Below are 143,015 nucleotides of genomic sequence, written 5' to 3'. Positions count from 1 at the left end.
TCAATAAATTTTTTGCAATTTGCATGTTTTCTTTATGAAGATTGAATAAAATTTGAAGAATATATAGAAATCTCAACTCTTCTACCTTAAATAAATCCAAGAATAAAGGCAACTGTCTGATTATAGGAGACCTTGTAATGGCTGCATTAATGCATGCCCTTAAAACAATATATTCTGAAGCTCCTGCAGACACAAGGGATATTAACAGCTAATAAGCTATGGATTTACGAGTCGATTCATCGTGTATCTTCACATGGAGTCATTATTGTGATAATCAACCTTCATTATCCATTATCTCAGCAATGGATTATAATTAATATTATCATTATTTTGTTTTTTATTAATATTTTTTTTAAAAAGAAACACTTTTTACCCTATTATTTTGTTTAAGAAACAGAGAATTACTTGCCTTATCCAATAATTAACTTCATTAAGTCATGAATTCTTACAGTTAGATTTTTTTTTTTTTTTTTAACCCTTTGATTTTTCAGGTTCAAGAGTCCAGTAACTTTGAAACGATAGATTGAATTGAAAAATTGAAATTAAAGCATAAACTTAAAGAACACAGATATAATTAGAGATAATTGTATGTATAGTATATTCATTTGTATGTATATTCACGTATCAAAAATTTTTGTACAAGGACAAATTTCTATTCTAGTTGCTAAGGACATTGAGAAGAGTTGATCTGGTCTTCACCAAATGCCTAAACAATGATTCCAAAACTTCGTCAATTTCTTGAATTTCAGACTCTAAATTAACTAGTTGTGACATATCAACATTCACTTTCTTCACAAGAAGAGCATCAACAACATCAAAAGATGTTGCTGCTTTCTTCTCAGATCTTTGGCTAAAGAAAGACCAGCTACTCTTCTGTGATCCGCCAATATAAGACAACAAAGAGTTAAAGACTTCAGCAGTCAAAGTTTGCACATCCTTGAGCATGCTCTCAATGGCAACGGGCTCAACTGCATTGATATCTTTCAAACACTTCTTGATTGTCTTCTTGGAAGCTCTTCTTGTTTTAAGATATTCAGCGACTTCATTGGTAATGTCAAGTTCACCGCTGCATCTTCTTCGAAGAACTGATTGAATGTTTTGGATCTGTTCCTTTGACACTGCCAAGACATCTCGAGATGTTGAGCAAATGTCAATGAGTCTTAGAGATCCATCCAGTACTTGTTGAGATTGAGATACGAATTTTTGATTTTGTGGCAGTTGAAGAAACTCTTCAACACACTTGTATAAATCGTTTAGACCACTAAGTTTGGTGGTCAAGGATGAAGTAGAAGCAGCTTGAGAAGACCTCAACCTGTTTAATTGTTGATCCAATTGCTCAGAAACGGGGTGAGAGTTTGAGGGGAAACTGAATGATCGAGTGTGGATGGAAGCCATTTTGATTTTCTTTTTAGTTTGTTAAGAGGTTTAGAGTTGTAAGATAGATCAGATGTTTTGAATTTGTTGAATATTTCATTTGTTTTGGCTCTATTTATACCCAAGTAAGAGAAGACAGAAGGAATCAAAAATTAAATAAGAGTCTAAGTCTCTAATTAGAGAGAACATGGACTTCCTTGGGCTTGTTTCACATTGTCCCTTCACAGCCAACTGGCTAGCTAACGAATCGATTGATTATTAACTTCTGTGTTACTATTATATACTTCTTATCAAATAATAAAATGAATTGAAGGATATTATGTTACACAACAACCAGTACAAAATCTGCAAGATGGTGTCTTATTTTAATCCAACTCCTTAAAGCTGTTTGTTGTTTGTCTTCTAACTCCCAATTAAACAGCTAATTTGATTCCAGCATCCTAATGTTTAAGAGATAATCATGTGGTTATGAGCTATAATATTCAGCGACACAATGTAATATCATGATCCTATAAATGCGCTATACAAGACTATATGAATTGCAAATACTTATCTCTCATTCAATGGAATGCAAGCTCCATCACCAGCCCATGTTCCACGCTCATTCGCTGCAATGTAAACTTCATCACCCGTCTGTGTTGTGTGTTCCATGCTCATTTGCTACTATGCAAGCTCCATCATTTGTCCGTGTTTCACGCTCTATTGCTGCAACGCTAACTCCATAACCCATTTATGTTCGATGCTCATTCGCTGCACTGCAAACTTCACACCCATCTGTGACTCTATGTTGTGTGTTCCATGGTCATTTGCTATGATGCAAGCTCCACCATTTGTCCGTGTTCCACGCTCAATTGCTGCAATGCAAACTCCATAACCCGTCTATGTTCCATGCTCATTCGCTGCAATTATTCGTAATACTATATGTCCTTCAACCCTTGATCTACTTATCAATGTAGGAGTAAAACATTAATCCTCTCCACAAAGATACCACTTGAGATGAGGCAGAAAGGGGATAGTCAAAGAATTCCAAGAAGCAATACAAGTCTCTCTTAGGCATTTCGTCAAACACCTTAAAGGCTCTCCCAAGCTAGGCGATTATTTAACGGTTTTCAGAAATGGCCATCAAAAATTTCCAACCAATGTATCAAAAGGATGTATACATCAGATTTAGGGTATGAGTAGATAGAAGCAATTTGAGGATTTAGGGTTCTAATCATGGATTGGATTGGAATGATGGCATTGAACTATTGAAGTCATATGTTAATGAGTGGTTGATAAAATTGAAAATGAGAGTGGTGTTAAAGGAATAGATGGCAGTATCGTTCTAGATGGTTGTGGAATCGTTCATTGTTGATAACTCGGTGGTGCTGGTGGAGTTTGAGGCGGCTTTGGTGGTTTAATTTACTAGGGCCCAAGGGATGTGGAGCTTGCCGGAGGTTCATTTATTACACCCCCCGTCCCACAATATAGATCACGTTTTCTTATTTTGAATAACTAAATATCGTTCCGAATTCTATTTTTGGATAGTATATAAAAACCATTATACCCTTAGGGCCGTTTGGTTCGCACAAGGGAATTGGAATGGAATGAACAAAAGGAAAGGAGAAGAATGGAATGAAAATTCCCTTTTTTTTTGCTTTGTTGTTTGTTTTTAAAACAAGGGAATCAATCCCACCACCACACAATTCATATGGTTTTCATCATTCCCAGCCACGAAACCCCTCGCCGGCTCTCCCCCTCCCCTCGCCGGCTCTCCCCCTCCCCTCGCGCGCCCTTTGCAAACTCTCCCCCACCACTCGCTGGGTCCAAAACGACAAATCTCACCCTCGAAAAACCTCCCTTAGGGTTTTCGGAGGTTTTTCGAGGTAGGGGAGGGGTTTTTGGGCGGCGAGGGGAGGGGGTTTTGAGCGGCGCCCGTTTATCGGTGGGCGGCGAGGGGATGGGAAGGGGCGGCTAGGGTTTCGCGGGTGGTGGGAGAGAGATCGGGGCTAGGGGTTTTGCGGGGCTAGGGGTGGTTTTTGCGTGGGAGGGGAGGGCGACGAGGCTTGGGGGAGGGGTGGCGGTGGTCGGGGTAGGGGCGGCGGTGGTCGGGCTGGTTTTCCGATGGTGTTGGTAGGTGTGAAGGTGGTGATGGGGTGGTGTGAAAGTGGGTAGGGAAAGGGAATGGGAAAGTCTAGGGGGGTGGGGAATGGAGTTGGAAGGATTTGGGATAATGAGGAGGGTAATGGGAATGATTAAAAGTGCTAAACAAACATCAACAAAGGGAATGGGGCCAGTTGATTCCCATTCCTTTTCCTGATTACCCCCAACCAAACGGCCCCTTAGTTTTTTTTAGGGGAACCATTATACCCTTAGTTTTTATTAACTTTATTCACTTTTATTAATACACTTTATTCACTTTTTCCACCTATTTCTTAAATACCGTGAAAAAACACAAACAATACTATATTATGAGATGATGAATGTACATTATCAACAAATACATGGGTGTGCAAAAAATCAAGATTTGATATCTTCACCTTAATTTTTATTAAGCTGAACTAGTTATTGGCCCGAGCATGCTTCAGATCAATATAAATTTGTAAGCTTGATTAGAATTAAAATTATAAGATTAGTGTTCAACAAATTAAAATTATAAGGTTAGTGTTCAACAATATTTAATAAGTGAATAATGATATATATAGTAATAAATTTAAAATTAATGAGTGCTAGTTTTTTATTCATTTTCCTTTATTTAATAACATTATAACTTATATATGTAAATATTATTATACATTAGTGTATGATTAACATCTTACAAATTAAATTGTAGAATATTGTGCAATTACTTAAGAGTTACATTCTATAGGAAAATTAAATACGCAATTGAAGGTTACACATATGAAGAGTTTAAGGATAATAAATAGTCCTAAAAAATAATAACACTTAGAGCTCAAGTGGCGCCAAATCATATGAAAGAACGATGACACATGACGGTAGCATGTTATCCCTTTGAGTTTTTAATAATATTATAGATAGATTATTGATTATAGATTAGTTTTCCACAAATTCTTATATGTAGCTGGCCACACGGTGTGACCATCATAATAGGGGTTACTTCGTTAATGTTATAAGGGTTACTCTGTTAGTGTTATAGGGTTGTTATGTCAGTGTTACAGGGATTTTAGGGGTAACTTTGTTCTTTTAAAAGTGGCCAGAATGTGTTACCAGATGCATATTGATTAGGGGATTTTTATCCACCAATCACCGTCTGACAAGTGGACCAACCAGGTTCCGCCACGTGTCCTTCACGTAGGCCAATAGGAGCTTGCCACGTGTCAATCACAGATACGTCCTCTACGGACCAATTGAGACACGCCACGTGTCCACCCATGCCAAATGGGAAAACCGGCCACCAAGGCCCAATCCTGTTATGAGGCCCAGTCAGCCCTAGGTTTACCCTAAACCTAGATACTGGCACGCTTCCCGAGGATATAAATACTCCTCTTAATCCTCATTAAGAAAGAGAACTCGAATAACACACGGATTATACATTAAACACTCTCACCTAGAGAGACTAAATCACTTTAATTTCCGCACTTATTACTCCTTAAACAAGTACTAACTTGACCGTTGGAGGCGGAGCTCCCAGGAGTCTCCGTTATTTTGCAGGTACAGGCGGCCGGTTCCAGTCTCGGTGTTGTAACTCTCCCGCAGAACATCAGAAAACCCCGAAACATTTGGCGCCGTCTGTGGGGAGAGTACTTCAGAGATGGCATCCAAGTCTGTACCGACTCCTGAAGAGAGGCGTCCCATAAACGACCCTCAAGTTCAGTCGGACCATGACACCGAAAGTGAATTTGAAGTTGAAACTCATACAGCTTCAGACGGGACCCTAAGGGCCCGACGTACCCGTCATACCGAAAGGAGGGAACGGGAGCATCTTCAAACAGGAAGCGAGCCGGCAGGCGCACCGCCTGTTCGGCAACAGCCGACTGATGGGTCTGCTCCCATCACAAGGAACGAACACATAACCTTCATGAGGGACTTCAAGGGAGAGATTCAAGAGTTGCTTAATAAGAAGCCTGTTCCGGCCAAGGAACAGTCGGCTAAGAAACCATCCACTTCACTGAAAAAGAAGCCAGTTCAAGGGCGGGAGGCGACTCCTCATCCTAAATCAAGGAAGCAGGAGCCGCCTGCTCTTGATTTCACAAAATTCCGTTTTCCTACAGGAAGTAGGAAACCTGTTCGTCACATTCAGGCGGACGGGTCGAAGAAAACATACACAGACGCTCGTCTGCTGTTAGAACAGAAGAAGAGTGACCAACTGTCAGAGTCGGCCTCTACTTCAAATTTTCAACAAAGTTTACAAAATACCTCGATGAGGCATACCCAGTCGTATCATGAGAGTCAGTCAGGCGGCACCTCCCGTCAGTCAGGCTTTCAGAGCGACCAGGCGGTACCAAACCTACCGTTTGTACCACAGCAACAGTATTTTATGCAGCCACCTCCGTTTGGTGGACACGCAGCTAAAAATGTCCAACCTTTGGACTGGCAGCTACGGTTGCTTAGACTTGGTGAACAGCCGTCGGCCTTCTCCAAAGAAATCACTGAAGCCGCTCAGCCGGCCAAAGTGAAAAATGTGTTAGTAGGCGCCTATGATGGCACTACTAACCCAGAAGATCATCTGATGGCATTCTCCAACCTAATGTACCTTCAGGGGTTGGATGATCCCACTTGGTGCAAGTGTTTTCCAGCGACTCTCAAAGGAATTGCACAACAATGGTTCGGCAACCTGCCGACTGGTTGTGTAAACAACTTCAGGACGCTTGCTTACTTGTTCACCTCCAACTTTGCCATGAACATCCCTGCGAAGAAAACGACCCTTGATTTGGGAACAATTCAGCAGGGCGAGAAGGAGGGGCTTCGTTCTTACATCAGGCGGTTTAACCTGATGAGAATACAGATTCAAGGGTTACCAGATGAGGTAGCTTATACTGACTTTTTCAGGGGTCTCAAAGACGGGTCGACCTTCAAATTTGATCTGGTTCGAAAGAGGGTGGCGACTCTTCAGGAGGCTTTGATTGAAGCAGAAGCCTATATACAGGCAACTGATCTTTGTAGTACAGTGAAACAGTCGGACGGGAAAAAGTTCGACAGAAAAGAAGGACGACAGGTACAGTCGTCAAACAAAGAAAAGAAGAGAAAAGAGGTCTGGGCGGCTGATTCCTCTAAACAGCCGGCCCAGGAGAAGAAAAAAGAATTCAAACCATACTCCCCAAAGTATGCGTTTATCAAGGATAACCAGTTTATCCTAAAAGAAATCAAGGGACGGATCTCTATTGAGAAGCCGGTCCCCATGAAGGGTTCTGCAAGCAACCGGAACCAAGATAAATTCTGTGATTATCATGAAGACGTTGGTCATCACACCAACGAATGCATCAGTCTCATGCGGTACCTAGACCGCCTGGCTGAGCAAGGTGATCTTGACTCTTTTGTCAAGAAATCCAAGGGGAGCACTTCCTCGAAAAAACAGTCGGCCAAAAAGAATCAACAGGCCGACAGCTCTGATACAGATGATGCAGTCGTCTACACTATTGCAGGCGGCTTCTCAGGAGGCGGTCCCACTATTAGGGGCAACAAAGATAATATAAGGCGGTTAGATGTAAATTCCGTTCACCAAGAACGGCCGTCCAATTATACATTTCCTGAGATTGTCATCACTGAAGAAGATCTAGGAGGGGTAAGGGGGCCGCATGACGACCCTCTCGTTATTGAATGTAAAGTGGCCAACCAGAGAGTTGGCCGAATCCTCATAGATACCGGGAGCTCCTCAGATCTCATCAGCAGCAAATGTCTGTCGAAATTGAAATATCAGACAGACTGCATACATCCGGCCTCCCACCCTTTAATAGGGTTTGGAGGAGGAGTCGTCCACCCACTGGGACGAGTGGATCTACCCATTCGCCTGGGCGAAAAAGGGGAAGGACGACACATGGTAGTCCGGTTCCTAGTAATAGAGGAACTCTCGGCCTACAACATGATTCTGGGTCGACCAACCCTGAATAATTCCAAGGCTGTTATAATCCCATCTCTTATGTTGCTCAAGTTTGAGAGGGACAATGGAACAGTCGGCTCCCTAAGGGGAGATCAGAGGATGGCCCGAGAGTGCTATCTCTCGGATATCAAGCCCACCGTTATGGCCACTGGGTCAAGCGGTGAAAAAACAGACCCTGACAATGTCAAGGACAGTGCGCCTGTTCAAAAAGCAGGCGGCAAGAAAAGAAAGGCATCCCAGATGGGGGTCGCAAGAAAAGATAAAAAATAGCAATCATTGGCAGAGGAGCGGTCGGATGAATTCCGCCCTCAGCCGGATGGTGAGCATACGGACCTGATCCTAGATGTCTCCCGTCCTGACAGAACAGTCAAAGTTGGGACGATTGCTCTGGGGGTCCTAGGTGCTGACTTTCACAATCTGTTGAAAGAATACAAGGACATCTTTGCATTTGAAGTCCATGAAATGCCAGGCATTAGTCCTGATCTGGCGGTACATAAACTCGCCGTGGATCCGAAAAAGAAGCCGGTACGGCAAAAGAAGCGGAACCATGGTGAAGAAAGAAGTCAGGCGGCAACCGCCGAAGTTAAAAAATTACTTGATGCAGGATTCATTCGGCAATGTTACTTCCCAGACTGGGTTGCAAATGTTGTGCTTGTTAAAAAGCCGAATGGTACCTGGCGAATGTGTGTAGACTACACAGACTTGAATAAGGCGTGCCCCAAAGACAGTTACCCTCTGCCTAAAATTGATAGCCTGGTCGACTCAACAGCCGGCCATGCTTTGATGAGCTTTATGGACGCCTACTCTGGTTTCCATCAAATTCCTTTATGGAAGAAAGATCAGGAAAAGACGGCCTTCGTCACTGATCAGGGGTTATACTGTTACACGGTCATGCCGTTTGGTCTTAAGAATGCCCCGGCTACCTTCCAGCGAATGATAAACACTGTGTTCTTTGATCAGATTGGGAGAAACGTCGAGGCATACATTGATGATATGATTGTCAAGACTAAACTTCAGAAAGATCATCTATCGGACCTCCGAGAAACTTTCGCCACACTCAGGCGGCACCATGTCATGCTCAATCCCAAGAAATGTGTATTTGGAGTTGAGTCTGGGAAATTTCTCGGATTCCTTATCAATCAGAGAGGAATAGAGGCGAACCCTGAGAAGGTGCAGGCGGTCATTGACATGCAGTCGCCTCGTACCATCCGAGAGGTTCAGAAGTTAACAGGTTGTCTGGCGGCCTTAGGAAGATTTCTAAGCCGATCAGGCGACAAATGCCTATACTTTTTCCGGGCAATCAAGAAAAAGGCGAGGTTTGAATGGGGGCCGGATGCTGAGGCGGCCTTCCAGAAATTGAAAGTTCACTTGCATTCCTTGCCAAGGCTGGTCAGCCCTTTGCCCAAAGAAGTACTGTACATGTACCTGGCCGTCTCTGATCATGCGTTAAGCGCTGTTCTCCTTGCTGAGAGAGACGGCTGTCAGCTCCCGGTCTACTTTGTCAGTCACGTACTGAAAAATGCCGAGTTGAGGTATCCCCTAGTGGAGAAATTTGGTCTTGCACTCTTCATGGCTGTTAAAAAATTGAAGCCCTACTTTTTTGCACATGCAGTCATCGTGTATACAGACCAACCTATCAAGCGACCACTGACCATCATGGAGTCGTCAGGCCGAATGATCAAATGGGCTATAGAAATACAGAGCCTCGAAGTTACCTTCGAGCCTAGAAAAGCAGTGAAGGGGCAAGCCTTTGCTGACTTTATTGTTGAGATGACTCGTCCTCCTGACTCTCAAGTTCCAGACCAAGTCTGGAAGGTATATGTGGACGGAAGCTCTACTTCTAATGGTTGTGGAGCAGGCGTCATATGTCAGTCGCCAGAAGGCGACAGGTACGAGTATGCTCTACGCTTCAGTTTTCAGGCTTCAAACAATGAGGCAGAACATGAAGCTTTACTAGCTGGAATCCGCATGTGCAAGGCGGCAGGGGCAAGAAAAATAGACGCCTGTTCCGATTCACAATTAATAGTGAGTCAGTACAATGGCGAATACGAAGCGACCCATCCGGCCATGATCAAGTATTTACAGGCGGTCCGTCAAGCAGTCGGCTCCCTTGAGGATTTCCATCTGGTCCAAGTGCCGAGATCAGAGAATAACCAAGCGGATGCACTTTCAAAATTAGCATCATCCGCCTCCTGTGATACTCCTCGAACCGTTTTTTGGGAAGTAGTGGAGAAGAGAAGCATTGAGGGAGACCCTATTGGAATCTTAGACAGAAGCTCAACCTGGATGGATCCAATCAGGACATATCTGACAAACGGTACCCTGCCGGATGATCATCAACAGGCGGCCGTTCTGAAAAGACGAGCCACCAATTTTGAAATGATTAAGGGAGAACTTCACAAAAGGGGGTACCTACAACCCTTCTTAAAGTGCGTTACTCCAGAAAAGGGACGAGAGATACTAGACGATCTCCACTCTGGTTACTGTGCTTCACATATAGGTGGAAGGACGCTTGCTCAACGGGCAAGGCGCCAGGGCTACTTCTGGCCTACCTTAGAAGCTGATGCTATGGAGATGGTGAAAAAGTGTGACAAGTGCCAAAGGTTTGGCAAACTAATTCACCGTCCGGCTACTGACCTCACTACTATTCACAGCCCACTACCGTTTGCTAAGTGGGGCATGGACATTCTGGGTCCATATACGCCTGCTACAGGCGGCAGGAGGTACATACTTGTTGCCGTCGACTACTTCACTAAATGGGTAGAGGCGGAGGCTGTAAAGGGAATCAAGACGAAAGATGTAATTTCATTCATTTGGAAAAATGTCATCACTCGGTTCGGGGTTCCCATGTCTATGGTTTTTGATAATGGTCCCCAATTTGAGACGCCTGTTCTCAAAAGCTGGTTGGGTGACCAAGGAATTGCAAGCTACTTTGCATCTGTCGGCCGTCCACAAGCAAACGGCCAGGTAGAAGCCTTTAATAAAATCATCTCAGACGGTCTCAAGAAAAAGATTGAACGAGCAGGCGGCCTATGGGCGGATGAACTACCACATGTTCTCTGGTCCATTAGGACGACTGAAAAAGGAGCGACTGGAGAAACTCCATTCCTCCTTACTTATGGTGCGGAAGCTGTTCTTCCAATAGAGCACTACGAGCCGACTCTTCGAGTAATGCTATATGACGAAGAGGCAAACTGGGAAGCCATGCGCCTGGCGTTAGACTCCCTCCCTGAAAAGAGAGGCAATGCTGTCTTACGCCATGAGATTTACCGCCTGAGAATGACTAGATCATACAACAAAAAAGTACACAGGCGTCCACTCAAAGTAGGGGACTTTGTGCTTAGAAAAATGGAAGCAGTTGGTAGGGCTAATGAGTCTGGCAAACTAACTCCAAACTGGGAAGGACCCTACCGAATCTATGAGGAAGTCAGGGACGGTACCTATCGTCTGGAAACACCAGACGGCCAGCCGTTACCTCGAACTTGGAACATAGATAATCTTAAGAAATATTTCTTTTGAAAAAATGTAAAGTCAAGGACTAATATTCAATCTTGTATCAAGAGGGGCATGCCAACTGACCAACAGTCGGCTACTCTCCATTTTTATATTCATTTTTATTTTAAGAGGGGCATGCCAACTGACCAACAGTCGGCTACTCTCCATTTTTACATTTTTATTTAAAGAGGGGCATGCCGTCTGTACCTTTACGGTCGGCTACTCTCCATTGAGTTTTACACTCTATCTTCAGAGGGGCATGCCGTCTGTACCTTTACAGTCGGCTACTCTCCATTGAGTATTTCGCTCACAATAGGGGCATGTCGCCTGGACATATAGTCGGCTACTCTCCATAAGAAGATGGCCGACTGGTTCCAAGCACATAGCTAAAAAGATTAGGGCCTGGCCGACCCTGTGCCTAACAGGCGGCTACCCTTCTTTTACTTAGCACCTACGTTCACCAAGAACTTACCAAGGCCACAGGCCGAATGATCAGACCAGGCGCCAAGCCAACTGATCAAATCTACAAAACTAATACGACCTGTCCCAACATTATAGCAGGCGTCCGACGACATCCCTCCGGATGAAATTCGTCGCAGAGAGCAGCTCCCTTTTGGGTGGAACATTGTTCTATAAACTAATTACACGGCACCTATACGACTGTCCCCAAGGGCAACCACGTAGCCGTTTTTGAGACAAGGATAACTTTATCACTAACCAAACTTGTGGTAACAGTTGACATCTGAGTCGGATTACCGCCTGTGTTACTTGGGATAAATGCAGGGGGTACCTTTTGAGTTAATAGCCAACAAACATTGGCGAATCAAAAGGTTCAGCCGGCCTCCGCCGCCTGGTACCTTTACTACTCAAGCAGGAGTGACGGCGACTGAGTAACACCAAAGTTAAATCATAGTCACTCTCTCAAACTTAGTATGGAGCCTAAAAGGTATGAGTCGTCCGCCTGTTTCTAGCAAACAGGGGCTCTCAACCACTACTCCTGCTAGGTTAACAACTTTTGAGTTAATAGCCAACAAACATTGGCGAATAAAGGGGAACAAACGGTGCCCACCGCTTGATACCTCTACTACTCAATCACTCGGCGATTAGGACCGCCTGCCTAAGGGTAATCCAGTCATAGACTGCCTACAAGTCTAAGTAAGAAAACCCTTTGGTTAATTTTACTAATAACAGGACCGCCTGCCTAAAGGTAATCCAATCTTTTAAACGGGAACAAAACCGTTTGAACAAATGGCCGACTGATCGCCCAGCTTGGAAACAGACAACCAGTCGTCCAGGGGCATAGGCGGACCATCCGTACCTGTCTACAATCGGCCATGCAAAACAGTCGATATAGTGTACAATGCAATATCAAATATTCAACACTTAGACAAATTTCAAGCAAAAAATGATTTCATTAATGAAGTTAAAAATATTCAGAACCCCGGCCCCCTGGCCGGGTAAATACAAAGCAAACGGCACGCAGGACGTGGAAAGAATACATTAAGCTTAAGAAGGGGGCAGTTCGGTATTAGCAGCTGCCGCCTGGTCAGCACTCTTCTTGCTAGACTCGGCTTCAGCTGCATCCTTTTTTGATGCCTTACCCCCAAGTGGCACAAGCGCCACAACTGGTTCCGCCTCCTCCTCCGACGCTTCTCCCAACGCCTCTTCTTCAGCAGCCGCCAGGATCTCTTGATTATATGTTTCCGAACACTGGCGGTACGTTCTTTCCCAAGAGGCAAAGTCGGCACTGGGGAAGAGGCGGCTCCAGGTCATGCGCTGGATCTGGGAAGAGTCTTCAATCATCTCTCGGACGAGCTCTCTCTTCTCTTGCTCAGCCTTCTCCGAGAGCTCTTTAGTTAGACTCTTCTCCTGGGTCACCAGGCGTTCCTTCACATTAGCCAAGGATTTCTCCATGGCATCGTATGAGAGTATCTTTTGGCGGAGAGGTTTAAGCTCGGCCTTGAGATTGGAGACGGTCGCCTCCAGCTCGCTGTTCCTCTTCTGGGCCGCCTCTAACTGAGCCCGAACAGCGGCGGTAGCCTGCGCCTGATAATAAAGAATATCAATGGTCAGTACTTCATTTTGGGCAATTTGAAACATTGCCTTATCACAGTCAGAGGCGGCCATAGCTTTTGCAGCCTTTACCTCCTTGTTCTTCCGATCAATCGGCTTGCGAAGGCCGTTAACTCGAAGCATGGCCTAAGTAAAAAAAATAGGCGTCAGTTTCCAAACAAAAAAGATGACAGGCGTCCTGTAATTCAAATACTCAAAAATATGCCAAGTATACCTCAGCAAGGACCCCTGCAATCCCATCAAGGTCAAGGGTGCCGACACCCCTGACCGCCTCCTTTTCAGAAGGAGGAACTGCTTTGATCATGGACTTGGCTACCTCTACCAAGTCAGGCTCCTGAGGGCCGGCTGCATCAAGCGTAAAAAAGCAAGTTAGACCTACTCCAGAAGGAAGCAAGTGAGTTTCTACAAGTAATTGTCCATACTTCTAGGCGGCCCCTCCGGAGTTTTAGAAGAAGTGGTCGGCTGCTTCTCAGCCGCCACTGTTTTCCTGGAAGACCCAGGAGAGCTTGCAACAGTCGTCCTCCGGGCCTTGGGGTCCGGCTGTTGCGAGGAAGAAGCTCTTGGAGTGCCCGACTGAAAAAAAAAAAAAAAAAAAAAAAAGAGTTAGTATATGCATAAGACAACAACTCCTAAAAGAGGAAGAGTTTCGAGGCCTACCAAGGGTGCCCCTTGTTGGGGGAGTCGGTACAGGACTGTTGCATGAGAGAGGCCCGCAACATGGCCGCCGCAGTCTTGGACGCTGTTATTTTACTCATGGCGTCAGCTGCAAGAAATAAACAGCAAAGTTAGTAAAAATCCCAAGTAAACAAGGCGTGAAAAAACAGTATTTGTCAGGCCGGCTACCTCTAGAGCACCGACTGCTGAGGCCACAGGCGGCCAAAAAGTACTCGTCATAGAGCCACTTGAAGCTCGGGACGCAGTTCAGGGGTACTTGCTCTCGTACCCCTGAAGTAGAGTTCACCCTAGTCTCTACTTTGAAGAGTCCTTTGTCTAGGATCTGTTTTTTAGCCTTTGGGGGAACAGGCGGCATGCTGCGGCCGCCTGCGAGAAGAGGAGGATCCCTATTCCACTTGTTAAAACGTTTGTTCAGCTCCGTGTCTGAACCCTCGATGATAAGGAAGGTGTTCCGCCAATCCTTCCATTTGTTCGCCTTACCTCTCGTCATGAGGTAGCCCCTATGGCTTGTTAATTGATACCAGCCGGTACCTCCCGACTTAGGGGTCCGGCTGAGATAGTTCATGTGGGCGAAAGCCTCAAAGTTTGGCTCCACCCCGTACATTTCGCACCCGGCCACATAGCCGAGTACGTTTACCCAAGAGTTGGGGGCTAACTGCCATAACCCCAAATCATACCCATCTAAAATCCACTGAACAGCCGGATGTAATGGGAAGCGCAGTCCAGCTTTGATGGCCGCCTCATAGCAGCCAAAGCAGCCGCCATCATAGCTGGTACCAGCCGGCCAGACGACAGTGTCTTCTGGATCTGGCACGAACAGTAAAAATCCGGGGCCCATTCTGTGGTTAGCTATAAAGCTCTCCACTTTGTCTTTCATGGCCGCGATCCGGCCCCGGGGTACCGTGCAGTAGTAGGGGATGTTTTCCTCTCTGTAAGAGGCGGACGGCTCCGCCCAATTGCTCCCCTTCTCAACTGCATGAGAAAGCCTCGCCTCTTGTAGGCGGCTGTTTCTTTCTTCTGAGCCTGGAGAATCGTGGCCAGAAGAGCTGGACTCGGACTCATCCTCTGACGAGTCCGAAGAGGACGACTCCTCCCCTCTCCCAGAGGGGCCCGCCTCCTCTCCCTTAGAAGGAGCAGGAGAAAAGTTAGACATATCAACGGTAAAACGGGAAGGGACCGCCTTGCCCCTCCCACAGAACTGTCGGCTTGGCAGCCGCCTTGTTTCCTTTCTACATCTGGCGCTTGGTCAGATGTTTCACTAATGGGCACCCTTTGGGAGGAGCCGTCCGAGTTTGAGATCCTAGCAGTCTTCTTTGTTCTGGCCATCACGTTCTGCATAGACACAGATATAGTCGGACTTTGTATAAAGGGCAAAGATGGGTCCAGAAAAGGGCAGGCGGCACTCCTAGTCCTAGATTCAGCCGTCCCCGGTGACCGGCTGATCACTAACTTAGGTCGTGTCGTGTGCTTCCATGGTGCCATTTCAAAAAATAATAATAAGAAAAAAAATTAAGAATAAGAGAACCGACGGTTACCTGAACGAGTGACGACTGATGAAGTTCTGAAATCCCTTGCAAACGGCTTGTCAGAGCAGGCGGTAGGCAACAAAAGTGTCAGAGCAAGTTCAGGGGTCCGAATGTTCTCGCAAAGTTCTCAAATGTGAAAATGACCGAAGTCAGCACCTCCTTATATAGGCAAAGTGAGAAGGCGAAGGGTCGCTTCCAAATTCAAAATTTGGGCGGGAAAATCTCTCGGCCATTTGCAAGGTGACACCTGTAGCAGGCCGTCGCCTGTCATCGTGCGGCACCTGTCACAGGTGACACGTGACCAGTCACGTGCCACCTGTGAGGGGCAAATGATTAGGGGATTTTTATCCACCAATCACCGTCTGACAAGTGGACCAACCAGGTTCCGCCACGTGTCCTTCACGTAGGCCAATAGGAGCTTGCCACGTGTCAATCACAGATACGTCCTCTACGGATCAATTGAGACACGCCACGTGTCCACCCATGCCAAATGGGAAAACCGGCCACCAAGGCCCAATCCTGTTATGAGGCCCACTCAGCCCTAGGTTTACCCTAAACCTAGATACTGGCACGCTTCCCGAGGATATAAATACTCCTCTTAATCCTCATTAAGAAAGAGAACTCGAATAACACACGGATTATACATTAAACACTCTCACCTAGAGAGACTAAATCACTTTAATTTCCGCACTTATTACTCCTTAAACAAGTACTAACTTGACCGTTGGAGGCGGAGCTCCCAGGAGTCTCCGTTATTTTGCAGGTACAGGCGGCCGGTTCCAGTCTCGGTGTTGTAACTCTCCCGCAGGACATCAGAAAACCCCGAAACACATATATACAAGACATCTGGTAATTTTCCTAAAAAATTGATATTATTTTATTATCAATATTGTAAATAAATTTGGCGAATTTAAATTATGAGTGGGTCACATTGAAGAATGAGGAGACATGACTCCACTTTATTTATTTATTTATTTATTTTTAAAAGACTCCACTTTATAAAGTAGAGGACAATTAGCCGAATTGGTATAAAACTTAGCACCCTTATGACAGATTGATATTGGTATAAAAGTTATCGCCGGCGGCAAATTGGTATAAAAGTTAGCATGTTGTGACATATTGGCATAAAAGTTAGTCACTAGTGTCGTATTGGTATAAAAGTTACCATGTGATGACATATTGGTAAAAAAGTTTATTAGTGATAACATTTAACCCTCTTTCTTCTGAGAATAATAAGCGTAAATTGTACAAAAGATAATTCTTATTTTTTGTAGCTTAAATCTATTGTTTTCCTTTACCTTTTTTTTTTGTTTTAAATATTTATTTTTCGAAACTATTAAAAGCCCCCAAAAAAGTTAAAGAATAAAAAAGAGAAAAAAAGGAAAATATAGAGAAATATTCTAGATTATGCAGAAGAAAAATTACAAGAGCAAACTCTTTGATTAAATACTTTCAAGATCATATTGAGCTTTTTTGTTCCAAATATTCAATTTTATATAAATATATTTTCTCCCAACTTCATAAATATCACAACTTATTACATGGCAATTTTCATTTTTGAGACACTAAATTATAAAAATTTCTCTTTTCATTCATTTTTTGAGATTTTTTTTGAACTCACGATTTGTTTTTGTTATTATTTATCGATTATCTTAGGTGAATGAGCATGAAAAAAAAAAACTCATTCGGCAAGAAAAGAAGGGTGAAATGTCACAGCTTGTTAATTTTTATACTAGGTTGTCGCAATTTGTTAACTTTTATACTAATATGTCGCCGATGACTAACCAATTTGTCACAAATTGCTAACTTTTATACTATAATATGTTACTGGCGATAACTTTTATACTAATATGTTACAAGGGTGCTAACTTTTATACCAATTTGGCTAATTTAGTATCTCGAACTAATTTGTATTAGTTCCCTCAAAAAAAAAAAAAAAAAAAAAAAAAAAAAAAAACTAATTTGTATTAGTTTCTTCCATCGAATAAAATCAGTTTCAATCCGGGCAACATCAACAACAGAATTATTACTTCCTACACAATCATTAGGCTAATTGACATGAGCACCTTTCAAATTTCATGTAATAACACTAATGCTCTGGAAAATAGTTGGCTACTTTATACTACGTGTGATTACTTCCTAGATATTTGAAACAATGGTGATGTTAATCTAAAGATTTGCACGATCGACATATTATTCCAGTTAATTTAAAACATACAAGTTGAGATAATATTATTAGCTATTAGCTAACACCTCAACTAACAAATCACAGCGTATCTTTACATAACATTGACTTTTCCTGGTCAATTTCCACCCAAAAACATTAACAGTACACACCCTTATTATAAGTTCTGGTGCAGAAATTCATCCCATAATTTCAGAAATTATAATAATTAACTTAATATTATTAGCAACAAGATTATATTTATAGAAATGAAAGTGCAATTTAGTATTAGCACTAACCAAATTTTTCATATGATCAAAATTCAAGTGCCAGCTAATTATAACACGAATGATGCTCGGATTATTGGTTTTAAATTGTATACATAATGATCTAACATACAATGTCATATCCTGCTCCCTGTATGTTCATCACAATCTCAAGCAACAGCTACGCACGAGTGTAAATGACACCATATATCAGTTAGGTTAGCTAATAAATCATTTAATGGTTAGCAATTGGCATGTTTTTTAAAAAAGATATTGAGCATAATTTGAAAATGTAAGCACTCGTGTGTATGATCCTAGAATAAAGGCGAGTGCCTGACTGTAGAAGACCATGCAATTTTATGCATTAATGAATGCCCTTACTACAAAATATTCTGAAGCTCTTCAGCAGACATTTGGAATACTAACAGCTGGTAAGCTATGAAATCACGTTCGTCCACGCGTATTATCTTCACATAATTGACCTTGATTTAATCATAAGTTACTTTAATGGAAGATAATTGCATTTATTATTCTATTTTTCTAAAAAAAATCTTATAATCAACAAACTTTTTTTTTTTCCCTTGTAATTCTGTACAAGCATTAGAAACAGAGATTGCTTTAAGTATATAATAATCAACAAACTTCAGTAAATTAGGATTTTCAGGTCTAAGAACTCTAGTAACTTTTGAGAATAATGATTGAAATCATAAACTAGAATGAAGAACACAAATATAATTGGAGAAAGTTATATGTATAATATATTCATTTGTATCATTGTATTGTATATTCACAGTATCAAAAATTTTTGTACAGCTATCTATTTTAATTCTAGTTACTAAGGACATTGAGAAGAGTTGATCTGGTCTTCATCAAATGCCTAAACAATGATTCCAAAACTTCATCAATTTCTTGAATTTCTGATTCTAAATTAACTAGTTGTGACATGTCAACATTCACTTTCTTCACAAGAAGAGCATCAACAGCATCAAAGGATGTTGCTGCTTTCTTCTCAGATTTTTGGCTAAAGAAAGACCAGCTACTCTTCTGTGATCCACCAATGTAAGACAACAAAGAGTTAAAGACTTCAGCAGTCAACGCTTGCACATCCTTGAGCATGCTCTCAATGGCAACGGGCTCAACTGCATTCATATCTTTCAAGCACTTCTTGATTGTCTTCTTGGATGCTTTTCTTGTTTTTAGGTATTCAGCGACTTCATTGGTAATGTCAAGTTCACCGCTGCATCTTCTTCGAAGAACTGATTGAATGTTTTGGATCTGTTCCTTTGACACTGCCAAGACATCTCGAGATGTTGAGCAAATGTCAATGAGTCTTAGAGATCCATCTAATACTTGTTGAGATTGTGATACGGTTTTCTGATTTTGGGGTAGTTGAAGAAACTCTTCAACGCACTTGTATAAATCATTTAGACCACTAAGTTTGGTGGTCAAGGATGAAGTAGAAGCAGCTTGAGAAGATCTCAATCTGTTTAATTGTTGATCCAATTGCTCAGAAACGGGGTGAGAGTTTGAGGGGAAACTGAAAGATCGAGTGTGGATAGAAGCCATTTTGATATTCGTTTTAAGTTTGTTAAGAGGCTTAGAGTTGTAAGATAGAAGTCTTGAGTTGTTGATTATCTCATTGTTTTGGCTCTATTTATACCAAAGTAAGAGAAGACAGAAAGAATCAAAAATTAAATAAGACTCAGAGAGATAACATGGCCTTCATTGGGCTTGTTTCAGATTGTCTCTTCACAGCAAACTAGCCAACTCATGAATCAATCGATGATGAAATTTGCTGTTAATATTATATACTTTGATATCAATTAAATAAATGAGTTGCAGGATGTTTTGTTATGCAACAACCAGTACAAAAACTGCAAAATGATGTATTATATTAATCAAGCTCCTTTGAGCTGTTTCCTTTATGTGTTTAAACTCTCAATTAAGCAGCACAGCCAATGTGTTTTCTGTAATTCAAGTGTAACTCATGTGGGTGATAAACTATTATATTCGGCGACAAAATGTAGGTATCATGATCCTATAAAGGCGCTATACAAGACTAGAAATGAGGGTACTTATCTCTCATTCGATGCAATGCAAACTCCATCGCCTGTTCTAGCTTGTTCAATGATTACTCGCTGCAATGCAAAACTCCATCAGACCCATCAACCGTCAGTGTTCCTCTGTTCCACGCTAAATCACTGCAATGCAAACTCCATCACTCGTCCGTGTTTCACGCTTAATCACTGCAATGCAAACTCCATCACCCCATTTGAGAGGCAGAAAAGGTCCAAATTTTAATTGAAAGTAAAAGCATTTCAAGCAGCATAAGAAATTCATCAAACACCTTATAGGCTTTCCCGAACAACCTTGGCCTACTAATGGAATCTACAGAGCATATGCATAAGAAATTCATGATTTTGATTTGTTAGGTTTTGGGAAAGGATTCAAACAATGGCATTTAAAAGGGTGATTGATATAATTGAAGATAAGGCCATCGTAAGAAAGGCGTCATTAGAGGAGGTGCCATTTCGATACCAGGGTAGTTTGGGGTTATGATTACTTATGAAGAGTTTGGTCATACGAGAAATCCAATTTGCAAATAAAAAGTCTTGGCGAAGACCTTTGGTGTTGAGAGAGATATACACCCGGGTACACAGTGCATCCAAGGTATTTGTTTGTTCATTTGATGGTAAATTCAGTCGTTATCATCGAAATGAGCAAACAATATCCTTAGGTGCACTGTGCACCCGCATGCATATAACAATTTCTATTAGGTGTTAGGGAACATTTAAGGGGTGTTTGTTTGGTTTTCGGTTCAAATTGTGTTTCTATATTGCACTATTGGTTTATTTGATGATGAAATATGAATTAAAAGGGCTCAATGTGTACACCACCGAGAGTGAGAGATAGATCAACTGATTAGAGGCTTAGAACTACCCTCCCGATTCCAAGAGAACTTGAGATCAATTCTCATCTTCCTTGACCTAGTGACTCTTAAAAAAAAAAGTAAATTACAACACCAAGGAGAAAATTTCATACTCCCAAATTCAAATTTTTTTGTGTGAAAAATTCACACTTATTTGTTGATAATTAATTTCAATTTTCAAAGAAAAATCTGAATATGCAAAATGTATCATATCCCATATTGGCGGTGTACTTAAAAATTAACAACATTATAATTAGAATTATCAACGTAATGAGCACCCAACTACAATAGTTGGGTAGCCATTATAAATCTTGAATCATGAGCAATTGGATTGATTAATGGATAGCCATTCGGGAAGGATGGGCTAGTTTTTTATTATTGAATTTTTTTAAAGATAATTTTTTATGTTAAAAAGTTTTGGCTCTATTTTCTTCCCATTATTATTTTCTAAATTGAAATCATTTTTACTTTGGAAAAGTTTAATAAAGGTAATATAATTTTATTTGTATTGGTTTTTTTTATGCATGTCGGGGTAACTTTTTCTTATTTTAGGGTAACTTTATAACGGCTATATAATATTTTACTAGTTTTGTGCCCCGTGCGATGTCCGGGTTGTTTATGAAGTCGATTTAAATCTATACAACGTGGCGCGACACTCAAATTTTATTTTACTGAAAATAAAACTCTAAATTAACAATTTTATCCTAAAAAATTTTATTTTATTGAAAATAAAACTCTAAATTAACATATAAAAAATTCACTTCTGAAGCCAAAGGAGGTTTCATTCCAAAATCATTTGACAATCACAAAAGCAACACCTTGGTGTTATAACATGTTTAGCTTTATCTTCTTTTCTCAATATGGGATAACTATATGTATTGTTTAAAAAGGTTACTCCACCTCACATGTAAGCATTGACGAATTCGAGGGCGAGCCTATCCAACCCCTGGCCCGTCCCATGCCCAGATTTTTCAGTATTAAATACTAAATTGTGGTATTTGTAAAGCAATTGATGAAAGATAGCTAAGTTGGTTTAGTTATTGTTAGACTAGTGCAGCAAGTCAGGGTTTCAAGTCCCACAGGTAGAGCTTGACAATCACTGACACGAAACGATAACACGATCGAAACCGACACGACACGACACGAACACGAAGTTACTGAGAGAAAACACGACACGACACGAAATCAACCCGAACATGACCCGTTTAAATAAAGTGGTCAAATTATGCAATTATCTAACATTTTACATAGTTTTTGATAAATTTTATGAATAATACGAAATTGACACGAGACCAAACACGACACGACTTTTTCCCAGCTCTGATTTGTGAATCCGTCTCATGATGTAAAGTCTCTTTTCACTCTGGTCCCATGTAATATTTTATGGGGTCAAAGTGCGTTTTCACACTTCCCCTCATGGCCTCATAGCCTCATAGGGACCAATTCAATTTGACCCATGGCACTCATTACTCAAGCCATTTAAGGTCCAAACTGTGGTCTGTGGGTCTGGCTCTCTCAACAATTGCATCACATGATTCACAATTTCACATCCATATATCCAACTTTCTTACAAATTTCATCACCATCTTTATGGACATCTCAATTTGTACAGATATCAAAGATAATCTTATACAAAATATATCCTAAACCTAGGATGAGAATATTCTATGGATATTCTCTATCAGTTTTTATCCACTTTTTCGCATAATCCTGAATTTCTTACTTATGTGCGCCTTTTGATACCTTTAGGAGGCTAAAGTTCATGGTTGTTTCATTCTTTGATATATTTTGTTGCACCCACAAGGTGTTTGATGAAATGCCTAAGTGAGATATTGCTCTTGATATGTTTTGATTTTTGGGTTGGTGTATTCTCTTTCAGCCTCATCTCAATTGGGGCTTTGTACATAGACTTCTACAGTAATTATGTAAGTTTGTATTGTTGCCTTGCAGGATTGGTTATAAAGTTTGCAATGAATGAGCCTGGAACACAGTCCAGTTATGGAGTTTGCATTGCAACCGTGTAACACGGACAGGTGATGGACTTTGCACTGCTGCGATTGAGCGTGGAACACGGATGACTGATGGAGTTTGCATTGCAGCAAATGAGCATGGAACACAGTACAAAGGGTACGGGTCTGGAGTTTGCATTGCGTCGAAGGAGAGATTAGTTCTCCACCGTACCCACTCGTGTATAGCGTATTTATAGGATCATGATACCTACATTTTGTCGCAAGGTACTGTACTTTATCACCACATGATTTGTACTGGAACTTACGAAGTATTGTTTAATTAAGAATTACAAGACAAAGAGGAAACAACTGATATGAGGTTGATTAAAATAAGACGTAATCTTGTAGTTTTTGTACTGGTTGTTGCATAACAAAACATCCTGCAATTCATTTGTTTATGATATTAACAGAAAGTTTCATCATTGATCGATTTGTGAGTTGGCTAGTTTGCTATGAAGAGACAATCTGAATAAGCCCAAGAAAGACCACGTTATCTCTGCAAGTCTCATTTATTTTTTGATTCTTTTTGTCTTCTATTACTTTGGTATAAATAGAGGCTGAAGAATGAGATATTCAACAACTCAAAACTTTTATCTTATAACTCTAAGCCTCTTAACAAACTTAAAAACAATATCAAAATGGCTTCTATCCACACTCGATCTTTCAGTTTCCCCTCAAACTCTCACCCCGTTTCTGAGCAATTGGATCAACAATTAAACAGGTTGAGGTCTTCTCAAGCTGCTTCTACTTCATCCTTGACCACCAAACTTAGTGGTCTAAACGATTTATACAAATCAGTTGAAGAGTTTCTTCAATTGCCCCAAAATCAGAAAACCGTATCTCAATCTCAACAAGTATTAGATGGATCTCTAAGACTCATTGACATTTGCTCAACATCTCGAGATGTCTTGGCAGTGTCAAAGGAACAGATCCAAAACATTCAATCAGTTCTTCGAAGAAGATGCAGTGGTGAACTTGACATTACCAATGAAGTCGCTAAATATCTTAAAACCAGAAGAGCTTCCAAGAAGACAATCAAGAAGTGCTTGAAAGACATCAATGCAGTTGAGCCCGTTGCCATTGAGAGCATGCTCAAGGATGTGCAAGCGTTGACTGCTGAAGTCTTTAACTCCTTGTTGTCTTACATCGGCGGATCACAGAAGAGTAGCTGGTGTTTCTTTAGCCAAAGATCTGAGAAGAAAGCAGCAACATCCTTTGATGCTGTTGATGCTCTTCTTGTGAAGAAAGTGAATGTTGATATGTCACAACTAGTTAATTTAGAGTCAGAAATTCAAGAAATCGACGAAGTTTTAGAATCATTGTTTAGGCATTTGGTGAAGACAAGATCAACTCTTCTCAATGTCCTTAGCAACTAGAATAGAAATTCATCCTTGTACAAAAATTTTTGATACTGTGAATATACGTATAAATGAATATACTACACATACAATTATCTCTATTTATATCTGTGTTCTTCATATTTATGCTTTCCATAATTCTTTCAATCATCCCAAAAGTCTCTTGAAACTTGACAAAAACAGGGTAAAATAAAAAAATAATCGACAGTTTGACGATGAGATACATGATTTATCAAAGTTTATGAATCTCTGAACTATAAATGCTTACATTTTTTAACGGAAGAGAGGGGTTGAGATTCCTATTCTTCTACTCGAATTTAACTCAATCTATTCAATATATATGCTAATCGATCGATACGTGGTGTAAATTCCACCCGTGCATAGCTGTTGCTTTGGATCATGATGGACTTACAGGGAGCAGGATATGGCGTTGTAAGTAAGTTAGATCAATAAATACTATCTACTTTTAATGATCCGAGCATGGTTTGTGTAATAAAAGGTTACTAGCTAAGCACTATAATTTTGATCATATGATTTATTTAATTAGTACTAAAAACTAATTCGAACTATATAACCTAGTTAGTAGTTTATGAAACCGTATCAATTATTATTACTGAGTAATTAAATTGCAATGTCCAGCTTTGCTGAGTATGTACATAATTATGGTGGAAGGTTATAATAATTCGTTAATAATCTCAACAAAATGAATTTTAATTTTTCAAACAATGGGTTAAATTATAAACGATTTACATCACTCTCTTTGAGCTTATATACAGACAGTATTAATATATACGACAAGTGGTTTTGGTAATGGTTAATGGCAGTTGAAGTTAGCCATGATGTTGGATCAATTTTTATAGTTTGAGGCCATACTACACTAAAACCACCCAAAAAGAGTGAATATATGTAATGTCCCATATTGTATTTATTCTTTCTAATTCATAGCCTTAAATATAGATATTTAACAACAATGATCACCCACTTACAATAGGTGGGTAGCAATTTCAAAAAGAATTGATTTGTCCTCATCATGCTGGAATTGCAAAAATTAATGTATAGCCATTCGTAAAGGGTGGACTAGTTTTGTTTTTTTTTTTTTTTTTATATTATTTTTTTTTAATATATAGTAAATCTATTAACTATTACTAAAACAGAAAATTGTTGACATCATCCTATTCTCAAACTATATACATGTCACTTTCTCATAAAAAAACTTTCTGGCCTCATGCATTTATGATGTCATATATACCTTGCTTTATTTTTATTTTATTTTTATTTTTTTACGAATTGTTATTGTTATGTTTAACAATTTCATTCAATCTTATGACTAAATAAATAATTTTTTTTAAATTGAAATAATTTTGTATTTTGAACCTTAGATATATAATTTCGTATGCAAATGGTTTGACTAGTTTTTTTTGTTTTTTTTTTATTTAATATATATGAAATCTACTAACTATTACTAAAATAGAAAGTTGATGACATCATCCTATTCTCAAACTGTATACATGTCACTTTCTCATAAAAAACTTTCCAATCTCATGCACTTATGATGTCATATATACCTTGCTATATATATATATATATATATATATATATATATATATATATATATATATATATATATAATAAATAATTTTTTTTAATTGAAATAAATAGATTGACATTGAGCTAAAACTTTTTAGGTACTATTTTTTTAAAAAAAAATCTTTTAAAAGGCTTTAATATTATTTTGTGTGTGTGTGTGTTTTTTTCTAGGAATTGTGTAAGCTACCTAGCTATGAATTGAAGAAGTCATATACTAATAATATGGATGTTTGTTACACAATTTTATTTTTTTTTAATTTTTTGACATAAGTTTATGCAACACACTACATAAAATAATTAAAAGAAGTAAGACTAGAGTTTTGAGTGTTGGAAATGGTAATGCAAACGGATTCTCGCGCCCGACCGAGCGGAGTTGGCTAAGAAAAATAGGAGGGCTCTCGCGCCCGACCGGGCGTCGGATTCGAGTTTTAACGAGCCCGACCGGGCGTGTGTGGCCCGACCGGGCGCAATACCAGGTCTGGGAACATTTTATCTCGCGCCCGATCGGGCGGCTGGTTGCCCGATCGGGCCTGCCTTTTTCCTAGTTCGGTTTGTTTATTTGTCTCCTAATTTCGGGACACATATAAATATGAGCATTGCCTTTCCTGTTTTTAATAATTAAAAATTATTGAACCCTAAACACATAAATAAAAACCTACCCTTTGAGATCTGAACAGTTCTTGAGCAATTTCACTCTTCGGATTCGGGTGCACGAATTACAGGGAGAGTTGCGTTAAACTTGGGGGGCATGCATCATCAGGAAACCTGTATCGGTGGTGGCGTATTTCGCTTTTAAGGCAGTGGATTATTGTTCTACGGCGCGACTGTGAGTTTGAGATTTTCAATCAAGTATTTTCCCTTTCATCTTCTCTATTTTTTGTTATTGGAATCGACAGGTATTTTACCAACAATTTAGAAGCAAAATAGTATTAATTTATTATATAGTTGATTCCTTAATTGTGTGCCGTTCTGTTCAATAAGAGACGAAGGATATTAAGGCTAAATTTATTTGCCGATCTCTGTTAATTACGGCTGAATCAATTTGGTGGATTATATTAAAAGAAAAAAAAAGGGAAATCAGAAATTGGTTGTCTCCATTAATATCATACGATGGAAGTTAATTGTTTTTCAATTATGTTTGATCGCATATGTCGGCCAATCTATGATTAAAGAAGTTATCTTAATCTTGGAGTATATTGTTTGGTGGGAATCATATGTTCGTAGCAAATTGAAGTTGGAGCGCAACTTTTGATCTCTGGCATTGTTGGGCTCCAAGATTTGATGCCATGATGACCAATTAAATCATGATGGCATTGTTGGCATTGTTGCATTTAAGTTGGACAATTAAATCATATTTTTTGTGATGTTAAGGCACTGTAATTAGAATTTCTTTGATGAACTTGATTTTATTCGGGAGCTATTAATCGAAGATTCGAGGGGTGCCGCATGATATGACATGGTTGCATTTCATGTTCCAGTGAGATGGATGAACGATTGCTAGCCCAATGGTAGCAGTCTCCCCGACGGGTAAATTGTGCTTGATATCAGATAAGTTCCTTCTCAAATTTATTTAATTAATGTCTAACTTTACATAATACAGTGTCTATTATTATGTGACCCTGCTTTATATGCATAATTTTATTATTATGAAGAATTGCAATGCAATGTGGGGGTGTTTTGAGTTAGATCTTGAGATTGACTAAGTGACTAGTATGTTAGTGTTACTCTTGTTCAAGAGTGGTTTTGAGGAGAAAGGTTTCCGTAAGAGATGTTTAACTGTGGCTATCTGTTTCTTGACTTGTTGTTTTACAAGTAATTTACCTCTGCTAATGTATGTTTTGTCCAATGATAATTTACTTATGCTCATGGACTTTAATGTGATTTGTCCTAGTAGATTAGGGATGATATATAAATATGTTCTATCTTATGATAGTGTTTTTATTGTTATTTTTCCTAATCATGGTCAATGTTTTGTTGAGCACATAGTATGTGATAAGCTTGTAAGTGTCTCTTTTTTAGATTAAAAAGGGATTTAGAATTATTGGTTCTTTTAATTCTTGTGATCTTAATTAGCTGTGTTCACGAACTTGAAATGTATTTAATTTGCTAGAGGTGTAGCAATTATTTTTCTTGTTGATGGTCTAGATGAGACTGGGTTGATTTCCGTGCTTATTAGCAGAATAAAAAGGCTTGACTAAGTAAAGCTAGAATGGTCGTGCAAGTTTGAAGTGTAAGTGCCCCACATGAGGTAAGGATGGGAATTAACATTCTATATGTCTTTACAATCTATTAATATTCTGTGAATGTTAGTATTGTGGGGGTTGCAGATATGTTTCAATTGATTATTTGTGTAGTAAGTAGTTCACCCAAGAATTTGGTGGATACTCCCTATTTGTTACCCGAGTCATGATTATTTTCATGTGGTATATGTGATGTGGAGTTTTCCAATAATGAAGAATTGACTTCTATATATGTTTCACATAAAGCATGAAGGCTTGTGGGACTGTGGGTGATATGTATGCTGAATATCTGCTACGTTTATCATGTACGAGCTTGATATGTTAAATCCTTGAAATGTCTCAAGTATATGTTTTCCTATGACATGACATGTTAGTCTTGCTCGTTCATAGGATTTGTTCTTGCTTCCTAAGCTTTATTCTGCCAGTAAAGTTGATGAGTTCATCATCTAAGGTGTATTGGATAGATTAAAGCTTAAACTAGTGTTATATCATCTTGGTTTTACTTTCTTGATCGAAAGTTGTATGTAGATGTTTGTTGTGTGGTATATATTCATGTAGTGGTGAATGGAAAAATCCTGAACCATATGGATAAACCTGATTGACTAGTTGTGGAAAGAAGCATGTTGACGCGAGTTGTGCACTCTCTTTGAGTCTGATATGTTTATTGAGAAGAGTATATCTTGCCTTGCTATTAGAAATCCATCTGTTGTAAGTATCTTTCAAGGAGAGTTGTAAGGTGGTTGATTGGAAATGGGCTAAAGGTAAGATACTATGTTGTTAGGATTTATTCTGTAAGTTTGGTGCTGACCATCTCTTATGACTCACCTGGTTTGTTCTAAGCTTGTCTGATTTGCAGTAAGGTTGCTTAAGCTTCCTAGCATGATTGATTGTAAATCAAGGGTGTGTATTTTAAAACGCATGCACAGGTGATAACTTAGAAGATGAGGTATTTTTTGTTCATGATATTATATCCTTTGTGATATGTATGGTGAGTGGAGGTTAGATTTGAGTAATCTAACTTGTTATGTTAAGTTTTTCTTGGCATGTGATTTGAACTTCTTGATGCATGTGTGATGTTACTATGGTTCGCATTGATAGAATTCATTTGCTAGAATGATCATAAGTTGTTAACTTCACATGCATGTTGTTAATTGAGATAAAGATGTATATGTGTCTCTAAGCCAAGAAACAAGTACAAGATAATGTGATAAGAAGAATGGTTCTAGGCAGTATGCCGATGAACTAATAAAGGTACGCATCAATCTCATTATTGTGATGTAGAGAAAGTGGTTTGGTAAATTATATTTATCATGTCTAAGCCAGAGTTATTTTTCATGATTTGACCTTGATATTTGATTCAAATGTGCTAATGTTTTGCAATCTAAATGATGAACAAACTATTCTTGACGTGTAGTGGTTTTGTTGTGAACTATATTGTTCATTATGTTTGTCAAGAGAGAATTACTCAATTATTGTTTGAGTTTCAGATAGTACAGGGATGGAGGTTAAAGTGAGAAAGTTTCTCAAGTACCTATCTAGTAAATTCTAAGAGACAATGGTTGAATGAACAACGATGATTAGTTGAACCTTTTCGGTGTATGGTTTTTACATGATGAAGGGTGATGCTCTGTTTTGAGTGCGCTGCAAAACAAATTGTTGTACACTATCCATTATGAAGAAAAGGTTCATTAGATTGGATGACGTGGTCAAGAAGATGATTGTTGAAAAAAAATTAATCTCTGGAAGTTTGTCCATTGTGGGGGTAAGTTGATCCTCATGTTCTCTACATTATTTTTCACAAGTGTCTATGTATGTTGTCAGGAACTACAGATCGATGTAGTGACAAAGTTAGACAGATCTTGTGGAGGTGATACTCATGTTAAAGTACGTGAAAGCAAAGAAGTATCAAGCAGGTCCTTATACTAGGATGAAGCACAGGTAAGTGCTTGATTGTCTACGAGAATATATTTAAGATCCTGTGGGGTATTTTAAAAAATTCTAGAGACGAAGTTTAAAAAAAAATAAAAAAATAAAAAAATTGAGTCTACATCCTGAAGTGATCTGGCTTAATAACCCTCTAATTTATATGGTTATGAGATGCTTTGGTAGACTTGTTGTTTGATGTTTGCAGGTTGAGCTTTAAGTTCTCTTAATATGTCCATAACCCAGATTGGGTGGTCAATTGAGACAGCTTACATGGACACACCAAAGTGTTTTAATTTGTTGAACTTTTGTTCTGCATGGGTCTAAAGCCTTGTTTTGGTTGACTCATTGTTGGATTTACACCATTTATGTTTATTGAATCTATAACTTTTTTCAGTGGTTTGTTGATCAGGTGGATTCAGTAAGGTTGAGCGTGGCTCTTAATGTCACTTGTCCAGTTATTCTTTGAGCAGGGACTGATAATGGTTCTTAAGTGGATTTAAGACCATTAACCCAGTGGCTCTTAGAGTAGGATTGATAATGACACCGAAGGTAGAAGGTTGAGCATTGCTTGCTCTTAATACTACTAGCCCAGTTACTACTCGAGTAGGGAATGATAGTGGTACCGAATGACTGAGGTTAGGAGTATCCCTTAATGCATCTAGCCTAAGAGCTCATTGAGCAGTGGATTGATAGATGCACCGTCGAGTTGATAGGGTTGAACTTTTCGTTCTTAATGTTCTTATTCCATTGCATAGAAAATCTTGGGTTTGCAAGGTGCTTGAATGTGTTTTAAGCCTGCAAGGAAAGACCCTAGATGTGCTGGGAATGTGTATTTTATACACAGACGGAACACCTACTTGAGTACGAGGGGTGGCCTCCTTCAAGGGAAAATTGTGGTGTAGTTTTCCTGAACTACTCATGAGAGCCCAAGGTGTAGGCCAAGATTGGCGGAGTTTCTTAAGCTCTAAAGTCAAGGTATGTGTATACAAGGTCCCTTCCTCGCTCCTAGGAGTTCAAATCTTAGGATACTCACTAGGGAAGTCTTGAAAACCTTGTGCACTAATGTGTTAGTTCAAACCTTTGGATACTAACATTTAAGTACTAAGACTTTCATTTACTGTTCAGATTTCATGTCGATAATCCGCTCGCATTAGTGGGGGATTGTTGGAAATAATAATGCAAACGGATTCTCGCGCCCGATCGGGCGGCTCTCGCCCGACCGGGTGTCAGAGTCGAGTTTTAACGAGCCCGACCGGGCGTGTGTGGCCCGACCGGGCGCGATACCAGGTATGGGAACAGTTTATCTTGCGCCCGATCGGGCGGCTGGTTGCCCGATCGGGCCCGCCTTTTTCCTAGGTCGGTTTGTTTATTTGTCTCCTAATTTCGGGACACATATAAATATGAGCATTGCCTTTCCTGTTTTTAATAATTAAAAATTATTGAACCCTAAACACATAAACAAAAACCTACCCTTTGAGACCTGAACAGTTCTTGAGCAATTCCACTCTTCGGATTCGGGTGCACGAATTACGGGGAGAGTTGCGTTAAACTTGGGGGGCGTGCGTCATCAGAAAACCTGTACCGGTGGTGGTGTATTTCGCTTCTAAGGCAGTGGATTATTGTTCCACGGCGCGACTGTGAGTTTGAGATCTTCAATCAAGTATTTTCCGTTTCATCTTCTCTATTTTTTGTTATTGGAATCGACAGGTATTTTACCAACATTGAGAGCCTTCTGGACCACGTCCCGCTGCACCAATAATAATGTTGTCGTTAAATGTTATCATTGTTTTGTTTTTCCAATGTGCTTCAATTTATTTAAATTACAAGTATGTTTAATTTTGTATTTTGAACCTTAGATATATAATTTCGTATGCATATGGTTTGATTAGATTAGATTAGAGGTGATCAAAGTTAGCTCGGCCTGATTTTGGACGGGTTTTGGGCAGAATTTTCTAGCCCGATTTTTTTTAGGCGGGTTTAGGAATGCGTTTTTAAGCATATTTACACTACAAGAAAAAAGATCAAAGTGGGCGACTTTAATCGGTCAAGGAAGGCAAGTTATAGTTTGCCTTGGTAGTTGCTATCAAGGAGGGCAAAATTATAATTGCCCTTTTATTGCAGAGCAAAGAGGGCGAAATTTACTTTCATCTTTCTATTTCAAAGCAAGGAGGGCAAATTTCGTTTTCGTCCTGTATATCAGAGCAAAGAGGGCGAATTCCATTTTCGTCCTCTATTTCAGAACAAAGAGGGCGAAATTGTAGTTTTGCCCTCTAATTTTAGAGCAAAGAGGGCGAAATTTTAGTTTGCCCTCGTTGAAAGTACTAATAGTAATAAAATAATACTCCTAAATACAAAAGTTACATAAAATAATATTACTAAACCCCCAAAACAGAATAAGGTTCATTCTCTCTCCTCTCAAAAATGATGAACCCTAAACCCCCAATACTGATTGCTTCAGTCTTATTCTGCTCAATCATTTGCTCAAATCTTAACCTTAATCTCTTGCTCGAATCTTATTCTGCTCGATCATTTGCTCGAATCTTTTGTTCGAATCGCTCGAATCTTCGGTTCGAATCGCTCGAATCATTTGGTCGACTCTTCTGCTAGAATCACTTGCTCGAATTTGGATCGAATCTGCTCGAATTGAAAGTTTCAGGTATTGCATGTTACATTTGAGATTATTCAAACTGTTTATCGAATTAATTGCTTAATTTCTTAATTGTATGAGCTATTGATTACCATGAATTGTGATAAAAGGATATTTAATTTGGATTATCTTATGATATTTAATTTGGATTATTCTATGCTCTTCCGATTTTTAAAAAATTTTGGTCGGAATATACTTTGAAATTGTGTAAAAATCAAAAAAATTTGTTATATCTTGATCACAATTGCTGTAATTTTTGGGATTTCTACTCCTAATTTAGTCCTTTGTATAATTGAAATACAATCGTTCTTAGTAATTTCTGTTTTCCTAATTAATCTAATACTTCATATTAAATTGGACTTTAACTTACAATACAGTAAGATGAATTTGTATATGAACAAATGGCAGGGCTTATAATACAGTATATGGTAAGTCAATGAATTTGTGACAGACACTTAAAATTTGTCAATCTTATACTTCATTTTTTAAAAAGATATTAAAGCAACCACTTATTTAATTGGTGGATTTAAGTGGTACTTCTCGTTGAACTTACCAACCAATTAGAGTAGTGATTATTTTATGCAAATGAGTAAATGACGTATATAAAGTTGGAGTGGTAAATGTAATGTGTGTACTAGTCTACTGTCGTTTGACTGTGTGAGTATATCAAAGTTGGAGTGGTAAATGTAAATGACAGCAGAAGAGGTGGGAGAGGGAAGAGAAAGAGGGGAATTTTAAGGTTTTAGTCCAGGCTGTGACACCATGTTAGAATGTATACAGTACTACGCTGGTTATGAGTTGTGTATTACCTCGTATTACAAGAGTCCTAGAGCAAACCTAATACTCACAGGGTAGTTACAAATATATTCTCTTAAACAGAATAATACCTGTGGAAGTAGTATTTAAGTTGATGACAAGTGTATGTTACTTCTTGTGGTGAGCAGGTTTTTTGCCTAGCATAAAAACCATGTGTATCAACTTATTATGTTAAGGTTAAGATTAAGGTTATGGTTTGTATATGTTAATACTAATTTGAACTCTCCATAATGACTTGTTTTCATAAATTTGTTTTATCAACTTATTATATATTCATAATATTATAAAATATAATGGGTCTTCTTTTAAAACTCCAAAGCAATGCAATTAGTATTATTATTAGTATTGGATTCTCATTAAAAAAAATGAAAAATGAAAATGTAGTACTCACTAATGAATTTAAGTTTGATAGAAAGTGTGATGTTTTTTAAACATGGATGATTAAAAAGATACATGTATTCACCTTTTTTTATAACAGTGTGGTATACTTATATATTGTTTTATGTAATATAGAATGGATAATGATAGAAGTTGGATGCATGTTGAAGGGTTGAATGGTAGGCTTCAACCAAGTTACCGAAATGGTGTTAAATACTTTCTTGATTTTGCTTTCAAGGACACTAACCCTAATTCTGGGGATAAGAAGAGGTGTCCTTGTTTGAATTGTCTAAATTACTTTGACCATGACCGAGCGACAATGCGTGTTCATCTCCTTCAAGTGGAAATAGACCCTGATTACAATCCATGGGTATTCCATGGAGAGGAACAATCCCTTGACATCGGTGAGATGGAGATGTCCGAGGAGGAAGGTGATGAGTTATATGATGAAGATCCTCTTGTATAAGAAGAGATGGCTTCTTTGGTACATGATGCGACAAATGTAGTGCCGGAGGAGCACGATGGGGATGAAGGGGGTGGAGATTGTTCTGAGATTCCCGATAAATTTTATAAATTGATGAAAGATGCAGAAGAAGAGCACATGCGATGGCATAAAGAGAGGCAACAACTTGATGACAACATATTAAGGCACCCATCCGATTCAATGGCATGGAAGAAGCTTGATGAATCATTTCCGGAGTTTGCAATCGATCCACGTAATGTTAGATTAGGTCTTTCGACTGATGGTTTCAATCCCGGTGGAAATTTTGGCGCTAATTACAGCATTTGGCCAGTGTTTTTGGTGCCATACAATCTTCCACCATGGATGTGCATGACAAGTCCATACATCATGTTGTCACTCCTAATTCCCGGTCCTAAGTCTCCTGGAATGGATATTGATGTGTTCTTAGAACCATTGATTGATGAACTTCAAGAATTATGGGAAGTTGGGGTGAAAACTTATGATTCACATAGTCGACAAAACTTTACAATGAAGGCAGCCCTATTGTGGACAATGAGTGATTTTCCCGCTTATGGAAATTTGTGTGGTTGGAGTACTTGTGGTAAACTTGCTTGTCCATCATGTCACAAAGATACCTCACATGAGAGATTGAAGCTTGGAGGGAAAGAATTCTTTGATGGCACTCGACGATTCTTGGATCCTGATCATAGATGGAGAATGGATAGAAAATCTTTTAATGGAGAAACAGAAAGGCGACCACCTCATATCCCTTTGTCGGGGGATGAAATAGTAGAAGCATTTGATGGTGTTCCGAATGTGATATTTGGGAATAAGAGAAAGAGAACTCAAAGATACTTGTTTGACCAATGGAAGAAGTTTAGTACCTTCTTTAGACTCCCTTATAGGTATTGGAGAGAAAGGTTGAAGGCTGACTATTTTTCAAATCGCAAATCTTTATTAGAGGCAGAGCGTGCTTTCCCACCTTCAATAAAACTTGAACAATGGAAGTGGCTTGTTTATAACTATTGGAGCTCTCCTAAGCAGAAGGTAAGTAATAGGAATGCTCTTGTAATCAAAATTCTACAATTTTCATTTCTTCCCCTTTACTAATCCTATATGCTATTTTGTAACCTTTAGGAAAGGAGTGAGAAGAATCGGGCTAATGCTCTTGCAAAGAAGATCAAGTCGGCATGTGGTGCGAAATCAACAGCTCGCATAATTTATGAATTGGTGAGTATAAATGTTAAAATTAATCTGCATCATTTAGATGATCTTCTGGTTCTGTTTCTGTTTCTGACCATCCTAATCTGAATCTTAATTTCTGGTTCTGTTTCCCTTTAATTTCGATATCAAATAATCAGTTACCAATTAGTAACACAGTCTGTTGGTGGAATTTTCATTGTGGTTACATCAGATGATCTTCTGGCTCACATTTCTGGTTCTGTTGCTCTGATTATTATTGTTTCCTAAATGGATTGATCTTGCTGAAATTAATAAGTGTATGGATATGATTTGATAGGAACTTGAGGCACAAGCTTGTGAAAATGAGAATGAGGTCACCGAAATCAATGGTTCTAGTTCAAATGTAACCACTGCATCCCAAGCTAATGATGATCCCATGTATTTAAAGTTATGGGAGAAGTCAAAGAGGTATATTGAATATTTGTCTAATGCACGAACACTTTGTTTTTCTTTATTTTAAAATTCTGACTTTGTTTTATCTTGTAAGGCATAAAAATGGGAAGTTTGACGATGAGGCCGAGGAGAAGTTCAAGGAATTAAGGGAGTTGCATGAGAAAGAAATTGGTGAAAAGGGGGTTGATAATCTTACTCTTGAAGAAGCTTATGTGAAGGTTCTTGGACATCGTTCAGGTTATGCCCGTGGTTTTGGCAAAGGGCACCCGGTGTCGTCTAAAGATGGAAAGATAGGAAGAGCTGAGCTGGAACATAATGTTGAAAAACTACAAAATGAAAATAATATTATGCGAGCTGAATTGGAAGCGTCTAAGAAGAAACAAGAAGACCTAGAACAAAAGCTTCGGTTAATCATGGAGAAAATTGACCTTGATGCTTAATAGAGGTAATATTTTATACGAATTATCTACACTTATGAATTATCTACTTGCTTAATAGAGGTAATATTTTAGACTCTAGCATGTCTGTATCAGTTGCAGATAACACTTCCCCTGCAACAGTGCTGACTGGTTCTGCTCTTTCAGGGGTTCATTTGGCTGTTTATGAGTCTGATTCTCAGAAGATCATTTGGTATATGGTTCACTTTTTCTGGACTATATGCTGCATTTTTATTTGCAAATTCTGTTTATGATGTAGTTGTTTTTAGGAGAGTGAGACATGTTAAGGTTGTTCAGAATAATGAAGGTAGTTCAGAGTAATGATCCTAACCTTCAAATTACCCTTTCATAGTCATTATTAATAGTGCAATAATATACTAATTTGTTGCTTTATTCTTTGAGATATGTTCTATATACTAATATATTTCTTTATTAATTATTAGATATTGTTGATCATTTAATTGCTTATTGCTGCTATTTGTTTTTTATTACAGGTCCTGCCCTTCTGGTTGATGTACCAAGGGATAACAACATAACTGGTACCCCTCCTAAAATTCTGTTTGCTTATATATTTTGTTAAAATTTCTAGGATGACTAGGGTATTGTCTTATTTTATTGAGGTTACTAGGTGTACACACTGCTTGATTTAAAAAGCAGAGTATGTGGATCCTGGTTTAATGATGCTATTGATACTATTATGAGATATGAGCACTTAAATTGGTAAATTTGAAAGAAGTTTAAGAGTGACTTGTGGTTGGAGTTAGGATAATACTTTTGTTATGAATAGCAATGTATATTGTGTTTTTTGTAGATAATACTCTTATTATGAATATTGTAGAATAATACTGTTGTTATGAATGTTTGTCTTCAACTACCATCTGTTGTAATACTCTAGTGTTTATTAACTACCATCTGTTGTAATACTTTTGGTCCTGTTTTTGTCAAGTTTGCAGTTAGGAGATCAAGTCAATGTTTTGGGGATGGAGGACACCAAAAGGCTGGTTGCAAGGATGAGGAGATTGTTTGATAGACAACTTGGTTAATACTTTTGTATATATTTGCTATTATAGAAAACTTGGTTAATACTTTTGTATATACAAAATTAAAAATTTATGCCTATAGCATTAATTAGCACCTATCATAGAAAATTTATGCCTATTAGCACCTAGAATTATTTTTTTTAAAAAAAAAAAATGAAAAATTGAACAAAGAGGGCGACTTTGATTTTTCCCTTTTAAAATATGATCAAACAGGGCGAATTTTGAGCAAGGAGGGCAATATAAATTGACTTGTTTGAGTTGATTACACAGGGCAAAAAAAAATTCGTCTTGCTTGATTCAATCAAAGAGGGCGAAAATTTTGCCCTATTTGATTTTGATCAAAGAGGGCTAAAATTTTTGCCTTCTTTGATATTTAACAAATAGGGCGAAAAACTTGTATGCCCTTTGAAGCTAATAGGACGAAGCTAACAGGGCAATTTGAGGGCGATTTTAAAATCGCCCTCTTTGCCTAATAGGGCGAAATTTGAACCTAAGAGGGCGATTTAAATTGCCCTCTTTGATATAATATCTTGTAGTGTTAGTTGAGTTTTTAGGCCCGGTCTGAAAATGGCCCGAAAAGCCAGCATTGCTGGACCATTTTGGGCGCAAAATTTCAGCCCGAAGCTTGGCCTGGCCCGAGAAGTCGACTTATTTTTTTGGCTTTAACTCGATCTAGCCCGCCCAATAATTACCTCTAAATTAGATAAGGTTGGCTTTTATTTTTATATTTTGTTAATTTGTAATTTTGATGAATGATATGTTTTTATGATATAATTTACAAGTATATACGGATAAATTTTCATTGCAATAATTTTTGATAAATTTTCATTGCAATAATTTTTTTAAGTCTAATCTATTTTCTACTAGATGTTTAAGATTTTTTTAATTTTCCAAAATCTTCTTAAGAGTTCTTCAAATTCAACTCCCCTTTTTTTTAATCACATGTCTCCGAAGAGACGCCGAAATTTAACTCTACAAACCTCTAACTCAGATAAAAAATTTCAAAACATATACAATTACAAAAAGGCCAACATCTTCAATTCCCATTCTAATGTCACTTATATTCCAAAGTCTAGAAAAATGAAGACTATAATACAAACTTTGTTAAAACAAAGACTACAACAAGGCGCAAAAAAATTGTGAAGTGTTATTTTAAGACAAGTGAGAACTACTTCAATATGATGTCATGACAATTCATAAAATTTAGGGCTAATCTTCATATCCTAATATGTTTTTACATATGGCATTGTATCCAATAATCCAATTGATGTGTTTTGGGTCTCATATGATACGGTATTTGGGTGGTTTCCTGCCTTGCGATTTTCTTCTTGTTCTTGAAAAGGATTAAAAGAAGTAATACTTAACAGAGTATATATATATACATTCGGGTGTAACTAGAATTTAAAAAGTAAAAAAATTATCTTAGGTGGAAATGTAAAAGTTTTTCTATACCACAATGTAGGTTAATTTGATGATGAAACGAACTATAGTGTTCTTTTACGGATTCATATAGGAAGCACAAGTGCACAACTGTACAAGTTTTATGGTCAACAACACTAGCTTATTATTATTTGATTAAGGTAATTTCATTCTTATGCAAAAATTGAATATGCAAAAAAAGTCCCATATCGACAATATAGTTAAAAAGTAACAACTTAATAATCAGAGTTATCAATGATAATGATCACCCAACTACAATAGTTGGGTAGCCATTATATTTAATTTCAAAGCCATGATAACAATTGAGGAGTGAGGGGATCTCCCCCCGTGTGATGGGGTTCGACTCCTCACAGCCCCACTCCTGAGATAGGATGGGGGCCCTTCCTCACAGCCCCACTCCTGAGATAGGATGGGGCCCTTCCCTGTAGTTAATTAATAGCCATCCGTTAAAAAGTTGGTGATGAAAAAAACACATTGATTGAGAGTTTAAAAGACGTACATGAAGGAAACAACTCTAAGAAGCTTGATTAATAGCAAACCATTTTTAAGTTTTTGTCATGCTTGTAGTACAACAAAACGTACATCCTGTAATTCATTTCTTTATTTTACATCAACTACTCGTGTATAATCTTAACGATCGATTTGTGAGTTGGCTAGTTTGCTAGTTTGGCTAGTTTCTCTCTAATTAGAGACTTAAGAATCTTATTTAATTTTTGATTCCTTCTGTCTTCTCTTACTTGGGTACAATCAGGCACTCTCCTTTATTCCTGGTTCATACACACGAGTCTTTCATTTTTTTTAAAGGGCAGAGGAGTTGAATTTGTTATATATATTCTTCAAATTTTACTCAATCTATTTAAAAATGCCAATTGCAAGCTATTATTTGATTTATTTAAATTAATTTTCAAGCCTACTTATATATATGGTATCATTTACACTTGTGTGTAGCTGTTGCTTAGGATCGCGATGAAGATACAGGGAGCTGGAATGACAATTAATGTTAGATCAATATGTATACCGTCCTTAATCGATGATTTGAGCATTGTTCGTGTGATTATTAGCTGGGGATACAATATTATTTACAAAATCTAGTTGCTATTTGGGTATATTATTATGTAGGAAGAAAATATTTCATTATTATCAACATATTGGAATTAATTAATACATGTAACAGCTAAATAATACTATAACTCAACAAATGAAATGAATGTGCAGCATCATATATAACTCATAAGGATGTATTTCAGTGGAATTTGTCCAGGATAAGTCAATGTAAAGATAGGGTTTGATTTGTTAGTTGAGATTTTAGCTTGTGAAAGATTAATTAATTTTATAACAAAATGATAACCTCCAATACAATGCAATTTAATTTGTATGTTTTAATTTGATTTCAATTATTATTGTGAAAGAGGACCTTTTAAGTGGTCGACTTTTTGAAAAAGTACCTTTTAAGTGAAAACTTGTGAAAAAAGACATTTTAAGTTGCATTTTATTTGTATGGGGTACTTGGGTGGTCAACGTCGGAGCTCCGACATTGACTATCACGTGACTTATTTTTAAAAAAAATCTATAAATTTTCCTCCTTTTCCGACCTAACCCTTTGGTGGAGGGAAATTTGGCTAGGTTGGATAAGGAGAGAAATTTGGGGATTTTTTTTAAAAAAATAAGTCATGTGACTAACACCGTGTTGAGCAAAACACAAGCTCACCCAAGTATCCCCGTACAAACAAAATGCAACTTATTCACAAGTTTTCACTTAAAAGGTCCTTTTTCAAAAATTCAACCACTCAAAAGGTAATTTTTCACAATTTTCTCGAAATATAATCAATGTCTTCATTCAAATGATTTGAGTAACATTAGTTAGCTAAAGTAATTGTCAAAAATTTATTAAAATTAATTATTCCCTCTATTCCATCTTAAAATTCTTCTAATTAAATTTATTAGGTATAAAGTTTTATTAATTAAAAAGAAAAAAATAGCTAACACTCAAGCAAGCCCATATAAATTAATATGCCATTTATAGAATTTTTGCGACTATGTTGCATTGGGATGGACAAATGAGAAAACTAGTGCAATTGTCCAGTAATGTCAAACTGACGAAATATTCAAATATTATAAAATTTTTAAAATAAAAAAAAATATATTAAAAAAAACAAAACAAAAAAAAAAAAAAAAAACCTTAATTGGGTTTTAAAAAACTAATCCATCCTTTCCGGACGGAAACGAAATATTCAAATGTTTGATATTGCTACCCACCACCTATTGTAGATGGGTGATCTTTAGTTGTTACAAATATGTATATAAAGTTGCAAATCATGAAGAATAGCTACGATATGGGACACATGATGTAATTTAAGTACTCTCATTCCTTTTCGAAAACTTTCTTATCCTTGAATATATGGCTAGTAAGTGGTAACTAAGTACGTGCATTAGGCCATTTGCATAATGATAAAGCTTCATTTGGGAGATTTTAATATGGCCTCAAAATGTAGTCCAAACATAGATAAGAAGTCATGGCTACTAATAACTAATTAAATTGATATATGACTTCATAAACCATGTCATTTAGTCTAAATTAGCATTAGAACATTCCTTTAGGTTTCTCCTTGAGAGGTTGTTTTCCTAGGGTTTTTCCAGTCTTTTGGGTTTTCTTTCGATCTTCTACCTTCACCCTTTTTTTCTCCTTCATCCTTCTCTTCTCCTTGATCTCCCTCGTGAATATTGGTAAGGTGCTACCACTGGTTCTTTGATAAGTAGAAACTAGAAAGCCCCAAAATCCCTTTTTAATCGCTTATAATAATATATCTCATTTTTACGATGGTATTGATCGGTGTAGATAATTTCTATTTTGCCATTGGAAGTTCTAATTTGTTGGTGGTGGTTCGTGCAGCGTTGAATCAGTTGTCAGGCAACAACTACAATTAATTGAATCAGTTTATGTTCAATTCAAAAACTACCAAAGATCGCAAGGCACCCTTGTAGAAGAAGGTTGTAGAGGACAACAATTCAAGAATAGACTGGAACCTACAATTAATTGAAGGTTGTAGAGGACAACAATCGGGAGGGGACTGGAACCTAACCACCCACAACTAATCCTCGAATCCGGATTAGCTCAAAGGGTGAACCGGATGGAACACCAAAAAAAATAATTTGGTAGTTGAGTTTGAACAAATCTTAAGACGATTTTGGAATTTTTAAGAAATCTTAAATATCTAGTAGAAAATTTAATATCTTAACAAAAAAACTAGTCCGTCCTTTACGAATGGCTATACATTAATTTTTCCAATTCCAACATGATAGGGCAAATTCTCAATTTTTGAAATTGCTACCCACCTATTGTAGATGGGTAATCATTAGTTATTACATATTTATATATAAAGCTGTAAATCACAAAGAATGAATACGATATGGGACACTACATATACTCTCTTTTTGGGAGGTTTTAGTGTGGTTGTACGTCCTCAAACTATAAAAATTGATCTGATGTCTTGACTACCTTCAGCGACGCAAAGCATCTCCAATGGTAAGCTACAAGGCTTATAACTTATCTTGATACATCAAAATTTTGGGCTAGTATATTATTAAAGCTACAAGGTGCTCCAATGGTGAGAAATAACATGTTGTACCTTGAAAAAATAAATAAATTAATTAAATAGCTTTAATTATCCACATGCCATTCTCTCTTCAAAAAAATAAATAAATAAAAAAAAATATCCACATAATATAAATAGGTGAAGTGTTCTTTGATAAATCAAGCAACGTGTTTTTCTTCCTTTTTTGGGGCTTGCCCCTCGGCTTTACCAAAAAAAAAAAAAAAAAAAAAAATCAAGCAACGTAGCTTGTTTGAGGAACTTTGCTTGATGCAGTTACATCAATATCGTCACTCCTATGGTAAGCCACTTGTAATAGTAAGAAGTTACTCTAGCAAAATTGGACATTGCATTTTAATTACTCCGTAATAATTGATACGATTTCATAAACTACTAAGTAGGTCATACAGTTGGAATTAGCATTAGTACCAAATAAATTTATCATATCATCAAAATTATAGTGCTTAAGATATTGATTAGCAACCTCTTTAATAACACATACAATGCTTGGATTATTAAAATTAGATTGTATATATTGATCTAACATACAACACAATATCCTGCTCCCTGTAAGTCCATCATGATCCGAAGCAACAGCTATGCACGGGTGGAATTTACACCACGTATCGATCGATTTAGCATATATATTAAATAGATTGAGTTAAATTCGAGTAGAAGAATAAGAAACTCAACCCCTCTATTCCGTTAAAAAATGAAGGTACTCGTGTGCATGAACCAAGAATAAAGGAGAGTGCTTGATTGCAGGAGACCATGCTATATTATGCATTCATAAAAGCCCTTACTATAATATATTCTTCAGCTTATGCAGACACATCGAATATTAACAGCTAATTATCTATTAATTCACAAGTCAATTCAGCGCGTATGTATCATTCAATAACAATTTATTTTAGTGAAAACAAATTATTTCTTAATGAATTTTATAAGCATTTCTGGTTCAGAGATTCATTATTCTGATAAATCAATAGAGTAGATGATAATTAAGGATATTAACTTTGATAAATCATGTATATCATCGTCGAACTGTCATTTTTTTTTTTAACCCTGTTTTTGTCAAGAGCCTTTTGGGATGATTGAACGAATTATGGAAAGCATAAATATGAAGAACACAGATATAATTAGAAAGAATTGTATGTGTAGTATATTCATTTGTATGTATATTCACAGTATCAAAAAATTTTGTACAAGGATGAATTTCTATTCTAGTTGCTAAGAACATTCAGAAGAGTTGATCTTGTCTTCACCAAATGCCTAAACAATGATTCTAAAACTTCGTCGATTTCTTGAATTTCTGACTCTAAATTTACTAGTTGTGACATATCAACATTCACTTTCTTCACAAGAAGAGCATCAACAGCATCAAAAGATGTTGCTGCTTTCTTCTCAGATCTTTGGCTAAAGAAAGACCAGCTACTCTTCTGTGATCCGCCGATGTAAGACAACAAGGAGTTAAAGACTTCAGCAGTCAATGCTTGCACGTCCTTGAGCATGCTCTCAATGGCAACGGGCTCAACTGCATTCATATCTTTCAAGCACTTCTTGATTGTCTTCTTGGATGCTCTTCTTGTTTTTAGGTATTCAGCGACTTCATTGGTAATGTCAAGTTCACCGCTGCATCTTCTTCGAAGAACTGATTGAATGTTTTGGATCTGTTCCTTTGACACTGCCAAGACATCTCGAGATGTTGAGCAAATGTCAATGAGTCTTAGAGATCCATCCAACAATTGTTGAGATTGAGGTACGGTTTTCTGATTTTGGGGCAATTGAAGAAACTCTTCAACTGATTTGTATAAATCGTTTAGACCACTAAGTTTGCTTGAAAGGGATGAAGTAGAAGCAGCTTGAGAAGATCTCAACCTGTTTAATTGTTGATCCAATTGCTCAGAAACAGGGTGAGAGTTTGAGGGGAAACTGAAAGATCGAGTGTGGATAGAAGCCATTTTAAATATTCTTTTTTAGTTTAGTTAAGAGGCTTAAGAGTTGAAAGATGGAAGTTTTGAGTTGTTGAATATCTCATTCTTGAGCCTCTATTTATACCATATACCATAGTAAGAGAAGACAAAAAGAATCAAAATATTAAATGAGACTCAGAGATAACATGATGTTACTTGGGGTTGTTTCACATTGTCTCTTCACTACAAACTAGCCAACTCACAAATCGATTCGATGATGATATATTGTGTTAACATTATATACAACTTGATATCAATTAAAGAAATAAATTATAGCAGGATATTATGTTATACAACAACCAGTGCAAAACTGCATGATGTGGTGTTATTTTAATCAAGCTTCTTAGAGGTGTTTCTTTTATGTCTTTAAACTCCCAGCCAATGTGTTTTCTGCATCATCACCAAGTTTCAGAGTAAAACAATAAAATTTCGCGACAAAATGTAGAATCATAATCCTATAAATGCGCTACACACGAGTAGGAACGACGAGTACTTATCTGTCCTTGGCTACAATAAAAACTCGATAACCCATTCGTGGTCCTCGCTCAGTTGCTGCAATGAAAACTTCATCACCCGTCCGTGTTCATTCTTCGCTCAATCGCAGCAATATAATGCAAAACATAATAACTCTGTATTCAAAGCCCCCATTCGAAAGGAAGAACAAGTCCAGGATATTTCTGTAAAAATCATCCCATTACATTGCCCCAAAAATCTATCGAAGCATTTAAAGAAGCAATATTTCAGTTGGGCATTTCATCGAACACCTTGTAGACTTTCCAAAACTCGGCGATGGAACAACAAATATATGGTATGGTCCTCAACCTTGGCCAAGTAATGTATCAAAAGTCGATATACTATTAACCAAAAAACTAGTCCATCCTTTACGAATGTCGACAAATCATCAATTTTGAAATTGTTACCCACCTATTGTAGGTGGGTGATCATCAATTGTTACATATCTCTAAATAAAGTTGTAAATCAATAAGAATAAAAACGATATGGGACATTAATACAACATCGTTAGGTTACTCCCGTTATTTTTTTGTATGTAATTACGACCTCTGACCGTTTCATATTAATTGAAACGATTAGACATCTTTCCTCTTTACCTTATGTCAAATCGTGACAAATAATATGAAGCGTAGGTAGTATAAAAATTAGGGAAATTCTCAATGGTAGCCTACTACTATTGCTTATTCTCAATGGTAGCCAATTTTTTTTTGAATTCTCAATGGTAGCACTCTACTTTTTAAAAGTTGCAACAGTAACCTTAATGATATTTTTCCGTTAAATTTCTGTTAAATCTAATTTTTTATTTTTTATTTTTTATTTTAAGAATCTAACTTAATTTAAACTAAAGTTAATTTTTTTTTTAATAAAAAGTAAATAAATAATAATACCCATCCCTTCCCCTTCACTGCCCAGCCACCCTCCCCCTCCCTCCCAACCACTTTCTCATTCCCCCTCCACGGTTCCACCAATAATCCACCGGTGTTTCTCCCTGTCGTTCGACACCCCACCCGGCCATCCTCTTTCCCCTATCTCCTCTTTGCATGCTTCAATTTCATCTTCCTCTTCATCTCAATTGTCGTCGCCGTTAAATTTGAATTATATGCGTCAATGTGGCCGAAATAGGGGATTGGAGAGAGAATTACACAGGAACTTGATTTGAATCCAACGTTGAATCTGTGCGAGAAAAAATGAAGATGATTTTCATCAAATTCTAGGGTTTTAATTGGGGTTAATTTTTATGATTGTGATTGAAAGAAATTGAGGATTTATCGACCTCCATTTTTGTTGAATTTCAAGCAGTTGAGGTGCGGCGTTGGGGCTATGATAGTGGTGTTGGTGTGAAAGCCGCAATTTGTGTGGCCGTTGTTGTGGATTGGAGTCAAGAGAGGTGGCAAATGGTGGTTATTGTAGGCTGCTGTAGTTGTACATGGTGGTTGTTTGGTGGTTGTTTATGTGTAAGTATTGATGTTGTTGTTTTGGGCTGGTTTAGTTGACTTGAAGGGGTGGCATTGCGGGGGAAGTAGGACATAGAAGGGGTGGGTGTATGTGGACTGTGGAGGGTGTTGTGGTGGAGGGTTTGGGGTTTGAGATGGCTGCCATGGAATGAAGGGGAGGAGAGAGAAAATAGTTAAGGGTTAAGAGAGATAAAATGTTTGATAACAGTAAAGTTAACGGGTCTTTAACGGTTTAGAGGTAATAAAGTTACAGTTGCAACTTTTAAAAAGTAGAGTGTTACCGTTGAGAATCCAAAAAAAATTGTCTATCATTGAGAATAAGCAATAGTAGGAGGCTACCATTGAGAATTTCCCTAAAAATTACAACTAAATGTTCCGGAACAACGATTCAATCTTCAATTTGTTTCACTGGTAGGTATTAATACTTGTTTGTACCTTGTAGTTGGGAGGATTTAGTATGGCCTCAAAAATCAATCCAATCATCACGGTACGGCTACCTTCAACCGCCATTTACCAATTACCACAACCAAAATCATCTGTTGTTTGTAATCACTCAACCACTAGCCAACAATAACAAGAAGTTGCTAATCCAATCAATTTTATCACTACAAGATACAATCTCAAAGTGGGCGATTTGAATCACCTCTTAGATATAAATGTCGCCTATTAAATTAGGAATCTCCCTTCAAGTCGTTGTTTTAACGCTGAAGGTAAATTAAGATGCTTTCTGCCTCTGGTTAAAATTTTATATGTGGCTGGTCATCATAGGGGTTATTTCGTTAGTTTAATAGGGGTTACTTAGTCCAGTGTTAAAAAGTTACTTCGTTAGTGTTATAGGGTTACTTGATAAGTGTTATAGGGTTACTCGATCAGTATTAAGGAGTTACTTGATCATTGTTACATAGTTTACTTTGTTGTTTTATAAGTGTTCACATGGTGTGGCCAAACACACACAAGACGTGTGATCATTAGTCAATTTTAACTACAACGAACATACTTTGCATATATTAATATATACTCCCTTCCTTTCATAATACTTGCAACAAAGGGGTATTATTTGTGACACACAAAACATTCCTTTATTGCAAGTAATATATAAAAGAGGAAGTATAAGGCTCAAAGCAAGAGAGTGATTTAAAAGGCCTCTTAGATACAAATATTGCCCTACCAAACTAAAAGAGTGACTATGAAAATACCCTCTAGGCCGCTCTCTAAGATTGTTGTATTAGCTTCGAAACATTTGCCCTTAATAGTTGTAACGGAGAAAATTTGAGAATGAGGGATAGCTCAAGTGGTTAGAGTTTTCCTCCCGGTTCTAGAAGAGATTGATTCTTCACCCTCGCCTTTGTAGCTCTCAAAAAATAAAAAATAAAATAAAATAAAAATATCTCATTTTATGATAAATTAATTAAGAAATTTGAGAATGAGGGATAGCTCAAGTGGTTAGAATTTTCCTCCCGGTTCTAGAAGAGATTGATTCTTCACCATTTTAAGAGATATTGATTCTAGAAGAGATTGATTCAGTTTTGTAGAAATCAATGAATTAAAAACTTCCACCATAATTACATAAATACTCAGATAAAGCCAAAGTAGAAAATTGAATTTGAATTACTCCATAATAATACAATTTCATATACTACTTACGTTATTTAATTCAAATTAGTATCAGTATGATCAATTCTAGTGCTTAAGATGATATTATTTAGCCAAGCTATTTATATCACGAACTTAACTCGGATATTTGATTTGTATATTTGTATTGTACATACAATGTCATATATATCCTGCTCCTTGTAAGTCCATCATAATCCGAAGCAATAGCAGATCAACAGCTACGCACGAGTTGAATTTACACCATTTTAGGATCAGTTGGCATATATATTAAATAGATTGAGTAAAATTCAAATTAAAGAATAAATATCTCAATCCCTCTATCTCTTATTAGAAAATGTAAGAACTCGTGTGCTTGAACCAAGAATAAAGGATACTGCCTGATTGCTGGAGACCATGCTATATTATGCATTCATGAAAGCCCTTACTATAATATATACTCTTAACTTCTACAGACACATTGAATATTAACAGCTAATTAACAATGAATATATGAATTGATTCAACGCGTAGGTATCTTAATATGGAGCTTCAATCATAATCTTTTTCAAATGAAAACAAATTGTATTTATATATTAATAAATTTTTAATAATAATTCATAAAAGAAACTTATTTTAACAATGTAATTTTATTAATTTTTAAAAAAAATAGATAATTACTTTCAATATCATTCTAATAATTGACTTCTGTAAATTTCAATCATGTATCTCATCATACTATATTGAATTTAGTCAGGTTCCAAGAATTTGGTATGATTGATATAAAGATAGAAAGCATAAACTTAAATAACAAAAATTTAATTAGAGAGAATGTATGTATAGTATATTCGTTTGTATAGTATGTTCAAGTATCAAAAAATTTTGTACAGAGATGAATTTCTATTCTAGTTGCTAAGGACATTGAGAAGAGTTGATCTGGTCTTCACCAAATGCCTAAACAATGATTCTAAAACTTCGTCGATTTCTTGAATTTCTGACTCTAAATTTACTAGTTGTGACATATCAACATTCGCTTTCTTCACAAGAAGAGCATCAACAACATCAAAGGAAGTTGCTGCTTTCTTCTCAGATCTTTGGCTAAAGAAAGACCAGCTACTCTTCTGTGATCCGCCGATGTAAGACAACAAGGAGTTAAAGACTTCAGCAGTCAAAGTTTGCACATCCTTGAGCATGCTCTCAATGGCAACGGGCTCAACTGCATTCATATCTTTCAAGCACTTCTTGATTGTCTTCTTGGATGCTCTTCTTGTTTTTAGGTATTCAGCGACTTCATTGGTAATGTCAAGTTCACCATTGCACCTTCTTCGAAGAACTGATTGAATGTTTTGGATCTGTTCCTTTGACACTGCCAAGACATCTCGAGATGTTGAGCAAATGTCAATGAGTCTTAGAGATCCATCCAATACTTGTTGAGATTGAGAAACGGTTTTCTGATTTTGGGGCAATTGAAGAAACTCTTCAACTGATTTGTATAAATCATTTAGACCACTAAGTTTGGTGGTCAAGGATGAAGTAGAAGCAGCTTGAGAAGACCTCAATCTGTTTAATTGTTGATCCAACTGCTCAGAAACGGGGTGAGAGTTTGAGGGGAAACTGAATGATCGAGTATGGATAGAAGCCATTTTGATATTGTTTTTAAGTTTGTTAAGAGGCTTAGAGTTATAAGATTGAAGTTTTGAGTTGTTGAATATCTCATTCTTCAGCCTCTATTTATACCAAAGTAAGAGAAGACAAAAGGAATCAAAATATTAAATGAGACTCAGAGAGATAACATGCTCTTACTTGGGCTCGTTTCAAATTGTCTCTTCACAGCAAACTAGCCAACTCATGAATTGTTTACGATGAACTTTGCTTACATTATACAAGTAGTTGATATTAATTAAAGAAACGAATTGCAGGATTTTTTGTCATACAACAACCAGTACAATCTGCAAGATGATGTCTTATTTTAATCCGTTGTTTCGTTTATGTCTAACTCTCAGCTAATATAATTCCTGCATTCCCTGGTTGCAGAGTAAATCATGTGGTGATCAACTATTATATTTAGAGACAAAATGGAGGTATCATGATCCTATAAATGCGCTATATACGAGTGGGAATGGCGAGTACTTATCTCTCCTTCGCTGCAATGCAAACTCCAGAACCGTACCCTTTGTGTTCCCTGCTCATTTGCTGCAATGCAAACTTCATCAGTCATCCATGTTCCATACTCAACTGCTGCAACGCAAAGTCCATTACCCAACCGTGTTCTATGCTTGCAATGCAAACTCCAGAACTCAACCGTGTTCCCTGCTCATTCATTGCAAGCTCCATAATCAATCCTGCAATCCAATCTCACACAATTGTAAGTCAATGTACAAAGCCCCAATTCAGTTGATGCTGAAAGAAAATACACCATTACAACAATCAAAGCATTCCAAGAAGCAATATCTCACTTAGGCATTTCATCAAACACCTTGTGGGTGCAACAAATATATCAAAGGATGAACTCATTATGAACCTTGGGCAACAAAAGGTATCAAAAGGGGCATATATATAAGAAATTCATGATTATGTGAGGCCCAGAACATAAAGAAGAAGTGGATAAAAGCAAATTGAAAAGTTAGGGTTTTGGCATAAATTCAAATGATGGTATTAAAATCATACAAGTATAATAGAAAGTTGTAAATGAAATTGAAGATGAGATTGCAGTTTCTACTGCAGTATAGTTTTGATGAAGATGACGATGATCTGGTGGAACTGCCCATAATGTAGAAGAGTTTGGGCCGGTTTCTATGATTTAATATAATTGCGAAGGAAGGCGGATGTTTTTTCACAAGAATACAAGAAAGTAAAATACTACATTGTACTCCCTCTATCCATTTATTATAACTTTATAAGTCTATTTCAATATTTATTACTTACATGATAAAAGAAATCGGCTTCTAACTTAAGGACGAAGATAGTACCTACTATTCACTAACTAAAGGAGCAATATACCTTTCGGATCACCAGCTTGAGGAGAAGACACATGTATGTGATAATATGATCAATCAGCCACGGGGTATGTAGCCCATGAATTTTAAATGGAATTGATAACTACTTTGTAGCTTTGTTCAATCACTAGAAGGGTGCCCTTGTGAAGAAAAGAAGATTAATTCTCAACTATGAAGGCAAAGCTAATGTGGTGAATTGAAAATTCAAAGTATAAATTAATTCTCAACACGTTTGACTTCTCTCTAATAATCAATTGACATTTTACTTAGAGATGTTAATTTGGATACTTGGGTCAACGGTCAAATTCGATGAGGTCAGGTCTACTCTTCATAATTCAAAATTATTGTGTTTGTACAGGTTTAAATTTGAATCGAATTTTTAGGTCAAATAAGCACTCAAATTAGATTTCGTATGTTTTGGATTAATTGTAACACTAATAAATACATTTCTTTTGGATTAATTGCAAGGTCTTCCTTATTGGAAAAGAAACACCAATATACTTGCTCCATTTTTTAAATACTAATCTTGTTATTCTATTTCACACAACATAATTTTTCTCAACTCTACAACTACATCTTACAAAAAAATTTCACTATAACCCCATATTATGTTACAAAATCTCAATTTATTTCACATACCTATATATATTTTCTTAAACTATATCTATGCAGTGCAGTGTGGCGATTAATCTAAAACAGATTAATTTATAAAAACTATCCTTCATTTTTACATCAAGTACATGAAGAAGCTAAGTACATCAATGCAGAGGATAGTAGATAGATTTCTTACCTTAAGTGTTACTCACCACAGATCTTATACAAGTAAAAACCAATAGACATGAACTAAATTCAATTCATGTAATAATCTTATAAAATATTAATGATAACTTGTGATTTGCATGAGTTGCAATCAACTTCAAATAAAGAGAAAAAATCATTTTGTTATGCAATTAACTAATCTTTTTCATAAAGCATTTCTTTACATAAACAAAGTTAGAGAAGTCAAAATGCAAATCTTGTTTATACATTAAGGTAAGAGAGGACAAGTAATGGAATCTTATATTGATATGTGAAAGATTACATGATTTTATTTTTCTATAGAGGGCTTTCAAGGTTATGTACTTATGTTTCATATTGTCTCTTCCTATTCAACTGGCCAGCTAACTATAGCACGAACGATGCTTGGATAATTGATTATTGGAATGTATATGATGATCTTACGTACAATGTCATATACTGCACCCTGTACGTCTATCACGATCCTAAGCAACAGCTACACACGAGTGTAAACAACTCTATTTATCTACTAATGGTTAGGAATTGACATGTTTTTTTAAATGGATTATTGAGTAAAATTTGAAGAACTCCCTTTAAAAATGTAACAACTCGTGTGTATGATCCTAGAATAAAGGTGAATGCCTGACTGTAGGAGACCATGCAATCTCATGCATTCATGCTACAATATATTTTGAAGCTCCTGCAGACAAATGGAATATTAACAGCTAATGAGCTGAGAATTCATGAGTCGATTCAAGTCATTCAACGCGTACCTTCACATGGAGTCATTATTGGGATATTCAACCTTCATTTAATCATAATGTCTTTTAAGGGAAAATGATCTTATTTATTTAGTCCAATTTTTTTTAAAAATCGTAAAAGAGAAACTTTTTTTACCATAGATGATTTCATATTAGAAATAATTAACTTGAGTTATTCATGTCTTTTGACTTTTGCACTGTCAAGTTTGTTTTACCATTTTCAGGCTTCATGCCACTGGTAACTTTAGTACGATTGACTGAATGATTGAAAGCAGAAACTTAAAGAACACAGATATAATTAGAGAGAATTGTATGTATAGTATATTCATTTGTATGTATATTCACGTATCAAAAATTTTTGTACAAGGATGAATTTCTATTCTAGTTGCTAAGGACATTCAGAAGAGTTGATCTTGTCTTCACCAAATGCCTAAACAACGATTCTAAAACTTTGTCAATTTCTTGAATTTCTGACTCTAAATTTACTAGTTGTGACATATCAACATTCATTTTCTTCACAAGAAGGGCATCAACAACATCAAAGGAAGTTGCTGCTTTCTTCTCAGATCTTTGGCTAAAGAAAGACCAGCTACTCTTCTGTGATCCGCCGATGTAAGACAACAAGGAGTTAAAGACTTCAGCAGTCAACGCTTGCACATCCTTGAGCATGCTCTCAATGGCAACGGGCTCAACTGCATTCATATCTTTCAAGCACTTATTGATTGTCTTCTTGGAAGCTCTTCTTGTTTTAAGGTATTCAGCGACTTCATTAGTAATGTCAAGTTCACCACTGCACCTTCTTCGAAGAACTGATTGAATGTTTTGGATCTGTTCCTTTGACACTGCCAAGACATCTCTAGATGTTGAGCAAATGTCAATGAGTCTTAGAGATCCATCCAATACTTGTTGAGATTGAGATACGGTTTTCTGATTTTGGGGCAATTGAAGAAAGTCTTCAACTGATTTGTATAAATCGTTTAGACCACTAAGTTTGGTGGTCAAGGATGAAGTAGAAGCAGCTTGAGAAGACCTCAACCTGTTCAATTGTTGATCCAATTGTTCAGAAACGGGGTGAGAGTTTGAGGGGAAACTGAAAGATCGAGTGTGGATAGAAGCCATTTTGATATTGTTTTTAAGTTTGTTAAGAGGCTTAGAGTTGTAAGATAGAAGTTTTGATTTGTTGAATATCTCATTCTTCTGCCTCTCTTTATATGTACCAAAGTAATTGAAGGCAAAATGAATCAAAAATTAAATGAGACTATGTGAGATAGCATGGACTTCCTTGGGGTTGTTTCACGATGTCTCTTGTCAGCAAACTAGCCAACTCACGAATCGATTGATCGTAACATTTTCTGTTAATATAATATAACTCATATCAATTAATAAAATGAAATGAAGGAAATTTTGTTGTAGAACCACCACTACAAAATCTGCTATAGATGTCCTATTTTAATGTAGCATCTTTCAGCTGTTTGTTCTCCGTCTTTCAACTCTCAAACAGCTAATATATAATTTCAAATCATGGGGTGACCAGCTGTAGAATTTTGCAACAAAATGTAGGTATCATGATCCTATAAATGCGCTATACACGAGTGGAGATGAGGAGTACTTATCTCTCATTTGCTGCAATGGAAACTCCATAACCCGTCCGTGTTCCACGCTTTTTCGGTGCAATGCAAACTCCACAACTCGTCTGTCGGTCTGTGCTCCTTGCTCTAAAACTCGTCCGTGTTCCATGATCTTTCACTGTTATGCAAACTACATAACCCATCTGTCGTCTGTCGCGTCTGTATTCCTTGCTCATGGCCGCAAATGGCATAACCGTTCTCTGTTTGCCATCCTCAGCAGCTGAACATTGAATACTACAGAGCAGTATACCACAACCCATCTCACCATATTTACGCTGTATCGATGAATCAAACCATTTTTTATTTTTACCATACATATCAATCAATGCATTACACACTAATTTAGCACTAGAACTTAATTATGCCTCATTTCCAAAATTCCTCCTATAAGCTGAAAAGCGTTCCAAGAAGAAACTTTTCTTTTAGGCATTTTATCAAACACCTTCTCGGCACTCAGCAAATCGGGTTTTATGCAACAAATGTAATCAAATTATATTCGGATGATGTGAAAAGGGGCAAGATGCAGTTACATGTTAGTTGAAGGAGACGGCAGTATGCTCGAGAAGTTTGGTGCGATGAAGATGGTGCGTTCCAGCTTGGAAAGAATGAGCAAAGGTTCTGAGATTCTTTAGGGTTGATAAAGTCTCCAAATTAGATTTATTTTGACAAATTAAGGTTAAATTTATTAAATTTTGGTCCGAGTACAATTAAGTTGGATGGTAGGTAAAATTGGGCTTAGGCTAGGTGTAGGTTGATTTATATTTAGATTAGGTGTACAATTCAAGTCATGTCAAAATATTAACTCAAATCAAGTTTGATTCAATTCATTTTTCAATCAGGACGTATTTTTTTTTTAAAGAGACAAATTTATATCAATATTAATAACTATGCTACTAATAAATTTAAATAATTGTTGGTATATATATATATATATATATATATATATATATATATATATATATATATATATATATATATATATGTATATATATATATATTTTGGTGATTATTACTAAAACGTGAACTATACTACTATAGTAAGTGGTAACTATTATAGAACCTGTGCAATTGCACAATTTTAAAAGTTCAAATTGAATAGTACTATATCCTTGAAAATTCAAAATTATAGTTATAAATTTAATCCACATTAGTAAAAGCCTATATTATTCATTATTTTATAACAATAACTAGTGAGTAGCCTTGGCGTTGCCCCAGGTTGTTACTGTTGTAGACGTGCAATTGATAAATATTTTTAAAGGCTTTTTAAAACTCCAATTGTCATTGTCATACCAAAATTGAGTTACTCTTTGAATATTTTTATTTTTATTAATTGAATTTTGTTGTTGGCACTTATATTTACATATAAATAACATAGTTGATATTGGCTTAGATGGTTAAATAGTCATATGTCTTTTAATATCCTTATATTTCCTTTTAATAGATTAGTATAGATAGAGCTAAATATAGACGTAACTTTAAATTATTGTTGGTTTTTTTGTTTAGGGAAATCATACATTAGATCATTAAATGAAGTTGAATTCATAGTAGTACCAAATAAAATCTCATACACAACAACATTTGGACATGTCCTAAACAACCTCATTAAGTCACCATCATCATCTATTGGCTAGTGTTTATCTCATCTATAAGCATAAGCAAAAATAGGGTTCAGTATAACTACTCCCTTTTTTTGTAACGTATCTTCAAATTCTATGATTAAATCCATTAAGTTACATTCATCAGGGTCCACTAACTCCACTTCAATATCAATTCTATGCACCTTCTACTTAAATCGAATTGAAACACAACTTTCTCATTCTCATTCATTCTGCAAAATCAGTATACAATCACTTAATTTAACCACACCAAAACATCACAATACAATTTCACACACAACACCAATTTTAATATCTGAAAAGATTAAAATTTGGCAATCACTTTGCAAAATAAGAAATAACACTGTTACATGCAATCATAAACACAATTTCACACTCAAATGTATTTTAATATCAGAAAAAAAAAATTAGCAATCTAACATGATCATATGTAAATTAAGCATAATTCAGAGCTAAATTTAACGTTTGTTTAACGGCATGGTTACTGTAGCAATTAAGGTAAAATTATAGGGGTACCGCTGATAATGAAAGTTTAATGAAGGGTATCATTGATAAAAGTCAAAACGACAAGGGTATCATTGATAATTTCTCTTTTGTTTAAGTGATACATGTCACCACGAGATTGGGTTATAACAAATAAATAAAAAACTTTTTAAAAAATTAAAAAAAAACCCGACCCCCAATCACAACAACCCCACCACCACCCATGTCCGAAGTCCCTCCTCCCACCGGATCAACTCAAGTTCCCGACCCCTACCTTGTCGCGCCTAGACCTTCTCCCTCGCAAGCACCGCCCTCCTCGGCTGTACTGGTTGTTGTGGTCATGTGCTTTGCACGTGACAATTTTTAATTTGGCCGAAAAAAGTCAACACCAAAAAATGGTCAAAGAACTCTTGTCACAACCCGAATACGATATAAGGACCTTTTGTGTCACCTTTTTTTTTTTATAAAAAGACCTTTCAAATAAAAAGGTCTACATAAAAGGACTGTTCTTACAAATTTTCCTATTTATTACTACCACTTTAAAATATGAAGTACAGACGACGTCTGTTAATAAATCAGATATGAAAGCGTGCACCGGTGCACATATAAGCTATAAGAATAGAAGTTATTATATCTTAAGACATTAAAATTTACTCTCTACGTTATTGTTTCAAAACTAAGAGCTTACCAATTGCATGTGGCTTGATTGAGTAGAAGGTTGTTTAGCTGCTTTACCCTCAACTCTATCCATTATGACTTAGCAAGGGATCATGTTCTTCTCTAGGGTTGTACCCCTGCAGTTCATCCAAATATAGATCTAATTAAGTATAAGACGGCTAATTGGTTTCTTATAGAACTAAGCCGCTCTCTTATAATACTCATATTGTTTCTAAATAATGGATACTTTCACGCTTAACATTGTAAAACTTAGAACATTATATATTTGTAAGAAAATTTATGTCATATAAACACATCATGTATGCTGAGACAAATCAATTGAGACAAATTAAATAACAATTCAATCAAGAAATAAAAGGTACAATTAGTGGTGATAATATAATGACAATATCAAAACTTACCAATTCCAGCAGACACATTGGGTCTCTACACTCCTTATTTGCAGCAGGGAACAACTTGTCCATGACTTGATACAAGAATCTCTTATCGATTGAAATTACTATGAGTGAACTTATAATAACAATAATAACAACGGCAACCCACAAGGACTTAGGGGCTATAACCGTGTAAACGCCAGTTAGAAAAGCCAATAAGGTGCAATTGAGCGCCACCCTAAGTAACACCATGCTTCGATCGATCAATATTAGTGACTTACTAGAATTGTAGACCATGGACCATGTGAGACAAATCAGCACCAACATTGAAAAAAACAAGGCCAGTGTATCCGATAGCAAAAATACTAAAAAAGATGCATTTTTGGCCAAAAGTGCCTCTCCGGTACCTTGATTGAATCCACCTGGGAGAGTGAATCCTGCAGTGAATGTAATTGTGGCTAGTAGAGCCGCTACCACAAATAGTGAAGTTCGTACATCTAACAAATTCGTCTTATGCTTGATGTATGTTGTTTTTATATTTGGATTAAGTCCATTTCTTTTGCACATCTGACACTGTAATGAATCATAATTCATAACATTATTAATCTAAAAAAAAATATATGTAATACTGAATAATCATGAAAGTCATTGCTCACACCAATTATCTATTTTGATTTTCATTGATACTAATATAGTAGTCACACCACCTAGTAAATTTTAGTAAAAAAGTCAACGTGTCAAAAAAATTAACCAATGAGATTGTGACACGTGTCTCAAGTAACCTGTAAACCAGGTTACCAACCGGTTTTGTATCATTTTTGGCAGATGCATGTGAAAGGTAGCGTTATTTTGGAAAAATCAAAAGGACGTGCTATTATTGAAATACCATTCAAAGGTGGTATTATTCTGGACAAATTTTCCAAAAAATTATATAGTACATAAGTCAAAAGTCATACCTTATAGGTATCATGTTCAATGCATATCACAGAATAAGTATTTTGTTCCAATTACCTTATAGATATCATGTTCAATGTAAATCACATACTAGTACTGTAGTACAAGTTGAAGTATATTCTACCAAATAACATAGGTAAGTGTCTCACATTAATAAAAGTTGAGAGAGTCAAACACTTTATAAGGCTAAGAAGAGGAGCTAAACCTCCTATTGTCTTATGGTTTTGGGATGGACTTTTTTTTTGGTCTTGTGAAATGGACTCTCTCTTAGTTGCGGATGCGGCCTGCTAGACCCATGTTTAAGAGTACGTACATGTTATGCCAGTGTGTAATTTGTTAAGTTTACTAGTGCAAATCAATGAACAAAGGCAAAGTGCAAGTTAATTAAAAGAATTACTCGTCTAAAAGTAGTTATGAAAAGAAATCATACCCATGCTTCCTGATTCTTGCATACATGTGCCAGCAAATCCATGGCAGTTACATTTTGGTGGTCGTTGATGTCATATATAATTTTATCCATGTTGAGCAACACTTCGGTCAAGTATATGTCTTCTCTTCGTATTGCTTTGTGTAAAGGTGTTTCTGCTTGGGAATCTTGAACATTGAGCAAATCCTTCATGCGTGGAATCTTAAGAAACTCTTCATACTCCGTTACATTTTGGAGTCGAATATGATGCAAAGGAGAATCCTTGTGTTCAGTACAAAAATCTCGAAACGCACCCGGATTATGCTCGATGAAGGCACGTAGAGCCGAGACATGACCATTCTCACATGCTTTTATCCAAGCAAAGGGTGCTCTACTGAACACATATGGATTTTTTCAGAACTGCTTTTATAAACCAAGCAAGACCAACTTCATAAGCTTTATCCCAAGGTGATTGTCCGTTGTTATCTTTTTCGGTGATAAATACTGGTGCTTCATTAATTAGCCATGTCCCGAACTCTATATCTATATATTTTCATGTTCTACAAAACATTAGTACATTATAATACAAACAAAGTACTCACAAAAGCACATATGTTTTCTTCGTCGATACATTAATAAGTATTTATTGTTAAAGTTTATCAGACAAATCAACCAAGAACATATACTCGCTCTGTCTTTTTATTTATAGGGATGCCCCACTTTCTCATGGTGAATAACCAACAATTTATTCAATTGTGCAGCCCACAATAATGAAAAAGTTGTTGATTTATTCACGAAAATGCCCCCATGAGACACAAATTTTGTCTCTCAATATGAGACACAAATTTTGTCTCTCAATATGAGACACATGAAATTTCCCTTTATTTTTGCACCATATATATGACTCATAAACCTCTCACATAAAATGAGCCAGTATATGGTGCCAAAAAAAGGAAACAGAGGGAATATGTTTTGTTAATCCATGATTCACTACACACAACTAAGTACAAGCTAAGTATGACAAAGAATTAAATCTTACAAAAATACCTGTTATACTTGGAGCCAGATGCAATATATTCCGACCATTAGAGGGATCTGTTACAAATTTGGTCCAACTTTCCTTGGCTAATCTAGCCAATATCTCTTTGGATACTTGAGAGCAATTATTCTGTATAGCAAGAAACAAAGTAGAGTGCTCCGGCTCATAATGGTCTAATAGTGTATTAATGAGATCACCCTTATATAGTGATAATATGTATAGGGCAAGTTTTTCACGTTGGTTGAGTATTGCCAAGTGAAGAGGACCTTGATAGTGTTTATTCTTTTGAAACCATGGAATTATACTTAGATCACTCACATTCCAATTAGGCATTTCTTCTTTGTAAGCATCTACCATGAGCTCTACAACTTGTTCCGTTGTTTCATGAGTCGTAGTTGCAGCAACATGAAAAGGGGTGTCGCGGTGTTTGTAATCTGTAGCACCAATAAGTTTGCTGAAATAACCTCTCCACTTACTTGTGAAAAAGTACTCAAATGGCCATACTTCGCCGTTTCTTATCCAACTATGTAATATCGTGATTCCCCCTCTATCAACTCTTTTGAACAACTCAGGATGACCTTCAATTAGCTTTTTACAAAAGTCTCCTGCTTTAGAAGAAACAAAGAAATAATGCTAAATGAAATTTTAATTGCTTTTAAACATACTCGGTGCTAACTGAGCAGAGCAACTCACGAGCAGCTCAAACTCGACTCAAGTTGGCTCGTGCTCGCTCGAATTTGCTCAAAACTCGATAGTGTACAAAAAATTCAATATTTTTCACTATGTTTAAAAACAAAATTTACAACACTTAATAAATTTAAAATAATACACTAAAGTAGGAAAAACTCATATAGAGAGGAAAATATATATAATCAACAAATGTTTGAAATTCAAGCTTAGTGACTTAAATCTTTAAACGAGCAGCTTGTGGTCGACTCGCTCGATTAGCACCAATATAGTATAATATGTAGAGCTAGTAAAAAAGAATGAAGATAATGCTATACTAGGTACTACATTACAGATCTGTACTAGTAGTCGAAATTTTAAGATATAATAGTACAAGAGATAACGAGAGAAAGAAGTTGACTTACTTGTGCATAATGGTGCCAGATGCAAGACATTTTGTTGATCATTAATAAAAACTTGAGTCCAACCTTGTTTAGTAACTATGGCTAAAATCTTTTCTGCAACTTCATGGCATCTCTTCTCGATAGCCAAGAACATAACATTTTTCTGGCATTTAACGACCGCATTTTCATCAACTGACAATATATACATTGCAAGCTTTTCATACTGACGGTCTATTGCCAACGACAAAGGTGTATGTCCTTTATTATTCTCAACTAACCAGGGCAGTTGATGTTGTGAGATGCTCGAGTACTCTTGTGTTGACACTTCTTGGTTGTATATATCTATGAGAAATTGTGATATTTCAATACCAAATTCTTCACTAGTAGTAAACTCAGCTAAAATATGTAGAGGGTTGCCACCACTGGAATTTATTTGCATGGTTAATTCCACGAAAACCCTCTTTACATCCAAGATGATATCATTGCTCTTTAGAAAACTTTTAAATAGCCACAATTTGCCACCTTTTGCCCAATTATGGAATATTGATGAATGTCCTTTGTTGCTCTTTTGTTTTATATACTTTAGCTCTCTTTGAATCAGCTGTCTAAAGATTTCTTCTGCTTCTTCTGTAATCAATAGACGTAGAATATGATAGTAAAAATTAGATGATTGAACAAAAATCTATTAAAAATACAATCTATCAAATAGACAAATAAGAGGGCAAATACAAGTTTATCTGCCAGATAAACAATTTTTTGTTAATTTGGTGGCATTTCTGTAAATATATTGAAAAATCGTAGTCATTTATTCAGTACTTTTAATGAGTTGTCCAATTACTGTTTGCAACTTGCATTTACTAGTTTAGTGAAGAAATTACATATGTATCCCTCAACTAGTACATGAAAAGACACATACACCCCTCTACTGATACTTGAAAAGACGATTAAACCCCATTTTGTTTGTCTAGGCAGAGCTCGACATAGTACATAACAACATCATAATATATAAGCCCTTGTTCAATTCAACATATTTATTTATTTCAGAAAAAAAAAATTCAGATCAAATCAAATCAGACACAGAATAAATCAAATAGAACAACTTAAAAGAGGCAGATAAACAAATTGATTAAGAAACTACTCCATACCTGAGTAATCTAAGAAATGCATGAAATGCAAAGGAGTGGAACCATCAACCCCGGAGCAACTAATAGAGTGGGGAGAGCTGAGGATCTCCAAAGCTAATTTGACAAACTTTTTAAGAATAGCTTCGTAGAGTAAAGAGGAGCCACGGCGAGTAGGAATATTGGCATGTAACTCCGTATCCATTTTGAAAATTTCCAACGCACATTCTTCGTTAGCACTAACAAAAACTAGGTGACAAGGGATATGTCCTCTGTGATTTTTTTGTAGCCAAGGTCTTTTGGAATGATCAGATGGCAAATATTTTGATCTGAACACATTTAGAAACATCTTTACTATCTCGACGTTACCAACCCATGCCGCTTCATGAAGGGGGTTAAACGAGGCATTTAAAATGTTGTCTGTTTTATCACATGGTTGGAGTAGGAGTTGTTGGGTGTCTTCGATTGGTAACATACCAATTGCTTCTCTGATAAACTCTTCTTGATTTTCCCTCGTTGCTATGTGGAAGATGTTGCCGTGATAGTACCTATCGTCGTCCCAAGGGTAGAAACTGGTGTAGTATTGGATGGGCTTTTTGGACTCGACGCATTTTTTTAGGAACTCTACATCTCCATACACTGCTGCTTCCTTCAGCTTTTGGACTTCTAGAGATGCCATGATTTTTCTAAGCTAGTCTTTCAACTTTTCCGTTTTTAAGTATTTGAGATGCGATGTTGTTGGTGCATTGGTGATTGGGATTGCACTTGATAGGGAGGACCTGTGTTCGATCCCCTGCAATAACAATTAGGAGGAGACTTGAACCTAATTACTCAAAACTGATCTCCAAATTCAAATTAGCCCAAAGGGTGAAACGGGTGGAACCCATAATTAAAAAAAATACTAATGTCGTCTAATGTAAATGTGACTACATTGGTAAGAGGGTCCACTGTCACACGCTCACTGTGCATCATACTAATTTATTTTTAATCGTTTTGTTTGTTCTTCATATAGGATACGTTATACTCATGAAATAACGAGATTCTTAATTGAATATATTTCTAGTGCTTTGGAGGAAGTTTGTTTGAATTTTCCTAGGTTAATGGCCAATGCAAGCATGTGCGATTGGCTCCATACAACCTTAGTGATTGCATAATTACCTGTCCTATAAACTTGTCGTCATGAAAAGATGTGTCATTGGTTATAAACAAGTCGATTTGTCCAGTGACAATGCAAGGGGCTGGATCATCGTCCTAACTCCTAAGTTACAACGACGATGAAGTTGCACCATATATAAAACGATATACATGAATTTTTTGGAGAAATAAATTTTTCACAAGGCATATGAGAAGTAGGCCCAGTTCACTTCACCTTAAAAAAAATAATATTAAGTAAAAATAATTTCAATTCAGTAAAAATAAGTTCATTTCAGTAAAATTAATTTCAGTTCAGTAAAGATAATTTCAGTTCAGTAAAATTCAGTTTTCTTAAAGAAGAATTATAATAGAAAATCAATGAAAAATAATTTTAGTTTAGCAAAAATAATTTCAATTCAGTATAATTAATTTAAGTTCAGTAAAAATAATTTATGTTCAGCAAAAATTATTTCAGTTAAGTGAAAATAATTTCAGTTTAGCAAAATTAAGGTGAAGAGAACAGGGATGTAGTTTATATAAAATGAACATAACTAAAAATTTTGAAAGGCATAACTAAAAATGAACAAGTTATGGAAGAACTTCATGTCATATCTCAATATCAACATGCATCTTCAGGACAAACGTTTAAGTAAGGCAGATCTTTTGCCAAAATAGCTACTTTAGTCACCAAAATGGCTATTTTTAAAATGTAATTCCCAAACTAGCTATAACATTTTTTTAGATAAAAACTAGCTATAACATTGACTAAATAATACATTACCATTTAACCGTCATTTATAAATTTTGGAAATTTGTGTTTTACCAAATGAATTTTTTTTTTTTTTGTTTTGTTTTTAATTTATTTTTAATTAAACCCACTAGCTACATACTCTTGCCCGTAAGGGTGTTTGATGAAATACCCAAATGAAGTTCACTACATTGATAAGCTTCAAAGTCTAATATGATCTTCACCTATATTGGATAATTACAATATGCAATCAAGTGATTTTTTGTACTAAATTAACAGAATAATAATTTTTTTATAAGGTTTAATTATAGCATACTCTTTGACATTTTCAAAAAAAAAAAAAAAAAAAAAAAAAAAAAAAAAAAAAATAAGCATGCTCTTTAAATTTGTTCATCATCTACAATTACATAATCTACAAATACATATGCAAAAAAAGTTTTTTATTCAATCAAATATGCAATTAAAAAATATGAACAACACAGTATACATAATTATAAATTATAGAATGATGAGAAGTATCTAGCTTTAATCAAAGATTAAAAAGAGGGTATTGGATCAATTGAAAACTTGTGGCAAAGTGGGAAGGTTAAACCTAATTCCAAATAAAATTGTTTGATTATATTCAATAGTGTTTTTTTTGTTTTTGTTTTTTTTTTAAAAAAATTAAATAAAATTCTTCTGCAAAACCGGTTCAAATGAAATGAGGAAAAAGAATAATGTTCCATATCTTTTGCATATTATAGTCAATATTATAGCTAGTTTGGGAATTAATATTTTAAAATAGCCATTTTGATAAATATTTTTGTTAAAGTAGCTATTTTGTTAAAAAGATCCAAGTGAGGTTGTGTTGTGTACATCAGAATATCAGATATAAAGTTGCCATAATGTGATCAAAGTGATATTGATATAAAATATAATAAATAGCTATTTTTTATTGATAAAGCTATATTAAATTAGAAATTTACCTTGTAAAACTCACTCATAAGTCATAAGTGTAAATGTAACCTCATATATTCTATATGAAATTTATCCTTAAACATCATCTTTTGATGTGCAATAAAATTATATCAGGTAAAATATATCCCTAAGGCCCCGTTCTTTAGAGCTGCTTTGCTCTGCTGAAATCTGCTCTGCTTTGCTCTGCTCTGTTGTGCTCTACTCTGCTTTACTAAAATCTGCTCTGCTCTGCTTCAATATGCTCTGCTCTGCTCGGCTCTGTCCTGTTCTGCTCTGCTCTACTTAAAATTAATACTTAATATTGAATTATCATGATAATAATTAATATTTAATAATAATAATTAATATATAATAAGAATAATATTAATTAATTAATATTTAATAATAAATAATTAATATTTAATAATAGTAATAATTAATACTTAATAATAATAATAATAATAATAATAATTAATAATTGATATTTAATAATAATAATAATAATAATTAATAATTAATAGTAATAATAATAGTAATTATACTAATATTAATAATAATACTTATAACTAATAATATTAATTATAATAAGAATAATTGATTTTTATAATAACAATTAATATTAAGATAATACTAATTATTAATTTTTAATAATAATAATAATAATAGTTAAATAATATTTAATAATAATTAATATTATAATTAATATAATAATAATAATTAATATTTAACTTTAAAAATTCCATGATTATAATAATAATGCGATAGTAGTAGTAGTAGTAGTAGTAGTAGTGGTAGTAGTAGTGGTAGTAGTAGTGGTGGTAGTAGTAGTAGTAGTAGTAGTTAATGTTTAATAACAATAATAATAATAATAATAATAAATAAATACTAATAATAATAATAATAATAATAATAATAATAATAATGGTGGTGGTGGCGGCGGTGGTGGTGGTATTGGTAGTGGTATAATAATAATAATAATAATAATAATAATAATAATAATAATAATAATAATAATAATAATAATAATAAATATTCGATAATAATAGTAATAAATATTCAATAATAATAGTAGTAGTGGTGGTGGTGGTGGTAGTATTAGTAGTAGTAGTAGTAGTAGTAATAGTAATAATTATAATAATAATAATAATAATAATAATAATAATAATAATCCCCTTGGTCCTTTGCTTTTTTCTTTGGTTTTACAACCCACCCCTGGTGTGTAAAATCAGAGAGACTTTTGATGTATGTCTTCAGGCTTGGTATTTAGATGACGACACGATTATTGGTGACACTTTGGTGGTGGGGCAAGTTATGCAGTTGATTATGGAGGAAGGACCTCGTTCTGGGTTATGTCTTAATGTGGAAAAAACTGAAGTTTTCTGGCCTACAGAAGACCCTCGAAGCAGGCTGGTGGGTGTCTTTCCACCTAATATTGCTCGACCTTTGCGTGGTGTTAGGTTGCTTGGAGGTCCCGCTAGTTCCGATTCCGGTTTTAGTGGTGAGCTTGTGATGCAGAGGGTGACCAAGACCATTGCCCTTATGGATAAGGTCGCTATGCTCGATGATCCTTAGTGTGAGCTGTTGTTACTTAGGGCATGTACTGGAGTTTCAAAACTCTACTTTGCATTGCGTACTTGTCCTCCTAGTACTTTTGAGGTGGCTCAGCGCACTTTTGTTGCGGCTCTTCGATCTTCCATGGAGCATATTATTACTGCTTCGGGGCCTGGGTTTGGTGATTGGCAGTGGCGACTTGCCACCTTACCATTTGCGTTTGGAGGGCTTGGTGTATTCTGCAGGTGATGTTCGTCACTATTCTTTTCTTGCTTCTCGGTTACAGTCTGCTGGGTTGCAGACACAACTTCTTCGGCGTGCTGGCATTGTTGGTCTTGGACGAGCATTTGAGGATGCGTTGAGTCTGTTTAATGGAATAGTGGAGTCTGACATTTTGAGTAATCCTAGTGAGGTCGCTGCCCCTAAACTCATGAAGAAATTGGCAGATATATATTTCACAAAGGTTACCGCTTCTGCAGAATCTGCTTATTCTTTAACTCCTCGACAATCAGCATTATGGAAATCACAGCAAGGTGATCACACCTCTGCTTGGCTTCGGGCGGTTCCTATTTCAGGGTTGGGTCAGACGATGAACGCCAAGACTTATCGCTGTAAAAGTGTTGTCCTATCGGTTGGGTGTTCCATTGTTCTCTATCTCGACGTTGTGCTCTGCTTGTTCGAGGGTTTTTGCTGGAGATATTTTCGGTGATCACGCAGTGTCTTGTGCTGGTATTGTGGGTATTAAACATCGGCATAATGTTGTTCGGGATACCCTTGTTGATGTTTGCTATCGTTCTGGGATTTCAGCGAGAAAAGAGGTTGACATTGGGTTGGCCGGAGGGAACGACGAGGCCCTCAGACCCGCGGATGTGTTACTTTATTCATGGGATCGTGGTCGCGATGTCTGTGTTGATTTGACAGGGTCTTCTCCTTTGACACAGTCAGGGTTATCTGACTTCATTCCTGGGCGGGTTGTGGCTGATGCAGCTCATCGGAAGCGGGTTAAGTATGAAGCTCAATGTCAGGCGATTGGATATGGTTTCATTCCCTTCTCCTTTTCTTCGCTTAGGGAATTAGAGAAAGAGGTTGTTGCGTTACTGAAGCGGATTCAGAGGTTCTCGACGACGCAAGACATTGGGGCTCGTGCTGCAGCTCATATCTTCACTAGGGTAGGATTTGCAATAGCTAGAGGAGTGGGGGCCCAGATTGTATCTCGGCTTCCCACTAATTTATTGTAGGTTGTATGACTTTTGTTTTTGAGATAATAATAATAATAATAATAATAATAATAATAATAATAATAATAATAATAATAATAATAATAATAATTAGGGCGATTAGGGGGGTTCCACGTTCATTTTCCAGCGGTTTTCCGGCAGAAATTCAGGCAGCTTGTGGCGGTGGTTTCATCTTCCTAGCAGGTCCGGCGAAGATTCTCGGTGGTGGCTCTGTTTTCAGGCGGTTTCAGGCAGAAATTTAGGCGTTTAAGGGGCGATTTTCCAGGCTGTTTGGGTGCAGTTTTGAGTCCTTTTTCCAGCATCATCTCTGGCGTAAGGTGTGATCAGGTGGGCGGTTTTCAGTCAGGGGTATTTTAGGCGGCTTTTGGGTGGATTTCAGGTGGTTTCTCGGGTGGTTTTCAGGCAGCTTTTGGGCGGATTTCAGGAGGCTTTTGTAGGTGGTTTCTTGATCAATCTTCTGGCGAATTATCACGCTGTTTTCCTTGGGTTTTCGGGCTGCTTCAAGCGTCTTTAGGGTGCGTTTATTTTTGGTATTTTTTGGGTTGTTTTGGTCAGTTTTCAGGCTGCGATTTTGGGTGCAATTCTGCTGTGTTTTCAAGCGTGGTTTTGCTCTGTTTTTGGGTGCGTTTTGGGTGCAATTTCAAGCTGTTATTGGGTCATTTTGTGGTCGCGATGTCTGTGTTGATTTGACAGGGTCTTCTCCTTTGACACAGTCAGGGTTATCTGACTTCATTCCTGGGCGGGTTGTGGCTGATGCAGCTCATCGGAAGCGGGTTAAGTATGAAGCTCAATGTCAGGCGATTGAATATGGTTTCATTCCCTTCTCCTTTTCTTCGCTTGGGGAATTAGAGAAAGAGGCTGTTGCGCTACTGAAGCGGATTCAAAGGTTCTCGACGACGCAAGACATTGGGGCTCGTGCTGCAGCTCATATCTTCACTAGGGTAGGATTTGCAATAGCTAGAGGAGTGGGGGCCCAGATTGTATCTCGGCTTCCCACTAATTTATTTTAGGTTGTATGGCTTTTGTTTTTGAGATAATAATAATAATAATAATAATAATAATAATAATAATAATAATAATAATAATAATAATAATAATAATAATAATAATAACAACAACAACAATAATAATAATCAAATCTGCTCGGCTCGGTTCTGCTCTGCTGAAATCTGCTCTGCTCTACTCTGCTTTGATTTGCTAAAATCTACTCTGCTCTGCCTTGAATCTCAAAAGAACAGGGCCTAAGTAAGATTAAAAATAATCTCGAATCTGATTAAAAACAATCTAAAATTAGTCCAAATTCATCCGAAATTGGATGTTTTGCTAGATTTGTACACCCGGTGTTCAGCTCAGTTTCAGTGACACCTTTTCAGCCTAAGCTAAAACTACATATTTCATCATTTTGCTATACAATTAACTAATCCTTCACTGGCTGATACCTCAACTAACTAATCTAACATATCAAAGCATATCTTTGCATAATCCTATGATGATATCATTCTAAACGTTAGGAAAATTTGCAAATTGCAGCCATTTAAAGTTCGTATTTTGCAAATTGCAGTCATTTGAAAATAAAATTGCAAATTGCAGCCCAAAAGTTCATATAAATTGTAAATTGCAGCCCGATTTATTTTTTCCATCGGTTTACAAGTTGAAAAGTTTTCGGTTAAGGTTTTAGTGGTCCGAATTGAGCTCGGAATCAGCAAAAAAATAACGCAAGTATCTCGTTTTGCGTAACAAAAATGTATCGAGTTGTGGGAAACTGTAAATATGAGACACTTACGTTATTTTGTTGCTAATTCCGAGCTCAATTCGGGGCCCTAAGGGCTAAAATGACCCCTAAAACCTTAATCGAAGATTTTTCAACATGTAAACCGATGAAAAAATTGAATCGGGCTGCAATTCACAATTTATACAAACTTTTGGGCTGCAATTTGCTAATTTTCCTAAACGTTATGTTGCAGAAAATTCATTCACTATATCAGTTATATGTACTCGTCATTCCAATAATTATAGAGTATTAAAACATATTCCTGAACCTCAACCATAAATAAGTTTTTGGTAGAATGGTCCTATAACTAGGTTGGAATGTTTTGGATATGTTTGTTTTTACAAATTCAATTTTGAGTTCAAGTATAATTAAGTTGGATAATTGTAGGTAAAATTGGGCTTGGGCTTGGGCCAGGCCTAGGTTCATTTATAATTACTTAATTAGGTTAGGTCAACTTCAAGTCAAACCATTTATGAGCTCGAGTGAGATTAAAATATCAACTCAAATCAAATTTGAATCAATATAATTTAGAATCAGGACAAGTTTGTATCAATATATATTAATAAAACTATTCAACTAATAATAATTTTCAAACAACTTTTATATGTTTATATCATTGTAAACAAATTAAGTTCAACCACTTAAGCCCTTTTTGGTTGAAGAGATTTGGCCGGAAAAAAAAAGGTTTTAATATGTTTTCATGTTTGGTTTTGATTAATGACATGAAAATTTAAAGGAATGGAAGGGAAGTGAAAAAGGAAAGTCTATTTACAAATTTTCAGCTTTCCTTTCCTCTCAAAATTGGAGGAATTCAAATAGAAAGGGAAAATAAAGCATGTTTCCTTTCTCTTCCTTTCATTACCTTTCATTAACCAAACATTGGAAATAAAATCTCCTTCTTTTCCCTTCTCTCCCTTTCTTTTCCCCTCCCTTCCTTTCTCTTCTTTTCCTTTACTAACAATGAACCAAACAAAGCATTAAGGAGTTAAGGTTAAATATAGTTTCACTTGCTGCAGGTTGGTCAAAAAGAGATTGGGAAGTAAATGATTTAAAGGAAATTTTGACATTTGCTATCAGGGAAAATACCTGTCTTTACATTTTCTACTGGTTAAATTTTTTTTTTTACTTTGTTACCACCTAAATCAGAGTTTGTTAAACATCACTACCACAACAAATTTCAGCCCTAAAAAAAATCAAAAAAAAATTTTTAAAAAAAAATCAGCCACCCTCAAAAGCCCAGCCAATCCCGTCAGCCACCCTCCCCATGCCGGCGGTCGGCACCCAAAGATGCGGCTAGCGCCGGCGACCCCACCAGAACCAAACCCCTCCCCTTCCCCCACCCAAAACCAAAAACCTCTAACCCTAAACCACCAGCCTGAAACCACCCTAAACGAGTTTTAGTTTCACTTATGGTAGTTTTGGGTGGCTGGGAACCTCTTCACACTACCTGTTGGATGCGATTTGTGGCTGATTGGTGGGCGTGAACTCCTTCGCACTGCCTGTTGGATGCGATTTGTGGTTGACTAAGAGGTGATCAAGGTGAGCCCGGCCCGTTGGATGGCCCTGACCCGATTTTGGGCGGACTTTGGACATAATTTTCCAGCCCGAAAAATTCATTTTTTTGGGCGGGTTTAGGAATACATTTTTACACATATTTAGTTGATTTTTGAGGCTCCGCCCGAAATTGGCCCGAAAAGCCCGCACGGCCCGACCATTTTGGGGCGGGTTTGGGCACAAAATTCCGGCCCGAAGCTTGGCCCGACCCGGTCCGGCTCGAGAAGTGGGCATAATTTTTTATCTTCGGTCCGGCCCGACCCGCCCAATGATCACCTCTAGGCTGACTGGAGAGCATGAACTCCTTCGCGCCGCCTGTTGGATGCGATTTGTGGCTGATTGGTGGGTGTGAGGGTTAGTGGCTGATTTGCGGTTGATTGAGTGTCGGTTTGGGGGAAGGGAGAGAATAGGGGTGGTGGGAGTGGGATGAGGTGGGTCGGCCGGCCGGCGCGACTAAGGGTATCTGGGGTGCTGGGCGAGGGTGGGGATGGGGGAGGGGGTTGCTGCTGAGGTGGGGAGGGGGTGGTGGCTGAAGGTAAGAGTGTACAAAACTGGCCCGGACCTGAAAAACGACCTGAATCGGACCTGTTGGGACCGGACCTGTAGATTCAGGTTCGGTCCCCGTCCTTGAAATTCAAGGATTCCGGGTTTCAAGTCCGGTCCGGGTAAAACCCGGAATTTAATTTTCAGGTCTGGACTTGAAACCGGTAAAGCTACTTTTTTTTTAATTAATAAGTTTAAACAGGTCCAAAAACATATCCAAACAGGTGCTTAACAGGTCTAAATTGGTCCAAACAGGTCTAAACAGGCAGCAATTTTATATTATTTAAAAAAACGAAAAAAAATCAATAATCAGGTCTATTCAGGTCCAAACCCAGACCGGACCTGTTGATTCAGCTCCGGTCTCCGGTCCTTGAAAATCAAGGATTCAGGTCCCGGTCCATTCATGTCCGGGTCATGTCCGGTCCAGTTTTGGATCGATGTACATCCCTAGCTGAAGGTGGTTGGGGAAGGAGTGGTGGCTGGATGGTGGTTGAGCGCCACTAACGAAAATAGTAATGGTGTAAGCATCAGTTAGTGATTTTACCAAACTCTGATTTAGGTGGTAGCAAAGTAAAAAAATAAATAAATAAATAAAATAACCGGTGATAAATGTGAAGGTAGGTGTTTTCCCTGGTAAAATGTAAAAATTTCCTGATTTAAATTGTCAATTACTCGTACTTCTCTATGTAGAATTTTGATAATTATACATCAATATATCGATAAACATAGTTAAATTGGGTCTTGTATTCTTGTTTTTTTTTTATAAAAGATAGATTGTATTCTTGTTGAAATTGTCTCGATAATGTATTTTCAAGATGCATATTTTTTATAACTAAATAATCAATTACATATTACTAAAAGCGAATCTAAAGGGGCACTTGACAATATATTACTAAAAAATTACCTGCCAAAATTACTTTCTAAAAAAAACATTGTTATTATATAAAATAAAGGTTTGAATCTAGATAATGACTTTCATTTTATATAATTCTAAACTAAATTTCCAAACATATCAACTTGCACTATATAAATACAGAGTATTACATATTTAAATAATTTTTTATCATATGTTTGCGGTGTTTTAACATATTTCATGGGCTTTAATACTTGATCAATCGTTTCTTTTCTTTTTTTTGTGTGTAATTGTTACTTCTTATATTTTTTATTATAATTATTCAACATCCGTGCAAATGCACGGGATTTAACCTAGTTAAATATTAAGAGTTAAAATTGTGCGTCGATAGGCATGTAAATCACCTTTAAAAAAAATAAAAATAAAAAAAAAATAAAAAAGGCATGTAAATCAAAATGTACCACTTAAAATTTTGAAGAAAAACAACATTTCGATTTTGGGCCACTTTACTCTTCACTCCACTTTTTCTATGTTTAACCAATGATCATCCCCTATATTCGAAAAATTGAACCATTTTTACTTGAAAACGGAAAAGAATGATATTAGTAAAACCATATGACAATATAAGTAGTATAGATTTAAAATAACTCGAAATGAACATAAACTTAATGAAGATTTTGTTTGGAGTGAAAATTTTAAAATGGACGACACCAATACTAAAATCTTGGCATAATAGCAAACATCAATGAAGATTTCTGTACAAATGTACAATATAGGTCATTGGTTTCAATCCTCAATTTAGTTGTTTCAAAAAAAAAAAAAAAAAAAAAAAAAAAATTATCTTTGGTAACACTCAGTTTTCACCTTTTTTTTTTTTTTTTTTTTTTAACAATCGAGCGGGATATTATTAGATTAAATCAATTTTCGCCAAAGTTATTATCAGGGATAAGCTTGTAATCATGTATTATAGTTATTATATTAATTATAGCATTAATGACATTAAAACCCAATTATTAAACTAACAACTCTTAATCATGGTTAACAATAGATGGAGTTACACAAATACCCTCAAAAAATTTCCCAAACCATCCTATCTAACACCTCCCTTTTAATAACCCAAGCTGACACATTTCCACCACCGTGGCCTTCATCTATCACCATCATCGCTTTAAATCAAAATGGCTATATATTTGTTGCACGAAGAAGGTGTTCGATGAAATGCCTATGAGAGATATTACTTCTTGGACTGCTTTGGTTTCTGAATTGGAGTTTACTTTTTTTTTCTGCCACTTCTCAAACGGAGGCTCTGAAGAGGGAATAATCAATTTCTAGTCCTACATTGACACGGAGAAATTGGTTTTGAAAGTCATAGACAACATATAGTACTGTGTAATGCAGTGACTGATGAATGCTTGATTCGTCGATAAAGCGTGTGATGAGTTTGGCAATTGACTAATTTGAAGTATACAGCAAATGAGTCTTAGCTTCAACACGGACGGGTGCTGGATTTTGGATTGAAGCAATTGAGTGATAGAGTATAAGCTGATGGTTGAGGCCCAGTAATACGTTTTATACTCTATCATTGAGCGTCAAGCACGAATGGGTCATATGACTGATTGAGCGCGCAGTTTACACTGCAGTGATTGAGCGCGGAACATGGACTGCTGATTAAAAGAAACAGCTCTTAAGGAGCTTGATTAAAATAACACCACACCTTGCAGTTTTGTACTGGTTGTTGCATAACATAATATCCTGCTATTCATTAATTTAATTGATATCAAGTCTATAATAATATTCACAAAAAAATTAGTTTGCTGTGAAGAGACATTGTGAAACAACCCTAAGGAAAAGCATGTTATCTCTCTGAGTTACATTTATATTTTTGATTCCTTCTGTCTTCTAGTATCCTGGTATAAATAGAGGCTTCAGAATGAGATATCCAACAACTCAAAACTTCCATCTTTCAACTCTTAAGTCTCTTAACAAAACTAAAAAAGAATATCTAAAATGGCTTCCATCCATACTCGATCTTTCAGTTTCCCCTCAAACTCTCACCCCGTTTCTGAGCAGTTGGATCAACAATTGAACAGATTGAGGTCTTCTCAAGCTGCTTCTACTTCATCCTTGACCACCAAACTTAGTGGCCTAAATGATTTATACAAGTGTGTTGAAGAGTTTCTTCAACTACCCCAAAATCAAAAAATCGTGTCTCAATCTCAACAATTGTTGGATGGATCTCTAAGACTCATTGACATTTGCTCAACATCTCAGGATGTCTTGGCAGTGTCAAAGGAACAAATCCAAAACATTCAATCAGTTCTTCGAAGAAGGTCCAGCGGTGAACTTGACATTACCAATGAAGTCGCCGAATACCTAAAAACAAGAAGAGCTTCCAAGAAGACAATCAAGAAGTGCTTGAAAGATATGAATGCAGTTGAGCCCGTTGCCATTGAGAGCATTCTCAAGGATGTGCAAGCATTGACTGCTGAAGTCTTTAACTCTTTGTTGTCTTACATCGGCGGATCACAGAAGAGTAGCTGGTCTTTCTTTAGCCAAAGATCTGAGAAGAAAGCAGCAACTTCCTTTGATGCTGTTGATGCTATTCTTGTGAAGAAAGTGAATGTTGATATGTCACAACTAGTAAATTTAGAGTCAGAAATTCAACAAATTGACGAAGTTTTGGAATCCTTGTTTAGGCATTTGGTGAAGACAAGATCAACTCTTCTCAATGTCCTTAGCAACTAGAACAGAAATTTATCTCTGTACAAAAATTTTTGATACTTGAACATACTATACAAATGAATATACGATACGTACAATTCTCTCTAATTTTATCTGTGTTCTTCAATTTTATTCTTTCAATCATTCTTTCAATCGTACCAAAGTTACTGCATCCTTGAAATACAAAGGGTAAAAAAATCTGAAAGTACGTATTGCATGATTTACTAAATTTTATAAAATACAGCAAGTAATTATCAGTTTCTGATATGAAATTATAGGGAAAAAAAAGTTTTTCTATTAGAAATAAATAAATTAAAAAAAATAATAATAATAAAAATACAGCAAGTAATTATCAGCTTCTGATATGAAGGTTAATTATCTGTTTATCACAAATTCACAATAATGACTCCATGTGAGGGTACGCGTTGAATCTACTAAAGAATGTATAGCTTATTAGCTGTTAATATTCCAGATGTCTGCTGGAAAGCTTGATAATTTATTGTGTGCATGAATGCATAAAATTGCATGGTCTCCTACAGTCAAGCACACCCCTTTATTCTAGGATCATACACACGAGTTCTTACATTTTTTAAGGGAAGGTGACGTTGAGATTCCTATATGTTCATCAAATTTTACTCGATCTATTTAAAAAACATGCTAATTGCTAACCATTAATTGATTTATTAGCTATCCTACTGATATATGGTTGTCATTTACACTCGTGCGTAGCTGTTGCTTAGGATCATGATGGACATACAGGGATCAGGATATGACATTGTATGTTAGATCAATATATGCAATCCTAAATGTCTTTAATTAGTGAAAATTATTTGTTAGAAAAAATGTACAAAAAGTGAATTGAATAAATACTAAATGTCTTTAATTAGTGAAAATTTGTGTCCTTTGGGACTCTTGCAACTTAGAAGAATCACCTCTCCTAAGCTAGAACTAAACATCGTCCTTCAACATGATGAACAAGTGAGGGTAGTAAGGGATCCAACCGAGGGTAAGTGTTTAGTATGTACTACCATGTTAACATCCTAGTTTTCGTTTTCAAAATGACTAGAGTAGTAGAGTTCATCCGAGCTATTACCTACTCTTCCTGAACTTCTTAGTCCTAGCTTGCTTGGCATGTAGATTTACGCCTTGGTTTGACCTAATTAGTTGATTGATCTGAGCCTGCTCAACTGTAGAGAATAATAAGGATGCCCTGAAGTCCAAACATATGTAATGTCATAAACTGCCACATTAAAATCTGATATAAGTTATTTAATAAATCAGAAACCTAAGGGTTCGTTTGACATTGCTGTGGTTTTCTGTTTTTTGGTTTTTTGTTTTCTAAAAGTATATGATATGTGTCCCATAATGAATCAAAAATTATACAAACTTATTAAAATTATGATAATTTTAAAAACTGACAACAGAAAAATGGAAACACCTTTTTCTTGTTTCCTGTTTTTGGTTTTCAAAAAAACAGAAAACTAAAAACCAAAACTGATGACAAACAAGCCCTAAACAATTAAACTCAGAATCAATTGTTAATACTACGAAATCATGCAATTATGCAAGCTAAAGCTATAAAAATGGAGAGAGCAGATAGAATCTTATAACAAGTGAAAGATAACAAGATTTTATTTATCTGTAAGGGTTTCTAAGGTTATTTTTCATATTTTCTCTTCTTACTCAACTTGCCAGCTAATTTATATCACGAACAATGCTTGGATTGATTGACTATTGATTTTGGATTGTACATATATATATTGATATAACATATAATGCCATATCCTGCACCCTGTACATCCAACATGATCCTAAGCAACAGCTACACACGAGTGGAAATGAACCGAGAATAAAGGAGAGTGCCTGACTATAGGAGACCATACAATTTCATGCATTCATGCACACCCTTACTACAATATATTTGAAGCACTCTAGCAGACATATGGAATATTAACAGCTAATAAGCTATGCACTCATAAGTCAATTCAACGCGTATCTTCACATGGAGCCATTCTGATAATCAACCTTCAATTAATCATAATCTCTTTTATTGGAAAATAATTGTATTTATTATTCCATTTTATTAATATTTCTTCAAAGAGACTTTTTTTTACCTTCCGATTTCACTTTAGAAACAAAGAATTACTTACAGAGTATAATACAGTAATTGACTTTTGTAATCATGCATCTTAAACCGTTAAATATTATTTTTACCATCTGTTTTTCAGGCTTCAAGAGTAACTTTGGTGCGATTGAAAAAATAATTGAAAGAATAAATTTGAAGAACACAAATATAATTAGAGAAAATTGTATGTATAGTATATTCATTTGTATGTATATTCACGGATCAAAATTTTTTGTACAAGTATAAATTTCTATTCTAGTTACTTAGGACATTGAGAAGAGTTGATCTTGTCTTCACCAAATGCCTAAACAATGATTCCAAAACTTCATCAATTTCTTGAATTTCTGACTCTAAATTAACTAGTTGTGACATATCAACATTCACTTTCTTCACAAGAAGAGCATCAACAACATCAAAGGAAGTTGCTGCTTTCTTCTCAGATCTTTGGCTAATGAAAGACCAGCTACTCTTCTGTGATCCACCGATGTAAGACAACAAGGAGTTAAAGACTTCAGCAGTCAATGCTTGCACATCCTTGAGCATGCTCTCAATGGCAACGGGCTCAACTGCATTCATATCTTTCAAGCACTTCTTGATTGTCTTCTTGGAAGCTCTTCTTGTTTTTAGGTATTCAGCGACTTCATTAGTAATGTCAAGTTCACCACTGCACCTTCTTCGAAAAACTGATTGAATGTTTTGGATCTGTTCCTTTGACACTGCCAAGACATCTCGAGATGTTGAGCAAATGTCAATGAGTCTTAGAGATCCATCCAATACTTGTTGAGATTGAGAAACGGTTTTCTGATTTTGGGGCAATTGAAGAAAGTCTTCAACTGATTTGTATAAATCATTTAGACCACTAAGTTTGGTGGTCAAGGATGAAGTAGAAGCAGCTTGAGAAGACCTCAACCTGTTTAATTGTTGATCCAATTGCTCAGAAACGGGGTGAGAGTTTGAGGGGAAACTGAAAGATCGAGTGTGGATAGAAGCCATTTTGATATTGTTTTTAAGTTTGTTAAGAGGCTTAGAGTTATAAGATTGAAGTTTTGAGTTGTTGATTATCTCATTCTTTTGGCTCTATTTATACCAAAGAAACAGAAGACAAAAGGAATCAAAAATTAAGTAAGACTCAGAGAGAACATGGTTTTCCTTTGGGGTTGTTTCACATTGTCTCTTCTCAGCTGGCCAACCAACGAGGCAACGAGTCGATCAATAGTGGACTTTCAGCTAATATCAATTAAAGAAAAGATATGAAGGATCCATTGTTCTACAACAACCAATACAAAATCTGCAAGATTCGTCTTATTTTAATCCAATACCTGTCTAATGTTTGTTAACTCCCAACATCTGATGCATTTTCTTTCTGTATCCCCTTGTTTAAGTGAAATCATGTGGTGATTAGCTAAGTTTTAGCATACAGTACTCTGCTATAAATTTAAACATCCTGATCCTTAAAACGCGCTAAACACGAGTGGAAGAGTTTAGTACCTATCTCACATATTATATATGCCGTAGAGAGTGCTCAAAGAATTGCTAATTGCTGCCATGCTCGCGCTCATTCACTGCAAACTCCATAACTCCATAACCATCCGTGTTCCCCGGAATAATACTCCTCTAACACCCAACATTGCCATTTGCCAAACACATAACGGTTTATGCGGCAATGAACTCACCTTCTCCATATATATCAATCACTACATTACACCCTGCAATGACCTTTATAACTGTCTAACTTATGCGCCTTAGTTTAGTCCTTGAGCTTATTTCTTCATCCAAGCCCTCGTTCGAGTGGACGCAGAGAAAGAACACGAAGCACGGAATCATCATCAGGAAAGCTGCCTACATCAAGTCACCAAACAACGTATCAAAGCGTTCCAAGCAATAAAGCGAATATTATTTCATTTAGGCATTTCATCAAACATCTTCTGTGCAACCATTTCAATCTCAGTTATTGGCTAGAGTACATCCACCTTAAACTCAGGTGACGGAATGCAACAAAGCAACCTCAATTCTCAACCGAGCGCATGTGTAGATTCCTTGAAGGTATAAGAGCCACGTGGTGACTGGTGAGAGCAGCAATTTGAGTAGTTTGGATTTTGGAATGGCTTCGAAAAGCCGAATTACGCGATATTGAAGGTTGGAAGTCATCTTTCAACCTTTATCATATAAAATATTTCTTTGTTGCAAATTACGAAGAATAAGAAACGAAAGTAGTATTGAAAACTGTGGTCCTCTAGTTGTGAAACTAAGCAAATTTGAGATATTTACCCAAAATTAGGAATTATTTGGCCTCGCGTTGGCTGGGTTAAGCCAAGCTTGGATTGCCCTCATATGTATGATGACCAAGTACAACTATGTACAAGACCTATGTTACTTGGACTCGAGTACCCATGTCCGACACGGGTATGTGTCCAAGTGTCTAACTCAGCTATTTGATAAAAAAATGACATGATTTTGAACTAAAAGTGAAGTGTCCGAGTGTCATATCCATGTCCAAGTGTCGAGGATCCGACACGGGTACGTGAAGTGAAATGAAGAGTTTGAGTAACATAGTACAAGACAGTACTAAGGGGAAAGTTGTGACATTGCTTCGTGCTCTTTTTGATTCCATCAAGGGGGCATGCACAACTCGTCATACCGAACTATGGAATTCATGTTTTCATGTTTTGGGAGAATTTGGTTTGTAAGTTTTTGGTATGAGGTATAGGGTTTACATACCTCATGTTTGTTTATGCTAAGAAAAATCTAATTTCTAAAACCATTTCTTAAACCCAAATGGTATGGGGTTTTGAAACTCAACAGGGGGAGGTATGTATGACTCATACCACAACTCCAGCCTCAAGGTATCAAACGAAAGGAAAATTTTCATTTTTGTACAACAATCAAACACAAGGTATTGAGAATTAAGTTCCAACTTCATACCACCCTAGTTTTATTCCTAATTTCAAACTCATACCACTTTAATTTGTGAACCTAAACGTTTCTAAAGAGTTAGGTCATCATGAAGTCGATCATGCCCTATGTGTACATGCTAATGTTGTGTGTATGAGCCAGCTACTCCGTACATTAAAAAAGTTAGCTAATGAGTTACTCCGTAAAATAAGCAGGTTGTCTCGAGGTACTACACTATATATCATATTTCAAAATTAATGTCCATGTATACATACCCTAAAATAAAAACGATGGTACTTTTTAATTATCATAAATAAATCTTTATTTGTATTTTATTTTTAAAAAAATCAAAAACCTCAAAAAGATTATTACAACTAACTCAATATGTAATAAGTACCATTATTCATTTTTATATTATAGTTTGAGCATGTACAACATCAACTTTTGAAATAATATTATAGGAATGTTACATTGGTTTTTTTTTTTTTTTTTTTTTTTTTTTAAGGGTCGTTTCATTCTAAGTGTTCAACTAAGTTGTCTTGTGGAAATTCTCCATGATTTTGATTTTTGCATGCCTAAATATTCTATCTGTATGACCATGTCTGAGTGTTAAAGATCCAGCACGAGCTATTAAGGTGAAATAAAGAGCTCGAATAACATATATATACTTCATATATTAAAAATGACTTGAACTACCAATCAATTTAAAAATCGTCTAATGATCCTCACAATAATATTCGATATCATATCCTGCTCCCTGTACGTCCATCATGATCCTAAGCAATTGCTATAAACGAGTAGAAATGACACATTTTATCAGTAAGCTAGCTAACAAATCAATTAATGATTTGCATTTTCTGTCAATTTTAAACGAATTGAACATAATTGCAAGCAAAGGAGCCTTAAAAATGTTAATGAACTCGTGTACATGATCCAAATTTGTAGGCGAATACCTAAATAATATACTTGTATACAACAAGAACACACATTTTTATCGACAGTCATACACGCCCTTATTACATTAATACTGAGTTTGTTGAAGCTCCTACAGACAATTAGAATCTTACAGCTTACCTTCACAGGGAGTCATTCTGATAATCGACCTTAATTATAGACTGTAATCCCTCCGTCCCTCAATTAGATTCCTACTTCTCTCTATTATGTGATGAATAAATGCTAGAAGAATTATTGTATTTTTTTAATTCAATTTTAGTTTTTTTGTTTTTCTCAAGGGAGGTTTTTTTTTATTTTCATTCATTGTGTTTAGAAAACAGAGAATTTCTCTGATAATTTACAAGAAATAACAAGTTAAATTTACTGATTTCTGTTTGTGGATTGAGTGAATCTTGTATCTCATAATTTGTATGATTAATGCGTAATTGAAAGTATAAAATTGATAAACCCAACAAAAATTTGAGATAATTGTATCAGTATCATGTATATTCATTTGTATTGTATGTTCATGTATCAAAATTTTTGTACAGGAAAAATTTCTGTTCTATCTAATAACTAAGGACATTGAGAAGAGTTGATCTAGTCTTCACCAGATGCCTAAACAATGATTCCAAAACTTCGTCGATTTCTTGAATTTCTGACTCTAAATTTACTAGTTGTGACATATCAACATTCATTTTCTTCACAAGAATAGCATCAACAGCATCAAAAGATGTTGCTGCTTCCGTCTCAGATTTTTGTCCAACAAGTTTAGAGAAAGACCAGCTACTTTTCTGTGATCCGCCGATGTAGGATAACATGGAGTTAAAGACTTCTACAGTCAATGCTTGCACATCCTTGAGCATGCTTTCGATGGCAATAGACTCGTTAGTTTTGTCAACTGCATTGATATCTTTCAAGCATTTCTTGATTGTCTTCTTGGATGACTTTCGTGTTTTAAGGTATGCGGCGACTTCCTTGGTAATGTCAAGTTCACCACTAGACCTTCTTCGAAGAACTGATTGAATGTCTTGGATGCTTTCCTTTGTCAAGGCCAAGACATCCCGAGATGTGGAGCAAATGTCAAGGAGTCTTAGAGATCCATCTAATACTTGTTGAGATTGAGATACGGTTTTCTGATTTTGGGGTAGTTGAAGGAACTCTTCAACACACTTGTATAAGTCGTTTAGACCGCTTAGTTTGCTTGAAAGGGATGAAGTAGAAGCAGCTTGAGATGATCTCAATCTGTTCAATTGTTGATCCAATTGCTCAGAAACGGGGTGAGAGTTTGAGGGGAAACTGAAAGATCGAGTGTGGTAAGAAGCCATTTTATGTTCTTTATACTTTGTTTTAAGGCTAAGAGTTGAAAGATAGAAGTTTTGATTTGATGACTTACTCATCTTCTTTGGCTCTATTTATACCAAAGCAATAGAAGACAAAAGGAATCAAAAAATAAATAACTCAGAGAAATAACATGTCTTTCCTTTGGATTGTTTAACATTGTCTCTTCTTTCGCCTACTAAAGAATCGATCGATGATTAAATAATTTGTTGATACCATATACTCCATTAAGGCGAATAAAAGAAATGAAGGATTTTCTGCTATACAACAACCAGACAATGTCTACAAGATAATGTCTTAGTTTAAAATAGCTCCTTACAAATGTTTGTTATATGTTTCTAATGTGATTTCTGTATCGTGTGCATACACTTATTACAACGAATATGATCATGAACCTTATTTTTTATAGTAATGCTCTGCTACAAAGTACAAAGTTTTGTACATGATCCTACTAATGCGCTATACACGAGTGGCAAAACAAGTACTCGTCTCTAGTATAATGTACTGCAGGAGTACTCTTCTTTAATGGTGCCTATTACATATATATGAACAACCTATATAAAATTATGTACTTATATTCACAAAATATTCAATGTTATATGCTGCTCCCTGTATGTGCATCATGATCCTAAGCAACTGCTACACACGAGTAGAAATGACACATTTTATCAGTTGGCTACTTAACAAATCACATATTCTGTTATTTTAATACATATGAATACAATCGCGAGGATAGGAACGTCAAAAACATTAATAAACAACAATGAAGTTGTGTACATGATCCAAATTTGTAGGTAAGTACCTGACTATATTGTCTATATACAACAAGAACCTGCATTTTTAATGACTGTCATACACGCCCTTATACAACAATATTATACTGATTTCTGAAGCTCCTGCAGACAATTGGAATCGTACAGCTAATTAGCAATTAATTCGCGATACAATTCAACGCTTCCCTGCACATGGAATCATTCTGATAATCAACCTTAGTTGAATTTTCATAATAATCTTAATGAAGAATTTACTTATGTTAACTTTTTTTTTTTCTTAAGAAAAGGCTTATCATTTCCTCTAATTTGTCTTAGAAAACAGAGAATTTCTTAAATTATCAACTAAAACAATATTTACTGTTTTTTGTTAACTGTAATAAATCATGTATGATGTCTCATACTATCAGTCATTTTTATTATTTTATTTTACCTTCATTTCAAATATTTAAGTGTCTTTAAGGCATGATTGAAAGTATGAACTTGAATAACAGTATAACACAGAAAAAATTCGAGATAATTGTATGTATAGTATATTCATTTGTACGTATATTCATGTATCAAAAAATATTTTGTACAGAGATAAATTTCTATTCTAATTGCTAAGGACATTGAGAAGAGTTGATCTGGTCTTCACCAAATGCCTAAACAATGATTCCAAAACTTCGTCGATTTCTTGAATTTCTGACTCTAATTTTACTAGTTGTGACATATCAACATTCACTTTCTTCACAAGAAGAGCATCAACAACATCAAAGGAAGTTGCTGCTTTCTTCTCAGATCTTTGGCTAAAGAAAGACCAGCTACTCTTCTGTGATCCGCCGACGTAAGACAACAAGGAGTTAAAGACTTCAGCAGTCAACGCTTGCACATCCTTGAGCATGCTCTCAATGGCAACGGGCTCAACTGCATTCATATCTTTCAAGCACTTCTTGATTGTCTTCTTGGATGCTCTTCTTGTTTTTAGGTATTCAGCAACTTCATTAGTAATGTCAAGTTCACCACTGCACCTTCTTCGAAGAACTGATTGAATGTCTTGGATACTTTCTTTTGTCATTGCCAAGACATCCCGAGATGTGGAGCAAATGTCAAGGTGTCTTAGAGATCCATCTAATACTTGTTGAGATTGAGATACGGTTTTCTGATTTTGGGGCAGTTGAAGAAACTCTTCAACGCACTTGTATAAATCATTAAGGCCGCTAAGCTTGCTTGTAAGGGATGAAGTAGAAGCAGCTTGAGATGATCTCAATCTGTTCAATTGTTGATCCAATTGTTCTGAAACGGGGTGAGAGTTTGAAGGGAAACTGAAAGATCGAGTATGGATGGAAGCCATTTTAGATATTCTTTTTTTAGTTTTGTTAAGAGGCTTAGAGTTGTAAGATAGAAATTTTGATTTGATGAATAACTCATTCTAAAGACTCTATTTATACCAAGGTAACAGAAGACATAAGGCATCAAAAAATTAAATGAAACTCTGTCTGATAACATGGTCTTCGTTGGGCTTGTTTCTCATTGTCTCTTCTTTCGCCAACTAATGAATCAATCGATGATTAAATAATTTGTTAACATTACACATCAATTAAGGCTAATTAAAGAAATGAAGGATTTTCTGATATACAACTACCAGACAATACCTGCAATAGCTTCTCTCCAATGTTTGTTCTGTGCTTAATAGCACCAAACTAAACAGCTAATGTGATTTCTGAATCTTGTGTAATTCCTTATTATAGTGAATATGATCTTTTGGTGATCTAAGTTCTTTATATATATATATATATATATATATATATATATATATATATATTCTGCTACAAAGTCTTGTATCATGATCCTAATAATGCGCTATGCACAAGTGGCTATGACAAGTACTCATCTCTAGTATATATATAATGTACTGCAGGAGTGCTCAATGATTTGCCATGATGCACACGAGTAGCGTTGAATTCAGGTGCTTAGTAGGAAATTACATATATATAATATATGATACAGGAATGAGGTAGAATAATCCTTGAAAGTAGTAGGCAATTTCCTGTAGCAGATAGACCATGCTATGTTCATCTAGACAAATCGAATCGTAACAGGATTAGTTATTGTGAATGCCATCATTTGTCCTAGTACACTCTGTAATGGAAAAAGACCGTCCTATTTTGTTCAATTTTTATCAAGAAAATACACAATATATAATCAGTCAAAATTTATCTTGGTCACATTGTGTTAAAGCTAACAGTCATTTCTTTCACAATTTGATGTAATTTAAAAACAGAATGACTTGAAACATAAACTAGAAAGTTTGGTGTAATCTGAACTCTCTCAGTTAATTTCCTTTGATTTGAAGTATTGACTAGTGTTACATATCTGGCATATTGTAATGTATGATGGTATGAATTCAAATAAGAATAAAATGGAACACAAATTGGATAAAATTCTATAATGTTTATTTGTGTATAGCTAGAATGTTTTTTCACCTATCAAAAATTTTGTAATGGAATAATTTTTGTACTAGTTACTAAGAACATTGAGGAGAGTTGCTCTGGTCCTAACCAGATGCCTATATAAGCATGTTAACACTTCATCGATTTCTTGAACTTCAGACTCTAATTTCACTATTTGTGACTTATCAACATTTACTTTCTTTTTTTGGCTAATCATCAGCTCTAGAGTAGCATCAACAACTTCAAATTCACTGATGGATGCTTCTGTTTCCTTCTCGGATCTTTGGATGACAAGTTTTGAGAAAGACCAGCTACCTTTCTGCGATCCACTGATGTAGGACAACAAGGACTTGAAAACATCAACTGTCAATGCTTGCACTTCTGTTAGCATGCTCTCAGTGGCATTCGTCTCATTAGTTCTGTCAACTTCCTTGATATCTTTCAAGCACTTCTTGATTATCTTTTTGGATGTCTTTCGTGTTTTAAGGTATTCAACGACTTCATTGCTAGTGTCAATTTCATCACTGCACCTTCTTCGTACCACTGATTGTATGTCTTGCAGGCGCTCCTTAGACTGTACTAGAGCATCTCGAGAGGTGGCACAGATGTCAAGTAGCCTTAAAGATCCATTTAACACCTCCTCAACCCAATTTTTGTTTTGAGTTTGGCATACTGTTTTCTGATTCAGAGGTAGTTGCAGAAATTGATCAGCACACTTGTATAAATCTTCAAGGCCTGTAAGTTTGCTGGTGACTGATGAAGTCGAGGCAGCTTGACATGACCTTAATCTGCACAATTGTTCTTCCAACTGATCAACAATTGGGTAAGAATTCGAGGGATAACTAGAAGAACGGATGTGGTGAGATACCATTTTCGTAGTTGCTTTCGATATTTGAAGGCCAAAGATGATGCAATATGTCCATGTAATCGCGAAATAAATACTTAAGTTGAGCAGAAGATATGAAGAATCTCACCTTCAACAACAACCAACAAAATTTATATCATGATCAAATGTTTGTGCTATGTTTTTTAACACCCAACTTACCAGCTAATGTGTAGTAGACATGCAGGGGACCTTAGATTTGGTACAAGCTACAAGTCTTGCTACAACGCTTTGTATCATGATCCACAAGTTGTGTACAATAAGTACAGGAAACAGTACAATCTGTTAAATCTGCAGGAATGCTGAATGGCTTCACAATGATCCTCGTGTGATGTCGAAATCAGTGATTATAAGTGAACAGCACACATGAATTAGTTGCATTTTAAGTCCTGTTAAAAGGGATATATTAAAAGCATGTGAATTAGTTTGTCTTTAGTATGTCCAAATAAGTTGTCAAATGAATAAATTTGTATCAAGCATTCAAGCTCCTGCATGTATGTCTACCAAGTTTTACCTTCTTTGCATATGTGGAGATGTGGAGTGTGTACTGGTTGTTTAGTAGCTGAAATTTTATTTAGTAAGTAATTGAATACTATAAAAATTAAGATGTCAAGATGGATTGATATTAAATCTTTAAACTCCTTATTCTCAATTTAAATCTTTATAGTCTCTTCAATTTTATTAAAGGTGCATGCCATATTATGTTATTATTCTAAGTTTATAACAATTTCATGCACCAGTTCAAACATCACAAAGCCATTGTGCGGTTTCCAATTTCAAAACCACCTAATCATAAGTCCGAAAAGTCTGAAAATTCACACTTATAGAAGATGTGTCCGAATAATTAAAAACTTAGATTATAGCAATCATAAAAGCAAACTTTGAATCTTGTTTGAGGACAAAATTCCCAAATTAGTTTGATCCTTCTTTATTTGGTAATTAGTTTAACGATTCAATATAATTCTATAATCCAGTCCATAAAAAATTAGGACGGAGTAATTTAGTGAAATTTTTTCTGTGGAGGCGGATGCACCATGCTTGGTGCATCCAGTGTTCTTTAAAAAAAGGCGGAATGAACATTTAGCTATTCAGTAAAAAACATATAGTTGTTTTGTAAAGAACATATAGCTATTTTATAAAGAACATCCAGTTTTATATGTTTTTTTGTAAATTTAAAGAACATTTGTAATATTAGTAAAGAACATGATAATATTAAAGAACATTATTTATATAGTAAATGTACATTTGGTAATGATCATGTATGTATATGAAAATGTACATTTTACTGTATTATAATGTACATTGTATTATATTCTAATGAACATATATGTTATAATGTTGGTTACATATTTTATGTACATTGTATTATTTGCATCATATAAGTATATGAAAAAGAACATTTTACTGTATTTTAATGTAATACCCGTATATTTTATAATTTTACAAATTATAAAATTAGAGTTGTATACTTTAAATTTTATTTTCTTATCTTATTTGATAGTATTTATATCCTTTAACCCTACCCAGCACTAGAAAGAGAAATAGGAGCATCCAATGAACACCGGGTTATAATAATTAAAAAAAAAAAAAAAAAAAAAAAAAAGAGCCGTGTATTCTTTCCTTTGGCTGTTTAATATGATGATGATAATAATTTATATCATTATGGTGAGATCAATAGAAAAGCTACACAAATTGCAACGTTACTTTATATAATTTGCCTTGAATATTGTCATTCTGTTGTACTTTGTCGAAGGTAATCACACAAACTTCATGTTTAATTATTATTTATTATATGTAATCACACAGATTTATTTTAGAATTGTTTGTATAATTATTACTTTATATTATTATTGTATAATTGGATATTCATATGCTTGAGTGTATGTATATATGATTGATATGTATATAATTTTATGATATGATCTGATTTAATTGTCTTGCTATTATTGTTATATTGATTGATTGTGTTATTTTTCTAGGGTTTTTAATGTTGTTTCTATAGGGAGTATTGTTTTATCGAGGTTTTAGGGTTGTTGATGCAGAGTATTATTTTTTGGTTGAGAATTAATTAATTTTGGGTACTAGTATTAGCCCTATAAGAGTGGAGATATTTATGAATCGAATTGTTATATTATTTGGGAACATGTGCCATTGTTGAGATATTGTCTATTAGTTTTTGAATGATTATTTGATCGATGTATGAGATCAAAAGGTTGAGAATTATATTTTGTTCTTGGGTTGAGGCTCGGAGTTATATACCTTAGTCCTTGGCATGTTGGTAAGAGGATAATAATCATGAGTTAAGAATGAGGTACAATCTTTATTATTTATTTTTCTATGGTCCCCTACAGTGGGAATTGGCCCGTATGTGGTCTGGTTCAAGGTGTTTTTCTGGTTATTGAGAGTATTCAAGTTTTTATACTTGTTGGTTTGTTATTCGAATTACTCATGTCCAAGGCTAGGTATAGAACAACGAGCATGGCACACTTATTGGGTATGATCAGTTAATTGAGTAAAAGGTTCGTATTATTATTCGAGGTTGAGTCGATAAAGGTTATTTTTCAGAGTACAATGTGTAATGTAGTTTTAAACTACATTATTTAATTGAGCTAGTGTTGTCAATCATTCTATTATACTATATATTCTGATATGTGATGATTACTCAGCTTTTTGCTGACGTGTGTGTTGTTTTGCTATCCTATTTGTGTTTGCGGCCATGTCTTTTTCTTATGGTGGCCCTGCGACGATCTATTTTGGAATTTGTCCTTGATGGTGAGCAGTCAAGATTGTTTAAGCAGGTTGATCAAGTGATCGTAGCTAAAGGAGCTCAAGTGTTTCGATTAGTGTTTCTTTTATATCGAGTTTGTAAAGTTGTATAAATAGCTCACCTAGATTTGTTGGGATGTAATTATTGGGATTTTGTAAGCCTTAGCACTTGACATGTTGTCGAGTGTGGCGGTAATACCTCCGATTTAAGTGTATGTTTCCGCAGTTTTATTCAAAGGTTATTTATTTTCCTTTAATTTATTGTTTATTATTAGCTAGTAAATTGGGGGTGTTACATTTAATGTACATTGTATTATTTGGATCTACAACTTTTTCTAAATTTGTCTATTTGTATTAAGCGGTTGATCTTTTTCAAGAATTTCATTTTATTTCTCATTGCAACAACAAAATTATATCAAAATCGCAATTAATTTTCAATCAAATCAAATATTACAATTTTCAATCAAATTTATAAAAAACAAACACTCAAACTCAAAATAAACAAGTATGAATGTCAAATAAACAAGTATAAATGTCGAATTTGGTCTTACCTTTCGTTTTTATTTGTCATCTTGAACAATCTTGGGCTCAAAATTTCGAATTTCTTGAAATTTTGTTTGAGGTTTGAAGAATTTAAATGGGTACAACATTTGAAGTTTTGTTTGGAGAGAGAAAGTGAACTTTTGGTTAAAAAAAAAAATATTTGAAATGATTTGTAATTAATGTATGGTAAAAAAATTAATTATAGTACTATTTATCTATTTCATTATACAAAATTTCTTTTAAAAAAAATATATATATAAAATTGTTGCATAAAAAACTGATGTACATTACAAATGAACACTATGTTCTTTTATGTATATGTCCATGTACATTAAAAATGACTACTATGTTCTTTTATATGACCATGTTTATTAGAATATATCTTAATGTTCATTCCGCCTTTTTGTATTTTGGAGCGGATGCACCATGTGGATCGTGCATCCGCCTCCACGAACCAACTATTAGTAATTTAGGGTCTTAGCTGCTAGAATTATTCCGTATAGTTTAGTTGATTCTTGATGGTGGTTAAACTAAAAGTGTAACTTTTGCGTCAATAATAATAGGTAAAAGTGTAAAACCCCTATTTAAAGTAGCAGTTTTCCGGTAAACTAAAACTAAACTTAAATAAACTTGTTTATCACAAAGGTTAAACTAAAACTATTTTCGGATTTTTCACCAAATACCACTGAGTTTAAGCTTAATTCACCGTATACCACCAAAAACTTTCTAATACACCATATAACCTTCAGTTTTATGGAAATTTCACAACATGCCATTAATGACCAACGGAGGTTATCACCGTTAGTCATTAAGGTTAATAATGCCACGTGACACTCAATAATTGGTCCAAATAAAAAAAGTTAAAACAAAAACAAAAATATGTAAAAAAAAAATTGAAAAAAACCCACCACCCACCACCCACCCCCAAGCCACCGCGAAACCCTAACCCTTACCCTAGGCTCACCTTAAACTGGCCGGTTGCCACCCTAAACCCTCGAAATCGGCCGGCCGGAACCCCCCAATACAAACAACCACCCCGCCGATCTAAGTACAACTTCAAAATCACCCCTTGACCCAAATCCTACCCCCGAAACCACCATAACCACCACCCTTAAAACACCAGCCAGCCTCGAAAAACCCCTCTAACCTTCGCAAATCACCGAAAACCTCCATCCCGGCCTCGATTAACCCCTCTAACCTTCGCAAAACGGCCGAAAACCTCCATCCCATCCCCGATTAACCCCTCTAACCTTCACCACGAAACTTGCCGAAAACCACCACCACGAAACCCCAAAACACCAAAATCGAAACCCTAGATTTTGGTTTTAGGGTTTCGGCATACGTGGTGGTTCAATGGGGTGGAGATGGCATCGGGATAAGGCGAATTCGTTCGCCGACGCGGGGGAGGCGGGTTTCGACGTCGGCCGGTGTTTAGGGGACGGTTTTTCGAGTGCGGTAGTGGGTTTTTGAGGTGATTCAATGGGGTTTTCGAGGGAGGCACGACAGTTCAGGGGAAGAGGAGGAGCGCCGGCGGAGGTCCTGGTCGGATTCCGCACCGGCGAGGGGGTTCGTTGGTGGTGGCTGACAGGGGGGTGTCGTTGGTGGTGGCTCGCTGGGGGAACGTTGGTGGTGGTAGGTTTTTTTTTCTTTTTTTTTATTTTTTCAATAATTAATTAAATAATTATTTAAAATTAAATTATTTAGAAGGGAACAAATCACAAGCTGCCACATGGCATTATTAACCTTAATGACTAACGGTGTTAACCTCCGTTAGTCATTAATGGCATGTTGTGACATTTCCATAAAACTGAAGGTTATATGGTGTATTACAAAGTTTTTGGTGGTATACGATGAATTAAGCTTAAATTCAGTGGTATTTGGTGAAAAATCCGAATTATTTTTTACCCTTTGACTGTTTTGGACTATAAACCCAAAAAGTCAAAATCGTAGGGTTTTTGACATTTTTATCACCTTCAATACATCACTCTCTCTCCTACCTCTTCACTGCAGACAACAATGGAGTCGCACAAAGATGAACCCAATACTAAATTACTTGAAGAAATCGACGCTTTAAAAGCTCAAAAAAGCGACATTGAAGCTCGAATTTCATCCCTAGAATCTCAGCTTCGAGATTCTTCGATTTCCGAACAATCCCCATGTAACCGTTCCTGCCCTTCAATCTCCACCGTTGATTCCAGCCGCAACCGCCATGGATTACCGTCCGATGCTATTTACCGTTATAGTCGTCATCTTTTGCTCCCCTCTTTCGGCGTTCAAGGTTTCCCCTTTTCTTTTTAATCTATGATTCATTTTTCATGATTTTTCTGATGTTTGTTGTTTCTTTCATTAATTTTTATTTTTTTATATTGTTTAATTTAGTGTTCATGTAATTTTGACTTTTCGAGTAGCTAAAATTGTGCAAATTTACTAAATTTAGCAGATATCTTTCATTTTTTGAGTAATGTTATTGAATTGTGGGTTTTTTGTTTTTTTTGTTTAATTAAAGTTTATTAATTCTTCAATTGGAGTAGAATATTGCAAGGAAATTAGCATTGCTTTAATTGTTGCATTGTTGGATTTCAATGCTTAATATAGATTTTGGATCAAAATTGAGGCAATGGGATCAAATTTTGGGTTATTCAAAGTATTTAAATCACAGCATAGTATATACTCAATTGCTCACCATGTTTGTTAAATATTTTAAAAGGGTTCATGTTGCTTTTGTGTGTTTATGGAGACTTCGTATGGCGTTTAATCATGTAAGAACTTGTTGAAATTGGTGTAAAGATGATTGTTTGACATAGCATTGTTGGGCTATTCTTTTGTTTATGCATAATATCAAAAGGTTTAAGAGGTTTCTTTTGATTTACTGTTTGATTGTTATAGGGCAGTCAAATCTGTTGAAGTCATCGGTCCTAGTTGTGGGAGCTGGAGGCTTGGGATCACCAGCTCTTTTGTATCTTGCAGCTTGTGGAGTCGGTAAGACGTCATTTTGTTGTGATGTTATACCTAGCGGGCAATTATTTGCACCTAGCAATCCACATTCTATCCTACTTAAGATACATTTGTCAGTTATGTAATGCTACGTATGATTAAACTTACTGAAGAAACTGAACTTCATCAAATCTAAAATATTTTCGGGTTGTCTTTCAGGTCGAATTGGTATTGTTGATCATGATGTAGTGGAGCTTAATAATATGCATAGGCAGGTGTGCTCCTTAAACTGTTCTGTTCTTATCACATTGTTAATTGCTTACTGTTGTATTATAAATTAAAATTTTTCCAACTTAAATCTCCTTTTAATATGGTCTGGACGTTAGGTTATCCATACTGAGGCCTACATCGGCAAGTCCAAAGTAGAATCTGCTGCTGCTGCCTGTCGCTCGTGCGTAATTCTCTACTTGTATCCTTATGCCTGATTACCACATTAAAAATAATAATACAAACATAAAAAAAAAATATAATAATAAAATTAAATTAAAAAAATAAGCATTTTTTTTTTATTAGGCTTGATGTTGATGTTTGTTTCAGGATCAACTCCACAATTGAGATTGTTGAATATAGGGAAGCATTACGAATATCAAATGCTTTGGAGATCTTTAGCAAGTACTTTTCCCAAATTCTTTTATACTCGTGTATTATTCTTCATTTAAGTAATTATCTCTCAACTTGTTTGTGACTTGATAATTCTTCACTGATGGCATTTTGCAGGTATGATTTAATAATTGATGCCACAGACAATGTCCCAAGTCGCTACATGATCAATGATTGTTGTATTGTGTTGAAAAAGGTAATGGGTTATTTTAAAGCCCTGATAATTACTTGGAGTTACTTTATCAGGTGTTTGATTTGTTAAAACCACTGTTTTAATAGAATATTGTCAGGGAAGTATAATTTATTATGTTTCTCTAGAAAAATAGATGATTTATATGGAAATTCAATAATCCGTTGACAACTTGCTGTGAGTAATAATAACAGTGTGAAGGTTTAAACTAATGTTATTAAGAAAAGGTAACGAATGTGATGGTTGATACACCTAGTCATATGTTCTTTCATGTGTGCTCACTGTGCAGTAGGATCATGTAGATTTTCAGTATTATTCACCATAGAGTCATGTGTAATATGCATGTCATTTTGTCTCCTAGGTTATGCAATATTAGTCCATTTCTCACATCTTTAAATTCTTATTCTGCAGCCTCTTGTATCAGGTGCTGCTCTAGGATTTGAAGGACAGGTATATCCTGTGTAATTGTCATATACTCCGTAGTTTTTTACTTATATTTTTGGCTTAAGATATCATGTTCTATAAATCTTAAGCTGGCTATGTATGAACTGATCACAATGTATTCACAGCTTACCATTTACAACTACAAAGGTGGCCCATGTTATAGATGCCTATTTCCAGCTCCACCACCCATGACAGCATGTCAAAGATGTTCGGACAGTGGTGTCCTTGGAGTAGGTGAGTTGCTGAAGACATAGTACTCACATATACTTATACAGCCTGCATATCATGCTTGTCTCAAACTCAATGATTACATTTTGTATGGTGCTTCTACAGCTTGTGGTTTTGGATTCCATTTGTAGTAATGTGGTTATAAAGCATTAAACAGTGTGTAGAAATTGGGTTTGAGGCAATGGTCCTGGCATTGCATACACTTAAATATGTTATTTCAACTCACCAGAGTTGCTGTCTGCATAATCAAGTTTGAGTCTTGCTATTTTTGCTAGTTGCTGATTTTTTATGCTCTTTTTTAGAACTTCTTCAGCTGCCTAATTCAGTGTCTTGTGAATTACTTTTGGTTTTTATCACCTTCTATTTTTGCATTACAACTGCTTATTATTTTCTCTAACTTATGCTTTGCAGTTCCTGGAGTCATTGGAACTTTACAAGCCCTAGAGGCTATAAAAATTGCTAGTGATGTTGGTGAGCCACTTTCAGGACGGATGCTTATATTTGATGCATTGTCTGGAAGGATTCGTGTGGTATGATTCAAATTCCCATTCCTGATGTTTGGCCTTGTCAAACAATGCCTTTCCAATCTCCTTTTCAAATTGTGCCTCTTCTATTTTACAGTAGTTTCAACTAATCAATCAAAGCCTTAATCCCATAAGTGGAGTCGGCTACATGAACCAAAAGTGATTATTCCGTCTAGTCATTGACCTATTTTACATTAGTTTAAATAGTAATATTGTCATTACTATCTGTATTTTGTTTGATGTGTTTTAAGCTGGTGAGCAATATGGATAACTCTAAATGTGCTCTGAAAACCCACAAAATACTTCTCCTTTACATCAAAGCTCTTTGTTGAATTATGTGATGATCAATGGATCAGATAAGCAACTAAAAGTCTTATTGACTTGTGCCTGCACAGTCAGTCTTAGTGCTTTAATGTGAATCAAAAGACTCAAGAGAACAATGAGTGTTGGGCATTGCTGATATGTCCTTGTGGAATAAATTCGGTATTTGATTCAAGCTTTACTTCCTAAAGATTTTATCAATATCAACCTTCTTTTAAAATCTATTGAACTGAAAAAAGTACTACGCATTTATTTTCTACTTCTATTTTCTAATTTATATTGGGTTTTGCTGACAACTCATTCGTGCTTGCGGATTGCTAATGTTAAATTTTCTCATTGTTAAGGTCAAAATACGGGGACAGTCACCACAATGTGAAGCCTGTGGAGAAAAATCTGCATTTACTCCTGAACATTTTAGAGAATTTGACTACGAGAAGTTCACCCATTCTTCCCTGTCAACAGTAAGACTTTATTTTCTTTTGTTTTATATTAAGCTTGACGTTCTCTAATGTTATTATCATTTATGACCTCCCAATGCTGGTAATTATAGGATCAAAATTATTCCTGCAAGTGTAGTGTATACACAGTCAAATTCTATTGAATGAATTGTTTGTTCTGGTCTCAGATTTCTCCTATTTAATCATATTGAAATATCGCTGGATATGATAGTGTTGTCCTATCTTCAACGGTTTTTGTTGGGACTTTTAGAAAGATGCCTATGCTTTGATAAACCTGGATTCCCATGCATGTCTGTTTTAGACTCTTAGGGTATATGCTTTACTCTAAATTTTGCACCAAAACAAATGCTATACTTTAAAATGATTACTTGGTGTATGATGATGATTTGTTATGTTCAGCATAATCTTTCTAAAATTTAGCAGTCCCCGCAATAAAAGGTGGTAATATTCTTGGCAAGCTGAAGCATTTTAAGTATTCCCCACAATAAAAGGTACTCTTGGCAAGCTGAAGCACTTTATATCAACACACCCTTCCTGTGTGAGTTGTGGCCATTAATTATTGTACATAGAGCTTTATTATGAATTTTGATGACAGAAGAACTGCCTAAGATTTTAGAAAGTTGTTGGTTGTATGAATGATTCATAGACTAGGTCGACTAACCATTAATAATTTCTTCTAGGCCACAGAATTAAACAAAAGATATATTTAAATGAACTCTCTGCCTTCATGATCATGATAGCTAAGGAATTATCTTGTAATGCATGAGACTCGACTACATGCTGTAATTTGTTCAGGTTTCTGCAATTCGTTTTAAATGTGTTTTAAACGGCTGATTTCCCGATTATCTTATCTGGGTGCAGGCTCCTCCAAAGTTGAACCTCGTACCTGCAGATTCAAGAATTAGCTGCAAGGAGTACAATGAGAAGGTTGTCAATGGAGAAGCACATATTTTGGTCGATGTTCGACCTGCTCATCATTTTGACATAATCTCACTTCCCAATTCTCTTAATCTCCCACTTTCAAGTTTGGAGTCCCGATTACCAGAAATCTCTGCCGCTTTGAAGGAAGAGGAAACACGTAAAGGTGTTTCCGGTGCTCATCTGTATACAGTTTGCAGAAGAGGCAATGATTCTCAGAGAGCTGTCCAATTACTACACAGTAATGGCTTCACCTCAGCCAAGGATATTGTCGGGGGACTGACATCTTGGCAAAATGAAGTTGATCCTAATTTCCCTGCCTACTAATAACAATTACACAAAAATTATAAATCTTGCTTTTCGCTTTTTAGATTAGAAATTTTTTTGGCTTGGTTTTAATCCTTGAAAATTTAATTTTCCCATTGCCTCTCTCAAGTTCACATTGTATGACAGTGAAAAACTTTTATAGCTATGTTGAGCAACTACACTACTGTAACAAATTACTTTCTTCTCTTTTTTTTAGGAATACTGTAACAAATTACTTCATGTTTTCTGATAATTTTTATAAGCCTATACAGGCGATACAGCAATACTATGAACATTTGAATCTTTACTTGGGCCATGTTTCCAAAAACTTGATCTAAATTGTTCTGAATCGTAACCCAAAACTGATTATTTGCATGAAATATGATTTCCAAAACTGCCGTCATTTTGACAGGCATCTTGAAGATCTAGCTGAGTAGCTGGTTAAGCGCACGAGACAAAATTACCCAAAAAAAAAAAAAAACTTTCATAAGTTGTCAAAACTTCTGATAACTTCAAAGTTCAAACACATCCTCAAAAAACACATCATCATAGAGCCCTCAACCCCTCATCTTGCTCCTACTCAACCATACTTCAGTTCCCTAGCAAATCAATAATACTCTAATCTATTGACTACCATCCAAGAAGTAAAAGCTTCAACAAAGCCATACGGATATAAAGACCATTCTTTGCTTGTCTGAAGTAGGCTGCCCTTGGATCTTCATCCACATCTACAGTTATCTGTAAAGGCCAAAATGAACCATCAACCAAGAGAAGCAATTTCTATCCAATAAATTTCTCTAAACGTGGAAAATAGGGAATGAGAAGAGGGACATAGAGTAATGATCTAATGTGGAAGGAAGGACCACAGTACATGCATCACTTTCACTAGTAAGGGTTCAGACAAATACCTCGTCAAGACGTGGAAGAGGGTGCATGACTACAGCGTGCTTCTGCATCACATTCAACACATTTTTATTAACTATGTATTTTCCTCTTGCTTCTTCATAAAGATCAATCCTTTCCCCAAAACGCTCTCGCTGAATACGAGTCTGATAAACTACATCACATTTGGAAGCTACTTCCATCAAGTCAACACTTTCTTCCCATTGAATGTTCTTTGAGGTCAGATACTCCTTAATGTCATCCTGAAGTTGCAATATATTGCAATTTAGTATTCTAGAATTACTGCATTCTAGATTTCCATATTTGAATATTTTTCTAGCAAGATAAATTAAATGACCTTACATAAAATATTCACCATAGACATACCTTCATTTTCACCACATCTGGTGCCACAAAGTATATTTTTACATCATTATACTTGGCAAGCAAATATGCCAGAGAACGAACAGTCCTTCCATAAGCAAGATCACCAACCAATGCAACACTAATGCCATCTAGCTTTCCCACCTCTCTTTGAATGGTGTATACATCTAAAAGAGCCTACATTCACATAAAAGAGCAGGTCAGGATTAACAACAATAATGCTTGCGACATATAGCATCAGAATCAATACAGGCCACATCTTTGTATTGACTAAATTACAATCATCATACAATTCTACTTTTTTGTTGATATGTAAGGTAAGGGCCAACCCAAGATAGTTGGAGAGGGGGAGACAAAGATGACACGATGATTTATTTCAGTCCTCAAGCCAGGAAACCAGAAAAGTTGGGGAAACTGCTGACTTTTTTTACTTACTAAACAGTTCATATTGCAAAAGGAAACAGACGAGCCTGACTTTTTCCTAAGCAAAGTATGTCAAAATAAATATAAACCTATCTTCTTCTACTATATCATTGAGGGCAATATGATCAAGAATTGATTACAAATGAATTTATGTGAGGATTCTATAATGAGCAGTGGCTTGAACAGATTAAGTAATTCTGTGAAGTATCATCATCAAAGATCACAGAGCATGACTGGTATATACATTATGCATTTATCAATGAAAAAGTTGAGTTCTTACAATCAAAATGTCAAACTTTGGGGTGTTTGGTTAAGAGCTTTTTGAAGCAAAAAGAGATGTTTGACCAAAGCTCTTTGGGGTGTTTGGTTAGGAGCTGTTTGAAATATTAAAATCACGTGAAGCGCTTTTTGAAAGAGCTTCTAGCTTTTTGTTGTTTTATACGAGTACTCTTAAACAGCCAATAACTTATAGCTATATACCAAACACTTACACACAAAACAGCTAATTACAATCAGTTAGTCAAAACAGCTAATACAAACAGCTAACGGCCGGTCAAAGCAACAAACATCTAATTGCCAAACAGGCCCTCTGTGCGATCTATGATGAAAAGACATTGTCATAAAGGCGCACAAACACACCAACACATACGCATAGCCACAAATGTAGTTTAGCAATTAGCTCTCATCAATTAACAACCAAACCTAAAGCCACAAAAGTGGGTTATATTTCTGTCTCACTACATACCATAGAAATCATGGCTAACCCAAAGGATGCATTTCCTTTAAACTATGACCTAAAAACATCCTCTTATAATTTAAAATAGCCAATGTCTTATTAGCACCTCAATAATGTAGGGTCCAAGAAATTTTTATCAACTAACATCATTAACCTCCAAAACATGTTATTAAATGAGCAGCAACTTCATTGAAAATCAGTCAGTGCTGATTAAAAGGTTACAATCAAGATAAAATAAGACTTAACCTGAGTTGGATGCTGCCCTGGACCATCTCCTGCATTTATGATGGGAATTCCTGCAGTTGTAGCTGCCCTTCTAGCAGCACCACTTTCAAAGTGCCTCATCACAATGATATCCGCATATCCTTCAACTGTTCTAATAGTATCTGCATAAGAAGGCAACACATTACAACCAAAACAACATCAGAGGACTGCCAATAACAATCATGTAAAAACTAGTAAGACCTACCCTCTAGTGTCTCTCCTTTGGCAGCTGATGAAAACTCTCTAGCATTCTCAGTTGTCAAAACTTCACCACCTAACCGCTTCATTGCAGATTCAAACGAAAGCCTGGTTCTAGTAGAAGGCTCGTAAAACAAAGTAGCCATTAAGTATCCCTTCAAAATCTGGCTCCCAGGTGAGTTTTTTTCTACCTTCTCCATCTCCCTCGCCACCTCAAAAATTGCACTAAGAGTCTCTCTATCAAACTGCTGAGCGTCAAGCACATCATCAAGTTGAAATTTCTGACCTACTGAGAATAAACTTGTATTCCTAACACTAGCTACATGGCAAGGAACTCCAAGCCTCATCGGAACTTCCCCATTCGACTCCCATTTTAATGATTTCGCCCCAAACGAGCCCCTTACCGGGGTGAAGTCAGCAGACGAGCAATTTGGCATGCAATTAACCACCCTTTTCCCGAATAATTCCGGGCAGCCACTCATAATAACCTTTTGAGATTTACTCACATTGCAAATGCCAACCGCCCCATTCGATGCACACATGCTCAATGAGGATGAAGAGGCCATTGCAATTATGAAAACTACCTAAAGATTATGCTAAAACCCCTGAAATATGTCACAAAACAAGTTGCCATATCATGAAATACACAAACTAGTAAAGATAAATTCTTGCAACAATTAACCACAAAAACAGAAGAAATTAAACAAATTGTATCACGCAATTAAGCACAAAAGCAGAAGAAATTAAAAAATCCTAATTGAGAATTTAATACTCACATTCGCACAAATTTTATTCCAAAATCAAATTCATATAGAACCTCAAATTGTTCTAGCTATGTACGTAATTGAAATTACAGATTCAAAGATACACAACAATTCCACAAAATAAATGAAAACCCACCAAAATTATACCCAGAAATAATTCAAAAAAATAGTATAAACTAAAATAATTAAAAAAGAAAAGAAAAGAAAAAAGAAAAAAGAAAAAAAGAGAGATAGAAAGCATTGAGATACCTGAAAGGCCGAATAAAACGGCGTCGTTTTGGTGGAAGAACAGCGAGATACAGAGGAAGATGAGAGTGTGAGGGATGACTGAAGAGAGTATAGGAGTGCTTGGAGCCTGTGACTGTGTGAGTGAACGGTGAAGAGGGATTTTGGGTGTCTTTTTTGGGTTTTTGGCACTATTTTTTATTCTTCCTAGTGAGATTGGTCGATTTCCATTGGGAATCTCGTATGTCGTGCTTGCGTGTCTAGAGTTGGCTAAGTTCGGTTCATAATAGTATGACATAACTCGCTAATAAAGAATCTTGTATGTCGAGCTAGCTTGTCTAGAGTCGGCTAGGCTCAGTCCATGATATTATGACAGGACTCACTAATAAGATCTCAACCGTGTCGTATGACTACCTTTTATAGGGTTGGTTGGATAATACGACTCCAAAGTCTTTTATTGTATTCGTGCTTTCCTAGTGTATATGTTAAGTTCATTTATTTTAACGTGTTTTGTTATAATAGCCTCTAATGAGTTGTATGTAATTTTTCCAACAGAAATGTGGTCCCAGTATGCATATTAACGTGTTTGTTGTGCTTTTTTCATGATGCATTGTGTCGTTCTTAGCCTAACGCATTATCCTCTATTGTCTAATATTTTGTTGGTGTGATAGTATTATGTAGGTGAGGTAATTCTCGCATTAGTCACAAAGTTTTGAAATCTAGAACAAAATTTTCATTATAGCACGGCCAAAAATAAGTTTTAATAATAAATTTGTGTCTATTATGTCCTATTATAGTACAATGTTTTTTTTTTTTTACTCTGTAGCTTTCTCTCGTAATAATATAAATTTATTATTTATATTCCCTAAGCTAAAAGTTTGTAAATTATAACTTATCAAAAATCACAGCTCGAATTAATAAAAAATAGTTTGTGAATGATGTGAAATTCATAACGAATAACAACACAAGAGAGAAAGATTATGTGCAAGTGCAACACTACCTAAAGATAAATCATGTAATACTAGCTTTACATCTTTGATAATTAGGAAAAAAAACGAATACAAAGATAGAATGTGAGAATGATCAATAATTACCTTCTAAGTACAAGATTTCAAAATAGAGTGACCGACATATATGATATATATATAGCCATATAAATGATTTAATAAAAAGCTAAAGCCGGTTACAATTTTAATTTCATCATTCAAAATCTTGTGAATAGCTGTAAATAATCAACTATTACACTAAAACAAACTAAATTGCTCCAACTATGAGCTATGCCCATGAAACAAACACTAATAACTTAACTAAAAATAAGAAACATGACATGACTACTAATCCAAGATATTAATACTTGAAATGACTATCCAAAGAATTAAAAGATGAAAATTTTGAAGGAACATGCAAATGGAATAGTCTTAGTTTGCATGTTTAAAAACTAATGAACCATGCATCAATGCATGTAAATGCCTTCATTCTTTCTTGGAAATTTGGGGACTATTTTGAGAGCCAGTAGACCTAGGAGGCCCAGGGAAAGGAAAGGGGAAAGGCGGTCCGGGCAGCATTGGAGGCAATGGGATAGGAGGATAGGGTTGAGCATAACCACACAGCCCATACCCACAAGGCCTCCCGAATCCACACCTTTTCCCACATCCACCACAATTAAAAGGATCAAGGTTGGTATTCATGCACAATCCATTACAACATTGCCATGTAAATGGACATCTTATGCCACAAAAACCACAATTTAGAGGATCGAACATGATATCAATGCATCGATTCATACAACACAATCTTCGTGGTGGGAATTGAGTTCCTGAGCAAATCCACGGCCTATTCCAACACCCTTGTTGTTGAGCTCTTGGATTTATGGCTCTTTTAAGCCATGGCGAAGTTGTGTTAGCCTTGGTGACATTAAATCGCGCTTCTTCTATGTTGTTTTTTGCACCCACTTCTACAAATAGAGATAATAGTGCTAAGAAATAAAAAGTATAGGCTAAATTTTTCATTTTGAGATGCATTATTAATATTATTCATTACCAACTTAAAAGGTCTGCTTTGTAATGAGTTATATAGAGGATTTTAGGGAACCAAGTTACGGAGTGTACATTCATGCTTTTCTTACATGGATTGATTATTACTTGGTTTTCATGGAAATTATGTGAGTTAATTGAAAGAACCACATTGTTTTAAACCCAAAATAACGGATTAGAGCACATGTAAAGGCATAAAGGAACTCTTTTCTTGCAAACTTGCGCACAATTTTGTTAGGGTGTAAACATGGAAAGGCTTTTGGTCGGCTATTTGATAGGGAGTTTAAAGAAAATAAGTATATGAATTTGTTGCTCACAAGTCACAAGTAGAAACCCACACATTTCCACTTAATCTGCGATACCCTTAGCTTCTAAAATTAAATGGTCCGTTAATAAAAAATTCAGTTTAGAAATCAATTATAAACTTATAATAGTCATAAATATTTAAAAAGTAACACATTTCACATCATCTAGCAATCCTGCTAGCATACTCAGTCTTTTTCTATTTAAATTTGAAGTTCTCGTCCTGATTGTTTATGTATGTCATTATGTTGATGCACATTTTTAACTATCAATACCTATGACTATGATTTTTCAGCCGTATTATATTAAGAGCAATTTAGAAGTTTTTTTTACCTTGTGAATATTAGCAAGATTCTAAACACGAACAAAAAAAGAAAAAAGTGGTTAGTTAAGTACAAGGCGTGGAACAGCTAAAACAATTGCAATGATTTTTTTTTTTTATTTTTTTTTTTATGGCATTGCAATGAATAAATAAACTACACAATAAGCTAATTAATTACTTAACAGAAGATATTTGATTAAATCCAAATAACAGCGTCTTACAAGCGCCAAATTGCTCAGGGCAAGCGCACTTATATTACATCCCTCCTGAGGCAGATTGCCTGTTCAACTGAGGCAGGTTGCCAACAGGAAACAACAGCTATGAATAGGATCCAATTTTCAAATTCTCTATTTTCCTAGTTTTTTTTTTTTTTTCTTTTGAGTTAAATACTTACATTACTCATAACAATTAGTCAGCAGCAAAACATGCGACTCATTGATATAAAGCTAAAACAGATGATGCGAACTCAGATTGCATCATTTAGGGAAGCAAATAATAAGCTGAAGAGCCATATTACTGTTGAACCAAACACTCATGGTTCCCGGACACCATAGGAGAAGCAGCTGGGTTGATGGAATCCGCTTCTCTAGAAGCATGGGGAGATGTAAGCTCAGCCTCCTTGAGAAGCATGTCTGACCCGTTTTCAACAACAGGACAAGCAATAGCTTCAAATATCATGGCCTTGACTTCTTCGAACCTTGCTTCTGACAGAGACACCTCAGCCAGGAGCCTCCAAGCATTACCCTCAGACGCCTCATCATAGTCCTTTCTCCTCTTTAACACAATATGTCCACTGATCTCCCAGACCGCTGGATTGACTTGGGTATCCAGGAGCTCGGAACTTACCTCTCCTAAGGGGTGTTTCTCAGCATAGCACTGAATCCAAAAACAAGAGATACAAGTCAATAACTAAGGAAATGACAAGGACAAGAATTTCAGGGAAAGGTAAAGGGATATATTTGTAGCACCTGAGGAAGGATAAAAATCCGCCTTCCAGAATCAGCAATAAGAACATTGTAAGGGATGTTAGTGTCTTGCAGAAATATGCAGCAGTCTGAGACCTCCTTGGCTAAATCTTGGAGAGAATTCCCACCTTCCAAGACAAGACCCCTTACTGGATATTTCAGGAGCTCAAATATCTTGACACCATTACTGGTGGTGGTGATTTTCTTGGTAGGAGCCTTCTCAATGGGAAATGGGCTAGCCAAGTAATAAGCCTGTTTTCCGGAAAATATACAGTTAATCTTTGAGAAACAATATCCATGAAGATATAAAAAATTTAAGGAATACCAAAAGGGCCCTGATAGAATACCTGGAAATGGAGATGGTTAATGGTAGCAAATGCACCCAAGCTATTGTATCCAAGACGGAAGTAAGGACTCCCGGCTTCAACTGCCATGTTCAGAGCAAGCAAGAAACTCTCACAATCAATCCTTTAAGATAGGCACTCGAAAATTCGAGGAATCAAGAGCACGTGTCCATATTCGATAGGACTGACCTGTTCATCAAAAAAACATAATACATCAATTGATTAATAAATTTTTGCAACATCACAGATAACATAATTCTTAACACTGGATAACAGTGGAAAAAGTTACATTAATGGCAACAAAGCTTGGTGAATTCTCGACAGCGATTGGAGCAGCAGGGATGAAGTAAGCTTCGCCGTCTTCACTTGCTTCAAACTGGAAGAGCACCTCTTCCTGCCCAACTTTCGTGAAGTTGAATTTGCTACCATCAAAGGGTTGAAGAACTTTGTCCACTTGGAATTCAGTCGGCCGTTTCCTCAGGTGACGGCCCTCATTAAGTTGGGCAACAAATCCATAATCACCAGGAATCACCTATAGTTAATCCATGATAATGTATCAGTATTCCAAACCACAAAAACTAACTCCAAACCAACAAATAGAACAGAGATAAAAGATGATAATATAGAACAGGAAAAGCTATATCAGACCTTGGTTTCACAAGCAGTAACATCATAGCGGAATAGGCCCCTCTCGAAGCGGTCCTCCCACTATCATAGCAAATCAAGAATAAGATTAATACCGTGCATAGTACAAACTAGTGTCTAAACATAATAAGAATTAGGTTTGTATCTCTGTTTAACTTGAAGTATCAATTACCTCTCCAAGCAAGAGTGAGTCGAGGAAGGCAACAGGAGACTCTCTTGCCTCATCAACAACCAAATCCTTATCAGTTCCAATCTTATTGACCCTCTTGTAAGCGTACAGAGGCAGTTTTGCACCTATTGAAAAGTCCAGGTCCCAACAAACAAAGATCAATCACAGTAATGTGCAGATGTGCCCTCAACCAAAACTACATGCAACACCTTTCACATAACAAGCACCTAGCAATCAGTGTACGAAACATAAATCCAGAAAAAGTAATTCTCTTAAGGGGCTAACACAATCACCCCTAGGTGTTGTTATCTGAAACATTCTCAACGATTCTCCAAGACATCCACTATAAATCAATCAAGAACAACAAATTGCAAAAACGACCCCATGCAAACCATATCTAAGCTCAGCCAACGGTTCCTTCACTATAGTGACAAAATTCTAATTGATTACAATATATTCCCGTCTCACACATAACATAAGGTTTCAAAGAGATACCCAACGGGCCCTAAGTTATGAGGATAATCTCGACATCCGTCTAATAAAGCAATAGATACCTCCCTCCCCAAATTCACCATTGACAAACATTCAAAAGAATTCACCTACTTTCAATAAAATATCAAATCAAATTCCCGCAAATTTCAGGACAAAAACCCAATTAAATACAATCCAATACCAATAGCACAACATGCATTCATAAATTCCCAAAAATTTCAGGACAAAAAAAACCCAATTATATATTTATATACAATCCATCAAATTACAATAGCACAACATGCATCCATGATAATTACAATCAAATATTTTCACAAAAATGACCAGATATAAATTAATAACAGGAATTCAAAGAGGAATTTCATCGAATACCTTGTATGCAACACTCTTTGAGACAATTCCGGCCACACCCACCAACAAACCGAGCAGACCCATCTCCCTCCTCCTTCTGATAATTCGAAACAATCGTCGGAACTGTTGATAAGTATTAGGTGACTCGTACTTCGTAGCTTTGTCCGCCCGATCGGGCGGACATTGCCCGGTCTGACCGGGCGGTGGGGGTTGGATACGTTGAAGCATTCGTATGGAGTTTTCTTCTCGCGCCCGATCGGGCAGACCTTGCCCGGTCTGACCGGGCGGAGAAGGAAAAATGCGGAGACGCGGATTTTACGATTTAAAGTTATCTTTTATGTTATCTTTTTGCCCAAGTATCTTTTATTTTAGGGATTAATATAAAACCTCCCTAATATTAGTATAAGGGTTAAGAGAGAGAGAGTGAGAGCCGTTCTTGAGAAATACAAGAATCATCTTTGTAATCTTTGCAGTTTATAGTGAAATCATTCGATCTCGGTGCCCGTGGACGTAGCTATCACATCGATAGTGAACCACGTAAATTCTTGGTGTTGTTCTTATTGTTTGCATTGAATTTCTTTATTGTTTTCTTGTTTGTTTTCGACCTTTGCTTCCGCTGTCGCACAACAATTGGTATCAGAGCTCAGGTTCAATCCTTGGAGAGTTTCTTGAAGATAACAATGGCAGGAGATTCAACAATAAGAATTGAGAAGTTTACCGGGAAAAATAGTTTCGGGCTATGGCAAATTAAGATGAAGGCTCTGTTAAAACAACAGCAGATATGGCGTCCGTTGGCTCCAAAGAGTACTACTTCGGAGTCAGAAGATGGACCGACTGACCCGCAGTTAGAAGTTATGGAAGAGAAGGCACACTCTACCATATTACTTAGTCTTGATGATCAAATCATCACGGAGGTGGCTGATCAGGAAACGGCGGCTGGATTGTGGCTGAAGCTGGAGTCATTGTATATGACTAAGTCGTTGACCAACAAATTATTACTGAAACAGCGGTTGTTTAGCCTCCGGATGCAGTCAGGTACTTCCTTACGGGAACATCTAGAAAAACTTAACTCTATTTTGCTTGATTTACGTAATTTAGATGTTAAAATTGATGATGAGGATGCTGCGTTGATTTTACTTGTATCTCTACCGTCTAGCTTTGAGAATTTTGTAGAGTCTTTTGTTGTTGGTAAGGATTCTATAACCTTAGAAGAAGTGAAGGCAGCACTTCATACTAGGGAACTCAGAATGAAAGCTACGAGTGATAATGGGGATAATGGTAGTGGGTTGTTTGTTAAGTCCGGAAAGTCTAAAAAGAATAAGGGGTTTAACAAGGGGAACAATGCTGGGTCGGGTGCTGGAAACGGCAAGGATGGATCTAGTAAAACTACTACTAAAACATGTTATTACTGTAAAGAACCGGGTCACTTTAGGAATAATTGTCCGGTGAGGAAAAACAAGTCCCAGGCTGCTGTAGTTGAAGAGAAACCGAATGAGAGCTATAATTCAGAGGAAGATTTAGCATTAGTCAGTTCTGCTAGGTCTGATGATTTATCTGATAACTGGGTTCTAGATTCGGGGTGTTCGTTCCATATGTGTCCACGTCGAGATTGGTTTGATACATATGAACCTCGCAATGGGGGTATGGTTATAGTCGGTAACAATGCTCCATGTAAGGTCACAGGTATTGGTTCCATGAGGTTGAGGACTGTTGATGGGCGGAGGTTAACTTTGACTAATGTACGGCATGTTCCTGCTTTAGGAAAGAATCTGATTTCATTGGGTACCCTGGATGACTTGGGGTACAATGGTGTGTTTTCAGATGGGGAGTTGTGTATTTTCAGAGGTTCTGAGTTGGTACTTAAGGGTATCAAAAGGAACACCCTCTATGTTTTTGAGGGTGTTACACTGCCTAGTTCTGCGGTTTGCGCATCTGTATCTCACCAGGAGATGACTAAGATTTGGCACATGAGGCTTGGTCATATGGGGGAGAAGGGGATGCAGCTATTGTCCAAGAGGGGTCTTCTATCCGGGGTCAAGGTTGCCAACCTTGAATTTTGTGAGCATTGTGTGTTTGGTAAGAAACACAGGTCAAAGTTCAGCAAGGGTGCTCACATTACTGATGCAGTGCTCGATTACATCCATTCAGATTGCTGGGGTCCATCTAGAGTTGAAGGTATGGGAGGTTACCACTATTTTGTGTCATTTGTTGATGACAAGTCCCGATACACATGGCTTAGGTTGCTTAAGTCAAAGGATGAGGCCTTCAAAGTTTTCAAGCAATGGAAAGCTTTGGTGGAAAATCGACAAGGAAGGAAGATCAAGAAGCTACGAACGGACAATGGGCTAGAGTTTTGCAAAGACGAGTTTAATCAGTTCTGTGCAGATGAGGGTATAGGTCGGCATCATACTGTCAGGAAGACACCACAGCAGAACGGTGTAGCAGAACGGGTTAATCAGACACTGCTAGAGAGAGTTCGATGCATGCTCTCTAATGCAGGGCTTGGGAGGAGGTACTGGAGTGAAGCTGTGTTAACAGCTTGTTATGTCATTAATAGGGGTCCTCATTCTGGAATTGATTCCAAAATTCCGTTTGAGATCTGGAGTGGTAAGTTGCCTAATTTTTCGAATTTGAAGATTTTTGGTTGTGTTGCTTATTATCATGTTATTGAGGGTAAGCTGGATCCACGAGCCAAGAAGGGGTGTTTTGTTGGGTACGGGGATGGTGTGAAGGGGTTTAGAATTTTTTCACCTTCGGAGGGTCGGGTCATTCTTAGTAGGGATGTTACTTTCGATGAAAACACCATGTATTCAATTAAAAATGCAGAGATTTCAGATTTGAGAAGGGAAGGAGACAATTTATTACAGACAGATGGGGTACTTAAGGTACATCAGTCTACCATTGCTGATTTACCTCGGGTACAATATATTGATGATGATGCTGATGTTCCAGTGCCGGGTACTCCTGAACCTGAGATTACTCCTACTCATTCTAACTCTGGGGATGAGGTGGAGCAATCTAATCAGGGGTCATCTAGTCAACCTGACACCATTCTTGAGATGCCTAAACGAGTTATCAAGAAGCCTGTTAGATTGATTGAAGAGATGGAGGGAAGAAATTGCTGTGTTGATGCGATGACAGGTTATGCATTGAGTGTAGCTGATGATGTAGAGTCATTTGAACCTGCCACATATAAACAAGCAATTAGTTGTAGTGAGTCTGCGCAATGGCTTGCCGCAATGGGTGAAGAGATGCAGTCTCTTTACAAGAACAGAGTGTGGGAACTGGTAAAGGTACCGGAAGGGAGGAAGCTTGTGGGTTGTAAATGGATTTACAAGAAGAAAGAAGGGTTGTCGGAAACTGAGCAAATACGTTTTAAGGCTAGGCTAGTTGCTAAGGGGTTCAGTCAGGTAGAAGGGTTGATTTTGTTGAGATATTCTCACCTGTGGTTCGACATACTTCTATCCGTGTGTTATTGTCAATTGTAGCACATTTTGATCTTGAGCTGGAGCAGTTGGATGTTAAAACGGCTTTCCTTCATGGCGATTTGGAGGAGGAGATTCTGATGAAGCAGCCCGAAGGATTCGAAGTTCCTGGAAAGGAACACTATGCCTGCAGATTGCTAAAGTCATTGTATGGACTTAAGCAATCCCCCCGACAGTGGTACAAAAGGTTTGATTCTTTTATGGTTTCACAAGGTTTTGACAGGAATTCATATGATTGCTGTGTGTATCATAGTAAGCTGGATAATGGTTCCATGATTTATCTTTTGTTATATGTTGATGACATGTTGGTTGCCACAAAGAATAAATCTGATATTGCTAGATTAAAGGAGATGCTTAACTCGGAGTTTGACATGAAAGACTTGGGTGCAGCTAGGAAGATTTTGGGTATGGAGATCTACAGGGATCGGGCTAGAGGTAAGCTTTTCTTGACTCAGAAAAGCTACATTGAAAAGATTTTGTCTCGTTTTGGGATGGAAAAATCGAAGCCTATAAGTACGCCAACTACTGTTAGTTGTAAGTTGTCTTTGTCTATGTCACCTCAATCAGAGGAGGAGTTGTCTTATATGTCTAGAGTTCCATATGCAAACGCGGTTGGTTGTTTGATGTATGCTATGGTCTGTACTAGGCCGGATATTGCGCATGCTGTTAGTGTTGTAAGCAGGTTTATGGCTCGACCTGGGAGGGAACACTGGCAAGGGGTGAAAAGGATTTTTCGCTACCTGAGAGGGACAACTGATATTGGTCTTGTGTACGGGAATGGTAGGGAATGCTTGGTCACTGGGTACAGTGATTCTGATTATGCAGCTGATGTGGATACCAGGAGGTCTGTGACTGGTTATGTGTTCACTTTGGGTGGTTCTGTGGTTAGTTGGAAGTCTACATTGCAGTCATCAGTTACGTTGTCAACTACTGAAGCTGAGTATATGGCTTTAACTTCTGCAGCTAAGGAGTCTATTTGGCTCAAAGGCCTAGTAGGTGAACTGGGTATTGCACAGGATTTTGCTACAGTGTATTGTGATAGTCTAAGTGCGATTTGCTTAGCTAAAGATCAAGTACACCATGATCGGACGAAGCACATTGATGTCAGGTATCATTTCTTGCGTACTGACAAGAGGATTAAGGTGAAGAAGATTGGGACTGCTGACAACCCGGCTGATTTCTTCACTAAGCCTGTTCCGTTTAGCAAGTTTAAACATTGCTTAGACTTGCTAAATATTGATTACTACGTGATGTAGTAGGCCCTGAGGGGCGAAGTTGGGGAGCTCCTGGTGTAGGTGTGTTGGCCTTAAGGTGGAGCTTGCCCGGGGCTTGTGATGCAGGTGGAGCATTATGAGTTGTTATACTTGGAGACGAGTATGTGATGGGTCTTGGTTGAAGACTTATCGGGATGTATGGCTTATGCATGAGTCTTGCATCGGGTTTGGCTTGAGATGTTTTTCCACTATGTCTTGATGGGGTCGTTTGCTGACTACGAGTTCTCGTCAAGGTGGAGATTGTTGATAAGTATTAGGTGACTCGTACTTCGTAGCTTTGTCCGCCCGATCGGGCGGACATTGCCCGGTCTGACCGGGCGGTGGGGGTTGGATACGTTGAAGCATTCGTATGGAGTTTTCTTCTCGCGCCCGATCGGGCAGACCTTGCCCGGTCTGACCGGGCGGAGAAGGAAAAATGCGGAGACGCGGATTTTACGATTTAAAGTTATCTTTTATGTTATCTTTTTGCCCAAGTATCTTTTATTTTAGGGATTAATATAAAACCTCCCTAATATTAGTATAAGGGTTAAGAGAGAGAGAGTGAGAGCCGTTCTTGAGAAATACAAGAATCATCTTTGTAATCTTTGCAGTTTATAGTGAAATCATTCGATCTCGGTGCCCGTGGACGTAGCTATCACATCGATAGTGAACCACGTAAATTCTTGGTGTTGTTCTTATTGTTTGCATTGAATTTCTTTATTGTTTTCTTAATCCTCAACATTTTTTATTCTTTTGCTTCTTCTTCTTCCCCAGAAAAAATTCAAAAAATCAAACTTTCTTCTATACAACTACACCAACTACTTGTATATATATAAACTACAACTACAAAGCTCAGAAACAACCGCCTCCGGCAAGAAAGAGAAGATCGGAAGGGCTGCCGCCTTCGGAAGGCAAGGCGCCGCGTCCGCCGTGCAACGAAGGACTACCTCGATCAATCAAAAGACAATTACAGCCCTTTTTGCGTCGCACATCACGGGCGTGCAAAGGCCGAATTTTTCTTTGTATAGCCGTGTTTGCAATCAAAATCTCTGTCCTTGGGTTCTAACCCCAGCAAATTCCTTCATCAAAATCAAAAATCAGCAAAATTTGGAACTGGGTTTTTTTCTGGGTATTGAATTGGATGAATTTGAGGAGAGAGAAAGGATTAGGAAAGCGGAGTTAAATAGATAGAAGGGGTGAGTGAAGAACAGAGGATTGAGAAAGAGGGGTAAAATGGGGGAATTGTGGTTGTGATTCGTGAAACGTAGTTGAGATTGATTTAGGGGTGGTGAGTGATTTGTTGAATGGGACAACGAACAATAGGAGAGGGAAAGAGAAAGAAAAATAACGGTTGTAGGTTGTTGTATGCTTGGGGTTATTATGCATGCAACGTATATGCTTACCGTATAAACTATAAACCTACGCGTCTAAAAGATGTTAGAGTTTCCCTTCCGGCTCCAAGTAATTTTGGGATTGATTCTCGTTATATGTTGTTGTGGTTAGAAAATAAGGAAAAAGTGTCTTATCAGACTAGAATGTTTCATGGATTAATATGTTTGAGATACGCAGTAATATCTGTTGAGGGTAGTAATTTCTCACCCCCGAAATACCTCTAATAAGGATTGATCTCATAAATTGAGCTCGAAACAAGTTAGGATGCTTAGAGAAGATTTCACTAAAAAAAACATGATTTTGAAAGAAAATTATCTTCGCTTTTTTAAATATTTGTTTCCTCGGGGAAAGGAAAATAAATAAATAATTTGTTATCAAAGAGGTAACACAAAAATTATTTAGCCCTCCCCAAACTATTTGGATGCATGGAAGATTGGAAGGTGAATAAGGTCTTGTTTAGTTCACCTTATTTTTACTTATTTTAAAAAAATAAGTTCAAATCAGATCAGAATAAATAAGTTCAGATCAAATCAGAAAAAATAAGTTCAGATTAGATTAGAAAAAATAAATTCTGATCAGATCATCGTTTTATGTGCAGTTTTTTATCGCTAAATATGTTTAATTGTGTAATGAAAAAAATATATGTAATAATAAGATGAACCAAATAAGGCCTAAGTAAGAGTAAACCTTTGGTCCAAACTTACAAAAATAAAATAAAATAAGCGTTTTAAGTATATTACACATCCTTGATTAAGTTATTTCACTACTATTTAATCAATTTTATCTCAAAAGTTAATAAACATGCCAACTAATGCATTTGCCGTTTGGGATGGGATCGAATTGGTAACGATATACAAATATACTGATTACTGATCATCATAATCTATAGCTCGCTAGGTTTTCTCTTTATAATTTGAATACTTTATCCAAACTTATAATTTATCTTGGCTTATTAATAAGTGTGTCTAGGCTTACTTTCAATGTAACAAAACTTACTTAGTACGGAGTACTATTTATCCAAAATTATTAGGGGTCATTTGGTTGGGGTTAATTATCAAAGAGAATGGGAATCAACTACCCCCATTCCCTTTGTTGTTGTTTTTGTTAGACCATTTTCTTCATTCCCTTTACCCTCTTCATTCCCCCAAATCCCTCTAACTCCATTCCCCACCCCCCTAGACTTTCCCATTCCCATTCCCTAGCCACCATACCACCACCCTCTTACCACACTCACCACCGGAAAGTCAGCCGCCACACCGCCGCTCTACCTCCGATGGGTCGTCGCTCGACCTCCGACGGGTCGCCGCATCTTCTCCAACGGGTCGTTGCACCTTCACCACCCTTTCCCTCCCCCGTGAAACTTCCCCAGCCCCTCGCAAAACCCTTAAAAATCCCCTTCCCTCCCCTGAAAAGCGTCAGTCAACCCTCCCACCACCATCGAAGCGCCTAGGGTTTCGAGGGTGGTGGGAGGGTTGTCTGACGCTTTTCCGGGAAGGGAAGGGGATTTTTAAGGGTTTTGCGAGGGGTTCAGCGGCATTAATTAAATATGAACCTCACAATTTTATTTTTTTTAAAGAAGTCCCAAAGGACACTAAATTTCATTAATATAAGCCATACGACATTTACAATTGGCAATGAATGATAATGAAAACGAATTTAACAAAACAAACAAGAATTAATCGGGGAAGGGCTAGAATCCAAATACATAAATATAACAATTCGGCATATTCTCGATTCGTTGTCTTATACAGGTGGATCCGTCGTCGCTTCGCAATTTTGTGAGAAAGAAAATTCATGTGCTGATTCCGTAACTCGAATTCGAGCCATAATCAATAGTAGCCCCGCACAACCGAAGACCAAATTAAGCACAAATAAAACCTTGTCTTTCGAAGGACTACGAAAAACCTTGTCTTTCGAAGGAAATCGAAAAATCCTTGTATTTCGAAGGAGATAAACTTTTTTTTTCGAGAGAGACATTATTGTAACTTAAAATAAAAATCTTAAAAGAAAATAAAGCTTTATTGATATATTTACGAAAATATTATGCTACATTTTTGTTCATTTAATTATAATTTTCTACTTAATTTATTTCTTGTAACTCAAGGGTAAAAGTAGGTTCTAGTGGTAGACTGGTAGATCATATAATCCATTTCTTTATCGTCAAGAACCTCGTGGTTACTTCGTAGTCAACCATGGTACAAAAAAGCCAACAAATTTCCACGGACATAATGCATCTGACATTCAAACCCAAAAATCCTCCCATTATATTATTTTATTTTATTTGAGGTCCAACTTTTCTATCTGACTAATTACTCCATTTTATGAGAATCAACCCAATTGAATATTAAAAGCATATTTCATATTCAAACAAATATACTTGATTTGGTCCCCTTTAAATTTTGTGGATATGGAAAATACTACTATTATTAGGAGATGGCTAAAGAGGATTTATTGTTAAAAAATGTTGGCAAGATCTCATTCATCCATAAATGTACAGCAGCTATCAAGTGTGCATTTTACATTGAATATTTTTGTAGTGGATTTTTCACCCATCGCTTTCTATCTTCTATATACAAATTAACGGAGTTAACTAACTCCATAGAATGGTTTTGGGTTGTGCTAGATCAAGCCCGTGTGTCTTGAGTTGGGCTAAGTTTAGCCCACGATCAAGCTCATTATGTGTTGTGCCAAATTTTCAAAAGGCGACATAAAGCCATAAACATTACCCAAAGATCGCATGTCAGTATGTCACCATGTCGTGTCATGCTATATTTGTGTGTCTAATATTGATCCGTTAATTACTACCTCCGCTAACTTTTAGTTACAACTTTGGAATATATTATATCTCACAAATAATACCCTAAAATTGCAACTAAAAGTAACAGAGGCAGTAATTAATTTTTGTGCCATATTATACCTTGTCATATGCTTTCAAAAAATATAATTTAAACTTCACACATATCTCAACAATCATAGTAGCGTAATGTATCATGTCTACCTTGTATTTGTCTTACACAATGTTCATTTCAGGTTGGATCAAGTTGTGCCACGGGCCATCCTAGCCCAATGGTATCTTAAATCATGATTGTTCTACTTTACTTTTAACAGTTTATTTGTATTTGATAATTTTAATTTGATCAAATGATATTTTATAAAACACTAAACAAATATATGCTCCTATTATCCCATAACTTAGATCCCTTAATAGGTCAATAAAAAGGATAATGCATTTACATGATTGAAACTAAACATTACATAAGGTTGGGTCTATCCAAGCCAAGCATAACATGTTGTCGTGTGTATTGGGTTGTGTTTGGGCTACATTTTTGTTGAATAACACATAAGCACAATACAACACGTTAATACGACTAAGTACGTGAAGAAAAAAAATGCTTAGGCATGAATGCATGACATGATCTTTCACGATGGACATATGAACCTCAACTATGCTTGAACCTCCTTTTAGAAATGGTTGTTTTTGACCAGGCTTTGCCAGTCCACATGTAGTGGGCTTAACACAAGACACAGTATAATAGTACATGTCACTTGGCATATTGGTGGTATAAGTCAAGCCCACTAAATTTGTAAGTGAAAACTGGAAATAGTTTAAGGTGTTGGCTGGACTTGGCCACCCATCAACTTACTTGAATAATTAATCCAATGTACTCCGTATATTTATTTATTTATTTATTTGTTGGTTTGTAATAAATTTAATTAAAATTTATTCATAGAGTACAGTCTTTTTTTTTTTTTTTTTGACAGCTGAAGAAAAAGGGATCTAATCCCTTACACTAATGAAAGTAACAGAAACACAATGGAAAAAGGGGAGAAGCTCATTAATTTTATCTTTAGTCATTCTATCTCCTTTGATGCTCTTGTAGTCAGTTTGCATCCACTTAATGCTATTCTGCTCACTTGACACAATCTGCAGGTGCCTTAGATTGAGGTTGAATGCCCCTTGTAGCCCATTGAAAACAGAATCAAGGAAGCAGGTTTCCTTATTTTGCCTAGCCTGCTGCAACACTCCTTGCTCGAGAATAGTCTCATCTTGCTTGACAGTCCAGCGCCAAATGAGACCCCTTCCTTTGTTCCTAGTGTAATATATCCTTACAGTTGCAGTGCTGCAGCTACCTTGTCCTGACACAAGTTCTAAGCTCTTTAGCTGGTGGTGGTCATTACCTGTTTCATCTCTTCTTTTTCTTTCAAAACCAGGAGGCTCAAGCTATATGTCATCCATGATCTGCAGAGTAGCTTCCCTTGTATGATCCCTCTTTTTGTAAGTGATGTTCACTCTTCTTTCCATGCATGAGATTGCAGCTCCTGGATCTGGCTTCCAGTTCTTAAAAATTTTGTTATTCCTTGCTTCCCAAATGCAATCAAGGCCAGCTAAGAAAAGATGGTAACTTTCCCCTAAGTCTCTCCCTTTGTCACTAAGGATCCTCATCCAATTGTAGATCCATTCAGCCAAAGGAATATTGCCTTGATTGCACACATCGATCCCCAATCTGCATCCTTTCCATAAATGGCTAGCAAAGATGCAGTCTCTAAATAAGTGCTCCAGAGTTTCCAATTTACTGCTGCTAGGATCATCATCCTTGTAGCAAAGACAACAGTGATGCTGTACCCCCAATCCTCTCTTTTTCCTTTCACTTCCAACTGAGAGCGCATCTTTGAAAATTTTCCAAAGGAAAATCTTTTGCTTGGGACTGCTATCCTTCTTCCAGAATTTCTTCCAGTCAATATTATGTTGCACTTTAAACCCGTTTTTCTGGTCTTGTTTCTGATTTTCCTTAAGGAATGTAGAATACCCACTTCTTACAGAGTAAATGCCATCGTTGGCTTCCTTCCATACAATTAAATCATCATATCCTGTTGTCATGGCTCTGATTTTAGAGATTTCCTTAACTGTTTCATCACTGAACCAGTCCTTGCAGGCACCTAGATCCCATTCTCCATTTTCAGTCCTAAGCTTGGCAACACAATCATTGTTAGAGCAGCCTTGATACCTCCAAATTGGGGGAGCACCGTTGACCCAGGGATGGTGAATCTTTGCATAGCACCCATCGCCTAAGGACCAAGCACTTCCATTTTTTAGCATCTGCAGGCCCCATTTGATACCTTTCCAACCCCACGAGCCACTACTTCTCCTACACCACGAATCCTCGAAGAAAGAAATTCTGTCAATTCCATACTTTGCACTATAAATTTTGCTAAACAAAGATTCTTTATCTTGAATTATGCGCCAGCCATGCTTAGCAAGGAGGGCTTGGTTGAAAAAGCGAGCATCAAGGATGCCCAAACCCCCTTTTTCCTTTGTTCGGGTGAGCAGTGACCAATTCTTCCAATACACGCCCTTTCCATTTTTGTTGCCAAGCCACCAAAATCTTGCAACAATGCTGTTAATTCTTTTTAAGAAATTGACAGGACACTTGAAAACAGAAAAAATATAAGTTCCTAATTTCGATAGCACTGATTTAATCAAGGTTAATCTGCATGCGTGGGAAAGGAACATGGAGTTCCAAGCATTCAGTCTCTCTTTAACTTTGTCGACTTCTTTGCAAAAAATTTGCTGCTTCGAGACACCAAAATCAGAAGGTATACCCAAATACGTGCCAAAGCTGTTGCTTCTAGTAATACCAAGAATTCGCTATACTTAATGATGTCCTCTTCCTTCGAATTGGGGCTGACTAAAAAAACTGACTTGTCTTTATTTATCATCTGGCCAAAGGCTTTGCAATATTTATCTAGTAATGTTTTTAAGGTCAAAACATTATTCTCCTCTCCTTTGATAAAAAAAAAGCCGAGTCATCCGCGAAGAAAAGGTGGCTAATTTTAGGAGCATTACGTGCTATGCTGATTCCAGTGATGTTACCTCTTGCTTCTTCATCTCTAATTAGCCCAGAGAGACATTCCATGCACAAAATAAAGAGATACGGGGATAGGGGATCCCCTTGCCGTAGTCCACATTTAGGTTGGAATCTATCCTGTGGTGAACCATTTATGATCACAGAGAAGGACACCGTTCTCACGTTTTGATCATGAGATCCGGCAACCCAAACTTAATAAGAGCACACTCAAGAAAATCCCATTTAATCCGATCATACGCTTTGCTCATGTCTGTCTTGATTGCTAATTGTTAGAATTTAGGTGAGTGGAAGTAGTGGTGGGATAAAATTTGAAGTATTATTGCATGGGGATAGCTTACATTTACATGGCCAAGTGCAAGTATTTATAGTGGTGTAGGTCGGTTTACATGCTCCTTCACCGACATACTACTCTACTCCTATCTACTAGCTTTCTCTAGATTTCTCTTTAAGACATTAGGCTATTCTAGAAATATCTAGCTAATTTAATTAGATTTTTCTAGATTACATTTTTAACACTTCCCCTTAATCTGAAAAATCTTGTACTCCAAACTGTACGTCATCTTCTCAAAATATTCTTTCGGTTTTGTTGATGCTCTTGTCACCAACGACCTCTGATGTTATTTCTTCTTGTTGTCACCGACAACTTCCACTACAACAAATCACCACTTGTGCCACGTATTATGCCACGGGAATTCCAAATTCGTGGCATAATTTCATCTAGCAACGGGAAAAATGAACTACGATACAAACCTAAATAAGAAGAATTATTTTTTGCCACGGGTACTTATTTTCCCGTGGCAAATATCACACTTGTGCCACGAATAGCGCTTTTCCCGTGGCGAACTTTACTTTTGTGCAACGAGTAGCTCTTTTCTCGTGACAAACTTTACAATTTTGTCACGATTAGTTTTTTCCGTGGTAAATTTAGACAACTGTCCTAAGTAATAATTTTCTCGTTTTTTTTAGAACAAATTTTCTCGTTATCTCATGAAAAGATTTTCCGCTCAAATTCTAATTTTTTTTTTGAAACAAAATGTTAATTAATTCTAAATAGGTAATAGCTACTCGTATTGTTTAGGTAATTAATTTAAAATAGGTATTATTTTGGTAATTTATGTTGATATTAGGTCAATTTAAGTGAATTTAATTTTAAATAGGCATATTTGAGGTCAATTTAAGTGAATTTATGACTATTTAAAAAAAAAAGTGAATTTATAAACATTTTGAACTTAAAAAAAAATATGAAAACAAATTTATAAAAATTGAAAGTTAAATAACGTAACCGTGAAACCCGTGAACCCCCAATTTCTTATTAAACTCGTAAAACCTCCAATTTCTCAATCAATTAGGCATCTCAATCATCCAAAACTCAAAACCCCCAATTGTCACCCAAAATTCGTATACTTCCGCCCTAAAATCTCCATCATCTTCCATTATCATGGAGAAATCAGAGAAGAGGAGAGAGAGACTAAGAGCAATGCGATTAGATGCAACAATTGATGTTGTTTTCGCCGACGGAGACAGGGCTGGGTGAGGCTAAGTTTTCGCCGACGGAGGCAGAGGTGGGGGGTTAGGGCTGGATGGGTTGGGTTCGCAACGGCGTGGGTGGGTCCGGGGCTCGGGATTCCGACGCTTCCGCAGCAAATGCTTCTCCGCCGCTGCGATTTGATTATCACACTGATCCTACGGCCGCTTACTCCACTAATAAACGGCGGTCTTTCACCCTTATACCTCAAGTTTCACCTTCTCCTCAGGGTACAATTTTTATCATTTTTATTATTTTTTTTATTAATTTTTCAAAGTGGGTTTACTTGGGTTTTGATGAAATTGGGCATTAGGGATGTAGGAAAGGTCATAAATTGTATTAAATTTAGTATTATTTCTGGGTTTTATATCAAATTGGTGTATATTTGTTTGCAAGTTTGCTATTTTTTTTAGTGTTACTGAAATTTATATGTTGTTGATGAAATTTGGAATTTGGGTGGGCATGAATTATGAGCTTACTAGTTATTATTATTGGGTTGTTATATTTTTGTATTGATGTTTTTTACTTGCAAAAAAAAAAGGTTTAAATTTCTATTGCTAAATCACAGTAATGGTTTAAGTTATTTGGTTTATCATCTGTTGCAGCTCGCTTTTATTCGATTGTTTTTTACATTCTTGTTGAATTAGGGTCCTCCTGTAATAGTTATGCATTGTGAATATGCAATTCAAAGGTTGGACTTTGTTGAATTTGTCCACTGTCGTATACTCATAGGCTTGAATTGCTTTGAGGTTGACTTGTTTTTCTAGAATATGTGATGGTTTGCATACACTTTCTTCGAATGTTTCCTCCTAAGTTGCAAATCTTGCAATCAAAGTGATTGTTTTCTGCTTTTTTTGTTTAAGACAGTAAAAAATTATTGGTATGTAGGGGGTAAAAACGTTTATCAGGTAAGCTTATCATGGGGTAATTTGTTGTATAAGAAAGGATGTTCTTTCTGGAAAGGAATGGACAGTGATATCCTTATGGAAAGGTTGTATGATTTTAAATCTTTACAGGTTGACTGAAAAAAGAAAGGCATTGTTCTAACTCAGTTTGTTTCATTTCATACTGCTTGTTATGATGTATAAAAACTTAATTATTATGCTACCATCTGAATAACTGTCATTGCAGTATTGCATGCATCCCCTGTATATAAAAATAATTCTAAGGACCTGGGATGAGATTAAGAAATCTGTGAAAGTTGAAGGACAACTTGCTTTATAAATTTTTTTTTTCTTGTGCTTCAGTCTTGTGATGTTGTCTGGCTTTATGATTATGCCCCATTGCCTTATAGATTGTCTTCTGAGCTTTGTTGTTGCTGGGTATATTTTGCTGATACATTTATTTATATTGGTTTGTATATATTATTGTTAATTTTGACGAACATTTGCTACAAAATATGGGAGAGTTTTTGTCCTATGATAGTAAATTTAAGTTTCACTTGGAGTCTTGGACTGTAATCTAATTCTTTTTCATTTTCTTTTTTCTCCTACTGGCTGCTATTGCCTTTCCACCTCCCTTGCCTACTGCTCTACTATCTTTCTTCCCCTTACTAGCTGCTGCTGCCTTTGTCCTTTCACTACTTGCTACCCTGCAGTCTTCTCCTCTTGCTGCTGCTTGAGTTAAACTTATAATAGTGATTTTATTTATTCTCACTTTATAACAGAATCAATCATTGCGAATGCATAACATTGTCACTGCTAATCCAGCCAAGCTAGCCACTGCAGTTATTGTTGCTGATGTAGTCGATGCTGATGCTGCATCTTTTACTGTCGGCCTTTCACTATAAAGGCGGCTATCTTTGTTATAAATCCCTTGCATAGTCGTTGGTTGCTTTAAGAGCTACAATTGATATTCAAATGGGCTAACACATTTTTTTGTTTGATGTTATAGGACTTCAATGACGAGTCAGAAGGGCTCAGTGTCATCCTGCAGCACATTATAATTCATTAAAATGCTCACATATGTGAGATCCCCTAGACTGGTTGGACACTCCACACAGCAGCAACGAATTGATGCGTTCTTGCCTTATCAATATCAGCACAACAGATTATGTTAAGTTAAAGAGTTCACGAACATAGTTGTAGATTGTAATAATCTAATTTTTAGTGTGTTACAAACACAAATTACATATTTTTGTAACTTTTGTGTATATGTATGTGTTATTGTGTTTCTGCACTAAGTTAAATTAATACAAATTCAATTTTTTTTTTAAAAATTATTTTAAGCCTTATTGGCCACAATAATATATATGGCAACAAAGTTCACTACCCACAGTAAAATTTGAGAAAAGAAATTATTAGCTACAATAATATTTGTCTAAACAAAGTTTTTTAGCCACGGTAGAATGTGTGGCAAATAATTTGTTAGCCCGCATTAGTGTTTGTGGCTAGAGAATTTCTTTGCCACGGGAATACTCGTGGCATAAATATCAAAATTTGCCACGACATCCATTTTCCCGTAGCAAATTACTAGCCACGGCCTCTTGTGCTACGGGGGTAAATTTTAAAATTCCCGTGGCTAAATTGCATAGCCACGGAAATTTTAAACTTGTGCCACGATTTTACCCGTGGCACAAAGGCCAATTTGTTGTAGTGTTCTAATCTTGACTTTTCTTCTTGTCATTGTGTTGATACTCATGTTACCAACCTTAATTTTGTTGTTTAATTTTGGTACTCGTGTTACCATCTTTCTAACTGATCTGATGCTCGTGTCACCATATCTCCCAAATTCTCCTTTCGAATGTATTTCCTTTATTTTTCCTTCTAATTTTAGTGCTCATGTCACCAAATATTTCTGCTAATGTACTTGTCATTAGCAACCTCTTTATTTTCTTCTTCAGAATAAGCTTTCTTCATTATCTTCCTTGCCAAAATTAGCAATTTCCACATCAGCTTTCTTGAACCTGCAATTCTTTCCAACATGGCCGAATTTTTTGCATATCCAACATTGTGCTTTCCCTTTGAAGTAGCAATTTGCACTATCATGGTTAGTTCTCTTACAAATTTTACAAAATAATTTATTCTCCATACCTTTGTATTTTGGTGAATCTTCTTCATCTTCACCCTCGGCCTTCTTCATGGACCCATTTCTCTTGATTTCTCCTAGTTTAAGGAAAAATTTTGCTGCAAGCACGGTCTCCATCATGTCTTCATCATTACTTTGACGATTTTTCTTTGTTCATGGGACTCCAGAGATCCCATAAGTTGTTCAATAGTTATGTTGGATAAATCTTTTGTTTCTTCAATTATTGTAACTATATTATCAAATTTGTCATTTAATGATACTAGAATTTTCTTCACAATTTTTTCATTCGAAATTTCTTCTCCATATGATTTCATTTGATTAACAATCTCAATAACTCTTGAAAAATAATTTTTAACCAACTCATTATCTTTCATCTTTAAATTTTCAAAATCTCTTCTTAAAGATTGAAGTTTGATACTTCTCACCTTGCTATCTCCCTGGAACTCTTGTTGTAGAATCTCCCATGCCTCCTTTGCTGTATTAGCCCTCATAATTCTTGGAAAAATGGTATATTTCACTGCATTTTGTATGAGATATAATGCCTTTGCATCCTTCATCCTTTCCTCCTCAAGTCTCTTCCTTTGAGCATCACTTAGACTGCTTTCATCTTCAGGTTCGTTATAGCCTTTGTCGGCATAACTCCATAGTCCATATGATCGTAACATTGTCTTCATTTTGATCTTCCAAAAATCATAACTTTCTCCCCCAAAAATTGGAATGGGAAAACTTACATTGTTATTGGCCATTATATATTATGTTGTGTTTGGGCTAATATGTGTATGATATTGTAGGAAGGCTTTGGGAATTTGTGGCTCTTGATACCAAATGTTAGAATTTAGGTGAGTGGAAGTAGTGTGGGATAAAATTTGAAGTATTATTGCATGGGGATAGCTTACATTTACATGGCCAAGTGCAAGTATTTATAGTGGTGTAGGTCGGTTTACATGCTCCTTCACTGACATACTACTCTACTCCTATCTACTAGCTTTCTCTAGATTTCTCTTAAGACACTAGGTTATTCTAGAAATATCTAGCTAATTGTAGATTTTACTAATTAGATTTTTCTCGATTACATTTTTAACACTAATTTCCCTGTTTTTCCTATTTTTGAATTCCTGATATTTTCTAGCAATTCATGTGCTAGAAGGATATTATCCGAGATAGCCCTTCCCGGGACGAAAGCGTTTTGAAAGTGACTCACTAAACCATTAATAATTTTCCTTAGCCTATTAGTGATACATTTAGAGATAATTTTGTAAACAACATTACACAACCCAATTGGCCTTAATTTATTTATGGTTTCGGGATTGTCACACTTGGGAATTAAGGAAATATTTGTGCAGTTTACTTGGCGAAGGATGTTACCTGATGTGAGGCTGGACAACACAGCCTCAGTGATGTCATCTTGCATCCAAAGCCTGCTGGTACACCATCCGGCCCGGGTGCTTTCCACGGTTTCATAGCGAAAAGCGCATCTCTCACTTCACTTCTTGTGTAAGGTTTGGACAGGAGATCCCTTTGGTCTTCTGTGAGCGTGGTCTTAATACCCCTTAGCACTTGTTGAATTTCTAAACTCCTCTGCTGCGTGTCTTGTGAGTGAATTGAGGAGTTACACCCATATAAATCCTTGAAGTAGCTTCCAGCTATGTTCGCTATGTCCTGCTCCCCTGTAACCCAAGCCCCCTGCTCGTCTTTGATTGCCTCTAGCTTATTACGAGCCCTTCTTCCTTTAACAAAGTTGAAAAAATATCGAGAGCACGTGTCCCCTGCATAATCCCAATTAATCTTCGCTCTCTGCCTCCAATAAGTAGCCAAATTCCTGGAGTATTCCTCTAACCGCTTGCTGGCTTTAATAAATTCCTCCTCCTTTCCTTCATTTTCTAGAATGAGTTGCGCTTCCAAGATATCCTTTTCAAACTGATCCCATTCTCCATTCCATTCCTCTAAGGACCATTTCTTGATTACTCGTTTGGCCTTTTGTATTTTTTTAACAAGTCTAAACATAGGGGAGCCATTTTGATGTGCATTCCAAGTACTCTGGGCAGCTTGGATACACTCATTGTAATCTAGACTCCATTGTTCTATTTTATAAGCACTTCTCTTCTTTTTTATATTTTGGGTAGTATGAAATAAGATTGGCGCATGATCTGAGAGTTGAATTGGTAGGAAAACAATATGGGCATGCGGAAATTTCGTAAGCCAAGGAGTATTTGCATAGCCTTTGTCTAGCCTTTCAAGTACTAAATTGTCACCCTCCCTACCATTAATAGAGTACACTCAAAAACATTCTTTTATCAGAATTACGGTTGTGGGATATCTCTCACACCATAAGTCCACACTCCATAACACATATTGCTTGAATATTCCACATTTTTGGAGAAATTGTTTAGTGAGTTTTACTCACAATTCAAATTTATAACTAGTGTGTGATCCGGGTTTTAAGAGAACTCACTAGTCTCTAATGATATGTTATGTTCACCTTATTTTCACTTATTTTATGTATAATAAGTTCAGTTCAAGAAAAAAAAAATACGAAGTATAATTCTAATAAAGGTTACCCAAGTTCAAATACAATGAAAATAAGTTTAATAGGTTCAGATAAAGACCTTATTAAACTTGTCAGATTTTAATGAACTTTATTGAAACTTATAAGACCTGATTGAATTTATTAGAAGTTATTGGATTAGACCTGATTAGAACTTATTTAACCTATTGAAATTTATAAAACCTTATTGAACTTATTAGACATTATTGTAATTTATTTGAACTTATTAGATCTGAAATTTATTTTAATAAGGTCAAGTAAACAAGCCTTTAGTATAGAGTATTAAACAAATGAACTTGTTTTGTTTCCAACTGGAAACATATGCATCTCAACTCTCAAGTGTCCCAACTCGTAATTAAATCATCAACCCGATTAAACATAGTCATAAGTAACCCTCATATCACACGAAATTTTAACCAACTCAACTAATTTAGATTGGCTTATACTTGTATATTCGAACAGTGTACAAGTGTATTACGAAACTCAGACAATGAGCTATAGCACGGTAGCACCAAAGAAGATACCTTCACCTTCTGACTTCTGAGTCTAACCAATTGAAACTCCCCAATTTTCCATTTTCTTCCCATCAAACATTCAAACCATACCCAAAACAAACAAACAAAAAAAAAATTCACTAAAAAAACGTCTTTCTCTCTCATCCCCTTCTTTCTCTCTCTTCTTGGGGTTGCTGCTGCTGGTGGATTAACCGAACAAGAAGTAGCAGAAGAAGAAAGTTGGAGGTGATGACAGGAAGAAATATAGACGCATTAATAGCAAGTTCAAATTCCTCAGATCAATTGTTAATGTTCCCTCCTAATTTCCCTCTTGTTTCTGCTCTTCTTGCTATTTCTCTTGCTCAATTTCTTAAGATCTTTACCTCTTGGTAATTTTCTATCCCCAATTTCTCTTTCAATCTATTAAATTGTTTGATTTCATTGCATTTTGTACTGTTTGAAGGGTTTGGATCATGTGGGGTTGTTGCATTCTAGGTCAATTGGGTTTGATTTTGTGTTGTTTGTGATTAGGGTTTATAAATTTGTTTGAATTTTGATGTGGGATTTTGTTGATTTGATTACATTTTTAGCTACTTTAATGTATAGATCATGATTATCATGTATTTGTGTGAATTGGGTTTTGTTGATTGTTTAATTTAGAGTTTCATTGGATTTGATTGTTTTCGATGGTTTTAATGTTAGATTTTAGTCAAAGTTGCGATCTTTTGTTTAGCATTTATAATTAGTTATGCATGTTTTGTTATGCATTTGAGTTATATATATTTTTTTTCAGTTGTAATCTACTTAGGTTATGTGCAAATGTCTCCTGTAACACCTCTTGCGGTTTTTGCCCTTTTCGGTGTTACAATTGTTTCTGAGGTGTATTGTGATAGGTATGGACTATGGAGTAATGTATTATATAAGCAGTTTTGATATTGTTAGTGTTTCAAGGATCTTGAATATTTTGTTGTTAGAATATTTGCATGATACCCATTGGTTGACAAGTCCTTATAATTTGTGCTTTTGAACATATCTTCTTTGAATCCCTATCTCAAGTTTCTTCCTTTTGCAATATATAATTTTTAAATTGACAGGTTCAAAGAAAAGAAATGGGATTCTAGAAGGATGCTAAGTTCTGGCGGCATGCCATCATCGCATTCAGCAGGCGTGTCAGCTCTTGCCGTGGCAATTGGTGTGCAAGAAGGAACAGGTGGATCGGCATTTGCTCTAGCTGTCGTTTTGGCTTGCGTTGTATGTACTTCTTAACCAGATGTACTTCACACTATCCTTTATGGGATGCTGCTTATAATTTTTGGATTGTCTGATGAATGCAGTGCTTGTTGCTTCTGTAAGAGTATTGTTTTTACTTAAAACAGATAACTAATAATGATAGTTCAATCCATTGATATTATACTGATCACTTCAAAGTAAAAACTGAAACTTTTGAAGCACTTGGCAAGACTCATATTTGGATGCATGCTGATTCATTCTTCAAGTTTAACTTTCATTGTCTTAAGCCAATTGCCTCAACAATTTTAAGATTCTTAAATAGTAGGAATAGCCAACTTTAGCTCGGTAATTTCTCATGCTTTTCCTTTTGATATATAATTCTTTCACATACCTTCATGTTGGAGACTTGGAGGAGCCTTTTTTTTTTTATATAATTTTTTGGTTTGACATTTTAGGATATTCAGCTGAGGTATGTTTGGCTTTAGTTGAAGGAATGGAAAAGAATTGGGAATGGGAAGAAAAGGAAAGGATTGTAAAGGAAGGGATAATACTCTTTCTTCATTTATAGATGTTTTTCCCTCCTTCCCTCAGCTGTCATAAAACATGCTTTTTTTTTATTTATAGATCAAACCACTCGTTTTTGACAAGATGAGGGAGACAACTAGGATATGGGAACAAGGATTAGGGGTTATAGCCCAAGAAAAAATGCCTAACTTAGGGCCTGTTCTCATACGTTGAAATTCAGTTAAGCTCAGTTTAGTTCAGCTCCTAATTTCCTTCTCTTATAAAATATTCATTTCAGTTCAACTCAGTTGAGTACAGTTAATGAGAACAGGCCCTTAGTTCTCTTAGAAACATTATAATATGTAATGTTAGAAAGCCTGAAGCCTAGTCAAGTGAATATTTATCTATAGAAAAAACCATTTATGATATGTGTTTGAGCATGAAGCCAAATCAAATGCATATTCATCAAGATTACATTTTTAATATTTGGTAAGATAGTTTTATTTCACTTTTGAAAGAAGGCACATATAATTAAGTTGCATGAACAACGAGGTGTGATTGGATGATAAATCAAATTTGGATTTTGAATTCAACAGCAGTAAAATCACAAAATATACTGCTAAAACATATATTTGTTCTCACATGTCTGAATTATACAGCATTGTTTTTTTGTGCTAAAGCATGCATAGATCGAGGGAGATGTATTACTAAGGCAATAAAGTCAAACTAAGTAAAATGAAAGTGAATATAAAGGAAGGATGAGATAGTGATGGTGTGATTGTAAGGATAATTATGTAGTGATGGTGTGTGGTAAGAGGTGAAGAAAGAGTAACTATTATAGTATTACCCTCATTTTGGGGTAATAGTTACACTAGGGGGAGGGTGGGTAACTATTGCCCTCATGACATAACTACCTTATTTCATTTGTAAACACTTTGTCTCCTACAACACCACCTCTAATTACTTATGTTTTTTAAGTTTGACTTTTATTGTCCCCTTAATTAGGGGTGAAACAAACTCGGTTTAAAACCGAACCAAACCGAAAACCGAACCGAATAAGAAATTTGGTTCGGTTTTTTTCGGGAGTGGTTCGGTTTCGGTTTTTTAAAAAAAAAAAAATTCGGTGTGTGGTTCGATTTCGGTTTGCGAAAATGAAAAACCGAACAAAACCGAACCACACCGAAATATAGGCCCAATCCAATTAAACCCTAGCCCAACTCTAAATTACCCTAGGTATTTAATGCAAAAAAAAAAAACCTAACACTCTCTCCCCCACCCTTTCTCTCTCCTTTCCTCTTCTCCTCTTGAGGATTCCGTCCATTCTCTCTCCTCTCCTCTTCTTCGTTTCTCGCCTTCACTATCTACGAACACCATCAACCTTTTTCTTGTCTTTCTCCTCGCCACCATTAACGAATACATCACGAATTTGCTTTCAAATTCGCCCTCCTTCACCATCTACGAAAACCATCTACTAAATTCGAGGTTTTGATTTAACACCATCAACTAAAGGTTTTTCATGTCAAATTCGACCATGAAAACTCTAGATCTAGAGTTTTCATGGTCGAATTTGACCTTTAAAAGCCAAATTCGATGTTTTTTCGATGGAATGTGAGGTATGCCCTTTTTTTCTTTCTTTTAATTTGGTTTGAGTTTTTTTTTTTCTACTAATTTATGCTAAACTTCTAATTTATGTCCAAATATTTTTCTGATATTTCGGCACTTTTTATTCAATTTTTTCTTATCATGTTAGAAAACTTGTTTAATTATGTTTGTATGGATTGGTTTTGTTTGGTTCGGTTTTGATTGGTGTGGTTTGATTTGGTTTTTTTTTTTTTGCAAAATTTGATGTTTATGGTACTTGATAAGAAAATTTGGTTTGGTTCGGTTTTTTTTTTATGAAACCGAAATAATAATGGTTTGGTTTGGTTCGGTTTTGAAAGTAAAGAGGTGCGGTGTGGTTTCTAAAATCCAGAAACCGAATTAGAGTGGTTCGGTTTCGGTTTGGGCAAAAAACCAAACCGAAAACCGAACTTTCACCCCTACCCTTAATATTCTACCCTAAATCCAAGCATGGCCTAAAAGTGTCATTTGTAGGCTACAGTCAGGCATTTTTTCCCCAAGATTGACTAATAACTTAAACATTTCCCCCTTTCATGTTTTAGCATGGAAATAAATTGTTTCTATACATGTATAAGGATTTAGGTAGGGATTTGGCTGTCAGTACTCACTAATGCTTGTCAGATTTGATGCACTAACATGTCTTGTATCACTTACTTTTCAACAAGGTAAATATACGTGTTGTAATGAGCTTTTGCTTTCTGCTTGGCAGGTGATGTATGATGCCTCTGGTGTGAGACTTCATGCTGGTCAGCAAGCTCAAGTAAGTTGGCTTGGATTTGGAGATACTCTATTTGTATACAATTTTCTTAGAAATTGTAAGCTTTTTCGTAGTGGAGATTGAGAAAGACTCTAGGAAACCTCTAATACTTCCTCCATTTTTTTAAATTAGTTGCATCACTTTCCTTTTTAATTAATAAATTCTCTCCTACCACATGGACCCCATTTATTTTTTCTCTCTACCTCAATTTACTTCAAAAATTGCATAGGAGTCCGTGAAAACAAAAGTGATGCAACTAAAAAAACGGAGAAGTACAAAGAATTCTCATTTTCAGTTTAGTAATACATTTCTTTGGTGTTCTTCTTTCCAAATTTGGTGATGCTTGTTTCTTTGTTGCAGTTATTGAATCAAATGGTTTGTGAGCTGCCTCCTGAACATCCTCTTTCTAATTGTAAACCTCTGCGAGACTCATTGGGTCATACTCCTCTACAGGTTTGTTGAGCTTTTATGATACCTTTTATAATTTGTGCGTTGGCATGTTTTCCATAATTATAAAATCTGTCTAGATTTTCTCATTCACGATGGATAATGCATCTGCTGGAAATTTTATAGTGGCAATTTTCCTGTAATTGTTAAATAGTGCAAAGAGAATCCAATGTCTGATATTTGTTCAATCTATTTGATATAGGCATTTTGGCAGTGGTGACTGGTGAGTGGTGGCAAAGGTTTTAAAGCCCTTAAGTTGCCTTGTTCAAATATGATAAGTTTATTATAAGCTGGAATTTCAAGAATAACCTTTATCATATTGCTCAAAATCTCCAAACATTTCAAAATCAGAATTCCTCGTCATACTATCTTGTATGTTGAATGTATTTTCTAGGTGCCTCAACACATGCTTTTTAATTGTTTAAATATGTTACTTGCAATCGGATTTATAAAGAGATATTGGAGTTTAAAATTTGGTTGAGTTGGAGAATGTATTTTGAATTTTTATCATGCCAATGCAGGTTGGAGCAGGTGCTATATTGGGCTGTGTTGTTGCTTACCTTATGAAATTTTACAGATAGATGCTCTAAAAACCGACTTCCATTCCTAATCCTGTGGCGACTGTAAGAGTTTGAGCAGCATGGGCATTTTTTACAGTTTGATGGACAGTCAAGCTCAAGCAGCAAAACTGTCGTCAGTTTTGTTATCCTGTTGATCAAACACAGCTGTACGAAATCGCAATCCCTCCTCAACATTTGTCATATATATAGTAGATAGTATTAGTGCCATCATATTGAAATTTTCCAGTTTCACCAATTTTTTTAGGACTGCCAATTTAGTCCAGAGTTAACCATATGTATCTATATTTTCTGTTTTGGATCTTGGAAAAAGTTGTAGATAAAGAAAGTTGTTGTATTCGATTGTGTGCGTGCCTAGTTTTCTCTTCAAAGAAAAAAAAGCATGGCCCAAATTATACTTGCATAATTTTCAATTTAGAATGTCAATGGAGAAGAAGTTGTTTTTGTGGATTACCTATCTCTCTATTAAAGCTGTGCTCTGTCAATAAACAAGATGGACAGATTGTGTCTATTCAAGCTGTGTCCAGATTTTTTGTTTTGAATTTGAACGGTTTTCAAAATTTACCTTTGATTTTCAATATCATTAACAAGGTTTAGGAGAAGTGTGAAGATTTTGAAAAATCAATTTGGATTAAGCCTCGAAGATACTATGGAGGTAATTCATCTTATGAGACAACTTTGGAATCTTGTGGTTTGAAGGTGCGTAGATTTAGGGATTTGTTAAACATCGCCCACAAATTACTACATAAAGCCCACAAAATTCACTTGGTTTGCCAAAATTGCCCTTGACCTTAAAAAAAACACTCACACTCTCATCACTCACACTCTCATCACTCACACTCTCATTGCTCATCTTCTTTCAACCTCTCTAAAAAAAAAAATCAAATAACGGCAATGTCGAGGCGGCAAGGCAAGGAATTGGCGGCGGCGGCGGAGGGAAGGATGTCCCAAGGAGGAAAGGTACATTTTGTATAAAAAAAAAAGAGAAAAACCGCCGTGACCGCGGTGGGGCGCCCTAGCTGGACGCCCAGCCAGCGGTGGTGGCGCCAGCTGCAGACGCCGCCACCAGTTGGCTGGCGCCTGGGCTGGACGCCACATCCACGGTTGTGGCGTTTATTCAAGGCGCCGCAGCCGTGGCTGTGGCGTCCAGCCCAGGCGCCAGCCAACTGGTGGCGGCGTCTGCAGCTGGCGCCACCACCGCTGGCTGGGCGTCCAGCCAGGGCGCCCCCCCCCCCATTTTTTTTTTATTATTTTTTTAAAAAAATGTTTTTAATTTTTTTTTTTTTTTGTAATATAATTTTGAATTGTTTTTATATGTTGTTGTTTATTTTTATAAATTTTTTCAATTTCGTTGTATTTTTTCTACGTTTATATTTTGTTTACAATTATTTGTATGTTTTTAGTTTATTTGATTTGCGATGATGATTATTTATCGTATAAATTTTTGTATGTTTATATATTTTAAAATTTTGTGTAGAATTCACTGGGTCGTCATGGTGCGGGGAAGAATATAGAGCTTCTTAGTAGAAGTTATTCAGTGGAGAGGTCGGGGCATAGACATGTCAGATCCCGTGGTATTTCGGCCTCAGTTCGTAGAGAACGGATCCACCGTCGGGATGAGGATGACGATGACGATGATGATGCTGAGGAGGGTGACCAGGAGGAGGAGCAGGAGGAGGGCGCAGATGAGGATGAGGATGTGGACGAGGCAGTTGACCGTATGATGATTACGGTCCATTCAGTCAGAGGGTTGATGACATGTACGAGACGCATATGGTGGAGGTGCGTAAGGGTATGTTTGTTAGTAGATCTGGCACATCATCTGCGTCCACTGTATCTGGGGCAAGCAGGAAACGGTCGAGGGCCGGTAATGATTCTTGGGTTGTTAGGAGTGAGGTGCCCGGTGGGCCTGTTGACGGGAGTGTGATTCCTAGCTTTCTAGGACACATAGCTGCCCGTATTTGGGAGGACCAGGAGAGGCCTTCAGTTACGGGGTTGTTGAAATGTCATACCCGGGAAAAGACTTGTAGCTTTTTGCGTACATAGGCTGAGGCCTGGCCGGCGGAGAGCGAGATGTTCGAGCGACTGGAGGGCACTGGGGTGAAGCACGTTCCTGCCACCATGCACGATAAGATTGACAGTACGCTGATCACGGCTTTCATTGAGCGATGGCAGCCGGATACAAACTCTTTCCACCTTCCGTTCGGTGAGATGACGATCATGTTACATGACGTCTAGGCCATTCTGGGGATTCGTGTTGAGGGTAAACGACTTTGTGATGTGGCTGATGCGGATCAGGCAGATTCGCTGGCGGAGTTGTTGGCGGTGGACAGGGCTGCACTATACACCGAGGCGCTAGGTGTTTGGGAACACGGAGGTGTGAAGATCGCATCCGTGTTACAGCGGTGTTTGTACCCGAGTGCACGTAGGACGCCCGACGCACAGCTGAGTGCTTATGTTTTTCTACTCCTCGGATGTACCTTGTTTCCGGATAAGAGCGGCGGAAACAAGCTCAGGCCACGCGACATCGTAGAGGCGTGTGACCCCGACAGTGTAGGCCAGTTTTCCTGGGGATCGGCTACGTTGGCGTATTTGTATCGCCAACTAGGATTCGCGAGTCGGGCTGACGCGGCAGGTATCACTGGGTGTCTGACTCTATTGCAGACCTGGATATACGAGTACTTTCCTGCATTGCGACCACATCGTGACCCAGTTCCTATTGATGAGGGGATGCCTTGTGCTTGTGCGTGGAGTCCGCGCTCGGAGAAGAATTCCGTTGACCGCCTCCGATCGATACGGTTATTGCTGGACAGGCTGTCCCCCTTAGAGGTAACGTTTATTTATAGAGTCTACATTTTATTATTTGCACATATGATATTCATGTTATTAAATTTTATATGTTGTTATTGTACAGGTGAACTGGATGCCTTTCGGCCCGAACCCTAGTGTTAGGGTACCCAGGACCCTGTACACGGGACTCATTCAGTATCGTGACATCGTCGAGGCGTACATGCCCCAGCGTTGTCTTCGCCAGCTTGGATTTGTCCAAGTTGTCCCTCCTCCCCCGGCGTGCCCGATGAAGGCGGTCCGACCTGCATCGTCGAGGGATTACGTCGTGGAATGACCGGATATCATGACCGGGACGTGGGACCAGTTTCCGATGGTGGCCCGCTTATGGACTGCGGAGTTGCAGCGGCCGCCCTCTGGGGTTACTCCCATGTGTGACCATTACTACATGGAATGGTTCAACCGGTATTTGCACCCGAGGTTGATCGCTGATCTCGACCACAGCGATGATGATTATGTGCCACCGCCTACTGCCACGGAAGCGGTATGTCTTTTATTATATTTATCGTTGTCTTTTAATTAAGTTTTATTTGTTGTTATTGTATTTCATCTTCTGTTTTTTGTTGTATGCAGTGGATGGGAAAGATAATGCAGGACGTACAGAAACTCTCTCTTGAGAAGGACAGCATGAGTGCAACAGGGAGAGCTGTTGTTGATAGTCTGGAACAGACCCTTGCGCAGTGGGAGTCGTCGTCGAGGAGGGATTACTGATGGTTATTTTATTTTATTTATAGAGCATTATGTTGGACATTATGTTGTAAAATTGTAACATTTTAGATTGTTCTTTTAGCTTCCAACTTAAACATATTATCAGTGCTGTTTTTAAAGTTTGATATAACCGTTCATGGATCCGCGCAACTTACCCATGCAACATATAGAATGCAGTAAGCAATACAATATAAAATATTAATGTTCTCATTAAAAGAGCAACGTACAAATAAGATTACAAATAAAGAATGTAAACATGAAAAACTAAAATGCAGCTAGGGTGTTTCATTCATATAGCGCATCCCAACCCTCTACGCTCGCTGTGCGAATGTTGTACCACCGAGGTATAATCGGTGGCACCGGAAAATCGGTTGACATGTCTAGACGGATGAAATGTCTGTATGACGACCCAAGAAACGCAATAGCTAGCTCTCTGACCGGTGTGGTGACAGTCTCACGCGACCGCCAAGGGAGAACCGTGGTACAAGGATAATAAGCTTGACTATGCACTCCCAGGCCGAAATGCATGACTGCGCATTTGTAAATGTTTGCAACGGCAAACAGATCTAGGGGCGCGTCAAAATAATGATTTTCGCCGCAAGGTCCACCTCCCCACCGGATACGCCGCAGAGCGCCATCCAAGTCATCTTGGTACACATGACGATAAACATTTCGGTTAGAGGCAATTTCGTTGTACATCAACTCACGCACCAAACCGTAGTTGTCTTCGCCCATTTGAAAAACATCAGCCACGACCCGGAATCCGCAGTTACCATCTCCGATTACATCATTCCACCCTTCCAAGTACGACATGATGATCGCAGGTATCCTTTCCTTGTACGGAAACTGATCAACATCGTTTCTTCCTATTCACCATATAATTATAGACAGTTAAGAAGGCAGGAGTAACACTTTAAAACTATGTGCAATAAAAACAACCAAAACGTACCAGTTCTCAGGGGCATATTCACAGACGATGAAGATTGACTACGACTAGATGACGATGTCCGACCACGAGAACGACCACGACCAAGACCACGGATATACTCAAACGCACTCCTGTTCCGCCGTTGTCGACCTCGAGGACGGTCAACTCATTCGGGTTCCTCATAATCTAAGTTAGACGGGTGGAACATGTCATGAAGTACATGAGTAGCGTCACGAATAATAGAAGGATGGCTGGAGGACACTCGGTCGTACATCGAACGGAACTGCTCCAACTCCTCCTGTTCACGGTCGGCCGTTTGATTGTCTGCATGCTCACCAATAACAAGCGTCCTCCAGAATGAATGGACCTGATCAACATGTAACGACGCCCTTTCTTCTGTAATAACGCGGTGAATGGTGCATGCGCAAGGTAATCCATGAGTTACTGAAATAGTACACCCACACCGAGCATACACTTCGTCAGCCAAGTCCCTCACCCTGTTCAGCTCAGTGAGAATCAACCCCAAGCAGTAGTGCGACACACGACCATGGAGAATCTTAAATATAAAATGGCTATACATCGTACCATGTCGTCGTCTGGAGTCCTCTAGAGAGTTCCTGATGTCGTTCTTCTGAGTTTCAATTGACTTGTTCAGTCTAGCGAACAGTGTATCCAAAGCAGCGGTCGATGAATCAATCCAGTCCTTGGTAGCTCTATGAGCGCTCTCAACTCTACATGTTGTAGTGTTCCCAAAATAAAGTACCTGGTTTGTCCAATATTTGACAAACTTTTCCCTGTGAGGGACCCGTTGATGCATCACATAGTCCACCAGTGCCGGACACCACTGGTACGAATCCCTGAAGTTAGCCAATGCTCGCTCATACGCTTCCTCTGTGGTAGCCTGTAGGATCTTCCGCCACTTACCATTCACCAATCTCTCTGCCATTTCCAAATTCTTCTTGAAAAGGTTGTAGGCTTTCACTTTCACGCAGTTGTTGATGTGCCATGTGCACAATAAGTGGTTCGATTCGGGAAACAGCTCTGCTATGGGGGCAAAGAGACCTCCCTCACAGTCGTTGACGATGGCTGCTGGAATGAACATTAGGCCCGATGTAGTTTCTCAGCTTCTCCAACACCCAATAATAACTTGGAGCCGTCTCATCCCTGATGATTGCATGACCAATCAGAAAGTTCTGGTTCGTTGGAGCCATCCCAACCATCTCAACCAGAGGGAACTTGTACTTGTTTGTCTTGTACGTTGAGTCGATCAAAATCACAAATGGCCAAGACTTGATCATATCAGCACAATCAGGATGCACAAGGAAAAGATGAGTCACCTCCGCTGTATCTTCATCAGAATCAAACCAGAACAGGTAACCACGTGATTGTGCCTGGTGTAGCAGCTGCTGTATAGGGTTCCTTCCCTCTGACCGTTCAAACCTGAGTTGCTGTCTGACGTTGTAGATGTGTCTTCGGTTTGGATGGTCTTCTGGAAATTTCTCTAACACAGATGCTAATATTTTAGCAGGCTTCACTTGAGCATCACTCATTTCTTTCACAACTAGTTTCGCAGCAGGACTTAAGCCGCTCAGTTGTCGATGACCCTCTTCATATACTATCATCTCATGGTTGTGATACCCCCATTTAGAGTAACCTATCACTTCCCAACCGTCACGACTCCGTAGTTGTCGAACCTTTACTCTGAACTCACACCCACAACCTTTCCGCTTTGTGTCAAACCGAGTGGCTGTACGAAAATCTCTTTCTTCTCTTTTGCGATAACGGTTACATCTCAAAATGCGATCCATTCTACCATCCCGTTGAGATTTATGAGTTGCTACTACCAAGCAAAATCCAGCTGCAATTGCAACCTGTTTTGCCCAATCAATCGCCTGTTGAGCTTCTTCGAATGGACCATCATGTCCAAATATCCCACTGTAATCATTTCCGTCTCCACCATATTCCTGCATCAATTATATATTACAATAAATACATTTAACGGATAATACATTTAATTTCTATATTTACACAAAATTAACACAAAAAAAAAAATAATTATATATAATCAAACTTAATTTTTATAAAAACCCAATTCGAATTTTCAAACTAAATTTAAAAATATACCATTTCGAATTTTCAAATTTAATTTTAAAAAAACCTATTTCGAATTTTCAAATTTAATTTACAAAAAACCCATTTCGAATTTTTAAAAAAAAATCATTTTCGATTTTTTTTTTACAAAAAAATTAAATAAAAAACAACAAAATCAAAAAAGAAAAAAAAATTAATTATTAAAGGTGGCGTCTGCCAGGGCTGCCACAGCCACTGGACTGGCGCCTGGCAGGGCCGCCTCACCCAGTGGAGTGGCGTCTGCCCAGGACGCCAGTCTGGTGGTCTGGGCGTCTGGGCTGGACGCCACTCTGGTGGTTCTTGCGTCTGGCTTGGACGTCCAGGCTACGGTTTGGGCGTCCACCCTAGGCGTCGGAGCCACTCCGACGGTAAACCGTGAATTTTAACGGTGACTTACCTCGTTTTCCGTCGACGACGACGTACCTCCGGCGTCCCCCGCATCTCCGACCTGCCCTCCGGTCTCCCCCGGCGAGCCAGTACGGCTCCACATTTTTTACACCGAGATTATTTCAATTTTAGAAAAAGGGCATAATAGTCAAATCATATCATATTTGTGGGCTTTATATGGTAAATTGCGGGCGATGTTTAGCGTTTCACTAGATTTAACATGGAATATTTGGAATGTAAGTTTAGCGACGTGAGAAATAAGGAGGTAGAGATAATCGCCTTGAACGAATGTTAGCCTATCTCAAACCATTTTGGTTGTTGTATTCATCAATTTCCCCATTTTTGACCTTTTGTTGTCAATCAAACAACAAGCTCATACAAATACTAGCTATTTAAATTGACGGAAATTTTTAATTCCCCCTTTTTTAATGGAGAAAATACAAGTATCTCAATTCTCAACATGAGATACTTGATACGTATCTCAAATGGGCATATTTGTCATTTTTAGTGCACAATTGGGTTAATTTTGTAATTTTGAAAAATAAATTTGTATTTTCAAGCTATAAGATAAGGCTTTAATGGAGCATTAAAGAACTTCAACCGAAAATGGAAGAATTTTAATAGAGAAATAGAAAAGCTCCAGGGGGCTTTAATGGAGGACGACCTAAACCTTCCATGTTAAGGGTTAAGTTTCTTTTCTTCCTTTATAGTTAGGGTTTTCGTTTAATTGGCGGCGAAGCAGCTGATAATATGGTGGTGACAATGTTTATTCACGACCCACTTTTATGGAGGAGGAGGGATGAAGCATAAAGAAGATGGGGATGAAAAAGATGGGTAAGAAGAAGAAAAAAGCATAAAAAATGGTAAAAAAAAATTATTAAAAAATTCATTTAGTTCCTCTTATTTACAAATATGCCATGTTGAGATATATTAATGTATCTCATGTTGAGATACTAGGGCTAGCTCTTTTTTTAATGTGCAACCCTCAATTTCTCGTATTTTCAAAATAGTATGTCTTTAAAAAAAAGGAAAGATGAATATTTTATAGGAAAATTTGAATTTTGGTACCTCAAAATGGGGGTAATTGAATTTTGGTACCCATTAAACTTTTTTTTTTTTTAAATTGGTACCTCAAAAATGACATAACTGTAGCTTTCAGTACCTCCGTCTACATTCCGTTAAGTTTTCCGTTAAAGGGGCCCATTATCTAATTTTTTAATAATTTAATTTATTTTAAAAAAAAGAAAAAGAAAAAACAAATTTTTCTAAAAAAAAAACATCTGCCATTGCCACCCCTTCCCCTGTGCCAGATTCCGGTTGTTGGTGGCCAAATTCCTCGGGCACCGACGCCGGCGTCGACCACCCCACCCCCTCCCTTTTCCCTCCTCCAAACTCAGCCATAAGGGCTCATAACCCCTGTTTTTCTCTTCCCTGAAACCCTAGCGCAACCACAGCCTTCCCTCCCCCCTCGTTCCTGACCGAGGCGGCAGCCTACTGTGGTTGGAATTCGTGCCTGGCCACGGCGGCAGCCTGCTATGCCTGGGCTTCGTGCCTGGCCGCGGCGGTAGCCTGCTGTGACTAGGCTTCGTTCCTGCTCGCGGTGGCAGCCTGCTGTAGCTTGGTGGTCGCCGTTGGGTAGGTACAAGGAGGGAGGCTGGCAGTGTAGTGGCTGAGGGGGAGGAGGGGGCGGCTGGAAGGTGGCATGACCATGGCTGGGCGTCACTAACGGAAAACTTAACAGAAGTTGGACGGAGGTACTGAAAGCTACAGTTATGTCATTTTTGAGGTACTAATTTAAAAAAAAAATTTAATAGGTACCAAAATTCAATTACCCCCATTTTGAGGTACCAAAATCCAAATTTTCCTATTTTATATTTTTCCTCCTCCATCTTCTTTGTCTCCTTATTCATCGTTTTCTTCTTAATAATTGTGATTTCCTCCTCTTCTATTGAATTTACTTGTGTAGTTGCGTTTTCCTCTTTCATTGAAGCACTTGTAAAGTGTAAACCATCACTCTTACCAATATATTTTTGTAAATGAAAACCTAAGAGAAAACAGAGGAACGAAGAATATTGTTAACCCCCAAATCATAGGGTGTGTACTGTGCAATCCTCCTCCATTGAAGCTCTAAGCCATGTTCGATTTCTTCACTAACGCCCTTCCATTTCTCTATTGTGAAATTCTTCTTAAATAAAATTACAATACTTCGTATTAACCCTAACTTATTAGCTTGAATTCATTGATTTCTTAAGTAAAATTACAATATTAACCCTAACTTATTAGCTGAAATGACAATTTTGCCCCTATAAAATTAACATGGACAAAACGACGCCGTATTACCGACCCAACTCCATCATCATCTTCACATTCAAACAACACTAAAAAACTATTCAATTTCCCCAGAATTCAAAAACCCCATCTTCCCCCCTTTTTCTCTCTCCTCTTCAAGAATACAAAACCAAAAGGCAAATTCAAAGCTTCAACAATGGCGGAAACCCTAACTCCAAATCCACCATTACAAAAACGAAGAGCTTCAATTTCTACTCGCTTACAATCTCCGAAAAGCCCCTTCTTCTTAGGATCCAACGACGACAAACTTGAACGCGCTCAAGCACGTGCCGCACGCGCCGCCGCTGTTCGCCGTAAAGTCGCCGAAGATGCTCTTCTCTCTCCTCCTTCTTCTCCTCCCTCGAATTCTTGCCTTGATGGTGATCAAATTATGGAGTTGTTTCGTAATTGCATCAAGCTCGCCAGTGAAAATGTCTGCTCTCTTTTCCTTTTTTTTTTTTCCGCCCATATTCGAAGTTTTTTCTGCTCTTGATCTGAAATTCCAGTGTTTCTTTGGGTGATTTCTGGGTTTCTGCTTTCTGCTTGGATTGGTGTAGTGTATTTTTTTTATTCTATTGAACTGTAATTTGTGAAATTCAAATGCCCTTATTTGTATTTTTTTTTTTGCTTGAATTGGTGTAGCTTAATGTACTGTATTCGATACCCTTTCTTGACTTCTGAGTTCTATTTCGTATGTTGTTACTTTGCTCGATTTTTGTAGATTAAATTCTTGAATTTTAGTAAAGATGCTGGATTTCTGTAATTAATTTATTTTTTAGGGGAATTGTTGGAAGTTAAGGAATTAAGTTTATGTCAGTGAGTTTATTGGTAGTCAGAACACAGAAGAACTAAATTTAGATTTTTTTGTTTTAATTTTGAATATATGGTTTTTGGGGACATTGTATAAACTGAAAAGAAAAAACCTTTTGTTTCATTGTTGCAATTTTTTTTGTGCCATTTTACATCATGTTGGAAAATCTTATATTCTGATTGAGCAAGGTGATAGTTAGAACTTAGGAGCCCTAGAAAACCATAATTTGCTCTTGGAGTTGTTTTTGATATCTATTTGCCCCCCCCCCCCTCTTTTATGTATGTCAAGGGGGTGAGGATAGTTGATGATTTTGTTTGAATTAGAGTTCTATTTTGGTTCTTTGGAGAGATAATTGGTGGATCGTTCCGTTGTACTACCCAAAGTTGGTCTATGTTATTTATTGAATTGTTATTTTTATTTTGGGAATACAGAAAATCAATCAGAAGAATACCTGGGAACTGAAGCTTATCGATCATCTCAGTGAGATTATCAAAGTTGAAGATGAGGATGATGCTGAGACCAACTTTCAAAAAGTAAGACACTACCTTACAACGCATTTCTGCAAATTCGTATACAGTGCCATTTGCTATGCATGAGATAATGTTCTGTGATAATCAAGTGAGAAATATGTGTGTTTGACATTGGAATGTATGTCAAGCATTTAGATACCATTGCTTTGTTTTGATCCTTCTGGAATTATCATGGATGATGGATGTTTGATTGTGTTTATTGATGATTGTATGTATACTTGTACTTTTTTTCCGACGTTTTATCTACATGGGTTTCTTTGCGGTTCTACTTATCTGTAATAAGAACAAAGGATTCATTGAGTCACAGAGAATCAGCTTTATCAGCAATTATGATTTATCTAGTTCTCCTTAATTTAAGTAGTTCTGGGGATAACAATTGAGTTTACCAAACATTGTATAAACTTGTCTTCCTTAAGTGTCTTTCACAACCTCTAAATCTCTATCATTGTTGCGCAGGCAAGTTGCACACTGGAAGCTGGGGTGAAGATATACGCACTGAGGGTAGATTCTGTACATTCCGAAGCATATAAAGTCCTTGGTGGAATCAGTAGAGCTGGTCTTGAAGATCAACAAGGTTTGGCATATGTGTGAAACTTAATGCGCCATCATTGCTAAGTTTGTTTTTATTAATTATTATGCAAGAGAAGCAAAGGTTTTTAAGTGGTCAAATTAGAATTGAGTATTTTCCTTGTATGCCTGTATTAGTGGTAGAATTGTTTGCTCATATGTGATTCCTTATATAAGGATAAGATTTATTGTGCTGAGGTAATTGCTGGCACCTTAATTCTAGTTCACTTGTTTGCTAAAGACCTTAAGTGTTTCAGTTTGCTTTTGTAAGGTAGCATCTTGAACATTCCTTGTACATTTGATTTTTCTCTTGCTGTTTGGTCTGATGTTATATGATATATTGGTGGCTGGGCAGAAACTTTAGCAGGAGACAGTGAAAGCAATGAGCAAGATGTTGATCAGCCCAAAAAGGAGTCAGAGAAGAAGGTTGATTTTTTTTTTTTCCTAATACGTTTATCTTACCTTTTCATCATAATGGTGTTGGGTTTATTATTTTTTCTTATGCTAATGGATGCACTTGCAGTTATCACCTCTGTCAACACTGGAATCATCTTTTGAGGCTTTGAATGTCAAGAAGCTTGATGGTAATGGACATAGATGCCCATTTGTCTATTCAAGCTTGTGTTCCTCTCACTTTGCTTTATGATATTCACTTTTTTTTATTGTTTTCTAGTTTCTTTTGCTGTGGACCCTCTGTATCACCAGACAACTGCGCAATTTGATGAGGGTGGGGCAAAGGGTCTTCTTCTAAACAACCTTGGAATTTATGGAGGGTGCCGAGTACTTTTTGACTCACAAGAAGTCCCAGCAAAGTGCATTTCTTCTACTAATGATACTAATTCTTCCAATCTTATTGACATCTCTTTTGTTGGCGGTAAGCAGGTGAAAGTTATTCAGTTTATGTTTGCATCTGTTGGCCTAATGTTTTACTCTTGTTCTTTGGCAGATTGCATTGACCAGATGGTGACAAACATGAACACAAAGAAAGATATATGCCCTACTTTTAATGCGATAGCGGAGCAGCTTGATGATAATAGTTTGCAACAAAGGCAATACCAGAGTAGTCAGGACTCTGTATGTGATGTTGATGCAACTGATGATGTCACAGTTGAGTTGAATGGGGGTTCAGAGTTTACGAGCGTTACTGAAGTAGATGATGATAAAGGCTGTGAGCTAGATGACGGTTCATATGATCATGCTGAGGCATGCCCATTTGATAATAATGATGATGCATACAATGCTGATGAATGTTTTGACATCAGTGATCAGCACTTGAATAATCAGTATGAGGTATTTTGTC

General features: G+C 36.7%; 18 protein-coding genes and 1 pseudogene across 28 annotated transcripts in view; 6 read left to right on the top strand and 13 right to left on the bottom strand.

Moving 5' to 3' along the window:
- Positions 1-657: 657 nt before the first annotated feature.
- On the bottom strand, positions 658-1,395 carry LOC110723650. Its single transcript, XM_021902994.1, has one exon. It carries the CDS (start codon positions 1,393-1,395, stop codon positions 658-660), a length of 738 nt encoding a protein of 245 aa, XP_021758686.1.
- Positions 1,396-18,438: 17,043 nt separating this feature from the next.
- On the bottom strand, positions 18,439-19,176 carry LOC110723649. Its single transcript, XM_021902993.1, has one exon. It carries the CDS (start codon positions 19,174-19,176, stop codon positions 18,439-18,441), a length of 738 nt encoding a protein of 245 aa, XP_021758685.1.
- Positions 19,177-20,064: 888 nt separating this feature from the next.
- On the top strand, positions 20,065-23,924 carry LOC110723648. The gene is made up of 3 exons (XM_021902992.1): positions 20,065-20,152; positions 22,490-22,542; positions 23,103-23,924. The coding sequence occupies exons 1-3, from the start codon at positions 20,065-20,067 to the stop codon at positions 23,922-23,924; spliced, it is 963 nt and encodes a 320-aa protein (XP_021758684.1).
- An 8,105-nt stretch (positions 23,925-32,029) lies between these two features.
- On the top strand, positions 32,030-37,196 carry LOC110723893. 9 transcript variants are annotated; one of them, XM_021903308.1, is made up of 8 exons: positions 32,030-32,315; positions 33,636-35,010; positions 35,101-35,193; positions 35,483-35,613; positions 35,693-36,043; positions 36,183-36,228; positions 36,530-36,574; positions 36,989-37,196. In XM_021903308.1, exons 2-5 carry the CDS (start codon positions 33,973-33,975, stop codon positions 36,036-36,038), a joined length of 1,608 nt encoding a protein of 535 aa, XP_021759000.1. In that variant the 5' UTR covers positions 32,030-32,315; positions 33,636-33,972; the 3' UTR covers positions 36,039-36,043; positions 36,183-36,228; positions 36,530-36,574; positions 36,989-37,196. The 9 variants fall into 9 exon arrangements, with proteins under 9 accessions (XP_021759000.1, XP_021758997.1, XP_021758999.1 ...); XM_021903305.1 differs by having other exon boundaries at positions 36,982-37,196; XM_021903307.1 differs by lacking the exon at positions 36,183-36,228.
- Positions 37,197-43,328: 6,132 nt separating this feature from the next.
- LOC110723647 lies at positions 43,329-44,066 on the bottom strand. The gene has a single exon (XM_021902991.1). It carries the CDS (start codon positions 44,064-44,066, stop codon positions 43,329-43,331), a length of 738 nt encoding a protein of 245 aa, XP_021758683.1.
- A 4,474-nt stretch (positions 44,067-48,540) lies between these two features.
- LOC110723646 lies at positions 48,541-49,278 on the bottom strand. The gene has a single exon (XM_021902989.1). It carries the CDS (start codon positions 49,276-49,278, stop codon positions 48,541-48,543), a length of 738 nt encoding a protein of 245 aa, XP_021758681.1.
- A 3,229-nt stretch (positions 49,279-52,507) lies between these two features.
- LOC110723593 lies at positions 52,508-54,707 on the bottom strand. The gene has a single exon (XM_021902940.1). It carries the CDS (start codon positions 53,286-53,288, stop codon positions 52,551-52,553), a length of 738 nt encoding a protein of 245 aa, XP_021758632.1. The 5' UTR covers positions 53,289-54,707; the 3' UTR covers positions 52,508-52,550.
- A 19,166-nt stretch (positions 54,708-73,873) lies between these two features.
- LOC110723645 lies at positions 73,874-74,611 on the top strand. Its single transcript, XM_021902988.1, has one exon. The coding sequence runs from the start codon at positions 73,874-73,876 to the stop codon at positions 74,609-74,611; it is 738 nt and encodes a 245-aa protein (XP_021758680.1).
- Positions 74,612-76,909: 2,298 nt separating this feature from the next.
- On the bottom strand, positions 76,910-79,010 carry LOC110723592. Its single transcript, XM_021902939.1, has one exon. It carries the CDS (start codon positions 77,703-77,705, stop codon positions 76,968-76,970), a length of 738 nt encoding a protein of 245 aa, XP_021758631.1. The 5' UTR covers positions 77,706-79,010; the 3' UTR covers positions 76,910-76,967.
- Positions 79,011-80,637: 1,627 nt separating this feature from the next.
- Positions 80,638-81,933, bottom strand: LOC110723590. The gene has a single exon (XM_021902938.1). The coding sequence runs from the start codon at positions 81,863-81,865 to the stop codon at positions 81,107-81,109; it is 759 nt and encodes a 252-aa protein (XP_021758630.1). The 5' UTR covers positions 81,866-81,933; the 3' UTR covers positions 80,638-81,106.
- Positions 81,934-83,169: 1,236 nt separating this feature from the next.
- LOC110723589 lies at positions 83,170-84,110 on the bottom strand. Its single transcript, XM_021902937.1, has one exon. It carries the CDS (start codon positions 83,979-83,981, stop codon positions 83,244-83,246), a length of 738 nt encoding a protein of 245 aa, XP_021758629.1. The 5' UTR covers positions 83,982-84,110; the 3' UTR covers positions 83,170-83,243.
- A 1,037-nt stretch (positions 84,111-85,147) lies between these two features.
- On the bottom strand, positions 85,148-85,951 carry LOC110723644. Its single transcript, XM_021902987.1, has one exon. It carries the CDS (start codon positions 85,949-85,951, stop codon positions 85,148-85,150), a length of 804 nt encoding a protein of 267 aa, XP_021758679.1.
- Positions 85,952-90,365: 4,414 nt separating this feature from the next.
- Positions 90,366-96,562, top strand: LOC110723891 (adenylyltransferase and sulfurtransferase MOCS3-like). The gene is made up of 11 exons (XM_021903297.1): positions 90,366-91,550; positions 92,159-92,251; positions 92,426-92,481; positions 92,593-92,657; positions 92,804-92,878; positions 92,984-93,062; positions 93,468-93,506; positions 93,626-93,734; positions 94,140-94,258; positions 94,918-95,034; positions 95,893-96,562. The coding sequence occupies exons 1-11, from the start codon at positions 91,289-91,291 to the stop codon at positions 96,274-96,276; spliced, it is 1,398 nt and encodes a 465-aa protein (XP_021758989.1). The 5' UTR covers positions 90,366-91,288; the 3' UTR covers positions 96,277-96,562.
- Positions 96,563-96,737: 175 nt separating this feature from the next.
- On the bottom strand, positions 96,738-100,445 carry LOC110723892 (aspartate carbamoyltransferase 1, chloroplastic-like). Its single transcript, XM_021903299.1, has 6 exons — positions 100,156-100,445; positions 99,150-99,747; positions 98,927-99,066; positions 97,525-97,698; positions 97,164-97,400; positions 96,738-96,993 (listed from the first exon to the last, which is right to left on the bottom strand). The coding sequence occupies exons 2-6, from the start codon at positions 99,706-99,708 to the stop codon at positions 96,886-96,888; spliced, it is 1,218 nt and encodes a 405-aa protein (XP_021758991.1). The 5' UTR covers positions 99,709-99,747; positions 100,156-100,445; the 3' UTR covers positions 96,738-96,885.
- Positions 100,446-102,956: 2,511 nt separating this feature from the next.
- LOC110723642 lies at positions 102,957-115,438 on the bottom strand (annotated as a pseudogene).
- Positions 115,439-122,420: 6,982 nt separating this feature from the next.
- On the bottom strand, positions 122,421-123,050 carry LOC110723641. Its single transcript, XM_021902986.1, has one exon. The coding sequence runs from the start codon at positions 123,048-123,050 to the stop codon at positions 122,421-122,423; it is 630 nt and encodes a 209-aa protein (XP_021758678.1).
- A 598-nt stretch (positions 123,051-123,648) lies between these two features.
- Positions 123,649-124,308, bottom strand: LOC110723640. The gene has a single exon (XM_021902985.1). The coding sequence runs from the start codon at positions 124,306-124,308 to the stop codon at positions 123,649-123,651; it is 660 nt and encodes a 219-aa protein (XP_021758677.1).
- Positions 124,309-125,144: 836 nt separating this feature from the next.
- LOC110723890 (uncharacterized membrane protein YuiD-like) lies at positions 125,145-130,932 on the top strand. Of its 2 annotated transcripts, XM_021903296.1 has the most exons (6): positions 125,145-125,732; positions 126,438-126,594; positions 129,407-129,457; positions 129,815-129,907; positions 130,104-130,124; positions 130,423-130,520. In XM_021903296.1, exons 1-5 carry the CDS (start codon positions 125,593-125,595, stop codon positions 130,119-130,121), a joined length of 459 nt encoding a protein of 152 aa, XP_021758988.1. In that variant the 5' UTR covers positions 125,145-125,592; the 3' UTR covers positions 130,122-130,124; positions 130,423-130,520. The 2 variants fall into 2 exon arrangements, with proteins under 2 accessions (XP_021758988.1, XP_021758987.1); XM_021903295.1 differs by lacking the exon at positions 130,104-130,124 and having other exon boundaries at positions 125,154-125,732; positions 130,423-130,932.
- An 8,761-nt stretch (positions 130,933-139,693) lies between these two features.
- LOC110723888 (condensin complex subunit 2-like) overlaps positions 139,694-143,015 on the top strand; it is an 8,578-nt gene continuing 5,256 nt past the window's right edge. For both annotated transcript variants that reach the window (XM_021903294.1, XM_021903293.1), the window contains exons 1-7: positions 139,694-140,240; positions 141,050-141,151; positions 141,605-141,722; positions 142,071-142,141; positions 142,239-142,299; positions 142,389-142,589; positions 142,662-143,005. In XM_021903294.1, the coding sequence (XP_021758986.1) occupies positions 139,965-140,240; positions 141,050-141,151; positions 141,605-141,722; positions 142,071-142,141; positions 142,239-142,299; positions 142,389-142,589; positions 142,662-143,005 (1,173 nt within the window). In that variant the 5' untranslated portion in view covers positions 139,694-139,964. The remainder of the gene's footprint in view (positions 140,241-141,049; positions 141,152-141,604; positions 141,723-142,070; positions 142,142-142,238; positions 142,300-142,388; positions 142,590-142,661; positions 143,006-143,015) is intronic.

This window comes from Chenopodium quinoa, unplaced genomic scaffold (assembly GCF_001683475.1).
Source record: "Chenopodium quinoa cultivar QQ74 unplaced genomic scaffold, ASM168347v1, whole genome shotgun sequence".
Classification (NCBI taxonomy): Eukaryota; Viridiplantae; Streptophyta; class Magnoliopsida; order Caryophyllales; family Amaranthaceae; genus Chenopodium; species Chenopodium quinoa.
The sequence above is the reverse complement of the archived record's forward strand: the minus strand, read 5'-3'. Positions and strand labels throughout refer to the sequence as shown.

Excerpts from the sequence above, each read along its gene's own strand:
- LOC110723648 (XM_021902992.1), top strand. The coding sequence starts at position 20,065 with ATGGCATTTAAAAGGGTGATTGATATAATTGAAGATAAGGCCATCGTA. Across the intron at positions 20,153-22,489 it reads GGTGCCATTTCGATACCAGG|GATTGGTTATAAAGTTTGCA; the intron begins GTAGTTTGGGGT and ends GTTGCCTTGCAG. Across the intron at positions 22,543-23,102 it reads GAACACAGTCCAGTTATGGA|AGGCTGAAGAATGAGATATT; the intron begins GTTTGCATTGCA and ends TGGTATAAATAG.
- LOC110723641 (XM_021902986.1), bottom strand. The coding sequence starts at position 123,050 with ATGGCCAATAACAATGTAAGTTTTCCCATTCCAATTTTTGGGGGAGAA.
- LOC110723890 (XM_021903295.1), top strand. The coding sequence starts at position 125,593 with ATGACAGGAAGAAATATAGACGCATTAATAGCAAGTTCAAATTCCTCA. Across the intron at positions 126,595-129,406 it reads CTGTCGTTTTGGCTTGCGTT|GTGATGTATGATGCCTCTGG; the intron begins GTATGTACTTCT and ends TCTGCTTGGCAG. Across the intron at positions 129,908-130,422 it reads TGGGTCATACTCCTCTACAG|GTTGGAGCAGGTGCTATATT; the intron begins GTTTGTTGAGCT and ends ATGCCAATGCAG.
- LOC110723589 (XM_021902937.1), bottom strand. The coding sequence starts at position 83,981 with ATGGCTTCCATCCATACTCGATCTTTCAGTTTCCCTTCAAACTCTCAC.
- LOC110723647 (XM_021902991.1), bottom strand. The coding sequence starts at position 44,066 with ATGGCTTCTATCCACACTCGATCTTTCAGTTTCCCCTCAAACTCTCAC.
- LOC110723590 (XM_021902938.1), bottom strand. The coding sequence starts at position 81,865 with ATGGCTTCTTACCACACTCGATCTTTCAGTTTCCCCTCAAACTCTCAC.
- LOC110723640 (XM_021902985.1), bottom strand. The coding sequence starts at position 124,308 with ATGTTTAGACTTGTTAAAAAAATACAAAAGGCCAAACGAGTAATCAAG.
- LOC110723891 (XM_021903297.1), top strand. The coding sequence starts at position 91,289 with ATGGAGTCGCACAAAGATGAACCCAATACTAAATTACTTGAAGAAATC. Across the intron at positions 91,551-92,158 it reads CCCCTCTTTCGGCGTTCAAG|GGCAGTCAAATCTGTTGAAG; the intron begins GTTTCCCCTTTT and ends TGATTGTTATAG. Across the intron at positions 92,482-92,592 it reads TTAATAATATGCATAGGCAG|GTTATCCATACTGAGGCCTA; the intron begins GTGTGCTCCTTA and ends TCTGGACGTTAG.
- LOC110723649 (XM_021902993.1), bottom strand. The coding sequence starts at position 19,176 with ATGGCTTCTATCCACACTCGATCTTTCAGTTTCCCCTCAAACTCTCAC.
- LOC110723892 (XM_021903299.1), bottom strand. The coding sequence starts at position 99,708 with ATGGCCTCTTCATCCTCATTGAGCATGTGTGCATCGAATGGGGCGGTT. Across the intron at positions 97,699-98,926 it reads CAGGGCAGCATCCAACTCAG|GCTCTTTTAGATGTATACAC; the intron begins GTTAAGTCTTAT and ends ATGTGAATGTAG. Across the intron at positions 96,994-97,163 it reads CTCTTCCACGTCTTGACGAG|ATAACTGTAGATGTGGATGA; the intron begins GTATTTGTCTGA and ends TGGCCTTTACAG.
- LOC110723645 (XM_021902988.1), top strand. The coding sequence starts at position 73,874 with ATGGCTTCCATCCATACTCGATCTTTCAGTTTCCCCTCAAACTCTCAC.
- LOC110723593 (XM_021902940.1), bottom strand. The coding sequence starts at position 53,288 with ATGGCTTCTATCCACACTCGATCTTTCAGTTTCCCCTCAAACTCTCAC.
- LOC110723646 (XM_021902989.1), bottom strand. The coding sequence starts at position 49,278 with ATGGCTTCTATCCATACTCGATCATTCAGTTTCCCCTCAAACTCTCAC.
- LOC110723592 (XM_021902939.1), bottom strand. The coding sequence starts at position 77,705 with ATGGCTTCTATCCACACTCGATCTTTCAGTTTCCCCTCAAACTCTCAC.
- LOC110723650 (XM_021902994.1), bottom strand. The coding sequence starts at position 1,395 with ATGGCTTCCATCCACACTCGATCATTCAGTTTCCCCTCAAACTCTCAC.
- LOC110723644 (XM_021902987.1), bottom strand. The coding sequence starts at position 85,951 with ATGGTATCTCACCACATCCGTTCTTCTAGTTATCCCTCGAATTCTTAC.
- LOC110723893 (XM_021903307.1), top strand. The coding sequence starts at position 33,973 with ATGGCTTCTTTGGTACATGATGCGACAAATGTAGTGCCGGAGGAGCAC. Across the intron at positions 35,194-35,482 it reads CTCGCATAATTTATGAATTG|GAACTTGAGGCACAAGCTTG; the intron begins GTGAGTATAAAT and ends ATGATTTGATAG. Across the intron at positions 35,614-35,692 it reads TTATGGGAGAAGTCAAAGAG|GCATAAAAATGGGAAGTTTG; the intron begins GTATATTGAATA and ends TTATCTTGTAAG.